At 35.7% G+C, this 121,896-nt stretch overlaps 3 protein-coding genes across 4 annotated transcripts; 2 read left to right on the top strand and 1 right to left on the bottom strand.

The window, feature by feature from the left end:
- Positions 1-1,000: 1,000 nt before the first annotated feature.
- LOC140153040 (citrate synthase-lysine N-methyltransferase CSKMT, mitochondrial-like) lies at positions 1,001-6,416 on the top strand. The gene is made up of 2 exons (XM_072175638.1): positions 1,001-1,210; positions 3,903-6,416. Exons 1-2 carry the CDS (start codon positions 1,081-1,083, stop codon positions 4,607-4,609), a joined length of 837 nt encoding a protein of 278 aa, XP_072031739.1. The 5' UTR covers positions 1,001-1,080; the 3' UTR covers positions 4,610-6,416.
- Positions 6,417-16,793: 10,377 nt separating this feature from the next.
- Positions 16,794-32,914, bottom strand: LOC140153039 (uncharacterized). 2 transcript variants are annotated; one of them, XM_072175636.1, is made up of 2 exons: positions 32,573-32,914; positions 16,794-20,949 (listed from the first exon to the last, which is right to left on the bottom strand). In XM_072175636.1, exon 2 carries the CDS (start codon positions 20,293-20,295, stop codon positions 18,298-18,300), a length of 1,998 nt encoding a protein of 665 aa, XP_072031737.1. In that variant the 5' UTR covers positions 20,296-20,949; positions 32,573-32,914; the 3' UTR covers positions 16,794-18,297. The 2 variants fall into 2 exon arrangements, with proteins under 2 accessions (XP_072031737.1, XP_072031738.1); XM_072175637.1 differs by lacking the exon at positions 32,573-32,914 and adding an exon at positions 32,193-32,302.
- On the top strand, positions 22,268-91,734 carry LOC140153038 (acetyl-coenzyme A synthetase 2-like, mitochondrial). Its single transcript, XM_072175635.1, has 14 exons — positions 22,268-22,785; positions 44,523-44,619; positions 46,108-46,307; positions 46,737-46,912; positions 47,926-48,078; positions 50,394-50,541; positions 51,521-51,658; positions 53,414-53,506; positions 61,360-61,469; positions 70,985-71,111; positions 71,766-71,893; positions 74,428-74,491; positions 75,311-75,432; positions 91,278-91,734. The coding sequence occupies exons 1-14, from the start codon at positions 22,410-22,412 to the stop codon at positions 91,443-91,445; spliced, it is 2,100 nt and encodes a 699-aa protein (XP_072031736.1). The 5' UTR covers positions 22,268-22,409; the 3' UTR covers positions 91,446-91,734.
- Positions 91,735-121,896: the final 30,162 nt, after the last annotated feature.

Genomic DNA, 121,896 nt, shown 5'->3' with positions numbered 1-121,896 from the left:
CTAAGTATGGATATTTACACCAATTTTGCGATAAAAAATAGAAAATAAAAAGCCCCCTCCTCCTCCTTTTTTTTGAAAACCCGGACGTGAAACATGTTTTATTTTTTACTTGGCCTAAATTAAAATTAGCAATAAATTAAAATTAACAAAATTCAGTGGCATATAGCCATATAAGAGGCTAGAGGGTTGGGCCGGGGGGGGGGGGCAAGGCAACTTTAAAAATTGGACGATGATTGGGAATAGCATATATAAGTTGCAAGAGAGGCGGGGAATAATCCGGTTAATCCCGGTGCAAATGCAATATAATTTATGCCCGGAATATATCTTGACTTGTTTTAGGTATATCGTGAAAAGCACTGTTTTTCAATATTAAATTTAGGATTTTTTTGTTCAATAAACTTTTGACAACACAAATGATTTGCCAGGCCTGTGATTTGCAATAAGGGGTGGTGCAATAATTATGTGTACCCCCCGGGGGGTGAATTATAGGGGGGGGCAAAGATTTTTTGGCAGGCCAAAAAGGGGGGGCAAGCATTTTTGGCAGGTCAAAAGGAGGGGGTCAAGCAATTTTTGGCAGGTCGAAAGGGGGGCAAGCAATTTTTGGCACAGATATTTTGGGCACCGTTTCTATATTACGCCCTAAAAAGGCGTAGGAAAACGTTAGGAACATGTTCAAATATGCAAAATTTCCTGCTCGCTGCGCTCGCACTATAATTATGATAAGCCAATTTCACGTTCTAAATTCGGGTTCCCCAAAATCTTGCATGTGTAATGGGGGGCAAAGATTTTTGGCACATCAAAGGGGGGCAAAGGTTTTTGGCACGTCGAAAGGGGGGGGCAAAGGTTTTTTGGCACGGCCAAAGGGGGGGGCAAGTGATTTTTGGCAGACCATTTTGAGAATTCACCCCCCCGGGGGTACACATAATTATTGCACCACCCCTAAACTATTGTTCTCCCTTTTTTTTTCAGAGCGCGATTGCGGGTGTTTTTGGTGTTCCTCCAAAAACGGGATCGCATCCGATGTCAACTCCCATGGATTGAAAAAACGGCTTGTTTGTTGTGTGTTTACATCTAGCTAAAATGTTTATGCTACCAACGAAACGCATAATTTTCCCGTTCAGGGACATATATCGGACAAATAAGTTGATACAGAATCTAAGAAGTTGTACCACAAGCGTGCATTGTCGAAATTTCAGAACATCTAGTGCAGGTAATTATTAAATTTCAGTTGAGTAAGCTTAAAAAAATTGAATGTGCATTGACTTTGTCAGCAATCCCTGTTTTACATGTAGACCAACTGGGCAATGTTAACATAGTAAAGGTGCATTCACTGAGTGATCCCCACTAAGAGTAAAAATAAATATTCAAATCACTGCTAACTACATGTTATGACTGTATGCTATGAGCTGAGTACGTGTTAAAGCCATGTTATAACATTTGCTGAACAGGAGGCCCTCAATATTTTTCAAAATTCTTTTTTTTTACATGATTATACTTGTACTTTATTATAGCTAAAATAATAGTTTCTCGATCATGAGAGTATGAATGTACTGCATGCACTGCGTAATATGGCAAGTTTAGTGGAATGACACGATAGCGCGATCGATTGTGCACACACAGGAAATGTAGGGCTACCCAAAGCGTGTGTGGTAGGCGTTGTACACCGACGCAATTGTCATTGCGTGCCTATTGAGCACTCATGATCGAGAAAATATTATTTTAGCTAGCCTATAAATCAATATAAATCAATATACCCTGTTAAAATCCGAGATTTGGAATAAAACGCAGGAACCATCGTTTTATTATTATGATGGAATTATTAGTCGAACACATACACGATTCATAACACACAGTACGTATATGGCGTGCGGGGCGGGGATCTACACAACAAAAGATCGTACAATAAACACGACCAAAGGAGTGATACGTATGGCGACATCGGCGCTGGTAGTAAATTCCAATTTTCTTTGCTTTGCCTCAGTTTTTCGGCTCAAAAAATGAAAGGAGATATATGTATCTGACAGTAAAAAGCTAACATTTTATGGCATAGAAATGCTGATCTATTTTGTATGAAAATGTTATAATATGGCTTATAATATCCTAGTACAGGGAACCCATACTGTAGTAGCTCTGCATAACAGTATGGGATAAAGTGTATATACAAAAAGCTAGTGGCCCATTCCATGTCAACTCCAGGGATGTGCACCGCAGCACCTCTTCAATTTTTTTCTTTTTCTATGTGGTGGTAGATATTGATGAGAAAGTAAAATCCCGAAAATTTGAGCTTCATACTCCATTTCGTTTTCCCGTGGCATCAATTTGAAATTTAGAGGGGTCAGCGTAAAAAATGTGTCTCATAGCGAAAGCGATGTTTGGAGGTCCATGAATGTATAAAGGAACCATTTACAACTTTGAAAAGTATGTATCCTGGGGTACTTATTTGTGTAGAATTCAAATCTGGCATCAGAAAACTTGTAACTCCTTTACTTTAAAAGATATAGGGCCCTCAAAATGCAACCGTCCATCCGGGACCAACTTTGGGGGGTCAAAACTCCAAAAGTAAAATAATTTATTCTCCATTTTTTTGCTAGTCAGAGCCCTTTGGTAGAACATTACTCTTAACCAATATTGAGCCTATTAGAATATTTTTAGCTGAGATATTACCCATGCAAATCCCCGATTGTACATTTTTGGTCAATTTTGACCCCCTTGAAAACCAATGTCACAGTCAGGCATTTTGATCCACCATCAACTTCAGGTATGTTGAAAATATGTCCTTGGACAACATTTCTGAGAGATATTGGCTTTGGGACTCGATGGCTTCAACACATCAGTAAGGTTTGCATTCTCCATAGAGTTGTACATTTAAGTCATCATACATGCGAAATCAAAAATGTACAACTCTAGAATACATACTTTTCAAAGTTGTAAATGGTTCCTTTTATACATTTATGGACCTCCAACGTTGTCTCTCAAGGCTATGTCATTTTTCACGCTGACCCCTAAATTTCAAATTGATGCCACGGAAAAACGAAATGGAGTATGAAGCTCAAATTTTCGGAATTTCTTTCTCATCAATATCTACCACCACACAGACAAAGCAACAAATTGAAGAGGTGCTGCGCACATCCCTGAGTTGAAAGTATGAATGGGTCTAGTGCAACGCAATTGCATGATTTCAATTAGTGTTTGCACTAAAAAGTATAGGCTCCTGTAAATAGTTGCATGTTTGTCATACATGTAATATTGATTACACAGCCTTCTTGTACTTCTTGCTAAACTCCTATGCTTGAAATTGTAATTAAGACTCCATTATTTATCCAGAATAAATAATAATTCATTAGCACTAGTGTTGGCCGATCCAACCCAAGATCGGATCTGCCGATCTCCGATCTGAAAATTAGCAGATCGGGCCGATCCGATCCCGATTCAGATTCCTTAAATGTCGGGCCCCAGTAATGTTAACGGTCAAAGCTTAATTCCCCAAACCTGTAACTATGTAATATGATGACCGTTTTTAGAGGTTTTTCATGTCAATATCAACCCAAATAAAATACCATTTTACACCCCAAGTCCCAGCGTTACTCACTCAGTGCCTCCGATTGTCGGAAGTTTAATCATTAATCCATTAATCCATTCTGAAATGCCAGTATAGTAACTGGATTCCTTGCCTATAATATACATAACTTTTGCTTACCAGTGTGTAGTTATAAACTATTTTATGAGAAAAATGCAAAAATAGTCACAAATTTATTAAGGGATGCAGTACAACCTTAAGTACATATGAAGAAAACTTAGGTGGCAGTTTGTTTCAGTAATATTTTTAATTTAACATTCTTTTTAATTTATGCATTTTAAATTTTAATTGAATGTAATTTTTTTAATTACACATTTTGATACAGCCCTGAAAGATGATACAACCAGTGACATGAGTCGACAAAGCTACTGGGAGAAGTACTATCGCACAAAACAACCTGAAGGATCAGAACCCTATGACTGGTTCTTCCCATACAAAGTTGCCAAGCCATACCTACTTCAACACATACATCAGCAAAGTGCGCTACTGGCAGAGCGCAGCACTGGAAAACCCCCAATCTTGCAGGTGATGGAGTTGGGATGTGGAACATCAGACTTATCTGCTCAGTTGTTTGTGGATGAGCCTCACATGCATATCCATTGTGTTGACTTTGCGGAAGAAGCAATCCAAATAATGCGAGATAAATACATCCATTTCCTGCCGGAAACGGAACATAGTCCTGGTATACAGTTCAGACATTGCAATGTATCCAATCTGCCATTCACTGATTCCAGGTTTAATATCTGCTTCGAGAAAGGTACTATTGATGCAGTGTTGAAGCAGAAGAAGCATGCAACCAGCTATGCAGTAGAGGTCATATGTGAGGTTGCAAGAGTTCTCAAGGAGGATGGAGTGTTCTTACAGTTTACAGAGGAGAGGCCTGAGCTCAGGTTGAGTGTCTTGGAAAAGGCTAAAGTTGAAATCCTGAAATCACGGAATAGAAATTTTTCGGTGTCATTTAAGGAAGTTGGTGATTTTTCAGGAATTGAATTCTTTTTGTACATCATGCAAGACATCAATAATGGTTCATAATGAATATTTATGTACAATGTAGCTGTATATTGTCAGTGGTGAATTTTTTGCTTCACAATGTAAATATGTTGGGGAACAAGCTAAAAGAGCTACAATGTCCTATGTCGTATGTGTTTTGGCCCCTGAACATGTTTAAAACAAAACTGCCAACAGGTTACATAAGAGGTTAATTTGCTTTAAACATGTTCAGGGGCCAATGACACATAGGACTTAGGAGGTTTTTCCTGCCCAATGACATAGTTTTGTTTCATAGCTGAGTCATCTAAACTGACCACTTCCCCCCTGTTTGTAACAGAACCAGTAATGGGTCACATGATTCTACTGTTTTATAAGAGCATAGGAAAAACATGATCAAGATTTTGAACCCACTTACCTAACAAACCATGTTTATAGACGAATCCAAATCCACACATTCCTACACCTGACTAGCAGCCTTTAGTTGGGTAGCCGTCGGCTACAATGCACCCAAAATGTGAAATGATTCGGCCTTGGCGGAAATTTTAAACTGCATTCCATCACCCGTTTTAAACCTTCTGCGAAAACACAGGTAGACAAAAGAATGATTAAAGTTTACAACACAATAGGCCCTATAATTCCCTTCGGCAAAACACACAGCTTCTACATGGTCTATTCGCTGTTGAAGTGACATAATAATCGGATTAACTACACCATATCAAACGCTACAAATGGATGTACTTGCGAACAAAAGGACTATGTATGAATAGATGCGACGGGATTACCTGCGGAATTATCTCTATTGTATATATTATTCTATTAACCCTCCTCGTCCATGCATCTTCTCTAGGTGTTAGGCGGCTTTTATTTGCACAAAGGGGCGCTCAAAACACCAGGTTGGGGCTAGCGGCTACCCAAAGATGGCCGACCAAATCCTGACCATGACTTGGCTCGTTGGATTCGTCTATAGGATGTCATCAATCTTTTGGTCGTTCTCCAAGTGTTTGTATCAGTATTATTTTCAGAAATTTTGTCGGTCACATCACATTCTGTTCTATACAAAAACGGACAAAAGTGTTTCACATATAGAGCTATACAATACTGGTTTTGGATTTAGCTTCAAATTTCCTTATTGCTAAATTCATTTTTCTCAAAGGGTATTTTTTTTATGAAGAACACACTTGAAAGTTTTAATTTTGGTGAATTCTACATGCCAATCTTTTGAGTAACATTGTTTAAAATGATATTAAACTTTAATATAGCTCTGTGATGTGACTGACAAATTTTAACTATGGGTGATTGAATTAATTTGAGATGCAATAACCAGGTTTTCAAATATAATATTAATGCAACTCAGAAAGTGTATATAATGTTAATGCAACTCTGAAAGTGTAACTCAGAATTGTGTCATATGTATGCTTATAAATAAGCCTACAATTTCTGTCAGTGGTGGCTTTGCATACAGTGGGCTTTACATGGGTGTAGGGTGTATTTTCCTCCAGCCAGAAAGAAGTGCATTTCTGGGCACATTTTAGGACTTTTGCTTTATCTGAAATAATATTGCACTCTCATAACACCCAAAGTGACACCACCATTGATTTCTATAATTAGTGCAATGCATACATTGCAAACTTCATAGCAAAGTAATTGAATATTTTTGTTATCAAAGACATTTAGTCTCTAAAAAAATTGTTTACCACAAAGCTTGTGAAAGTGTTCAAAATATCCAACATGGAATGTTTTTTTAATTTGTCTATCCTTCTTACTCAAATTCTGAAACCTAAATTTGAAACATTGGCAGCCTATCAGAGCAACTTTTGATTGAAACACCAATTGTTCACTTATAACATTCAGTGGCATAGCCTCGTAGGGGCACGGGGGGTATGCATGTGCCCCCCCCCAATCAATTGCAAAATTTAGAAAATCCCAAAGAAAAATTGCTGAAAAACGGCTTGTGCCCCCCCTCCATCAGACCCGGTGCCCCCAATCATGGTCGGTGCCTCCCAATATGATGACCCATGCTACACCACTGATAACATTCATAGCCAGGCATTTTGGCCTCTTTTCTGGTTCAAGTTGATGGCTCAGTACCTGGGTTTTTGATCTGATGTTGTTGCTTAGCTGTAGCCTCGGTTTTGGCTTGGGTCGGAGTGTAGAGAATTAGTTAGTCACCAGTTCTTTTTCAGGTGATTTGCTGTCCCCCTTTTTCCTAATCTGTCGGAGACTCCGTGCCTGGATTGGGGTTGCAGTAGGCCCTTTTAGCTCCTTTTTATGGTGGATTATCTTCTTTTGCCTCTAATCTATCTAGAGTCTTTACCTCCTAGCTTGAATGTGGTATGTGTACAGGTGCCATACACATGATTACAATGTACATGTGTGTATGCTTGTTTAAACTGATTTTGTAACTTTTGATCATTAGTAATTTGTATCCTTATTCCTGTTGTAAATTTTAAGGTGTAATTTTAATTCCTAATGTGAGAAGTTGTACTTAAAAAATTATTGTAATTCATATTTATTGTGGGGAAATCGTTCTCATAATATTGTATATATTTCTGTTTTTTACACCCGTCTTATTGCTAAGCGCAATGAGGCATCTGTGATGCAAATTGCACTCTACAAATGTGTGTTTTTATTACGGTATTATTATTAGCAATGAAGGTACCATAGAATTCTTATCTACAATCATATATGCTTCTAAATGACAAAAGAGAAGAAAGGCAGACAACCTCCACAAAAGCATTACAATATATCGGTCTTACAAATAATACATGTTTGTACAGCCACCTATTTATCAGTAATATACATGTAGTTGCTTAAAATGTGTTTGTGGAGAGACTCCAGAGCCTTTCATCTCTTTCATAAAAAACCTCATTTAGAGGAAAATATGCTTGTATGGAATTCTATGTGTATCTTGGGCATGTAATATTTAGACAGCAAACAGCCAAACAGGCAAAGACTGGTATTGTGATACAGGATACAGGGACTGTCTTTTGGAATTTGCAAAAGAGCATTAAATAGCTCTTCTGGAGCCTTCAAGGAGAGCTGTTTAGAGCATTTACAATAGAATGTAAGGAGAGAATGGTCAACTAAGGAGAGCTAAAAATCACTCTCCTATAGATATCAGATATAAGGAGAGCAGTAGAGAGTGATTGTGCTCACTCTCCTGAAAAGGCAGTCCCTGAGGGTCAATGTAGTACTTGCTGAGGATTCTAAGAAACAAGAATGTCAGTTTATTCCATCCAAGTTGACAGTGATGAATATATAGTATTTTGTCTGAAGCCAATTTATATTGTTGTATGTGTTTCTTTTGAGTGTATATTTTTGTAGTAATTATTAATGTGTAACTCATTGAGGGTCCTATATTTGAATTTAGTATGTGTATACATGGCTCAAAATATGCTAAGGTGTCATATTATAGCCATATATTTTGACATCTTAATAATAATTATAGAAATGGAATATTTGCTAGTTTAGTGGCAAGTTTAGGTAGTAAAGACATAGCATACAAAATAAAAGAAAAAACCTTTCACTCTAAATAATAACAAAAATAAAAAATAGCTGTAAAAATGCCTATTTTTACACTTTTATTTGTAACATGCCAAGAGACGCCTTTTTTCAACAGCTTTTAATTTATGAATTATAAGTTAACAGATCAAAAAAAGGATTTAAAAGTTTGCCTTGCGTATGTTACTATTCTCTGTCAAACTTTTGATTGATTTTGAAGTCCCTCAGTTTTTTATAAACAAAGACTTGAAGCATAAACTAAAGGGTAAATCTATTGTAAATAACTTCATTTCTCCATATTATAATAAATTTGTAAGTGGCTGCCATCTTTTTTGAACATATAACAATTTTACAATTTTTCTTGAAATGTCTGTCAAATAGTAACATACGCAAGACGGTGCTGTAATTCCTGCTAAACTAGGGTGATACAGCTAATTATGCTACATGACATAGCATTTAGCTCCACCTAGCTTTGTGGCACTATCACTTTGTGAGGAGAAGCTTTTTTGATGACACAATCCATTGTTAAGTGTTGTCTGTCAAACATTTGTACGCAAGTTTGTAGGCAAGATATGCCAACTAGTACGGTTTCACCGTATTTTGTACGGTAAAACGTGATAAATACGGTAGTACGGTCACCCCCAAAAAAATACGGTATTCCAGAATTTTGACCAAAATAATAAAATGTTGTGTCTTAAAAAGATAAACAGCTGCAAGATTAGACTACCGACTGAATTACTAGTATCATTTGACCACTTTCTTGGTCTGTTAAAGTGGTTGCCTACATCGTTTTTCTCTCGACTTTCGGTGATGCATGCACATTAAAAAATTATTATTTAATAGGCCAACAAGATGCTTTCCGAAATAATTTTCTTCCGACTTGCAGATTTTTCATGCACATTAATGTTTTTTATTATTCACCTAATGCTAGGTCTTCTGAAGGTATTTAGTTAACTATTTAGCTCTTTTGGTGCAAAAGAATTTAGCATAAAAGAAGGTTTCCGACCTCCTTTTACTTCCGACTTTCGCACCATGCATGCACATTAAAGAAATATTAAATAGGCCTACAAGATGCTTTCCGAAATAATTTTCTTCCCACTTGCAGATTTTTCATGCACATTAATGTTTTTTATTAACCACCTAATGCTATGTCTTCTGAAGGTATTTAGTTAACTATTTAGCTCTATTGGTGCAAAAGAATAGGCATAAAAGAAGGTTTCCAACCTCCTTTTACTTCCGACTTTCGCACCATGCATGCACATTAAAGAAATATTTAATAGGCCTACAAGATGGTTTCCGAAATAATTTTCTTCTGACTTGCAGATTTTTCATGCACATTAATATTTTTTATTAACCACCTAATGCTATGTCTTCTGAAGGTATTTAGTTAACTATTTAGCTCTATTGGTGCAAAAGAATAGGCATAAAAGAAGGTTTCCAACCTCCTTTTACTTCCGACTTTCGCACCATGCATGCACATTAAAGAAATATTTAATAGGCCTACAAGATGGTTTCCGAAATAATTTTCTTCTGACTTGCAGATTTTTCATGCACATTAATATTTTTATTAACCACCTAATGCTATGTCTTCTGAAGGTATTTAGTTAACTATTTAGCTCTATTAGTGCAAAAGAATAAACCTACAAGAAGGTTTCGAACCTCCTTTTACTTCCGACTTTCGCACCATGCATGCACATTAAAGAAAGATTAAATAAATAAATTAAAGAAATATGTATAGGCCTACAAGATGCTTTCCCACTTTGTTTATTCAGATTCATATGATGATGATCAATGATTTTCTGAACTTGATTTTAACAAAGCATGCTTCTAACAACATTAGAAGTAACAAAACCCAATTTGTTTGGTCTACATACTTTATCCAATTTTGTAAGGTCAAAGGTCACATACAAGGTCAAAGGTCGACTGAGGTCACCAAATCTTTTAAAAATTAATTTTCAACTGTGCATCATATATCCGGAATTCAGCTTGATCAGTTATGTAATTAAGGAAATATGACGACTTTAAGATGGCTGCTTTCCATGTAAAGTATAGCAAAGTAGCACATTCAATGAGTGATAACTCGTAAAGGAAGCATCTTTCTGTATTGATTTATTACTTTGATGGAATGGTTCTTTGGTATTGCCAAATTTGATTGCAAATTTGTAAAGTGGGCCCTGGACCCGGTCGTTATGTGCTCGGTCGCACAAGTGCTCCCTCTCAATTATGTGTTCTACTTTTGGAGTTTCTGGAGTTGGCAGGTATGCAAAAGGTACATATTTAAAAAATACGGTTTTAGGGTGCAAAATACGGATTTTTGTTCTTCTGAGTACGGAAATCTGGATTTCAAAGTTGGCATGTCTGATTATTTAGATTTGTATGTGTCTGTCAAAAGTAACATACGCAATACGTTTAAAAAAATTAAAAATCACTTGATGTTCATATTATGATGATAGTTTAGAGTTTATAAAAGTGTTTTAAAACATGTGATTTATAAACTGCATGTGATCTTTATTCAATTTCCCATCTTGAACTACTGTTTTTGCCAAATTATTATTCTGTATGTTACATTTGACAGACATCTTGCGTATGTTATGGCTTGACAGACACACATATTTTATTTATAACAATTTATCCTCCTTATTGTAATATTTGGACACATTTTTTTCCACAATCAGTTGCTGTAGGTCCTACACCTAAATAACCACAAAATACCTTATGTATATGTAATACTTTATAAATTTTTATTTGATTGCAGAAAATCATCAAAATTGTGTCTGTCAAATATAACGTACGCAAGGGCTAGAAAATTAAATTTGTGAAGTAAATGGTCTATAACTTATCTTTCTTTTAGTGTATTATGAACGATATATGTGCATACTATAATTTAAACCTGGTTGGAGACCAAAAGAAAAGAGCTGGAAAAATAATTGTGTGTTACACTTTTATGACACCTTAGCTTATTTTGAGCCACATATAAACAATGTTAGAAATTAAAATACATGCATGTATTGTGTAAGTTCAATAATTGAATTACCAATTACCATTGTAAATGACAAGTGCATAATTATGACCAGTGTAAATGTAGAAGGCATCTTGGTTCTTAAAGAAAGTCTAATCTTTTAGTTTTAGGGCTGTTTCTATGATAATTGACTTTAATGGTGCGCGACCAAATTGTGGTTAAATTGTAACACACGTTTTCTGCTGGGTTTTCTGCCTCACATTGAGGCCCATCACCCAAACATTGTTATTCCAAGTTTTGATTATATTGCTTCAGTTTTTTGCATTCTAGAATGAAAATTATGTATCCTGGTGGCACATACATGTAGAACAGTACTGCATTGTACCTAATTAGCGCCCTTCCCCTGAAAGCGCCCTAAGGAATTTTTCAGGTGGCTTTTGTCTAAAGCGTCCCCTTTTCAATGTACCCGGTATCTGTACAACTCAAATCTATTGTGATGAAACTTTGTCAGAGTACTACTTTATTGTCATTATGTGACAACAATCACTGTAAGGTCATTAGGGGTCATGTGAGGTCAAATAGCAATGATTGATTTTCATGAATCTTGATGAAAACAATCCCTATTATGTGCCATTTCAGTCAAAACAACAACTTCAGTGTCATTTCTAGGTCATGGCCATATGAAGTCAATTTAAAATAAAGATTCATATTTGTTAAAAATGATAAGCATTATGCCAAAACAGTTTGAAGGTCATGTCAAGTATAACTTGCATTGGGCAAGGTAATACCGTAACTATAAACCCAATGTGTTTACAGGGTTGCCAAAATTTGTCAGGCCTAATCAGGGTCAAATAGTCAAAAAGTTGTAACATTTTTCTCTTAACCATTGGTTTCTATGGACAAGAAAGTACTGGGAGTCACGGAGCCAAAGTAAGTAGCCCAATGTTTCCTTAACCATTGGTTTCAATGGGACAGGCAATGTTCAAAAGTACAAGGAAATATCTTCAGAAGTCGCCCAATTGGGCTACCAAATCATGGGTTTGGCAATGCTGTGTGTTTGGATAGATTGTCAGTCAGTGTAAAACTTATTCAGAACTAAAAAAAGAATATCAACCTGACCTCATTTATCAATATCAACCTGAGTCCGACCCCATCACTGGTTTACAGTTAGTAACTTCTCAGTATAGGCATAGATGATCTATGGTATAGGCCTACTGTCTGTCATGTCAGAATCAGAACTTTGAAATCTTTCTTGTGTGTTCCTACAGTAGATTCCAAAGCATTACGCATTTATAGAATTTGCAGACCGAGAAGCGTATCAGATGCATGCTTTACGTGCAAAAATAATGTTGCTTTTGCATAAAGAGCATTTTTTGCCAAATCTTTTGCACATAGAGCATGTACAAGCAATTTGCTGTTCTGCAAAATCTATCGAGTACATATATTCAGCTTAATGTTTTGTGGGATACGCTTTTCTGCAAATGCGATCAGGTATAAATTTAGCATCACAAATATTATGTTGTATGCATTAGATACTTATTGTATTTTTTATGTCGATCAAAAGTAGCAGTAGCTGTAATGTCAAGGTCTACTCCTACTCAGGGTATTGTCACATATATCAACAATCTATGGATCACTTGTTTGTGTGGTAAGATGCATCCAAGATGTAATTAAATTGCAATTGTTTGGTTTTTATTACCAAATCATACCATATTCGACCTATTTAGACAAGCCAATTTGGCATTTGAGCTAAACAAAATTGGATGTTTTTGCTTGCTAGTGACTCTAAACACCCTCCTGAACAATGTATCCAAAAAGGACATTGGAGAAAAAGCGGTAATTTGCATATATTCAAAATGGCTGCTAAATGCAGGGTTCAAATTTCAAAATTTTATCCATATTTACCCAATTTTGAAATTTTAGCCCTGCATTAGCAGTCATTTTGGATATATGCTAATTACCATTTTTTCTCTTATGTCCTTTTTGGATATGTTGTTCAGGAGGCTGTTTAATTAGAGTCACTAGCAAGCAAAAACATTGGGTGTTCCAAGTTTGACTCGTCTATAATTAGCACTTAAAGTATGACATTGAATGGCGCTTAATAAAATACCATGTTTTGAAATGTAAACCAATTTTGTTGTTCAAATAGAAATAAAATAATTTTAAACAAATGTCACAGCTGCAACCTTGTGGAAAGATGATTTTGCTGTGATTCATTTGGTACTTCGTTCCATTTTCATACTAAATGTGTATTGAAAGGGGGCCCTTGCAGATGTAAAGTACACATGCATTAACTATAAGAGAAGCACTAAAGTAGGTCGAATAAGGTACTTGAAAATTTGTGCAAATGTCTTTTTCTTTCAAAAAAATGATTCATCTCCATTACCAAAACTAAAGTAAAACTGATGTTTAGCATTTTAGTAGATGATATTTCCCTCCAAAATGATCAAACGTTGCATATGTTATGAAAATAGTACTGTTTATTAAAATACAATGTATAATGTCAAATACAACACATTTCTTCTAAAACATAGTACTGTTTGTTGTTACATCTCACAAAATGTTTTCAGTAAATTATTAGTACTGATTAAATAAAATACAAAAATACATATATTTCTATTTAGATAGTACTGTTTGTTACATTGTACATGTACAACATATTTAGGGAACAAACCGAAAGTTCTATAAACGAGCTGTAGTTCTATAAACGACAGTTTCCTAACATTAGTTAGGAAGCTGTCCCCCCACTCCCTCTCAGGTAAGCATTTTTGTATATACATGTAAGGGTTAAAGCTTGAAAATTCCAACCTGAGGTTAACTTGGACCAATATTTTTTACAAATGTAATGAAAATACTTTCCTCCTCCCCCGCAACGAAAGAGCTTTCGTTTGTAGGACGTCGTCAAACTTTTGGTTTGTTCCCTATTTATGTTTTCAGTAACTTAATTGTTACTGGTACTGATTTTATGGTATATCAAAAATACAAAATATTTCTATCAAAATAGTACTGTTTTGTTATAACATACAAAATATATTGAGCTTTAGCACTAGCATAATTACAATAATACCTTTCAGCTTATGTTAGAGTATCTAAACTGATCAGGTACTCTTTATTTTGAGGCCAATTTTGAATTAAATCTGGCCCTCAAGCCAAATGCTCTATAAAATATTCAGGGGCCTCTGAATTTCTTGGGCCCTAAACATTTTGTACACTATGCCTATCACCTTCATAAGAAATACATGGAGGGCTTGCAAATTTGTGACATATTAGAAACACCTATGGATGTGTGTCTACTATTCATGTGTGTGTGTAAATGTGTACTTGAAAAGGACTGTTCATAATAATTGCGTATGAAATTAAATATTGTTGGAAAAAGTTAAAACTTTTTATGTGCTTCACATCAATGCTATTAAGGTTACAGGTTACATCGAAGAAACGATAAAAAACGATAAAAGACGATAAAGTTGTTCTCTAAAACCGCGTTTTCTCAGCAATCAAATATCGCAGTGAGTCAAATGTTGGTGCATGGATGTATCTTTACATTATTTTTGTGTGTTTATACAAATTTTTAGAATCCGTTTGAAAATCCTTCGTTTAAATCATTTTTACGCACCATGTTCACAAGATCAAAACACGCTTCCATGCAGTTTTTTTCAAATGTTCGCTCCGTATAAAACCACAGCGAGTGATTGTTTTCTCCTTTTTTGTATTGTACTACAAATCGACCAAAGAAATAATGTTGCCATGGGGAAGAACCAAATACAGTACCGATTAAATTTTATTAGCCCGTTTTTGGGAACAATTTTCGAGAATCTTGTAGCACAAAACACTGTTATGTTACATTATCGATATCTGGATTGTGGAACGTTAATTTTGATTTCTAACTGTCTACATTATTTCTCAAATGTCTGTCGTTTACTTTACCATTTGAATTTCACTCCAAATTTAAGCTACTTTTGCAAAAAACGAGGTTTTTCGCCATCGATACCTCCGACATTTACAGCGGTAATGAGCTTGTTTATTATAAGAGCCTGTTATGCACTACTATGACTATTCCATAATAGTCAGTTTGAGATCGATCAATTTCATGTATCCCCCAGTGGCTCAATCGGTTAGCGCGTCGTCGGTCTCACGTTCGACTATATAATACTATAGTTTTGAGCTGGAAAACTTTGGTGCGTGTTCGAGTCCCTATGTGGTCCATTCCATTTATTTTATTTTATTTTTCTCCCACTTTTTTTCTTTTTTTTCTTGTTCATTTCTTTCTTTTTGACTGCAGCGATTGATTGTTTTTGCCCGTTTTTTTTCATTATATAATTCAGGAATTTTTAGGCTATAGGCTACTAGTCTAATATAGCGCTGCCATGCCCTACCTATGAATATATTTTTACAAATTAGTTTATAACAAAATATTAGTTGTTGGTTTTGTTATTGTTGTTGTAGTTATTGTTATAGGCCTATATATTGCATAATCAGGGTATAAATAGGCCTACTAGGCCTGTTATAGCCTATAGAAGTCAAGCATTGATTTATTTCACGACAGATAGGCCTATCATCCAGGGTAATTTTGAAAATTGAAAATTTAGAAAATCCAAAGGAAAATTGCCGAAAACGGCTGCACACAATCAACCCCCCCCATCAGCCCATATGATCCTATCATGGTCGCCCCCTCCCTATCCCTGCAACATAGGGCCTATAGGATGACTCATGAGCCGCGTTTGTCCGTGGCCCTAGTTCAGATTGATACACTATTGTATACGCATGAGTTCATTCTTTTCTGCATGGCTGTTTCCATTATTAACTTACGCTCCTCTGGAATCAAGCCTTGAAAATCAGTTGTATTTAACCTTAAAAGCTTTCATAAGTGTAAATTTTCACATTTTTAAGAGTAGTTATTTCAAGGCCAGTGAGTAAAGGGCAGGAATGCTAACTATGTACTGAACAGTGCTTTGATATTGAAGGGCACCAAGGCCAAGGATAACAGAGGCTGTGGCCTTCATGGCCTCCTTGAATTTTGAGGCCTGCTTGTAAATTTTAAATGAAACTTTTTCTGTTCCAAGCTGGCAATGTTGGCAGTGACAAAATCAAGAAATATTTGAAAGGATATGACAATTTGACCATCAAAAAGGCCATGTATACAAGAACCATAATTGTTTGAATATAGATGAGTTGACATTGTGTACTGTTTACATTTGATACACCCTCTGTTGGTCTGAGATCAAAACTGCCAGGCAAAAAACACTATAGTTTACATGGAAGAAGTTGATTTTTATTCATTAACTTTGGTTTCAAAGCAAATAATACTAAAAATTTGTTTACAATGCATCAAGCTTATACACATAATATTACACAAAATTTCAAAGGTTTTTAAAAGTTGAGTTTTGAAGAGATTTATGTGGTCTGCCACAGACACTCCTGTGTTATTTTGCCTGGCTTGAAACAACAGAGGGCAGTCTGAATGTAAACATGTGACATCATAGGCCAACTCATCTATAGTCTCACGTTCGAGTAAAGTCCCACCCCTGGAGCTAAATGCTAGGATCATTGGTGGTTGACTTTGTGACCAAAAAAACAAACAAACATTTTGTGTTTTCAATGTAAAGTTTTTAAACTTGTGTTCACTTTATAATCTATTAATTATTTCAAAATGCACTGGATTTTTATCTATTTTGAAATCATTATTAATAGAGTATGACATGAATACAAAAGTATGACTTTTAATACATATTGAAGACACGGAATGTTATTTTTTTAAATTTTTTTTTAAAAGTCAACCATGAATGATCCTAGCAGTTTAGCTGTAGCTGACACTCCAAATCTGAAAAATGTCTATATTTTAAAATTCAAGTATAGTTCACCTCACCCCAGTTTTGGACATTTTTCACCTAAAAAAGGGGTGGGACTATAATACTCGGACAATTATGGTACTACAAAGTAACTTTCAACCTGGACATACATGTACCAGACTCCCAAGGTTTTTAACATGTCAATGTTTATATTCACATGAGAATGATTAAATATATTAAAAAATAAAACATAAATAATTTAATTTAGACATAATACTAGAAAAGTCAACAATTTGACCATTATTGACACATAATTTTGTTACAGTGTTACAGCCTTGTTGCTTAGAAGATGTGAAATTTTGATTGACAATAAAACTTCCTTACAAATATTTCTTTTCCAAAATTACATTTTATGCACCACCTCATACACTGACTTTGGTTTTCTAATTAATAAAGTAATAATTGAACAGTGCTTTTTGAAACTCTTTACTCCAAATTCCAGACAAAAATACAGCATTAATTTTTTGGAGTATTGATATCCTATTTTGGTAAACAAATCATATCATAATCCTTTAGTTTTACCTAACATTGATTGAACTTAGTCAAATTGAAATGTTTATCAATTTTTTTTTGGGAAAAGAGCAAATCTGTTGATTATTTTTCATGTTTTCTTAACAATTTCAGACACATAAAACCATGGCTTGGCTAAAATTCCTATTTTTTGGCTCTTCCCCCCCCCCCAAATTGGCCAAAAATTAAAATTTGACTTTACTCTTGGTTAGGACAGCTAAAGGATTTAGGATTGAGTGTTCCATGATCAAGGCAAGACAGAATAATATTTCTTTCTAAACAGTGTGTAAAATTAAGCCAAAAAGCAACTAGTACGCGGGACAGGCTGCTCCTAAAAGTAACCTTACTACATGTATATATTTTAGGTGTAACTTTGGTTTTGATATATCGGTGCTTGGGCGTTGTCTTAGTGTGAAGTCATCAGTGAACAAAATTTCCAAGGTGGGCAAAATTGCAAAATTGTCCAGCTGACCAACTACCAAATGACTTGACATGTTTTGTCACAGTACACAAAAATTTGCAATTTTATGCTGAAATGGGCCGAAATAGGATAATTGTGGCCTAAAAAGGCTAAACGGAAGAAAAACATCACAAATTATGTAAATTTTGTCCTGGTATTTCAACAGTTGGTATGCCACTACTTGTTATAGTGGAAACTTTTCATGGCGCCATCGCCGGGACGGGCTGTTTAGGAAAATAGCACGTCTGCAGACAAAGTTTTACACACTGTTTCTAAATCATTAAATTACTAATCATTTATATTTTCCATCCCCCACCATGTTACTCACTTCAATACTGAAGGAAAATGACCGGCCAGTTGTGACCAAACAGTATTAATGAGGAACATAGTGCAGTGGAGCAACTTTACCAGCTAGTATTTCAAACCACCTGACAGTTGCACATCAATCAAACTGTCATGCATTGGTAGTACTATCTGGTTCTGGTTTGACGGTTTGTACTGCATGTCCAGGCACAAGGAATGTCCCGTTAATCAGAGTGGCTTCGAGTTCTGCTGCCCTGGCTTCTGCATCCTTGGATGCCATCACTCGGCGATGTTCTTTCTCATGCTGAACTAAAGCGTAGTCACTGTCCATGATAGAGTGACAATACTTGCACATACGCATTTGTCTGGCATGTATGCGCAGGTGTCGCTTAAGGTTAGTTTTGTATTTAAATGGTTCCTGACATATAAAACACACATGTGGTTGTCTGTTGCCGTGAGCTCGCTGATGGTTAGTCAGACTAAGCCTGTGTTTGAATGTCCTGAAACAGTCATCGCAGCGATACACTCGCCCCGAATCTTCAAATGACATGGGAATTGGTGAAGTCACAGAAGAAGGACTGGGTGTCGGAGGTAAAGAATCTTCTGAAGATGGACATGGACTTGCGGGTATCAATAAAGGAGGTTTTCTGTCTGTTGGACTTGGAGTTGGAGGATCATCAGAATACCGGTGATTAATAGCACTCATAGACAGTGCCACTGGATTGAGTATGGGAGGACTGTTTGGGAATGTGAAACGTCTCCGGACGAGTTTAGGCGGTGGCGTTGGTGCTGCAGTAGGAGCAGGTGAAGGTTTGTTAATCTGAGGCACAGTAAACCCAATTGGCGAGTTTCCAAGAACGTTTGGGACAGCCGCAGGCCGTGCCAGTTGTTGTCTTATTGATTCACGTGTAACAGGTGTCGGTGTTGGAACAAAAATTGGCCGTGCTTGTGGTGGCCGTGCTTGTGGTGGTAGTTGCTGCAGCGGTATTTGCGGTGTAGCAGATGGTTTCGATAATGCAGCTAGTGCTGCTACTTGTTGCAGAGTTTCTGGTGTTATTGGCAAATTGGCAAAAGCTGGAAGTGCTAGTTTTTGCAGCAGTTCAGGTGTTATAGGAATTGATATCTGAAGATCTGAAGAAATAGGAACAGTGATAACAGGTTGTTGCTGCTGATTTTGTGGCTTCACAGTAAGACATAGTGGTTCTTGCTGCGGTTGAGGAACCCTGATTGGAACTGGAGGGAAATGAGCTTGGATTCTTGTTTGTGCAGGAGCAAGAAGCCGTGGAGAAGGTAGTTGAAATAGTTTCTGCACAGGTGATATGTGTGGCGTTGGTAAACGGGGCTTTTGTGTAAGTGGTGCAACTGGGAAAGATCTTTTGGCATCTTCCATCATCTTGCTGTAGTCAATGGGTGCTTTTTGACCTGACCCAACATGAATGGGTACAGGTCTTGGAGCCAGATCTTTATTAACTCCACTGATGGGGGCTAAATTCAAATACTTTGTTAGCTCTGCTGGCATCGGTCTGGCAGGGGATCCTGATGAAGACCGTCTTCGACCTCGGTTTGCCCGAATCTTGTATCCATATCTTTTTCTTTTTGGCTTTATTACTTCATTGCTATCTGTAGTGTTGTTGAGGTTAGTTGCTTTCTGGTTTTCTGAAGAGTTGATATTATTGGTTGTGGTACTTTCAGTGTTACTTGTTGCATTGATTGTATTGCTTTCATTGTTTTTAATCACTGGGGATGTGTTACTGTCATCATTATTGTTCACCTCAATCACTTCTTGTTTAATTTTGACCTCTGTATTAGCATTTTCATCTGATGTCTTTTGTTTAATTAAGTCTTCAGATGGAGCATTAGTAGTGAGATCTTCAGGTAAAATCTCTGAAGTGAGGTCTGGAGGGTTTGAATTCAAGTCTTCAGCTACTGCTGCTTCTGAGCTAGGTTCTTGTGATAGAGTATCAGGTATTTGTTCTTCTGGCGAAGTGTCTGGGTTCTGTTCCACTGCTGAAGTATCTGGTGAGAGGTTAAAGTCCATGGGTTCAGGATCTAGCTCAGGTGGTTCACTATGATCTCCTTGTAAACTTTTCGACTCAGGATTATCATGTGAAATTATTGGAGGTAAGCTTAGATCCTCGGGAGAGTTCATTGTTTTGTGTCTTCACTAACAGTATCCACCTTATCTCCATCTGAAGAATCTGGCTTGATATTGTCTGATGCGACATTTTCAACAGGAGTGTTAGACCCGGGGTTATCCAAGCAAGTATCTGACTTTGGGTTGTTGACAGAGGTTTTGAGATATTTCAGTATACTTAAATCAGGTGTTTCTTTATTGGACCATCTTGGTCCTTGTTGGATATCAGGGAACACTGCTGTAGGATCCACTAATGTCCACAAGTCCTCGACTGATGTACTCTCATTGCTGTCAGTGGCGTCAGTACTTCCCTCCAATACATTGTCTGTATTAAGTGCATTCTCAGACACTTCTGATCTTTCAAAGGGAAAGCCTTCACTGTCAGATCCAAAATAAAACATAGAAGCAGGATCAATGGATGCGAGTTCATCTATGACATCCTGCCATGGAGTAACAACTGTCTCTGTGACAAGATTGATTGTCTCTGCTGTGATGGCAGTACCATCTGGAGAATCAACAGTGAGTGGCGAGTCACTGAGGATGGTACCTGGAGAGCTGGCGAAATCATCAATAGAATCAGGTGGGTCATCTTCTAGCATTTGACTGGGTGGTGATCCTCCTATGAAGTCAATATCCATCGTGGAAGTTTGGTAGTCTTGTTTCTGTTATCTGAAAAGATAAAGAAAACAGAAATGTGTTATTATGGTGAAGGTGCTGAAAAGAGGACATTCTTGAGTATATACATCTAGGAGGTCCAATTTCAAACAGATCAGACCAGACCAGATCTACTATAATTGTGTCAATTTGGTGGTTCTTTGTGTGTGTGGGGGGGGGGGCATATGTGTCTTTTTGAGTCGGGACAGGTAGCTTTGAGTTGGTACAGGTACCCTTGAAGTCTATCAGTGAAATTAGGACAAAAACCCCTAATTCATTCTGATAATTCCGCCATTTTGTGGATGCTCTTTTGGGTCATAAACCCACTAGGATCTTAGTTTATATGGGGGGGGGGGAGGCCTTAACTACACTAAACAGAGACCCACTCTGAAATATCCTCAAATGACCTCCAATGGCAAGATATTTGTTTTATAGCTGCGGAATAATAAAACTCTGAAATTACCCTAAATGACCTCCAACTTCAAAACTTAGGCCCATAGTTGGAGTCATTTCGTTGTGGGGGGGGGGGGAGTGTCTTACGTTTACACCCTGTTACCCCAAGATTTCAAGCCATTGGCATTCATTGGGGTTATTTCAGAGGGACTAAGTCTTATTACACATTCCTCGTCTCCCTCCGCACGCGCACTACAGATGTGCCTATAACAATCAAACAACATGAAACCAACCACACAAGTTCTTTTACGATGCAGTGGCATCACCCCAAGCAGAAACTAGGGTACAAAGATAGACAGAATTTTTCACATTTTGCATATTTTAATGTTCACACATGTCCCAACTTGCAACTAAATGGAATCTGGCCAAATTTGTTGTCTTTGTAGGTCAACAGAGCAAATTTTGACATAAAGTTATAATTTAAAAAAAATTATGACTTTATGTCCTCCCATAGAACTGCAGGTTAAAAAGCCAAAATAACCAGTGGGGTTTCTTCACTTTTACCTTGTTATTTCAGCTTAAAATGGACAACAACGCCTTCCAGGCACTGTTTAGTACTAATATTAATAACATTTTGGATAATAACAAAATTAAAATTTTATATTTTGTGTTTTTTTTTTTTCTTTTCTTTTCGTTTTTATTAAAGCAGTATAAATACAACTAGTTTTAATTTATTTGAAGTAAATTGAGTAGTTTAAATACTAATAGTATCAGCCGCTAGTAATTCTATCAAAACCCCGTTCAAAACTATCTGCATGCTATGCTGATTTTCTTTTAGTGTATGAGTTTTATTGTTCCATTGTCATTTTCTTCTGGTTGACAAGTCACACTAGGTTGCCATTCTACAGAATTCATTCCGAAATCAACTTTTCATGCGATTGGAGCCACTTGCAAAGTTCATAAATCGCTCATATTACAGCGGCTCCACGCCGCGGCTCCATGCACCACCAATCACCAAAAGCCACACACCCACACCACAAATACACGACCTTTGACCGGTCGAGGGCAGGTCGTAAACAAACATGGCGCTGCTCTGTGGTGTATTGAAGCTCTCTAAAGGCCCGTTTTCACAGGCCAATAGAAGTATTTCTGCACGTCAAATTGCCTCCAAACTTAATCAAAATGTTCTTGCAAGAGCACTTTCCACCTCGAGTGCATGCCATGCAAAGCAAGTGTTTTCATCCGAGATGCCAGAGCTCGAAAACTTCGCACAGCTCGGTCACAAATTCAACAACCATCGGGAACTGTATGAATTTTCCATTCGAGAGCCAGACGTGTTTTGGGGTACTTTAGCCAAGTCGCGGTTGAAATGGTTTCAAGAATTTACTCAGGTGTCTGACTGTCAGTTTGAAGAAGGAAAGATTGCATGGTTTATGGATGGCAAGATAAATGCTTCAGGTAAGTAGGACGAGTGTGGAAAAATTTTAAGCTTATCTTATTATTGAATTTGATAAAGTTGAATCATGATTTATTTGTCATTTGAGAACATATAAAATAAACTCAAATGTTAATTAATGCAGTACAATGTCTATGTTAAGGTTCGTTCATACTACGCCGCAATTGCGTTGCGATGCGGTGCAATTGTACTGAAAATACTGCATTGCGATATCGCAATAAAATTAAATACATTTTAACTTGGAAATGCGTCGAGTTGCGGCAAAAGTAATCGATATATCGGCATCGCAAAGCAACGCATCGCAAATGCGGTGGTAGTATGAACGAACCTTTAGAGTCTGAATTAAGTTGTACCTAGACGTAAGACCTTGTGCCTTACGGCATTGTTACGCATCCTAGGTAGCTATGCACAAATGTGCTGCCCCCACACTCCCAACTTAATTATGCCGTAAATAGGAAGATTGCCAATCAATATGAAAAAGATTTTACAAAGAGTCAGTATGGTAAGTCTAGATGGTAATGGTATACACCTTTGGATATAAATTTGTTTGAATGGAAAGTGCACCAAAATCTGTAATGTCCATTCTTGTCTGCAGAGTTCTAAATTAAAGCATACTACTAACCGTTCAGTGCATATTATTTTGCACAAGGTCCTATGAGTACCTATGCACAATTGCATGTGCTTGACGTTGCATGCGTCTGTATACGTGAGGAAGACTATACGCTTTAAAAAGAGGGCCTTCCTTGCAAACAGGAGCTCTAAATTACATAATGTATGCTGATCAGTAGGCATTTAAAAAAGATTTGTATTGCCCTTTTCGACTGACCCTAAAATTTGAAAAAATATTTTTTTCATATTTGAATTTCCATATTTCCAAAATGCTCATTTTTGGCCAAAAATCCCAAACAATCGTTTTTGGTCTACTTCTTTTTCGTTAAACGTAACAAAAAAATTCTTGGGCCAAATTTTGACCAACTTTGAAAAATTTACACCAAAAAATGCTTAATTTTCAATCATAAAAAAGCTTGATTTTCACCCAAATTTAAAATATTTTTGGTGAAGTTGGTCAAAATTTAAAAAAATTAAAAAACGGCTTAGATATTTTTGTCTAGTTTTAAAAATTTAATTAAAAAAAATATATATATACCGTAACCACCCGGGTATAAGCCCACCTTCGGCTATAAGCCCACCCCCTATTTTTCAAAACATTCTGGGAACAAGGCACGGCCCTGCATGGTGCTCACAATTCAAAGTGTTCATAGTTCTGGTCGCTAGGGTTCAAATCCCCGTACAGGCATGGAATCCTACGTAATATGTATCATGTTCGCTTCCATCTAGCGATCAATAACCTGAATAACCATTGTGTAATTCAATTCAATGCACAAGCTCATACACATGTGGTTCTTTGATGTCATCGCATACAATATAACCCGTGATCAATAATGAACGTTGGTCAAAAGACGAGCTTACTGAAGTGAAAAATTGTGTACATGCAGATTCATCATTTATGCATATTGCCTTGAAAATCATAAAAAGCAACTGCTTGATCAACCCAAATGATTTTATAAGCGTTATTTCTAAACCAAATTTCAAAACCACAAAGTGTTTTACCTGACTTTTGATCCAGAAATGTATGAATTTGATGAGAAATTGTGATGAAAAATAATATTTTACAAGTCAGATTCAGAAAGAGAAAATCTCATTACACACGTTAATTACATCACAATCCAAACATAGATGGTTAAGTTCATGGAGAATGTTACAAACTGTTGTATGTTTTGCCATATTGTTTTTCTATAAGCAATAATGTTTTATCGTTAAAATCGGACATGAAAACCTATCAAAAACACAACAAAAACGCGTGCATCGCTATTTGTATGCATGAAACAAATTATAAGAATTGTACAGAAGTGACCTAACACTTATGAAGGCTGTATCTTGAGAAAGCGCATGGTCTGATGCTAGAATCTTGGCAAGGACACTCTGGTGAAATAAAGAAACATATATGTGATTGATTTTGTGTGACTTTTGAGCGTTAAATGTTTCAAAATTTAAAAATGAACAAAATGCGAGTAACTATGATGTCATCAACATGACAATAATATTCATGATAAATAATTACTGCTCCCTAAAAAAGAAATGGTTAACAAATGGTTTGAATACATCGCATCGACCTTATAGTAACTGTATCTAGAAATTTGTGCAAGTTAATTGTCAATTTTCGCCAGAAACGAGCTTTTTCTACGGTTACTGCCCAGCTCATTAGCGATATGGGATATTCTTTACCTCGAGTTTACTGCCCTCTGTTGACGACAGGGCTTCGAACTCTTATCAAGGCGATCTAAGATTGCAGGGCCGTGAAGGGTGCACTCAGGACAGGTATAAGCCCAGTACCGGTACAAAGTTTTGGCCAAGTTCTTAAATCAAATCAATGCTTTTCTCTCATATTTTAAGAACAAATATAAAAAAGTATCAGTTGATAATTAACATTCCGCACTTTTTACTTTAAGAAATTGACCTAGATGATAAAAATTACTGGTACATTGGACATATACAAATGGGGGAGGTGGGGGTGATTGATCTTATTTTTAAATTCAAGTACTAGCCCTTCCCCGGTTATAAGCCCACCCCGAAGTGAAATCTGCCGTTTAGGGGGTGGGCTTATGCCCGAGTGGTTACGGTATATATTTTGGCCCAAGAATTGTTTTCTTTCATTTAATGAAAAGAAGTGGGCCAAAAACCGTTTTTTTTGGGATTTTTGGCTAAAATGAGCATTTTGGCCCAAATTTGTCCTCACAGATGAATTTATCAAGTGTTTGCCATTGTAAATATGTGTACAAGTTTTCTATACTAAAGTGACCAGGCTTCCTCAAATAGATTTGTTGAAGTGCCACATCAAATAAAAGAAAACTGCAAAGCGCCACTCAATGGCTGGCATTGGCTGCGTAGCAGCCATCGCGGTACTTTAGCACCGCCGGGGGGATTCAGAGGGGGGACTGAAGCCTTTGATTTTTTTAAGTTTGATGCCATTTGGTACAACATTTTGTACTATTTTAGCCTGTCTTTACAAGGATAACATGGGAATCGCATTGTTTAATGTTGAAATTCAGAATATTGGAGATATTCCTGATGTATGAAGTTTTATCAAATGGTTTGATTTGATTTGATTTTTTTTATTTATTAAAAAAAAAAAAAAAAAAAAATCTAAATGGCGCCGCCGCGCGCCACTCGGGAAGCCACGGCTCGCCACAAGTGCCGCGCGCGCCGCTATTTGCGGAGCTCTAGACCAACAATTGAGTAGTTATGAGGTCCAAAATTTTCCATGCACCCCTTAATCCTTCCCTAGCTCCCGGTATGCCCCTGTCGACAATATCTAGCCCTGTGTGTACCCATGTATTGCAGCTTTCAAACTTTTAGTGATTTCCAATAATTTTGACTCCTCGCAAGCATGTATTTATTAATTGCAAATTTGTAAAGCTATTACTCCCCATTCCAAAAAAATACAGCAGTAATATTTTTGGTTAAAAATATTATCCTGTTTTGCCAAATGCAGCATAGCTAAATCCTTTAGTTCTACCTGGCAATAAAGGTCTAATTTTAATATTTTTGCAATTTGAGGGAAAATGGTCTAAAAACATGCAATTTTGCATGTTTTCTTACAATCATAGTCAAAAAATTGTAAGACTTGGCACAAGTCTAAGCATTCAAAATCTTGAGTATAGGGTAAGAGCACAGACCCTCTAGGGTCTGTGCTTACAGTTACACATGTATTTCCAAAAATGGCAACATTGTAATTTGTGTTCACTTCATTATCAAGTTTTGAAATATTTAAGATGGTACATTGGTTTTGTACAAACAAAAATGCAAAAATCTCCTGCAAGTAGGAAATTATGATTTTTTCCCCAAATGTCAAAAAAAACCACAATAATTTGGAGCCAAAAACTGAGATTTGAGTATATGTCGGAGTAAATACATTACACAAGTTTTACTTTTTACAGTTCACGATTGCAAATTCTATCGCGGGCAGCCTGATACATATCATCAGGAAAGTTGAGATATTGCACAATCACTCACCAAAATGTCTCTTGCCCTAATTTTTCTTGCCCTGAAGACTAGCCTAATACCCTCTAGATACAGATAAAACATCAGTGTATTGATTGATGTAGATTTGATGAAATAAATAAATAGTATTCCTATATTTCCGGAATTTTGGTTTGGCTACACATTGGCCTAAATAAGTACAAAATCAAATTGTGAGAATGTTATTTTATTGTTCATAATTGAGAATTCAATAGGCCTAAATAATAGATTTTTCTTAATTGTAGTATCAATTGGAAAGTTTATTATTTGATTCCAGACTCAGGGGTACATGCAGGACTAACTTTTGGAGTGTAGCCAGGTTCCTGGATAGCTAAGAGAAGATTTCATTATGATAACTACTTGTTAACATTGCCCTTCAAAATACAATAGAACTGACAGCCATTTTGCTATTACTAAGTATAGAATTAGAAATAATAATAAATAACAGCAACAATATGATTATGACATTTATATCTGCAGCAGACTATAAACAGGTCAGCCAATTTGAAGGTAAACAACAAAATTATTAGGGTTTCTAGGTTTGGTCTCAAATGGTAATTTAAAACTTTAGGTCGTATAAAATTCATGTTTTGGTTCTCTACCAGAGGATTTTCATGAATTGATGAGGGAGGGAGATTTTTTTCAATGTCAAATTTGCATTGTTAGTTAGTTAGTTATCGGTCTTTTCTAACATGGCATGCTCGAGTAAATGGAGGAGGCCCTATTTCTTTTCTTTTTTTCAAATGTGAGATTCTGAGGGATACCCCCAGAGTACCACAAAAAGACTTGATGTGATCCTTGTTCTCTAATAAACTTATTTATATCTATAATCTATGTATAAAGTATTCCTAAAGCATTCCAAAGTCTTACATTTTTTGAAAAATCTAAAAAAAATCTGACAAATTCCAGAGATTGAGGCGGGAGGGAATGAGAACCAAAACATTCATTTTGTTTTGGCCTTACTAATACTTTTTTCTAACACAATCAAATTTGGAAGGAGTCAACGTTTTGAAGTTAAAATTGGCAATTGACTCAAGTGATATTCAGTGACTCAACTTGCTTGACACTATTGAATTTGTACAGTGACTCGAGTGACTGACTGGACTCGACTCAATCTAAAAATTTTGGACAAGACTCAACCTGTATGATTGATTTGTTACAATACAACTTTTTTTACACAATCACACCTACATCCCTGAACACAATTAACCTGGTGTACTATGTGTGGAGCAGCACTTGGCAGAATTGTAAAGGGTCTTTGGGTTCATTCCGGGCTTTATCCTGGCTTCCACACTTTATGTATCTGTGGGTAGCAGGCTTCCCGTTAGTGTGCGTCATTGCGTCCAGACGCGTATTTTACAAATTTGGACGCAAGTTCACATGGCTAATCAAGTATTTTGCGTCCATGTGGACGCAGATAAAACTTCGAAATTTAATCATTAATTGATGATAAAAATAAGAAATTGTTTTATTTTTACGATAATAAAAGCCCCAAAATTTTGACCAACCTGCTAAGAATTGAAGTAAATTCTGCAATATTTGTAAATGCAACGTCAGGAAATCGTGCACTTTTTGCATGCTTTCCGTCGCGATCGCTGTTTGATGGGGAAAGTCCCAATCAGGTCCCAATTGATGCTATTGTTTGTTTACAAAGCATGCTGAACTGACGACGTGCAGTTAATGTTTATTTAGTTATTTATCACAACCTGACAATATTCAGTTTTTAATATTTTAAGTTTATTTTTCATAAATAATCTACGTTTCCTTTATTAGTATTATTGTTACGATGAATAAAAGCAATTTTAAAGACAAAATCCAAATGATAACCTTTTTTTTTTTTTTTTGTAGCAGCGCGTGTTTTAGCTTTTATAGCATCATCAACAACACGTGGATCGAAGTAAAAGTAAAACCCGGAAGTAAAAGTACGAAAATTTGCTAAAGATTGACAGACTTTGCGCATGTTTTTGCAGCTGTTTCTGACCATGTTTCTGACAAAAACTGATGCAGAAATGAGAAAAATTATCATTGCGACTGGAGATGGAATATCACGGCGAAAATTTTATTTTAACAATCAACATTTGATGAGGTAGACCCCCGGGTAGACCCGGGGTACGTGTGTAGCAACGAGGGGTTGCCGTTGCGTTACCCGGGATGATTGATCATGAATTTCAGATGGACGCTTTACAAAAATCTGTCTGGACGCAAGTTTTTCAATCTTGTTAGCAAACTTGCGTCACACATGACGCACATTTTAAAACCCTTAACGGGAACCCTGGTGGGTAGGCAGGCATGCTTGTTGGTGAAATTTGAAAACAGCCCGGAAATCACCACCTTTTGTATTTCATGAGGAAACATGCCCAGTCTTAGCAATTTTTTTGCCCTTTTTGGTAAAAACGCAAATGAAATTTCATAGACACCCATGACAGAAACGGGTATGACGAGAAGACTGGAGTACTGAAATTAGCCATGATGTAATGCATCTCTAAATTGAGCTGCTTATGATTGGTTGTCCAGATCTCATAATGATTTAAATCCTCTGGGCACTTGCCACTAGCTACAGCATACACAACTATCTGTGGAATTTGTGGCGCTTTGTCTTGGTGCAAAAGTTAAACTCAGTTGGTGCATGGAAATAAATAAATGGCAAGTATCATCTCAGGTATGATTGTCTTCATTGACAGTCAGGGTCGCATTTAAAGCCATATTATAACATTTTCATACAAAATAGCATTTCTTTGCCATAAAATGTTAGCTTTTACTGTCAGAAATATCCCCTTTTATTTTTGAGCCGAACAACTACGGCAAAGCAAAGAAAATTGGAATTTACTACCAGCGCAAACAAGTCGCCAATAGGCCTACGTACCACTCCTTCGGTCATGTTATGGTACGACCCTTTGTTGTACAGATCACCGTCCCGCACGCCGTGTACGTACTGTGTGTTATGAACATCGTGTATGAGTTCGACTAATAATTCCATCGTAATAATAAAACGCCGGTTCCGTCGTTTTATTCAAAATCTTGGATTTTGACAAAACTACAGCACCTAGAGTCTTGATTTTTGCAGGGTATATTGGTTTAATAAAGTACAATCTAATCGTATAATCCAGGGACTCCTTATTTATTGATTTTACCCATTTTGGACTCCTTAAATCTCAAGTTGAAAGTGACCAAAGGGTCCGATAAAAACTGTATGGACTCCTTAATTTCACGATGCACAGTGGCATAAATCATCAATTAAAAATGAAAAATAAAAAGATCAGTAAATCTTTTGAATCACCATAGGCTAACAACACTAATAATTTCACTGGAATATTTGACAAGTTCTGAAGTTTAAGATTTCGGACAGATGGACACCTTAAATTCTCATCGGACCCCTTAAATGTTGGTTTTGCAGGTACCAAAGGGTCCACAAAAATTAAATTGGACCCCTTGATTTTTTGTGCTCGCGCTACCCATGTTGACAGTGTATGCTAGGGACAAAGTTCCCGGGCAAAGTGTTGATATTTTACTCAGAGTTTCGCAATCAATAAATAGGTAGATCCCAAAATCATACTTTGTTCAATAAGAGAACACTCATTATAATTATGCCAAGATATTTTGGATTCAATAACCATGCCTGGAAAATATGTTTATTTCCCAAAGAGATAAATTTCCTTCCAACTTAGCAGGATTTCCCACCATTTCTTATGTATTTCTTGATCCTAAAAAGCAAAATTTCCCTCCAAATTACCAAATTTCCGGCAATGAGATTGTCAAATTGCCAATTTTTCCAGGCCTGTCAATAACATAATACTTTACTTTTACTTTTACTAATTATATAAACCTTATCAAATATCGACTATGGCATATACATGTAGTGTACAATGTATGTGTAGACTTCCAGACTGTCCTATTTTTTAAATAGATATGGACGTGGATGAAAATATTTTATGCTTTGGTAACATGTGAAAAATTGTTCTATTAAATATTTATGACAAAGTTATTTGATGATAATTATAATGATATCATTGAAAGTATTGAATTAAATCTTCCTTCAAATTTTGAATAAAAACTTGGAAATGTTCCTTGATTATAAACATGGTGATATGGATTGTTCAAATCTACAAATTTTTAACTTACATTCATAGGGATGTGTAAGTGACAGCGCTTATCATGATCATGGACAATTGGATGCGTAATCGCATCATGTAATGTTCTGCATAGAATGTGCTCTCTTCTGCCTTTCAGGTGCAATTACACGTAGGGCACAGTATTGCAGAATATCCTCACATGGCGCATTTGGATAAATTTCCCAGCGTGTGATATAGACAGGAGTTATTAAAAAATAAAAAATTATTGTATTCCTTGTTCTAAATTAGGTCAGTGCATCATATTACATCCAAGGCTATTTTGTTGAAAAACCTTTATTTCTTAAACAATACACACATTGGGTCAATGCTAACCAGTCCACATTTTCAAAGCGAATGAATTCTTCATGTAGTGACCCTCCCTGTAATTACAGGTGTAGTGAGTAATTTTTATTTGATCAGCAACTTCAAACTGAACAAAGATTTAGTCCTGATTTTGTCTTGAAATACTTGTTTCTTTTCACACCCCATTATATTTTGAATACAAAAATAAAATAGAAGTGCTATATAGTACCGTAATGAAAAATAGCAAAATAGACTGCAACTTACAAGCATTTTTTTAACAGAGCAAATTGGACTCTAATTGGGCTGCTGCACCATAAAACATCTTAATTTAGCTAGATTTGTTGAGAGATTTTAACCTGCAAAGTTGTAATTTGTAGTTTAAGCAATAGGTTTCTTTGGCATAATTACCGTAAATGTTTCTCATACATCCAAGGGAAAACTTTGGTATTCTTTATGCAAAGGAAAATATATACAATCGCCTCATTCAAATTAACATTTTTATATCAACACTTATAACCCAATCTTTGGCTTTACATAATACTGTCATCATTAGGCCCCCAAAATTGTTTGCTTGCCCTTTCCTGATTGATCTTGTCTCTTGAAAATCTGGAAAAAATTGTTTCTGTACAAAATAATACTGACCCTAATTTTGTCAGAATTGTGAGAAGTTTAATCAGTTTCTTCACCATTCTTAATTGTTTTGATACAGTGGAGAAATACCCCAAATCACAAATCAAATTTTTATTTGTTAATTAGGCCTTGTAAACATGTTTTGGCTATGAAAAGTTCAAACAAAAATCGACCTAGTCTTCCAGAGACATGTGTAAGAATTAAAAATCAGTGAAATCTATACTTGACATTCACATGTCACACACAATGTACAGAATTAATTAATCTAACTACCTGGCGTAACTTACCCTTGAAAACTACTTTACTTCACAGATCCTGAACTCATTAAGTGAAAACCCCTATATCTTATCACTGCAACCGTGGTGTAGGCCTACATCCTTGTTGCAGCAAGGAAACAGTTTTCTGTGACATTTAATGGGAAATAGGCCTGTATTTCCTGGTTACAGTTTGACAACATGCCAATGTTTGATTGTGAAAAAGAACAATATAAAAATTGGGTTTTGTCATGATAAAAAAAGTTCCAGACAGCTAAGTAGACATAACCTATTATCCTTAATGAAATTAATGAAGTACTACACGTACCTCAACTTTGAACTTATAGACAAATATTAATAATCTATACACTGAAAAGACCAACTGGATGTGTTTTCAGTATTTCATAACTTACCTTATATTAAAAGTATATCCGTAATTATTGCACATTTTGCTTATAACTGCTGACGTTGCAGTCATAGTAACCAAACCACTGCTATAATAGCATGCACACAGTAAAGCCAATTTTGGTTAAAACCAAACTTTTTTCCATTCAAGTACTACACACAGACATTAAATTCCTACATTGCAAATCAAGCACAAGAAGCGAACTGCGAAATTCCACACAACAATAACAGTGTCTTCCAGGTTCTTCTTTGCCTGGGCACAGACTTGCACTAGAAACAGGTGATTTAGTTGATCACACACCACGGCAGTCGATCAGGTATACATGTCTGCACATAAGCACAACAAATGGTGAAATAAGGTATAAGTTCACCGATCTGGAAATCCGAACAATGCCGTGGAATCAGCATTGTTTGCAGTTCAGGTGGAAAGCAAAATTAAAATAAGACACACCTTCCATTTAGTGCTAAAATAGGGTTCATGTTTAATTTGGGAGAAAGTTTTGATGTGTTCAAATTAGCTTGATTAATCCACATTTTAAAATTCCAAATAATTTGGATTTTAATTGCTGGCATATTATGCAATCATATTATGTTACAGAGTAAACTGTAATGTTCATTTAAAGAAGTTAATTGATGAAAAGTAGAATTAAATTGGGAAAACCCTCACAGAAACAAAAGCTATGCATTGTGCAAATAAGATGGTTCTGATACCTTCATGTTACTTCCTGGTATTGGTAATATAGCTTCTGCCTGGTTTGACAAAAAGTTTCAAAGAAGTCAATATACATCATAATGCAGCCATCAAAAGAAAAGAGAACAAAATAGAAGAAATTCAAAGTTTCAAGAAGAAAGCACAGACTGTATTTGCATTACAGAACATTTATCCGATTCTCATGTGTGAAGCAAGAACCAGCACAAACGATGTAGTTGGATTTAAATAGATTCCTTGTAAAAAAATAAGATACACAAAATCGATTTTTATTATCTAAATCAAAATATTATTGAAAAATAACACTTTGATGTTTTGCAAAAGTTCATTCTACAAATCATTTACTTTAAAAACTTGCTTGATTTATTGTTGTTAATGAGTTATGTACGTTTTAATGATCAATGCAATTTTTGGCAAAGCTCACTACCATTCGCAAGTTACTGTGAACTACCAAATCGCAAAAGTTTAAAATAGTTGCTAACCTTAAGATGTAACCAACAACCTGTAGACATCTGGTTCTCTTTCCAATCGTGTCATATACTGTAAGGCGTAATATTTTCAAGGCACAAAATGTTTGCAATTTGAAAAGAACCATAATTTTTGTGGCGTGTAATATTCGCGAAATTAATACATTTTCATAAAAGCCTATATATATAGGATACAGAAATATTTGCAAGCTTGGAAATTTGGCGAATCCATGTCACTCCAGAAGTCTGTGAAATTTTTATGCAAACAAAAATTTGATGCTTAACAGTATTGCTGCTGCGTCATAAATGCCAAAAATCCAATTTGCGATGTGGTTCACTTGTTTTAGGTCATTAATAGATGATGCTTGGTTAATTATTCAGTGTGGGAGAGGAAGAACAACAAAATTATAACAAAATTCCTGCAATTGATACAAAACAAAATAAACATGTTAATGACAGGGTAAGTTTTGCAGAGAAGTTTTTCAAAGTCTTTTTCCACCCCTTGAAGTGGTAAATCAAAAGAGGTTCAACTTTTGGAGTTGAAATTCAGTGAAAATTGGTTTGGTATGTATTTTTCTATTGCAACAAATGAATAAGCATGATAAGTGTTTTTCTAGTGCCTGTTTTTCTAGTGCCTGATATCTTTTGAATGCTGGCCAGAACTTAAAATAAATGTACTGGGGTAAATCTGTTTCAGTGGAGCAGCAGAGAATTCATTTAAATTTTGTGTTCCCTGTTTTTTTGTTTTTCTTTTTGTGTAAACAAATGTGTTCCCCAAATGTTCCCTCTATAAAATGTTGATGACTCGATGATTACAATATAAAACAATTTTGGGCTTACAATCTCCCCTGGACTACACGTAGGAGCTGCAGAATAGCTGAACATCTTCTTCCAAGTTTTGTTTCTGTATGAAAAATATTCACTTCCTTATTACTCTGTCAAACAGAGTTGCCTAATACATGTATGTAAAGCACAGAGAGGTTAGCCAATCTTCCATCAACAATATCCATGTGATCCATAAGTGCCAAAGAAAAACTTCCCCCTGGTGCCGACAAGCTGATCTGAATGAAAATGCTTCAACAATCTGAGAGTTATGTAAAGTGAATCTTAAGAAGTGGGGATTAAAGATATCTAAACACTGAAGATGGGACCTGCGTATGTGGCACTGAACCACAGACCTTGGAGCACCTAGATTGGGATGTCCTCTACTGGGGCAAGAATGCACAGCTGAACAATTAGATTGCTAAGAATTGTGTCCAGCTCTGGTTGAAACACAATATCTAGCATGTGTGGACACAATAAGAAGATTGCCAAACTTTTCCTGGGAATGAGCTTTCTAAATTCCACATTTTTTCCCAAAATGGATCTGGATACAGTGTTTAAAATGGCATTCAGAAGGTTTTGTATTCAAATACAAAAATGGTTTGTGTCAAGCAACCTTGAAAGTCCAGAGCAAAGTGAAATGAATACATACACACAGATACTGGAACCGCACAGTAATGCTTTATTAAAGTTTACATATTTTAGGCCCCTCCACCCTGAAAAAGTTTGTTTCCCTTTAGGAAAAATTTACTATATAAATAAACAACTGTATTGTATCATTTAAAGGTTGCAATAATTTTTCATATAAAGAAAACATTTTGATAGTAAACATGAATCAGCAAGATTTGGTATGGCAGTCATGTGGAATAAGGCTACATGTATCATACCCATAATGTGTGATAATTTATTGACATTTATGATACTCCCAAACTTAATTTCTGGTTGAGTCACCACCATCCATGAGTTTCAAGTTGAGTTAATTTTTTAGCTTGGTGAATCTTGAGTTATAGTTATAGTACAGTCCAAATGATCGTAAGGTTTTGGGTAAAATTGAGAGGGCATTGGACTTTGAAAATTGGTTTCAACAGAATTTACGGAATTATTATCAATCTTTTCTTAATGGCACAATAGAACTCCTGCATAGTATGGAGTCAGTGAGCGTGGCCCTCAAATGATGATATATACAACAAATTCAGGATACTCCACATCAATTAGCCCTACTAGATAAGCATTTTTAGTTTGGCTTCTGAAAACCAATATTGCCAGAGAATTTCCTGGGCAGGTTGGTTCTTGAATGACATTAGTTTTGGAGGCCATAGTAAAAGGGACCTATCTAGTAGAGCTACGTATCAATGCGAAACATGTTATATAATGTATGGTTGCTCAAAGCTGGAGATGAGTCTTATGAAATTGAGCCAAGTTATGTTAGTTGAGTCACTACAATTTTGGAACCATCAACCTATCAGATACATGTAGAGGAAATGTGATATGATCTGGTCCATGGGGGCCAAAGGTGCAAATTTGAAACTGAGATAAAGATCAAAATGTGGAGCAAAAAACATACAATTAATAAGAAAATAGACATCAAAAAACTTCATAACTTTAGAACCAAGTAGGCTAGACCTTTGGTGTTTTCAGTAAATGATAGCTTATTGTATGTATAATGTAATAATTACAGTAACTCAATTTTTAAAAATGCCTCCTTTGGCCCCATATGGACCAGATTGTGTCACAAATGGGATGCCAACCACTGTTCAAGCAGTGTGCAAATGTTCCACAAATTCATAATTCCACAAAATAAAACCCTAACCCTAAACCAAACCATAACATGTGTGTGAATAATACTTTCCAATAAGGCCAACTTTGAATTTTCTATAAAACTTTTGAAGATAAGGGTAACCTTTTGAATGAACTCTTTGCAGGTACGTGTGAATCATGTTAACATTCAACCAAACCGCTTAGATAGATTTTCTGTATGTTGATACTAAGTTAACAATGTAAAGTGTGTCCATATCACAATGCTAGGGTGTGCAATTGATTGTTTTAATCAGCCCTAATTCTGAGCAAAACTACACTACAGGATTCTCATAAGCCATTAAAACCAAACCATAATGCAAATGTGGGAATAATACTTTCAATTTAAAATAGCAAACTTCAAATTTTCTATAAAACTTTTGAACATTTTGAAACCTTTTGAATGAACTCTATTCACTTCTGTGTGAATCATTTGAACATGAACTTACTTAAAAAATTCAATCAAACCGCTTGGATAGATTTCTTACATTTTTGTATGCATGTGTGGTGAGTAGTTGATTCAAGTTAACAATGCTAGGTGTGTCTACACTTATATCACAATGTGTCTAATTAACCACATCATATACAACCTTCTAGCTGACAGAATTGTTTTGACACAGGGAGTATTCCCTTTCCTGGTGCCCTAAAGTGTGATTAAATCTTGAAACAAAGGATTGTTAATAACAATGCAGGTTTTCTTTTGTATTGTCCGAAGGAAATGAAATCATAAATCTGGGTCATTTATTACCTATTTTCATCTAATTTAGGTAAATAGTGCTTTGATGTGTGTGATTTCTGTGTGTGTTTTCTATTTTGAACAAAGCCTTTGTGGAACAAAGGTGTTTCAGTTCTTAAAACTAGGTTACTTGGCTGGGGGTACAGAGGATGTAAAATTTACTCGTTTGGGAAACTCCATTTGTTCAATGAATATGTGTAATAATGGAAAAATGGGTACAAACAAATAAAAACTGATTATATTTTGAGCAAATAATTATCCAGAAAGTTCTTGGCTAAATTCAAGAAGTTTGGAGCATGATATAATTTGAGTTTTGTATTACATTGTATTTAAATAATGTAAAGGATGTGGTGTTCATATATCAATCAATCTGAAATATGAAAAGAAACTAGGTATTCAGTTGAAATTACATTGGTTTACCAAATAATTTACATAATACGACAATCATCAGCCTGCTACGCTAATTGCCTTAAGTCATTTTGTGTAATTTTGAGAACAAAGTACAAAATATGGTTCAAGCATGCATTTAAACATATAATTCACCAATCTTTGCACAAGAAGAAATTATAATTCTACTAATAAAAGGAAATAATCCGTAATAATTAGGGTGATTACATAACTGATGCATGCTTGAACCACATTTTGTTCTTTGTTCTCAAAATTACAAAAAATGACGTGGAAAATTAGCAAAGCAGGCTGGCGAAATGTGAGCACTGTTTAAACTTTTTCATTACTGAAAATGTTTGTATAAAAGTTTCTAGTTCAAATAAAACTAGAACTGCTGTGCTAGTTTAGCTGCTATTTAGCTCCCAAATTTGGTACAATTGTGCACTATAAAAGCATGGGAGTTTCCACACATGAAGAACATAGTCTAAAGTTTATTTTAAGATGTGGAGGCATTTTGGATTTGACTCCTAGTGACCTTGAGAGGTCATGAAAGGTCACACAGGGGTAACATTTTTGAAAATGCTCTAATCTTGTCAACAGAGACATCAAATGATTTGTCTGATCACAAGGATTTGTATAGTTTGTGCTATCTACCACCTATCGTTACAGAGTTACTCTACAAAAATCAAAAACCCATTACATATTGCACATGTATATATTTTTAGCTTGCCATTCCCGAGGTTGGTAAGTAATAAATTGAGAGTGTTAGCTTTGAATGATTGAATACATGTGCAAAAATTTTTAACAAAAAAAAGTTTTGAAAGCATCAGTTTTAGACAAAGTTTCATCCAACCACAATTTTGCACTTTGATTTGCACTTTTATAGAGTAGAGTAAAACCTTTGATTTCAAAAGATCTGCTAACGACCATTCCAACAGCAGATATCTCTAAACAAAAGCTCAGCATTCCTCCAGGTCAGCATCTTGAATAAGACAAAAAAACTTTTTTATGTAATTGATTATTCACTTTCAGCTCTTTTTTTGCCTGTCTTTTCAAGGGTTAAGGTCGCGATCTGAACCATAGCAAATCACCAAAATGATTTCCTGGCTTAAGGCGCTAATTGTACTGCTCTGCTAATTCAGGGGTTTTTCTCAAATATTTTGTTAACTGGAAACAATAGACAGGCAAGGTGAGCCGAAGTTCAGATTCCTTTCTATTACAGGCCTGTACTGCTACTTTATTGGCTCTGATATTAATTGGTTACTATGGCAAAAAGGAAAAGTTACCGGATTATAGCCTGAAGTTACAAATGATTTCTTGTAATTAATTGATAATTACAGATATTGTATATTTTTATCCAATTTAACAGTACTTTAATGGAACATATGATTGCCATGACAACAGGCATCAACAAGTACCTCTAGCTCTTGTGTCATTGTAGCAATACATGTTGGTTGATCTGATAGTAATAATATAGCAATTTGGCTTCCTTACATTTTGTGTAAAATGAAGGTAGAGAATGCAATGTTTGTTCACACATCATGGCAGTGATGACTGAATTGCAGCATATAATGCAGCATAATATCTGACGTTCACACCTTTGTTTCAAGGGACCATCCCGGTGTCGTCACTTAACATTGACTATGTGTACGCATGATCGTTCCCAATTTCGGGAAAAAGGGGTTATTTTTAAACTATGTTCGCGAACATAAAATGTTCGCGATGTTTAAAAAATAGGGTTGTTTTTGACGACGGTGTACTCAAAATTAAGAAAGAGGGTATATTTTTGTGAATCATGATAATGTTGAAATCCTAAGAAATCTTACCATTTCTCGCTTAATTTACTCCCGGATTTCACTTTTGTGAAACATTTTTGCCCTCCTAATAGGCCTATCCCGGCCTAATATACGCTAGACTCGGTTTTATTTGTTTCATGGTTTGTTTACACCGATTACATCACTGGGGACTTACCCAGTTTGGCCGCTGATTCCATGGGACTTTAAAAAAAAGAAGACTAGTTTGCGTCTGACGTCAGGGCAAAGGCGGAGCGTGATTGGTTGCTGACCTGCGCAGTACAGCATCTTTGGTCTGGTAATCAGGATGTTATCGCAAACTAGTCTTCTTAATTTGGTCTTCAATTTTATCAGTGTGTTTAATTTTTGTCAGTCAGTGTATGTATTGGTCACATTCAAACTTTATTTTGCAAAAAAACAAAACAAACGAAAAACGGGAGGAAAGATCACATTGTTGATAACTGTCATGACTGTATCATAAAAAACACATGATGCATCCTATTGGATGTATTTGTATATATTTTTCTGTTATTTTCCTCATTTATTAAAAGAACAACCCTCAGAAAAGAAAATGAATCAGAACAAGTGTTTTTGTGTGTGTTCTTGAAATGTTAAAAAAGGGACACTTTTGTAAAAGTGTACTTGAAATGCAAAAAATAGGGGTATTTTTTAAGTCTAATTTGTACCCGTTTTCGAGTAAAATAGGGGTAAAAAATGACGAAAATGTTCTTGAAACCGCGCAAAATAGGGGGGTATTTTTGACTTAGGGAACGATCATGCGTTACGCCTTTGAATGTTAAGTGACGACACCGGGGGGACCATTTTATAATTGAAAGCACATATTTTATAATTAAAAAGCAGGGTTGGATCCAGGAATTTTCAATAGGGATAGGGGAGGGGTCACCGAGCGGCGGCGGTGTTGGCTCGAAAGTCAGGTGCCGCTCTGCAAAAATACACAGTCAGGCGCCACTCTGCAAAAATTAGGGGGGGGGACTGGGTGCGCCCCCCTCTAAATCCCCCTGAAAGGATAAGGCTGCATTGTGAACTATTGCATGACATACCTGTAAATGGTTGATAAACATAATGTGCAATTTTTATGAAAAACAAAATTGCAGACATACACAGGTGATGAGTACAACCTGCTTGTAGTGCAGGGCGATATGGTCAAAATTGTATTCATCCATTGATTGCTATGGTAGTTAATTCGATTTGTTATGTCACTTCTACAGCGAATAGATTTGTAAAAACAAGCACATTGTTGTTCATAAAATTTGCACAATATGTGCTTCAAACATATGGGTATGTCATGCAATAGTTTACTGTGATTATTAAAGCAACTTTGTCCTCATAAAATAAAATACCTCAATGGGTGTTCATTATTTTGTGAGAAAGAAATTTAATGCATAATTCAAAGTGTTGCGAGTAATCCAAGTAAATGTCAACTGGATCACACTTTTGAGTCTTAATAATAATAATAATAAAATACATTTATAAAGCGCTGTAAACGCAGTTTCAAAGCGCTGTACATTAAAATAACAAAATAAGTTTTACAAATATCAAGATACATGAATACATATTAAAAACAATTTATAAAACACTATGACCAGCACAGAAATCTTATTTAAAAGTACCCTTTAAAAACATCAATTTATGCACACAAATATACTAGTGATCATTGGTAATGTAATCTTACGCAAAACATAATATTTCAGACGCACGACATGTTATGGCGAAAATTATTTGAACAAAATATATATCCTTTAAAAACAACAGTTTATGCACACAAATGTAACAGTAATGTAACCTTAAACAAAACATATTTCAGACACACGGCAAATAATGTTATGGCGACAAATTATTTGAACAAAAATGTTTTCAATTTAGATTTAAAACTGCCAACCGATGAAGCACCCGGATTGTCTTTGGGATGTTGTTCCACAATCGGGGTGCTGCGACGGCGAAGGCCCGATCACCGTACTTGGTCTTGGTGCGAGGCCCGTGCCTGAAAAGGAGCTGCGACGAACTACGAAGATTTACTGCCGAAGATTTTCTTGAACCACAATCAAAATGATCGCCACACAAAGTCTACCGCATTTACTATCATGCCAAAAGGTATGTGATGAATAGTACAACTGTTTGAAAATGTCAACTTCTGAAGGGGCTAGGAAAAAAGATTATAGGAAAATGAGCATTGTAACTTAATTAGTTGTGTGAACTGACAGTGGTGTAAGACTTCCGAACTTCCGAATTCGAAATGTGGCCAAAAAAAAACCAAAACGGAAATGTTAAAAAAAATAAAAAATTTTTTTTATACATTTTCGGAATTGGATGATGATAATTTGTCATAAAAAGAGCAAAAAACCCCTTTTTTTGGAGGGGATGATACCCTGCAGCCTATTCCCCGGACAAGCCCTCCGTGCACCCCCGGAATTCCGGAAATTTGGCGAGGTGCTCGACTTAGGCTCACATGTTTTTCAGGGAGTGGATTGTTACCTCACTTACACCTCTGATCTGATATTTCTGTCTATTCAGAATCGAAAGCCAGACCTGTAAAAGCTGGTGTATGCAGGCTCTCATCTGTGGAGAGGGTACAAAACTTTAAATAGGATTCTTTGTCCACAATTGTCATGGATCATTAATGGTCGACTAAACGCCAGCATAACTGAACTTTTAACTCTTTTTATTGGTTTATTTTGCCATTTTCTATTCTTTAATTTAAGTTCAACAGAAGTGCAGGTGGCATATTTTGAGCCTAATCAGCAGATTTTATGGCCATTTTAAGTAATTTGTTTGAAATTTACAAATCGTAAAACTTTCTATTTGAGCGCTCATGCTATACAATGTAGATGTACTATACTACGTATGCCCTTGATTCTGGTCGAACCTGTTCCAATATCACAGTTTCATTTTGGAGCTCTCCTATGTTATTGAATCAAATATGGGAAAAAATATATATAAATATGGCTTATCCTTAACGGAACGGCCCTTATTTTGAAAATCAGAAGAAAAAAATTGTTATAGTATAAAAGAATAGTTACTCTATATGCATGAATGAAAGGTTTAACCAATTTCTCACAAATTTCTTACTTATTTAGCTGTGGTGACCAACTGCTGTTAAAGTAAGGAAACAGGTATTGATCCCAGAGGTTTTGACATTTCAAAATGTGGCTGTTCTTATGTAATAGCAGGGGCAAACACACTGCATATGCCCGATTTTTCAATACTTTTTTTTCATTATCAGCAACTTGGATATGTTGATTTACTTCAAAAAGTGATATTGGCGATATCAATGTTATTGGATAATCGAATTATTGATTATTATCCATATATCGACCGTCCTTACTAAATACCGACTCTAATTTTGGAAATTGTTAGAGGAGCAAAAGTTTTTAAAGTATGTATATCCAAATTTACACCTATTTAGGTTTTAGTTCTTAGCTGCAATTAAAAAAAGAGGTTATGTGGACAAGCGAACAATTTTGTTTGACATTTGTTTCGAGAACTACACCATCTTCAAGCTCAGAACTGTACAATCTGACCGACTGAACAGCAAATTTGAAATGCTCAGATTTTATACCTCTGTTCACTTGTTATTAATTAATGTTGTTTTTCTATTTCCAGATTATCCTTTTATTTTGCTTTTTTTATATGTTACTTGTTTCCTCACTGGCACACACCTTTTTTGTTCATACATGTGCCCTCTTGCATGCACCACTTTATGTCTATGCCTGCTTGAGCTCATCCCACCCATGTGGTGCGCTTTTGATATATTTTTTCTGTGATATAAATTAGTCAAAAAGACTAATGTTTTTTAATGCTCCTACAGCTCACCTCAACAACATTTCAGGAGTACGATTTACTGAGTTCCTCGCTACTTGAATCCCTATGGTTTAATACAGATAAAAGATTGAGCTCCTTGTTGAGCAACTAAGTAAACTCAGGAGAGTGATTAACAGAGCTACTGCAATTTTCACAAATGAAGGCCTGGTCCAAAAAAAAAAAGACATTGGGTACGAACTCCGAAATGTTGATTTTAAGCTATTTCATTGTGTGGTGTGTATTATACCTAGTTTGTCCTCCATAGCTGAAGGATGATGAAATATATTTTTTAATTTGGTATATTTTTTATGTGACTTGCATTGTAACAGAACCAATTCATATAGGAACTACAGCACAAAATTTTGGTCAAGGCTGCTAGTGTTATCTTCAAGTTCATATCCAGTCAGTATTCAAGCAAGTTTGCTTTGACTATACAGGAATTTGTACAGGTATTCATGACATGGATAAAGGCAAAATATTCTTGAATACTTGGATAAGGTTGTGTAGTTATGATCCAATAATTGGGATAATGAGTTAGATATTATTCATATTTGATTTGGACTTCTATTTTGTTGAATAAAAATATATTGTTGAAGTAAATTAATAGTTTACAATTTTTTTTCCTGATATATGAACATTCTGTAGTGTTGGCTTAAGTAATACAAAACCTTATTTCCAAAGTCGAAATCCTTGCAGCACGTGAATGGTCAAGGAAGCTTACTGTACAAAGTTTTAATTGATTTTTATGCTTCATAATTCAAGAATAATACAAGTGGTAGTAATTAAATGAAATAATTATTACTGTCCATGAAAAACTAGACTAATGATCTTGAGCAGATTTGTACCCTGTTAAGGGGGAAAGATAGTGGGTATTCAAGCAAAAACGTGATCACTATCACTACCTTTTTGGTGCACAACACATAATCAAGTTTCTATTCGTTTATGTTCTTTAGGGTACAGAGGACTTTGTCATTTTGTCATGGTTAAAACTCCCTAGTTCATTCAAAACACCAATTTGCTTAATGTTTATGATATCGTCTACCAATAACCAATATTTTTTTGGTAAGTGAGGGGCTCGGTTTTTCACAATGGTAAATTAAAAACTATGTAAATTTCATCAACATGTCAATCTTACAGCATAGGGTCTCTATGTAGTGACGTCATCTTGTGAAGTAGAACCAAAAATGCACCCCAGATTTCAGACTAGTTACAATTGTTATCTGTTTATGCTTAGATGGTGAGAAAACTATCACAAAAGACAACCCCCCCCCCCAAAAAAAACCCCAGCAAACACTCATCAGAAGAAGTTGTGTCATAGTTGTTTGCCTTTTTCATGCTTTTAATATTGCCACATATGCATTTATTAAAAGAAAATGGCAATACAGAAAACAAAGAAATTAATTTCCAATATTTTTTCTTCTTCTTTTACAGTTAATTGTATAGACCGTCACAAGGAAGCATCCCCGGAAAAAGTAGCACTGATCTGGGAGAAAGATGAGCCTAAACAAGAACAACGAGTTACCTACAAGTATGTACAAAACATGGGACCATCAAAATGCTCCCTAAATCACCATTGGTCGACTTTCCTTCTGACCTACTAGAATATGAATTTCAGGGGGGCAAAAATCATGAAATTTCTGCAAAATTTGCATGAACAATCAATGTTTTTGGTTTTTATTGGAGGAAAGATCTTATTTGCACCTTCCCACCTTTACAAAATGCCTCATGCACAAAAACTTGTGAACCAAATTATTGTAACTAAACTTAATAATTGGATTGTCATATATATCTCCTATTTGAGACCAACACCCATGACATTTAGAGGAAGAAGTCAGATGTCATCTATATAAAATAAAATGCTTGATCATAGTGAGTCAGACCATGTCAAAAGCTTTCAGGGTCAGGTATACAGTAAGAGTCGCTGTACCATTGCATAATTGTAAGAAATTGTGTGAGATTTTTGCTATGTTTACTGACCAGTTCCAGCGATCCCGGGGGCCAGTTACAGCCTTGATACTTTTTTAAAACTTTTATGTAAAATAAATCATGCATGAATGGCGAAAATGTAAAAATCACACTTGATTATTTTACTGTTTGGACAAAAAAAATTGTTTGATTGTCCACATTCAACCGCCCTAATCTGGAAAATTTGGAAAGGCTTTTTTTTTTTGACATAATTGTTTGTAATTTTTGATGTCGGAAAAGGTTTTTAAAAACAGTTTCTTCACACTTCTAAACTTTTCTAAATATGAATAAAGTGGTATACAGTAGAGAAATATCCCAATGCACACCTATCTGGGCAATTTGTTAAGCTAAATAGGTAAACATGTTTTGCCTATGACCTTTAAAAAAATCAGATTGGCTATGACCTTTAAAAACAATCAGACCACCCGACCCTACCTTTTGGAAGGGATCAAACAATTTTTTTTCTGGCCTTAGTTATGTATTTTGCTAACATAAATGAATCATTACAAAATCTCTCTTTGATTAAAAGATAATCAGAAGAAGCATAGTTGCATTTTATCATAACATGTAACAGGTTAATATGAGGATTTGTGACCCAAGGTGCTGTCTTCAAAATTCAAGTTTTGTTAGTGTTAAAAAATGGCTCAATGCAAGAGCTTGTGTGGATCAGTTTTAACCACTTACTAAGACAATTGCAAGAGGAGGACTTGTAATGATTTCTCATACAAGATATGATTAAGCAAAAACAAAGGTTTTCTGCAGATATTAGTATCAGGAAAAAATAGGTCAAATGTTGCATATACAATGCTTCTGGTTGCAAAAGCCTGTTATTTTGTTGCTGTTTTTCCGATGAGTAAAAGAACAAAAAAAACAAACACCAAAAATACCTCAAAATCATAAAGTAATACGCTAAAATGTATGCCGGAAGCTAAGGCAAACTTCTTTTTTTTGGGGGGGGGGGGGGTCCTTAGGTAATGAAACTGATAAACTTTGCAGTTTTCAAGAGATTAATAACACAATAAACTTTCTATCTAATATGATTCTTCACTAGGGAACTGTATGAACTTACCAATCGAATGGCAAACACACTTAGACGCCACGGAGTGAAGAAGGGAGACCGGGTGGCCATCTACCTACCAAACTCACCTACAGCAGTAGCCGCAATGCAGGCATGTGCACGTATTGGAGCTATACACAATGTTGTCTTTGCTGGATTCAGTGCACAGGCCCTTGGTAGCAGAGTCAGAGATGGTAGGTTGAGGTTTACATGGGGAGTAATGGGATGAGGTGGGTCATTTACTACTACTTCACTCCCCATAATAGTGGCTGGAGGAGTTGAGTTTGTAAACATGGTATAAATGGTCTCATCCTGTCCCATCCCTTCTCTTTGCAGAGTTAAAGATTTTAGTTTGTGGTTTGCAGCGTTACATGTAATGAGGGAAAAAGAGAAAGTGTACTTTTATGTTTTCCAGTTTCAAATATGGGTTTTGAATTTGACTACCTTAAGTATTTATGTTCTGTCAAATTATTAACAAATGCATGCTTGTTTAAGAATTGCCAAAGTGGCCCGGCAAAGTGGAACCTTGATCAATTTTAGGGCATTCTGGTGGTCAAGCAAAATCTCTGAATGGACTTTTTAACAATTATCATATAATTTGCATGTTTATCAATTTTTCCCAGCTGGAGCAGAAACAATAATCACCTCAGATCAGGCTTTGAGAGGCGGCAAGATCATCGAGCTGAAAGCAACTGTAGATGCTGCTGTTGCCGAATGTCCTGGAGTCAAGAGGGTCTTTGTAACGCAGAGGACAGGAAATAAAGTGTCAACAACAGATAAAGATATACCACTGGAAGAGGTACGTTTGGAATTTTGTAGGGCAGTATGTTATACTTGAATTTCTGCTGGGATTAATTGATTTAGAACCTGGCAATAATTTAAGACAATGTAACATTTGGATATTCCATTTGAAATCCACACTCCCCCAGTGGAAGCTTCAGCTAAAGTCTACCACAGAAGGAGTATGGGTTTCACATAAAATAGACAATTGGGTAACTTCTATTTGAAAGACTCGCTCCAGTTGTGGAAGATGTAGGTAAAGCCTTATACAGGGGGAGTATGGTTTTGAAAATAATTATCCCTGGGCAATTCCATTTGAAAAAAACCCTTTGTGGAAGATGTTTCATAAAATCTTCCACAGGGGTATGGCAGATTCAAATGGAATAGCTGATTTAAATCACAGAGATATGATCAGGCCAAACAATAATTTTAGAAGTCAGTGCATTTGTTAGGCTGGCTTTATCATGTCTTTTGATATTGTAGTAATTATGAGAATTTTCAGTTTTAAACCTGAATATCAGGGGTTTTTTAGTCGAAATTTCCACAACTTTATTTAATTTCTGCCTGTTCTTGGTACTTTTCCCCAAATTTCATGCGCATTTTCAGTTTCTTTAGGCTTTTTTTTATGAAAGTGCAGTCTCATGACTGTATAATGAGAAGTATTGTTTTGAATTCCAGTGTTTACTGATGTGTGTTGGAAGTGTCACAAGAAGTGAACCATTTTGACATTACAACTCTTAATTAAAAATTTAAATTTTCGTGCATATAATTTTTGTGCTTTACCGATTTTACTTGTTTTAAAATTTATGATTTTGAGTTTTTTTACATTAGACCTGTATACAAAAGAACATATTTATGCCTTTTTCCATTGGTAAATGTGTTAAGTGTGATAAGTAATGTCCGGGGAAAATTTTCACTTTCACTGTGTACACTTGAAAATGCTTGATAATGTTGTATGCTGCTTAAAGATGATTTTTTTAAATGATGTAAATTTATGTTACATTCCATGTAAATTTATGTTACATTCTACAGGAGATGGCTAAGGAGTCCACTGAATGCATTCCTGAAGTGATGAATGCCGAGGACTTACTATTTATGTTATATACCTCGGGGTCTACTGGCCAACCTAAGGGTCTCTCTCATGTCCATGCTGGGTATACACTATATGCTGCTCTTACACATAGGGTAAGTTTTGTATGTTGAGGACTTGTTACATACCTTAGATGTATATTGGCCAGCTAAAGTGGCCCTATCATGTCCATACTGAATACATGCTAATGATGCTATATGGTGCTGCTACACATATGGCCAGTTTTGAGGATAGCTGTTCATTATAATTCCAGGTCTATTGGCCAGTTAAACAGGTTATCTTGTGTCTCTGCTGGGTATATGCTATAGGCTGGTTTTACACATGAATTTATGACTGAACCTTAATACTCAGGGAGGTAGATGTGAAAGAACTATCATGAAAATCAGATAACAGATTGAAAATTATCAAAATAATCAAAACTGTCTGCAATACATTTGCAAAGTTCAGAGTTCAATGTGATAAACACCATTTGCAAACTTTTTAGATAATGCCCTATAGAGCGTATCGAATAAACTCAAGCGGAAGGGTATAACAATTGAAATGGCTGCCACGTTGGTTCTAAGTTTTAAGTGACAGAGGGACAGGTGTCTAGTTCGATTCCAAAACCATTCATACCTATCACATGTTTTATTGTATTATCGTTTGCGAAATGCCCTGTGGTACCTTATGGTGGACAGAATTTTATTTAAATGAGGACGAGTGACGAAGTATTCAATAGGGTCTATAATGCTGGCTTTGATCAAAGTTGCACATATTTTCTTGTTATTTCTTTATATTTAACCATTTATATTTGCCAATATCTCAAATTGAGAAAAATGGATATATCAATTTTTGTATGTGACCTCTTCATTTGACCATATTAGCGTGTTTATATGGTCAGCTGTTTAGACCATTATGATAAGGATAATGAACTGAGTGCAATGCATTCGTCAAGATAATCGCACGCGCCGTGGAGTTATTGCATTTAGCTTGAGAGCCGATCGGCTTGAAAGCTAAATGCAATAACTCCATGGCAAGTGCAATTATCTTGACGAATGCATTTGCACGATACATTATCCGTCATACACTTTGAGTGTAGGCCTATTAAAACAATAGGCAATATTAATTGCTGCATTCATTATATTAGTTTTAATATTAGGGAAAATATCTTACATTTTAAAAACACCGTCAGGACATTGACCAGCTACGTAGCATTTAACTGGTAAAGAAAATCAATCACTGTAATCAATGGTATCGATTGCGCCATACGTCATACTTAGGTAACTTATTCACGCATGGTTTAATTGACTTGACTTTATGTTGTGATCATTTAATATTGTGGTTTCGAACACAGAGAGCACTGAACCAGTTGGAAACGATCGATTTAGATGTCAGACTAGTACTACGGTGAATATCAACTGGACTTTATAGCTCTATAATTTGAACTACTTATATTAAAACACACGACATTGGGATTTAACAATTTGTTCAGTATTATCATAGGCCTTCAAACACATGTGTTTGAAGGCCTATGGTATTATAAAGCATGATCATGATATTATGCGCTAGTGTGTGTTTCCCGGGCCCGGCTATGTTATTTTAGATATAGGCCTACATGTATTTCATTTGTAAAATGCTGAATATTTTGCAATGGTGTCATCTTGTATAATTATGATCCACCTGTTTTTGGCCCTTTTAATTAATAGAAGCTCGATTATTCTCATTTGATGTTTGATTTATTTGAGGTCATTAATCATAATTTATGACAATGATATTTGCAAGGGTGCAACTCTACTAGTCTTATTACAAGACTGCCCTATCCCAACCCTAATCCTAAACTCCGTGCTTGAGGACTGGACTCAAGTCTAGCGAGTTGCACCTTATTCGGTAATTGTACACTATTATAGAACACCGTTTGTAACTATACCATTTTAACACCACAGAATGTATATTTGTACTTTTTGTTGGTATATATATCGAACAGACAATTATATAGTTATGTGATCTCTGTGTCTAAAGCGCCACCTAACTCTACTTTATGGTTATGTGAAAGTAGTATTTCTAGTATTTGAGCGTGCACGTATTATCTAGAATCTATTGTTTAGCGTGCAGGTTTTAGATAATGCATTGTTTAGCGTGCAGGTTTATATAATTTGGGCTGTGAAGGGTAGTTCGCGAAAATAATGCACGGGAGAAGAATACATAACGATGAATAGAAACGGGCACTAGAAGTGTATTGGTCAAGAATAAACTGTGTCTGGTGCACCATGGCACCACAACCTTGGATGTAGTCAACTGTGACAGAGTGCAGTGAAGAGTGACAGCATTATCTATTTAAGGCATGTCTGGTGACAAACAAGTGTGACAGCCATAAATTGTCTTTTGACTAGATTTTGCATCTAAAATAATATTTGCGTTCTTTTATCAACAGTTTGTGTTTGACTACTGTCCTGGTGATGTCCATGCATGTGTTGCTGATATCGGCTGGATTACAGGGCACAGCTATGTAGTCTATGGTCCACTTGCAAATGGTGCTACCACAGTGCTGTTTGAAAGCACTCCAACTTATCCAGATCCAGGTGTGTTCCTCAAGGGTCAATTTAGGGTCCATTTGATAAAAATATCATTGTAATAGTGAAATGAGGCAAGGGGTTTAAGTTAAGTGCCTTGCTGGTGATGCAACAGATTATTATGTACTCAGTTGAAATATAAGAAAAGAGGGTGGTGCAATTAAAAGAAAAAAAAGACTTGTAACACATATTCAGGTCAGTAGAAAATGAAGCAATACCAAGCTTTCAAACTTAATTTGATCATAAACTACCCCAATTTTCACAAATTTAAAAACTGAATTATTGCAGACAACACTACATAGGTTGGAAGCTACATGTGACTCCTGGTGGAGAGTGATTCAAAATGTTCTATGCACAAAATCAGACACATGTGGGTCTTTGATGGTCTTTTTTATTTAATTGGCCAAAAGAGTGAACTGTTGTTACTTGTTTAATTGGCAAAGTGGAATAATTATAGTCAGGTAGACTAGATGCATAATGTGATTACAACTTAGCTAAATCAAATCTGTAGAACTTTGTATCAGCATGTTCTAAGAGATCAAACTAGAATATCTAAATCCAATCTACTTAAAAAATTAAAGGATCAGAGTCTGACAATCTTGATTTTACCTTCTTTCTTCTTTGTTTGTATGGTGCTAACCAAGGTGTTTTTCAGTGTCATGAGACTTCAGTTCGGTAGTGCAAATGTTCTGCTGTTGCCTGAAACATTACTGAATGAAATGACACTCATCTGATTTAGAAAAATGCTAATAAATAAGTTGTGAGTCTTTAATTTTGTCGAGTAGTGTTTATAAACTATGCGCCATACCAGAAACGAACTTGTTTATTTCTGTTTTGCGTTATTATTATTATTGTTGTTTTTAGATGTTATTGATTTTATTATTGTACATAACTCATTATGTTTATGCTGAAATGGAAAGCAATCAGATATTTAAGGCATATTGCTTGCAATTTTAAGTAAATTTTGCTGGGTAATCATTTTGCACAGGTCGTTATTGGGAGATGGTGGAGAGATTGAAAGTAAACCAGTTATACCTAGCACCAACTGCTCTTAGACTCCTACTGAAATCAGACGACTCATATGTCACTAATTATGACAGATCAACGCTAAAGACACTTGGCTGCGGTAAGTATTTATTTCTCTTTCAAAATGCACTATTGCATTATTTTGCATATTAAGGCATTAAGGAGAACTCAATGGGACAAAAGTTTGAACTTTATTTATGCATTTGATTTTTTTTTCAAATGATTTGTGCGCTTTAATCAGACCCTGTCTGTCTGTTGAGATTGGATTGGAATGGGTTTGAATAAATTCAATTTATTAGTCTCTAACCCCATTGTCAGTCGCCAACAAACCAAAACTAATAAAGAATGTGACCCCAGCTATTGAAAGTTATATAGTATTATGAGAAATAAACAAACATGTATATCAAAAAAAGATATGGACTCCAATATTGAACCCTAACACTGCAGGGTGCATTGGTGTGAGAGTTCAGCTTTTAAGCCGATTTCAGCTCTTTTTTATTGCCAAACTTTACGTGTTTTCTTTTATTTTCAGCCCATATTTGATGTTTTCACCCTATTTTTACGCTGTTTTTCAGCTTTTTTAGTGATTTTCCTCTTTTTTTGTCTGAGGCCTCTCACACCCCTACAGGGTGATTTTCGCAAGGATGCCGCATGTGTTGGCTATCTACTCCATGGTTTACGGGAGACACCCAGGGTGATTTGTGTACATTGGCAGGGGGTCATACTAATAAGAGAATCTGACAATGTGTTATTTCTGCCCCTCAAAGATTTGCAAAGTTAAAAACATAGCAGGCGCCCACGTTTCAGCTTGTGTTCAAGGGGACTCGGGCATGACTTAGTCCAGGGGAGGGTTGCTGCTTTGCATGCCCTTTTTTTGTGGTGATCAGCGCCACCATACCGGCTAGAATTTACCTTTGGATTTGTAAGTGCTGTTTGAATTTCAAATGGAATTAGCACATTAACCAACTGTATTGGAAACTCACCCTCCTTCTGTGGAAGATTCGGTTTGAATCTTTCTCAGAGGGTGTATGAAATTCAAATGGAGCTCAGATTGATGCGAGCGCCCTGTTAATGAGCGACATGCGCAGTCGCAGAGCTTTGTGTGTCTTTCAAAGTTGCCGATCTGTGTCGACCAATGTTTGGACGCATAATCGGCCAATCAGATAATCGTTCTGTTGCTATGATTGTCAGACGATTGATTCAGCCAATCAGAGCCCCACTTCTGTGTTTACGCTCTGCACGCTCTCAAAATGTAAACAACTGCCGTTCTTTTCTGACAAAAACTGTAATGTGTTCATTCCATTTCAAATCCACACTCCTCCTGTGGAAGATATTTCCAAAATCTTTGACAGAGGTTGTGTGGATGTTAAATGGAATAGCCGAGTAGTGTTTTAGATAACAGGGAAATGTAATGATAATATAATAATAATATCCCTGTCCCGTCATATCCAGATGGCATCCCTTAAATTTAGTAGCCTCTCTGCACTATTGGGCTTAGCCTGGCTTCGGCCGAATGTTATAAATAAATAAATAAATAAATAAAAATAATAATGTAATGATAAATAGTGATAAAAACATCAAGAACAGAAGCTAGGACTTCCAATATTTGAGAAACCTTCCAAGTCAGATCAGATCACAAGTACACAATTTGATCTTAATATTTAGACAAATTTGTTGTCAACCAATTTCTTTGGCTGAAAGACAAAGTTCAACTTTTCTTGACATTTATCTTTTTCTTGCAACTCGTCACCTAGATTGATTATCAGTTAGATAATGGCCTATAGTTTGGTCTTTCTTTATCTCTATACTGTGTAATGAATATCTTTCTATCACTATTATTTATGTGTACCTACAGTTGGTGAGCCACTGAACCATGAAGCCTGGGTATGGTACAATGACCTTGTAGGAGAGAAAAGGTGCAGTCTTGTGGATACATGGTGGCAAACAGGTGAGAAAATTGGGAACTTTGGAAAATAATTGATAATCTTAAAAAGCCAGATTTTCGTACCCATTTGTCAATTTTTGTCCCATTTTTATTTATTTCTTATTTAACCTGGGGTGACCAATCAATGCACTGGCACTGTTTTCCCTTGGTTCCCAGGAATCATTTAATCATTTTAATTATACTTTACTCTTTGCTGTCCCCATTTTATACCTGAAAAATTTGGGGGCGGGGGGAGCACGGCTTACAATTATCCCATAAGTTCTTGGTAGAATTGTGAAACAATGATATAAGAAAAAGATTATTTTATCTGTATTTCCACCTATACCCTACACAGAAAATAATGTTTATCGATATTAATCAAATGCATATAATTGCCAAATATAAGCAAATAAGCAGGTTGGAGGAAAACTCTTTTTACACAATGTCTGGATAGTGTTCCTACTAAAATATCCCATGTTTGATCAAAATATTCTGTTATTGCTATTTCTTGAAGAAATCAAGTTGTCAGGTTCTTATAGACAGGTAGTACTCTTTGAAGTAACTTTTTATTCATTACATAATTTCCTTACGATCAATAATTTAATTTAATTTAGATAAAGACATTTAAAAGGAAGGTTTTATTTCAAACTCTAATGGTGACCCGCAAGTCAAATTGCTAGAATTGTACATTAAACACAACTAAACAGACACAATGCAATTTGCAGGCAGCAGCTTAATCAGCGCCAATATTGCAACATTGCAACAAACAACTATACAAACATCCAATCGAACCCAACCCCATCCCCCAGTAGGCAATGAGGATAAAGTGCCTTGCCCAAGGACACAACACGTTGGCACGAGCGGGGCTCGAACTCACAACCTATGTATTATGAGTCGGGCGCCTTATCCACTCGGCCACACGTGCTCCGATGAATAAAGCCATATCATATCTTGCCATAGCATTCTATAAATGTGTCTGTTACATTTTAGATAGAAATGAGACATTTGCAAAAGTTGAGCATGAATTTCTTGTGAATAGACTTTTTTGGCATTATGCATTGAGTAGATTAAAGACAGTAGGAAGTGTGCCATTGTTTTCATAATCATGCACACATATTTACAAAGATGTCATTTGTCAATATATGGTGGACACATGGCGTCATTCAAATTTCGCAATCACACTTAGCAAGGAAACTCCTTGGCAATTTACCAAACTGGTCATTTGGTTTACAAGTCCATAGCAACATGCTTGCAACAGAATCACTGGCTTGTTGACATTTGGTGGGTCTTGTAAACAAACAGATCTTCAGGAAAATACAATGTTAAATGAAGCATTATGGTAATACATATTTCTGTATTGGAATGAATACAAATCAGAGACTAGATGTCAACAAATCGTTCATAGGAAGCTATTGTTTCTGTGTGGCGTGCAAATGCCACGTTTAGGAAAGTAATTTTTAGAGAATCTTTCCATATTGAATTGTGCGTAGGAACAAGAAATAAATCATAAATAACATGTCCATCAAATCAGATAAGTCAGTTTGACAATGACATAGAGTCTTTATTTGAAAAAGTGATACTGACAAATATGTCAAACGTTCTGCCATTTTTGCCACAAAATGATAGGAAATGGCTTCAAAAAGCCAAACTAGAGCGGTTATTGGACGGCAAACTGGTGGACACTTCACTTTTAGGAGTTAGACCCCTATTTTTAATTTAATTGTATTCTTAAGTCTTTTAATTATTCATTTAAAATTGAAGTAATTAGTAAAATTAATAGAATTAATATTAATTAACTTGATTAATATAAATTAAATGTTTACCCATTTCCTAATTCTTCAAACCATAGAATGTAAAAAAGAAATGTTCAAACGAACAGTACGATGGTAACAGCAACTCTTAGCGTTAAACTTTTGCCAACCAGAGTTGGGTATTAAATATCACAGCACTGCATAAGGATTGTGGCAGCAAAGACTGGTCAGTCGTAGTTGGCACAAGTTCAAATACAAAGCATATGGTCCAGAAGGACTTTTAAGTTAAAACTTCCCCATATACGAATCACTTGCATCTATTGGCATGGGAGGGGACAGAATTTTAAAAGTATTAGGAGTAGATTATGTGTTATTGTATTTCTTACATTTTTCTCCTTCATTTGACACTACTTGGGTGCTTATACCTTTGTGGCATTTCGAGATATGCCCATTTAAGACCAAAAGGTTTGTCAGATAGTAAGTAACCTAGTAACATACACTATCATAGGGTGGTCCCGCTATGCGGTCCACTAAAAACCCAAACTCTATAAAATGGGGTTCGAGATCTGCACCTCACTTTGCTTGCTTGTCCTAATATCAAATGCCCCAATATTTAAAGCCACAGATTGCTATTTCTTATTTCATAGGAAAATGACATGAGAGTAAAATGAGTTGTAAATATCACCTTGCACACATGGTTAGTCTAAATCTGATTTCCCTTATGCCACCCAATTCGCCCTACAATATGCTACATAGTAGGACTAAATGGCATGTTTTAGACCACACCTTTTCACATCTGGTGTTTTATTCTGTGGCTCTAACAAAATCTAGATTTGCAGCCAGTGGAATATTTCATTAGTTATTTCTGGCCCTGTTTCTGGACTGCTGAGTTGAGTTAAAAAGGTTGCCCAACTCTACCTTTTACAGGTGCAAATTTCAAAAAAACACAATAAGTTACATAAACTGAGTTACTTCTCAGTGTTGGCTGGGTACAAGTTGTCTGGATATTGTACTAGTTGATAACATTGCCCAGCCAAATTGAAAATCAAGTTAACAATAGAATGTGCTAATATGTAATGTGTACTTTTGGTAAGTTGAAATTTGTTACAATTGATTAGGTCCATGATTGTCACTGATGACATTGAATAAGAAATTTGTTATGCTAAATTTGCTGATCCATGACACCATTAACACCATCACTACTGCCTTTTTACAGAGCCTCTGATTGGTTCATTACATGATATACTCACCTGAGTAACCAATCATAATAGAGCTTTTACCATCCCTTTAGCTGTAATGACCATTCTTACCGCATCTCTGATTGGCTCAGTACATGATATAGCCCTCTTTTTAACCAATCAAAATAGTTTGTAGATGCTGATTCATTGGCAGGTAGTTTCCATGGGGTTAATATCTTTATGCTTGAGAGATTATCATGTTAAATTTTGGCCCAAGTGATAATGACAAAAATACAATTGTTGTTATTGTCTTTTAATGCATTTTTACTTGACATAACAAGCAGTAGCACTTTGTAAGATAATGAGGAAATAATGAACAAGCAATTTTGATTACCATGACCTATATTTTTGTATTGTCACTGAATGATTTGTTACACAAATTTACATTGTATGTTGTTTACTGTAAAGTGAAGGAACATAGTCCTGTTTCCGTGTGGCTTACGTGACAAATGTATCAATGGAATTTACCACACAAAGTGCAGGTTTCATACCGATTTAAACATTGTACAGTTTGGGGAGAAAGTTGGATACAAGGCACATTTTAACTAATGAAGAAATCAATTTATGGTTACAGTATAGTTTTTACTAAATTCCACATACTGGACAATTTTGAGCAAGTAAAGATAGTACTTGGTTTAAAATGAATTTAAAATTGTGTAGGGAAATTGAGTTATGAGGACTGGGACAGTTCTGTTAATTTCTTAACCCTAACAGGACCAAGTACTACAAAATACTACTTGATATATGCGCTGTTTGTGCGTGCATCCCACGTGGTGTGATGACGCAATCGCCCTAAGTGATATATAGGCACAGTTTCGCTGGCCAGCGAAGCCCAAGACCTGTGGCAAGGTGTCGCCGACCCAGTGCTTGGCATGCGAGGGGTCTCGGGTTCAAATCCCACCCAGAGCAAACAACTTCTTTCTTTTCTCTCTTTATTCCTTCCTTCTTTCCCTTCCCGTCGCGAAAAAAGCCCTGAGGGGGTTAGGGTTAACTTAACATGTCATCATCATGCCCCAGCAAACTGATTACACAGTAGCTTACAGGGCATTGTATCCATTGGATGCAGATGATCAAAGACAAGGTCAGTTTATTGATTGGACAATAGGGACTTTGGGAGTCATGATCTGTCGGTTGCTTTGGCTACTCACAAAGTGGAAAAGAAAATACAGACATATTATTTTATTCTTTATCAAGCAAAGAATTAATGTGTAGAAAAGCAAGCAAACAATAACATTCTTCTTGCAGACATTATTTGTATAATTTCAAGAGTTTCACATGGTTTGAAATAATAATAAAAAATTAAGTGTAAGTGTTTGATATTTTTGTTTATTTTAGTTATTGACCTGGGCTTCCAATTGCAGTGGAATTTTTAAAGCTCAGGTCACTAAATAAATATGAAATTTACTACACAATATTTTTGTGGATAAACAGTATCCAACAGCACGTTTCTTAACATTAAAAACAATATCACAGTTCCCCTAAATACAAATGAGAAAATAAATTGTTGTGTCAAACAACATGTAGAGTTTGTTAGTGCATCCAATGATTTTTTTGGCAATATCATGCAATATAAAGGTTAGCTGGTTTGAGCATCATAAGTATGTATATTTTCATTAAGAAGAAGAAAAAGCATGTATTCTCAAGACATTTTTCTGGTTGTCACTGAGTGAGTTTAGTAAGATTTAGAAAGGTTTGAAATCTTGAAGTTTGTTGTGAAACCTTCACCTATGTGGTAAACTGTCATGAATACCCTTTGCTTCATACAAGTGCCACATGGATAGCTATTTACATACTAATGACTTTTGACAAGTTTCATCAGCAATCACCTGATTTTTATGTAGGTAATATGTGATGCGATCAAGCAAAATCAGTCGGAACTCGGAAATAAAAAATTTTCAGTTTCCTATAGGATAGTAAAAAGCATTTACAAAGCTAGATTTTGCAGAAAACCCCATTGAAATTGAACAACCAGTTCCAAAGATATGAGCAATTAAAGAGTTTCCAAAACAAGAGAAAAGAAAAGGAAAAGTTTCCTTTGTTTGGCGATATCTCAAAATCAATATTTCCGAGTTCCGACTGATTTGGCTTGATCGCATCACATATGTGAAGAGAACTGTATCATTAGATTTAAAGATCTTTTGTCACAAATTGAAAAGCAAGCACTTTTTGAGTGTGACCTTGCATTCTTTTCCGCAGTTGATCATGAATTCAATCATTGGTAATAAACACTTAACAAAAAGAAAGTCCTCCCTTCTTTGAGGGGTCGTAATTTTTAGTAGGATTGATTTAAAGCAATACCAGCTTTTATAGAATCACATGAAGCATTTTTAACTGCAGTTGATACCTCACCTGTGTCGCAGGAATTTGAAATCCTTGATTTTTATTGATTTTACGAAATTGGTGCGATGTGCAAGTTCAAACTTGCATGGTAATTTATCTTCTCCCTCATGTAGGTCAAGGGAGAAATGTTTTTCATCTTTGACCAAGATTTGAACAAACTATATTTATCACAAACTTGTTAACATTCCTAAACTCTAGCTAACCAAAACTTCCTGCAAATTTATTATTATGTCTAATATCATTCATGACCCCTCAAAAAAGTGTGGACTTTCTTTTTGTGGTGTATTAATAAATTTTATGAATTTTCATGTGTGAAATAGATTTTGTTTGTACTGTTGGTAGTTTGTGGGGTGCTCTATTATTTTGATCAAAATGCATGGAATTAATTATTATTAGGTCTACACATTGCTATGTAACTATAGATCGACAGCAGTGGTTCTCAATTGGTAAGGCCAGATTCAGCCCTCAAGGACTTACTGTGTGTCTTACGAACCCCAAAAGAGGGAAAACAGAACAGAAAAGAAGTTAAGATGTAGAGGTTTTTTTGCTGAAAGACCGACTAATTTCAATGTATTGTAACCCAATTTCATAAATTTTATTAAATATAAAAGGATTTGATTTTTAATGGTGTGAATGAGACCGATAGACCCTATTGAAAAATTACTATTGTGTTCAACTTCCAAACTTGAATACATCTTATTGGAAAGTTGATATGAAATATATTCTCACGTTCCTGCATGGAACATCTTGAATGAAAGAAGCATTAACTTCCCAAAACAAACATTGCGAGGGAAAAAGGTACTTTTTAGAGCAAGCAAGTAATTATGTGCAGAGTAATGTACATGGGAGTGAAAACAATAGAAGACAAAAGCAGTAAGTGTTGTGTTTGTCTGTCTGTTGTACGCATCAATGGATGAGAACTGATGCCAGCATGATTGTTAAAGTTTGCTAAACCTTTTAGGAGTCATGTTGTGTCATTAGTTGCTTGAGCCTCAAGGGTATGAAGAATTCCATGAAATGGTCACCCACCAGACAGGCACTACTTTAAAAAAAAATTTAAATTAAAAAATTTTACTTGCAGTAGTGACCCCCAGCAAACACAAAATGTTTTACAGAAAACATTTAAATGTTGGGTTATAAGGGTATCAAAATGTTAATGCAAAACATTCTAAACAGAATGTTTTTTAAAGCTTTCAAGTTTAAAAACTTGAAAGCACACCATTTTTCTGAGGACCTATGACTGGTGACTGAAGACATTACATTATGTCTTCAGAAGTACTATGTAGTGTAAAGTACATATGAGGGCATGTATACCTGGAAGTATTAGAAACTCACACACAGTCATGTTCTATTTGATCAAAGACAGTGTGCTGAACACACTAGGGCTCTGCAGAACATGATTTTGTTTTACCCTGATCACGGACCAGGCTCGACCTGAACATTTTTAGGCAAACTGGATGTACTGACCTGCATGTTTTTTCTTGTCCTAACTGTCTCTTTTGATCAATTACCAGGTAAAGTGAGTCTATGAACTTCTGGCATGAATCATCAGATTCAGTTTAATTTGGAGTTGAAGATAATGCGAGGAGTATTTTAAATGGATGAAACTTTGCAAAATTCTAAAGTTTTCTGAAATGTTACATTAATTTTTTTCTTGCTTCAAATTATTTCCGCGGCCCGAATGTAAAGTGGCCCGACCCAATCATATGTCCCCAAACCAGACTGGACCAGTAAAGTGAAAGATGGATCCCTGACCTGGTTTCGGGATGCCCGCAGGGCACTAGAACATATACAGTCTTAATGAGGACTATTTTGAAAATGCAGTACCTTCTATTGTGTGTGTATGTAAGCATTAATATCTGTATGGGGGTGCGTTGGGTGTGTGTGTAAATAATTTCTTTACCATTCAAATTAAACCATGAATAACTTACTCAACATATTACACAATTGTTGATAGTCAATTAAGTTCACACAGTGATTAACTTGTCTTCAGTGTTATCACAAGTAACTGTAAGGGGCTATTTTTAATTATATTATTCACAATGCAATTCAATATGTCAAAATACTTGTTATTGTTATTATTTGTTAAATTTCCTATTGTTAATGATTGTGACATATGGGTCCAACTGTTCAAGACCATTATTTAAAGAAAATGCAAAATAAAACTCACTTGTATCAAGTAACTCAAGCAAACTGGAAATATGTAGTCATAGGTAAACCTGTTGAGCTGTAGGAAGTGAAAGATAAACAATGGTTGGAATCCAATTATAAATTATGAATATCTGTGGAAAAAATTCAGACAACTGTCATCCAACACTTTCCCTGTTACATAACTTTTGTCAAATAAAAAATTGTTTACATGTGTAGTTTAAATTCAAACCTAAATGTGACCAAACCGTACAGAAACAGTTTTGTGTATAATGAGTTGTTAGTGGTTACATGTGCTAAGAACTATTTGGTGAAGCATAGAATAAATCTCTAACACTTCTCATTTTCTCCTTTTTGTCTGTCTGTGTGTCTGTCTGTCTTGTCCACATAATATCCATAGAAACTGGAGGCATAGTGATCACACCACGTCCGTCGGATCAAAATGCTGAGATACGACAAGGCCCTATGCGGCCATTTTTTGGCATTGAGCCTGTTCTAATGGATGTAATGGTAAGTAAATGCAACACAGATGCTGTAGACAATCTGCATCTTTTAAGATGAGCTGATTTTACATCTCTTTTGGGCTTTTTTATTCAAGTTTGTTTAAAAGAATTAGCAATGATTTTTTGTCAGTTTTCTTGAATTCTACTAACATTGTGGTTGGTACTTAAAAGAATTCTAATTACTCTATTTCTTCCATTAAGCATCTAGGGGTCAATTTCACTCAACTTTACGAAGGTTTGTAAGTCTCAAAATCAATAGTAACTTATGATGCATCGTTAAATACATTTCACTCAAATGACTTATAATCGCTATCCTTCGTAAGTAATAGGGATTCACCACAGGGACTCTTCGTAAAGTTACAGGAAGTAAAAGAGTATTTCGTAATTCGTAGCTTATGAACGATTACTTGAGTTACGAAGGGTTAAAAGTTTAGCAAAATAAACCCAGTCGGCCCTGATTTGGTAAAACGATCTAACTTGAAATTAGGACATTTTGAGATAAATCCATATCTTGGGTAATGTGAGGGTGCTCTTTCCATTGGTGAAATCCTCAAATCACCCCCGTGCCACCAAATAATGAGATTTTTATATTTTCTAAGACATTAGATCTGTTTAATAATTTATTTTATTCAAAAGAAAAATGTCAAGTGTTCAAACTTAAAAGTTCTTTTTCTCGAAACAGCGATTTAAAATTTCAAGTTAGATCATTTTACCAAATCAGGGCCGTTATGTAAGTCATTTTACATTTGCTTTAATTCATACAGTGTGTATAGGTAAGCTTAAAACAAAACTTTTAATGGTGGGCAGTTAATTGTATAACATTCTGCAATTTGAAAAATCCCTGAGTGGGTGCTTATTGGGCCATGTGTGCTTAATGTAATGAATATGGTAATGAATTTATATTATCATACACCTTAATAATAAAGGTATTGTTTGTAACCTCTGCTGTGCATATGAAAACTTGATACTATTACTTGGCATAAAACAACTTGGCCTTCAGCCTTGTTGTTCTACTTAATAATGGTATTGCTTGTGTTAAATGAGATGACACATCTATGACAGAGGCCCCAAACAGCCTTTATTCTCTGATTGAAAAACAAACTGCAGTTGGATATATAATTTGCCTAATTTGGATCTGATGATACCAGAACTTGACCCAGTAAATTATGAAAAGAAATCATCCTGAACATCCAATTACTCACAGTGTAAGGGAATATCGCAATGCCAGAAGATATTTTCAATAATTGTTTCTATAGATTTTTAAATCAAAGAGATTGAAGTGTGAAGCTCTGTTACTCGGGAGCTTCAGCACCAAAAATAATAATCCAATACGAAGGAATTGTCAAAGAATTTTTTTAAACTACCAGAGATTCTTGATTGGTCCTTGTCCTTGTTGTCCATTTATGAGAAAATTTCAGGTCAAAGATTGGCAATTATATTATTTGAAAAGAATTGATCAATGCTTGGCTTGACTTATTGTGTGAATTCAGCAATAATATCTTCCTAAAATAGTACATTTACAAAGAAGTTTTGTTTATTTGAAAATTGTGCATATATGCAAGAATAACTCTAAATCCTGTGAAAGAAGTATTTGATTTGATTAGAAAATTTTTTATATATGCAAGAAGACAAAACAAGTATGAAAAATGCTGAATAGCCTTTTTTGAAGAATTTTTTGGGGGTTGAAAGTTGAAATTACCAAAATAGAGATAAAATTATGTCAATACCTAAAATGTTGGATTGTTTTATTTTGTCTTACTTGTGCATGGGCTCTGTGGATATACAACATATTCTGTCATTTATTAAGCCTGAAGAAAAAAAATATGTCTCAAATTTTTTTTAAGAGTGCTGTTCACATATTTATAGATTTAAATGCAATATTAAGCAAAAAAACACCAAGTTTGTTTCCTGTAGTGTGCGCATTAGGTTTTTAATGGCTTATTTTGCGCATTAGAATTTTTTTTTTTTTTTTTTTTCACTTACAAAGAAAAAAAAACCCAAACTGGAAAAAATCGAAAAAATTATATAAAACACTACTGGAGTAAACATTTACACATCACACAGCAAACGAGCGTAGTGAAAAACTACTGGAGACAACATCACACATTTTTTTAAATACCTTTTTTAATCTGCAGGTTGAAAGGGGATCATAAAATATTCTTGAATATGAAGCAAAATTTTTGTGTGTGTCAGGAGAAACCCACTTTAAATTTCCATTCTAATTTGCAGCAAAAAATGTGTTTTTTTTTCATTTGAAGACATGGATTATATAAAAAAAATAAAAATAAAAAACTGCATTTTGCATTTGACTTTTTGGACCTGCTACAGGAAACACATTTTTTTTGGGGGGGCCTTATCCCAAATTTTTGTACAACATAATGCACACATACTGAGATGTTGATGCATCTAATGCACAAGCCCAGAAGGGGGGAGTGCATTAGACGCATCGACATCTCAGTACAGGTGTATAATTTTTTGTACAATTTCTCAAGCAACAAGTGATATACGCATTTATTAAACTATTTCTTACACAAGAAAAAAACCTGTGATTTTAGCAATTTCTATAACAAATTTGTCACTAAAAATGTTGGAAACTACAAGCAATGCATCAACCTGCAAGAGCCTGCACTTTTTCCAAAAATGTAAAAATCTTGATTTTAATTAATTTGAGTGTGTACAGGTTTTTGCAAATCACTGATAATCCCACTATACCCCATGGGCACTACTGCCTTTCTTACAGAGCCCCTGATTGGTTAAATACATGGCATAATCATCCGAGTAACCAATCAAAATAGAGCTTTTAGATATCTCGGTGTTTTCAGCTTTATCCCCTGTCAGCCCAACTGATTATTCTTACCATACCTCTGATTGGCTAAATACATGATATATGCCTCTTTGTAACCAATCAAAGTAGTTATTAGAGGCTGATAGCCTAGGGGTTAACACTAGGAAGTTAGCACATATGAGACCTGCCCCCCCAAAATGAGTGGACAGTTACAAATCTTTATATTTGAGTTATGGCCAGACTCATAAATCACTGGATCAAAAGCTTTAAAATGATATATACCTTGCCAGGGCTGTTTCACCAGGGCCTTGGCTAGGATTTGACAAGTGCCTGTCATTTTTACCAAAACTCCCTGTCCAAAATTTTAACCTGAAAGCATAAACCAGACCTCTGCACTTTCTGGGGGTTAAGTCAGTTTTATGATAGCTATTCATCATCGTAGTGTGACGTCAAAAAGTAATTATTTCAAAGAAGAATTCTTGTGTTTTCTGTTGTTTCTTGACATGTTCAAGTAACCATATCTCCTTTCTTCCCATGCGACCTCTCATTCATTTTTTGGGAACAGGTCTCATTTGCTTGTTACATAAATGATACTAAAATCACAAAATATGAATTGAAGATAGATCCATTCAGAGTTTTCTTTTTTTATACACAACCATGTTTTGCCAAGTCATTGCATAATAATTTTCACATCGTGCAGTGACCCATTTTTGTACAATACGTTTGCCAAGTCAGCTCATACTGCGTCACAAACAATCCCACTGTCTCATACTAAGTTCACAGTCAAGCATATCCATGCCATGTACATCATGACACATGGCACCTGGATGGAGGTTATCATTGGTGTCATGGTCATAGCTTCAGCGACCTGATTGTGGTAATCAAAACAGACGTCACATGATGAAGTTTGTTGACATGTTATGATTTGACAGCAAGTTGGTTGTTGTTTGTTTATTTATTTTTTCTGTCTGTCATTGATTATACAACCTCAAAAGATTGATGGCATCCTATAAATGAAACAATTTTTTTTGGCTTTTTTGGGGGGGGTGTCAAAATTTGCATTACATTTGTAAAATATGTCAGTTTCTGGCAAAGAGGGACGGAGCCAGCCAAGAAACTGAACTATTTTTATCTATAGGACTTTCATTACTGGTAATCTTTTAGGTTGTTCCACAATTTAAACACACGAAGGTAATGAAGTTTGCTCACATGTTAAAGATGAAAATTATTTTGAATTTAAAAAAATCTTTTCATTGCACTTTTTGGTTTGATTATCAAAGCACATCAGGTAATGAAGCTTGTTCAACATATGTATAAAAGTTCACATTTAAGCTGATTTTTGGTGTTCAGCTTTTTTTTTTGTACTCTTGTTATGCAAAAAAGTATAGAAGCCGTCAAATTTCAGTTTGTTTGCTAGCTGTTTTGATCTTATTTTACATGTGGTCACCTGCACCCATGTTCAAATGTTTTATCTGAAAATCTTTTAAAATTGAAACTGAAAAAGCTATTCTGGTGCTCACAGAGATCTAGATGAATTAAAAAATATATGAAAATATTTTTTTTGTCAAATAAGACATATAAGGTGATAATTTGCCAGCAGTTTTTGTTTTGGTATTCTTTTAGTAATTCTGAAATAGCTAAGTTTGCATGGGGGCTCACTTCATTATCAATTTCATCATAAGAGTTCCTGTTCAATGAATTGGAAATGTTTCATGACTGGTTAAAATAGCCAGTTAGCTTAGACTATTATTACATACATTGATTTTGTATCTTTGTCAAATTAACTTGCTAGAGGGCTCACTTCTTGAAGTATTGTGAGAGATAGCAAGGAAGTGCAGGCTTTTCAAATCCATGAGAGACCTGTTCTCACAAAATGAGTGGAAAGTTGCCGGGAAGAAAAGGAGATATGAGTTTAATATGTACAAGTCAGAAAACAATAGAAAGCAACAGAATTTGCCATGGAAATAATTTACTTTTGAAGACCATGTGAGGTAGCAGCCCAGACAAGTTGTGTATCATTTTAAAGCTTATAACTCAAAATAAAAAATGTGCAAGTTTCCTCTCATTTTTGGGAACAGGTCTCAATTGTGTAACTTCAGAGGCAATGTGATTTTATAAAGTTGTTGTTTTTAGTCAAAACAGTATGGGGGGGTGAGGCTTTTCAACCCTGAATAGTACCTTAGAAATATGATCACTTTCTGTTTCAAAGATGAGAGCCAATTTTAAGAGAAAGTTTTTAGCTTCTTTCCAGTGATATGCTGATAACTTGGAGTTAACATTTTTGTAAACTCTGAGCAAGTTTTATTGTTACCTCAAAATTTCATTTATTGTAATATTTGTGGTTTAATATGCACTCCAAATTGCATGCTACAACAAACTACCCTCCCCCTTTTGTTGATGTCAATTAATTGCTCCTCTGCCTTGAAAAAGAAGACTGCCAGACACACCTGCAATTACACTTTCTTGTGCACATAATAATACCGCTCTAAGGCGCTCTTATTGATGTATGTTTTTGTTGGTGTGTGTATGTGTGTGTTTGTTGTAAATCTGTGTTGTGATTCATTGTGTTCAACAACAGAAGCAAAAACAAAAAACCAATTTCTTGAATTGATCAAAAAATAAATGTAACAAATGTTGCGATTCCTAATAACAATTTCTTGTAATAATATTTTACTTACTAATGATATTTTGATTTTACCCTAACATGTTTTGTTATTTTTTCTGCATTTTTTCATGGCTGTTTTTCTTGCTACCATTTTACCATGCACACATTGCTACCATGTACCATCACTGCTTTTGCTTTCAACACACCAGGACAGTGTAAGTATGGAAATCAATCAAATCAGATTCATTGTAAAAACATTTTTTTCCCAACAGTTTCATGCATATATTTGCTGGAAATGAGCAAGCTAAAGTTTGTTCGGTTTATATAAGGCGGAAAATATAAGACTCATAACACTGTGTATTGATATAGAATGGCATGCATGCAGTTGGGCGCAATGCTTACGCAAGTTGTTCGTTGCGTAATGTGTGACTGGCGCACGCTTACATGAATTTACGCGAGCGTGAGTTGGGACCTGATTGACGCGCAGTAACAAAAGACGAATAATTTCTGCCTTATATAAACCGAACAAACTTTAGAATGGTACAAATGGCTATTCCATTTGGAATCTGCCATACCCTGTGGAAGATTTAAGAAAAGTCTTCCACAGAGGGAGTACATTTATTGAATGGAATTAGCTAGGGTTATAGTTTGCAGCAAGGTTCTTCAGCGGTCTGAGATTTGGTGCTGTTATAGCGTAAACACAGTAGTGGGGTTCTGATTGGCCAATTGAATCAGGTCATTATCATCGATCCAGCTGTGTAGCAACATGTGACCTAGTTCTTTTTATGCAGGAAGAGCATTCAGACATCGCTGAAGGACCTTGGCGAATAGTATAATTATTTTGAAACCCATACTCCTCATGTATATGCTTTTACCCTTAGTCTTTCACAACTGGAGTGACTATTTCAAATGGAAGTTACCCATTTGTCTGTTCTATTTGAAATGCATACTCCTTCCGTGGAAGACTTTAGCTGAATATTCCATAGGGGGTATGGATTTTACATGGAATAGCCCATTTGCTCACAGACTCAAGATATATCAAAGTATGAAGAGTTTAATTGTTAATACTTTGCATGAATTTGATACAATTCTGGGAAGAAAACTTAAAAACAATTCCAATCAACAGATCATTACCATCCATCCATATGTGTATGATATTCATGATCAGGAAATACCATGTGTAGGATCAGGATAATTAAAATATAACTGATTAGGATGGCATGCTTATTATCAATCTAGGAGAGTCTGGGGTGCATGATAAACCTGCTAGCCCTTTCTACTAAATGGCAATAAAGCAGGTGATTTGAAAGATTTTGCATAGTTTCACAAAGGAATCAAACGAGACATTCTCCTGGTCAAGATGATGTCACACAAAGTGGACAAACCCAGTGCTGTACGGTGCGACCATTTTAGGCGCATTGGCGACTAGATTTTTTCTAATGGCGACTAAATATTCAATCCCTGGCGCCAATGGCGACCAACTATTGAAGCTTTTAATCACCAGCAAATGCAAAACATGTATGTAATGTAGCATTCAAGAGTATGAATCTATGAATATTAGATGCATTTATCAAGTCTCAATGCGGACTTCCTGGAAAACATATAGGCCTACACTGTAGGCTACATGCTGTATGGAGTATGTAGCGTTCAATGGGAATATGTAGATTGAGTACAGCAGCTATGAACATTCAACGCACATGGCTGTTCAGTTGGCACCTCAGATGTTTTTACCTGGGAGCAAAATTTGGGCGCCTAAATTTATAAAGTTAGGAGCCATTGGCTCCTCAATTAGGTTTTGCACCGTACAGCACTGGACAAACCCAGAAAACCAATGTGTACATAATTTTTTATGCAGTCCCATTTTGCCAACCTGATTGATTGCTTAACAAAGATATCTGCAAATGAATGTACTTGCAAAATATTGACTACTAATTTCAAAGTTTGTCATTAGAATAATAACATTCAAGTGGAAAGTTTACTTATATATTCTATTACTTCCACGACCCATTTTTCAAAATCGTGCACTGTGATTTGTTGAAAGACCTTTTAATGCACCATATGAAAGACCTTTTAAGAATTGTTCGTTGCGTAATGCGTGTCTGGTGCACGCTTACGTGAATTTACGCGAGCGTGAGTTGGGACCTGATTGACGCGCAGTAACAAAAGCCGAATAATTTCTGCCTTATATAAAACCGAACGAACTTTAGAATAGTGCAAATTGCTATTCCTTTTGGAATCTGCCATACCCTGTGGATGATTTAAGAAAAGTCTTCCACAGAGGGAGTACATTTATTGAATGGAATTAGCTAGGGTTATAGTTTGCAGCAAGGTTCTTCAGCAGTCTGAGATTTGGTGCTGTTATAGCGTAAACACAGTAGTGGGGTTCTGATTGGCCAATTGAAACAGGTCATCATCATCGATCCAGCTGTGTAGCAACATGTGACCTAGTTCTTTTTATGCAGGAAGAGCATTCAGACATCGCTGAAGGACCTTGGCGAATAGTATAGTTATTTTGAAACCCATACTCCCCATGTATATGCTTTTACCCTTAGTCTTTCACAACTGGAGTGACTATTTCAAGTGGAAGTTACCCATTTGTCTGTTCTATTTGAAATGCATACTCCCTCTGTGGAAGACTTTAGCTGAATATTCCATAGGGGGTGTGGATTTTACATGGAATAGCCCATTTGCTCACAGACTCAAGATATATCAAAGTATGAAGAGTTTAATTGTTAATACTTTGCATGAATTTGATACAATTCTGGGAAGAAAACTTAAAAACAATTCCAATCAACAGATCATTACCATCCATCCATATGTGTATGATATTCATGATCAGGAAATACCATGTGTAGGATCAGGATAATTAAAATATAACTGATTAGGATGGCATGCTTAATATCAATCTAGGAGAGTCTGGGGTGCATGATAAACCTGCTAGCCCTTTCTACTAAATGGCAATAAAGCAGGTGATTTGAAAGATTTTGCATAGTTTCACAAAGGAATCAAACGAGACATTCTCCTGGTCAAGATGATGTCACACAAAGTGGACAAACCCAGTGCTGTACGGTGCGACCATTTTAGGCGCATTGGCGACTAGATTTTTTCTAATGGCGACTAAATATTCAATCCCTGGCGCCAATGGCGACCAACTATTGAAGCTTTTAATCACCAGCAAATGCAAAACATGTATGTAATGTAGCATTCAAGAGTATGAATCTATGAATATTAGATGCATTTATCAAGTCTCAATGGGGACTTCCTGGAAAACATATAGGCCTACACTGTAGGCTACATGCTGTATGGAGTATGTAGCGTTCAATGGGAATATGTAGATTGAGTACAGCAGCTATGAACATTCAACGCACATGGCTGTTCAGTTGGCACCTCAGATGTTTTTACCTGGGAGCAAAATTTGGGCGCCTAAATTTATAAAGTTAGGAGCCATTGGTACATAATTTTTTATGCAGTCCCATTTTGCCAACCTGATTGATTGCTTAACAAAGATATCTGCAAATGAATGTACTTGCAAAATATTGACTACTAATTTCAAAGTTTGTCATTAGAATAATAACATTCAAGTGGAAAGTTTACTTATATATTCTATTACTTCCACGACCCATTTTTCAAAATCGTGCACTGTGATTTGTTGAAAGACCTTTTAATGCACCATATGAAAGACCTTTTAAGAACATACAGTTCACTGCCCTGTCCACTTAATGGTAATTTAAAAATTACAATATAGTGGACAGGGCAGTGAACTGTATGTTCCTCTCGCACAACAGCACTGGCAGTAAAAACGTTTAAATAATGAGTTTGGCTCCACTGCACTGACCCACATTTTACAATTATTTGCTTGTAAAGGATTCAGCATTACCCTTGATTTCTTAATTAGTTTCCAACTTACATTTAATAATGCTATGATGTTAGTTTGCAAAATTCTAGTAACATTTGATGTGAAGACTAAATTACTTGCATATCCGTCATAAATAGAAACATTTCAACAAGCAGCCATCTCAAGCATGATATAGTATACTCAAAGATTAAAGACTGACATTTGTGACAGGACCCATGATTCCTACTTGCTTAAATCCCCAATTTTCATTTTGCACCATCTTGTCTTTTTCTGCAGGCCAAGGAAGTCAAAGAAACCAACACACCAGGTGCCCTTTGTGTCAGAAAGCCATGGCCAGGAATTGCAAGAACTATCTATGGCAACCATGAAAGATATGTGGATACGTACTTCAAACCATATCCAGGTAAAAAAATAATAACATAAACATCAATTGTAACTGATATGAGGATACTTGAAAGAAGAGCAGAATGACCCAGTGGTTAAGGTCTTTGGGGCAAGACGTCCCCAGCTCAATTCATGTTGTCCAAAACAATCTCCATTTGATTTAGGGGGCAGATGCAGTGATCGTCAAAGACCTCACAGCCAGTTCAGGGTAATGCCTGGCTTTCATATATCCTACCCTGGGCATCATGGGAGAACAATGTCCGACATCGAATGATTCATCCCAGGAAATATTTAAAAAGTTCACTGATAAGATGTTCTGTCACTTGAAGCGGGTACACAGTGTAGGTTTACGTGAAGGGATGTGCAGAAATATTCTGTGCATAGTGGTTTATGTAACAACACCACAAATTAATAAGTAAGCTTAAGTAGGTGAATTTGATCATGAATATGATAGCTCATGTTTTTTAACAACACCCAAGTTTATTGGCATATCTACTTTCTATTAATGTAACATTTCCTTTACAAACTTTTCTGACCAATAAATGATTATTTTCTCTGTCACATTTCCTTTACAAAATTTATGCCAATTTTCTGACCAAAAATTATTGTTTCCTCTAAAGTACAAGTTACTAATGTTGCTCAATTTGTTGCCAATTGTTTTTCTTACTTCCAGGTACATATTATTCAGGAGATGGTGCTATACGTGATACAGATGGCTACTATCACATCACAGGTAGAATGGATGATGTCATCAATGTCACAGGTCATAGACTGGGTACAGCTGAAGTTGAAGATGCTATGGTAAGTGGCAGTGGCGGTGTAGGTGTGTGCATCTGTGTTTTCCTGCAAAAGAGGATAAAGATGAAAGTTTTCATATTTACACTGTGGACCTACCTGCAAACATACACTTCCCTTCATTTGGTACTGTATATCCTACACAGTGTGCGTCATTGCGTCCAGACGCGTATTTTACAAATTTGGACGCAAGTTCACATGGCTAATCAAGTATTTTGCGTCCATGTCACATGCATGTGGACGCATACAAAACTTCGAAATTTTATCATTAATTGATGATAAAAATAAGAGAAGCCCCAAAATTTTGACCCACCTGCTAAGAATTGAAGTAAATTCTGCAATATTTGTAAATGCAACATCAGGAAATCGTGCACTTTTTGCATGCTTTCCTAACGATCGTTGTTTGATGGCCTGGGGAAGTCCCGATTGATTTGTTTACAAGCTGAACACGTGCCGCTAACGTGCGGTTAATGTTTATTTAATTATTTATCACAACCTTACAATATTCAATTTTTAATATTTTAAGTTTATTTTCTCATAAATAATCTAGGTTTCCTTTAGGCCAAAAAAAAAAAAAAAAGGTTTGTCTCACGAACATTTGCCAAAAAAAAAAGCTAAGTGCTATGCTTCTTTTTTTTTTTTTTTTTGTTTTCATTTTTTGTTTTTTTTTTTTTTTTTTTTAGCCTGAGACAAATGAAAATCACAAGACAGGTATTGGAAAACTACAAGTGGTCTTACAATGAAAGAGAAGCAACAAATTTACAATGTTAATATTCTGTAATCAAGTAAAGTATCAAGTATTCTTGCCGGAAAATACGGGTTACAGCTTCGCCCGACACCAACTCATTTTTAGGGCATTCAGAGTAACCGAATCGGCGCACCGATGCAGTGCCCAATTCCTCAGCACAGTCCCCCTGTTTTAACTATACGAATCACGAACAATCATGTTGAAATAAACGGTAAAAAATTCGTTAAAAACAGCTACAAAAAATACAAAATTTATGAAAACAACATGGCTTCACTTTCGATCGCAGAGTTCTCCGTAGGCTAAGTCCTTTTATATTGCATCCACTTTGCTTCGCCGGCTTTACGCTCCGTGCCGTTGCAAGGATGGCGTGAAACTAGCGAGACTGAGGCTACGGTGTGGGTTACGGGCTATCTGCAACACTAATGGCATACGCGCTGCCTGACATTTTCGATGGTTTTCTGACATTGAGGAATTCATTTTTACTACGTTGGTCGAACTATCGGGAACCGGAAAAATCGGGAAAAAAAAAAAACCTTTAAAAAGGCGGTCAGCGCGTGAGACAAACGCAGCTGTATCGCTTTCACATACTTATCTTGCGCGGTTCGTGAGACAAACCTTTTTTTTTTTTTGGCCTTATTAGTATTATTGTTACGATGAATAAAAGCAATTTTAAAGACAAAATTCAAATGATAACCCTTTTTCGTATTATTTGTGGCAGCGCACTAGTTTTAGCTTTGTAGCATCAACAGCACGTTAATTTAAAAAAAGAAATGCGGAAGTAAAATTACGAATGAAAATTTGTTCCAGATTGACAGACTTTGCTCATGTTTTTGCACCTGTTTTTGACCACCTTTCAACCAAAACTGACACAGAAATGAGAAAAATTACCATAGCGAATGGAGATGGAATGTCACGGCGAAAATGCACTTTTATTTTTTTTTAGCAATCAACATTTGATGAGGTGTAGACCCGGGGTATGTGTGTATCGTCATAATCGTGAATTTCAGATGGACGCACAAAAATCTGTCTGGACGCAAGTTTTTGCAACCTCGTCAGCAAACTTGCGTCATTACGGACGCACATTTTTAAAACCTTAACGGGAACCCTGATCCTACATAGCTGTAATACACACACACAAATCCCCCATTTTGGTCCTCGGAATGTCAATAAAACATTGATTCAGAATCAGTGGTCCTCGTTTTGCCAGGTCAGGTCTGGGTTGGATTTTAAGTTTTCAAGCCATGGTTTGGCACAGAGTTCAGGTGTCCTCATTATAGATCCAAGTTGAAGTGCTTGGTTGGCAGGGATGTAAATCTTCAGGAAATTTCCTGTTTTCAGGAAATTTTGCTTGGATCTTCCCTGTACAAAGTATGAGGAAATTTTCAGGTAATGTTAAAGCAGTTTAAGGAAATTATCTCAGTGCTTGTTTTTATCCCTGGGTTGGAAACTCCTAGGTTGGCCTTGCTCACCGGTCTTCACAAGTAGGGGTGTGTGTTTGTAAACGCCTGCAAACAATTATACACACAAGGAAAATCTGTGTGTAACGGAAACCATAGACATCAACAGTTCTAGACTGTCCATACTTGGTTAGTGAAAACTTAAACAATCAATGTTAAGGCAAATAATACTAAAGCAAATTTGCACACAGTTTGGTATTGAAAATTCCAAATAGTATATCGATGTTCACATTTGCGGGTAGTTATATGTGGGGGTGTGCGCGGCCATGCGTATAATTAAGTAATAACAATAAAGTTGCATGTAAAACATTAACCTTGTCATGTTTATTATTCAGGATGAGCATCCTGCTGTTGCTGAGACTGCTGTTGTTGGGTTTCCACATGATATCAAAGGAGAAGGTATGTATCACTTACAAGAAGAGCATCCAACTTGCAAAAGAAACTGGTTTCTGCTAAAAAAAAACCTGATCAACTTGAATTAAACATAACCCAACATACTAAAAGAGATTTCTTTTGAACAAAGCCAAAACTTTTTACTCGCTATTGATGGTTTCACCTATCATAGTCAATAGGCATTGATCCTTAGTCCTTACTTCCGGTTGGACATATCTTGACTGAAGTGGGTGTATTATCAGCCAGGAGAGGATCCATCACATGGCTTAGGAAGTGGGTCCCCTCGTCTCTGATCATGACATTGGGTTCTCCTCTTCTGATCCATTCTTTGATTCTTCTTGTATTCACATCGCACTCTTTGCAAAGGATTTTAGCATTGTCCCAGTTGAAAATATGGTTTTGTTGGACCACTTAGTCAGATATTGCAGACATAAACTGCTCGCTCACCGATTGTTTGAGAAATTGTCATGTGTAGTTTATTTTGGTCTTTGACAACCTGGCAGATTCTTTCTGCATAAGTCATGCGTATAATCCTCTCCTGGCTGATAATACACCCTCTCAGTCAGGAAACGTCCATCCGGAAGTAAGGATCAGTACTCATCATGCCTATTGACCATGATAGGTGAAATGTTGAGTGCAAACATTGCTGGGGTATTCTCCCCTCCGACACACTTAAATGTAGCCCTCAGGTTTGAAAAGTTCTATATAAGCCACAGATTCACGCATAACATTTCTGTATGATTCCATGTCGTTTACAATTTTAAAAGCCAAGACGGCAATTGCACCAACTTATTTGTTACTCGCATCTTTTATTGTTGTTTTTAGGTGTATATGCTTTTGTATCACTCAAGGATCATATAAAAGAACCAGAGGAGCAAGTGATTAAAGAACTCAGGGCCATTGTCAAGAAAAAGATAGCATCATATGCTGTACCAGATTTTATTATGGTGAGTATTTTCACTATTCATGGTGATGGAATAGGCTATTGAAGAAGCCCGGGTGGTTGTTGTTGATGTTGCTTGCATGAATGTTATTCAGAAAAGGTGAATAACAAATAACATCTATAGTGTGTCTCGTCTCATGTTGAGAGTAATGTTATGTTGGATTTTGTAGTGGCAGATTCTAATCAGTGCGTTTATGCGGTTACATCGCCAGTGTACAGACAAATCGCCCTTCTATGTATGGGTATACTCCCCACCAGATTAGGTTAGCGTGCACAATTTGAATCTGCCGCCACTGCAAATTCCAACATGGTGTTACTCTCAACTTAAGACAAGACGCACTATAGCTGAGCTCTCAACTCTATCCGATTTGGTCTTTCTGAGGAAAGGGTGTTATAGCGTGAGGTCATTATGCTTGTGTTTTGTGTCATTTGATGCATCATGGTGCCAGACGTTATCAGCTATTTCCAAGAATGAGAGGGTATGCATTCAATAAGTTGTGGTACCCAGAAAATACACAATAAACGTTTTTACTGACCTGCAAATACTCATATTAGAAAGAAATCATGCTTGGTCTATAAAAGTATATTTTGAGGAGTTAAGGAAGTAAAAACAAACAAATTTAATCCCTGTCATGACAAACTCTGCTGGTGTTGTGGCCATGTCACAATGGAATAGTGGCGTAGATTTCTTTTTGACATGGGGGTAGGGGTTGAAAAACATTTCTTGAAGTATAGTGAATCCAGCACCTGCTGGCATCAGAATAAGTTCATGGTCCAATTGCAAGCTTTGTAGTGGTAAACGCCTAACAATTCCCGCCGAATATGAGCTGATCAAAGTATAAGCGTGTGAGCATTTTTGCCATATTGAAGCTTAAATGGTGACATATGGTGCAAAAGTGGAACAAATTGGCACTTTTTAGGCTAAAATGCCAAATATGAGGGTAATTTGGTCAGAAACCCATATACAGGCATCAACATTGGGGGGTTGATTGTATGCACCATCCCCCCTTATCAAAATATTGGAGGAATCCATCCCCCATTTCCTGGGATCTACGTTTATGCAATGGAACCAGAAATAATAGAAGTCATATTTTTGTGAACATGAGAAACTAAATGGGATAACCTATGATACTCAGTCAAGCACAGTTCAAACAATCACTTTGCCATATATCCTAAATTTGAATGTGTGGGATCTGTCTACAAAGTGAAAATCTTTACGTCAATCAGATTCATAAACATAGTGTACCCGGGTAGTGCACAAAGCTGGATTTTAAAATGTATTCCTTTGTGACCAAAAATGTGTTGCAAAACAGCTTCTCTGGGCAATTTATACATTTTAATTTCAAGTAGCATCATGGGGCACTGGCCACACTGGCCCCTGGACCCCCACAGGCAGGCCCCTGGACCCCACCCATTAATCAATCTATGTATGAGGAAAGATAACCGCTTTTCCAAAATAATATAATAACTTCCATTCCCTTAAATAATCACCCAAGTGATCCATCTTCTTGCAATAGAAACTGCATAACATAACGTCGCGCAAGCCAGTGATTTCCTTGCAATGTAAACCGCACAAAATAGCATCGCACATGCCACTGATCTCCTTGCAATACAAACAGTGCAAAATAGTGTGAGACACATTAGGTTAAATACCACTAATAGGCCTGGGCGATACATTAAAATATGACGAGTAACTATTTGTTTTCGTGGCATCTGAAAAGACTACATTAAAATCGCTGAAATTGATCAAGTTATATAGCCAAAAAAGTATTTTTTAGGGTTTGATGCTTCAAAATGGTACATTTTCTCTCATTATATGACATTTTTGTTGTAATAGTACCAAAATTCATACGCACAGCTTCGGTTTTTAGTAAATATTCGCCCTACCATATTGTAACTTTCAGCTTCGAGGGCGCACTGTCATTTTAAGGTGTTTACGGTTCAGTGTGTTAAAACAAGAAAAGTCTCAGGTCAACCTATGTTGAATTTTTAATCATTTGGCATCTAAATCATATAGTTTCACCTGATATTAGTGGCATTTAACTGTGAGAGTTCTGAATATGAGAAAATTCCACCCGAAATTAGGCATTTTCCCATTGAAACCCGTGTAATACATAATTAGTGGTATTTAACCATTAAGCGGTCTACTTGTTTTTTCATGAGTATATGCCAATATTCTTATGCAACTTTAGTCACAAATTAGAACCAAAGTAACATTGGGATATCCATTTTGAAAAATCCATACACCACCATGACCTTAGTCTCCCACACAGGGGGTGTGAATTTTAAATAGAGCCACCCATATAACCCCATTTGAAATTCACATTCCCTGTGTAGAAGATTATGGTTATGTCTTACATAGGGGGGTGTATGGATTTCAACTGACATAGCCCATTTACAATTTGTTAACTTTGCAGTTTTTTCATTCCACCCCATTACATTCAGTACGTTAATGAACATTTTGTTTGTCTTTATTTTTGTGGTCGTGTGTGGATTTGCAAAATTTGTGAAGAGATAACCACATCTATACAGTACTTTTATCAGTTAGGCATGATGGACTAGCTGGGAATTGAGCATCCAAGCCCAAGAATGATTGTGTGCTAGGTATCCTTAAGCACTGGTATATTTGCCTCATCAGAAATGAAAGTTCTGAGGAAATTCCTTGATTTCAGCAGTATAATGCTAAGGAAGTCAAAAATAGTACTTACTCAATTACTGGACAGCCAAATTCTTCTAAAAATTAGCTTTCTGATGATAAATTGCCCATTTATTTTTATAGGTTATTTAGTAAAGAAAATAATAAATGGTGTGTCAGAGCCTTTGTTTTTGTTTCTTTATTTGTCAGTGGATCATATGGACTGCTTGGCACACAAAGAGATCAACTCCATTTTTGTAGTTCTTCAAATTTGCATTATTCTGTTAACAAAACAAAATTATAAACACAAAATTGTTTTAATGGTAGATCTCAATCTGAGATAGAAAACAGAACATGAAAAATTGGACCATGCCCCATTAAATGGGCAAGATAATTGATTGAAAAGAATGAGAATAAATTTTTCTCTCAAAGCATTCAATTTCATCACATAATATAAAGTTAGGGAATAAACTTGCTTTTGTGGATATCTACTCCAACATACCATAAAAACAGGAGGCTAGAATCCATTTTACCATTAATATTTTGTGTGCATGTAATAATAATAATAATAATAATACGACTCTTATATAGCGCTTTACACCGAAGTCCCTTAGTTTCACTAAATCCTGATTGATTTAGTGACAAGCTTTGCAAATGCAAAATGTTGTAGTAGATGCAGGAGTAGATAGTTGTTTGCATTGATAAAGGCTTACTAAATCCCAAGAGATTCAGTGGACCATATGGCAAAATAACCATTGTAAAAGCAAAACTTAAGTCGTGTTCACATTTTGAGTTACACCCGGCGTAAACTTAAGTCGTGTTCACATTTTGAGTTACACCCGGCGTAAACTTACGCTAACATTGATCTAAATTCCACAAATATTTTCCATACTCCTGCCGCGTGTCCACACCTAGCATACTCCTAGCACTACGCCGACTAGTTCCACCAAGTATTCACTTCTGGTCGGCGTAAACATTGGCTACCACTTCCGGTGTTTCTGTGACCTTAATCAACCACGCGATATGTAATTTCTTAGTTCCGACCAACAAAATTACTCCGGGTGCCAGGCGTAATCTGCATTTACATTGCAACTTACGCCTGGCGAAGGTTACACCCAGCTCGCTACTTCTGATCTGATTTTTGTCAGGAGTAAATCGTTGGACGTATGCCTGGTGGAACTTACACTGACCATCGTTTACACTCCAGCTACTCCTGGCAGCGCCTACCGCTACTCCCAGCAACTTGCACCGACCAAGTTCCGCCGGGTGTACGTCTGACAATGTGAACACGACTTTTGTAGTGATAGTTATTTGTATGAATGAATGTTCACTACTAAATTCCAAGAAATTCAGTGGACCATATTTAAAAACAAGCTTTGTGAATGCATAACTTTGTAGTAGATGTAAGAGTAGATAGTTGTTTGCCTTGGTAAAGGCTTACTAAATCCCAAGAGATTCAGCGCACCATATCTTGAAACAACCTTTGCAAAAATCAAAACTTTGGATGGTCATTTGCATAGATAAAGGTTTACTAAATCTCAAGAGATTCAGGATCTTAAGAGCAATGACTCCCTTATCTTATGTTATGTGTATTGACCCTTTTGCACAGATCCATCTTCTTGTTAGCGAAACAAGGTATTCCATGCAAACATTTTTTTTTGTTTTTCACACTTCTCTTGCATGCATGCATGCACCAGAATGTTTTTACATGGCACATACTTTAATTAAACAATGCATATGAAAGGTGTACAAGCAAAAAAAACCACTATGCAAGTAGAAGATTGTTTGGACTTTTGAGATGACCATGCAAAGGGTCAATGCAGTTGATTAGAGTGAAACATCCCTAGGGAGCAGCGTGGCCCAGGCAATAACCTTAATCCTGGCCTAGTTCCCTAAAATTTGCAACTTATTCCGTAATCGGTCACTGAGAAGACTAGGCTAGCATTCAAGTTGCTGCTATTGTGGTTAAGGTATTTGACTCTAGTGCATGAGGTCCCTGGTTTAATTTCCAGAGGCAAGAATAAAAGGAAAAAATGAATTGTGGGCAGATACAGTGGATGACAGAGACCTCACAGCCGTTTAGATCAGGGTAATGCATGGCTGTCTGTTCACACTTCCGAAGGACTCCAATGGAAATAAGCTTCATATAGGAGGCAGGGTCTGATTGTTTTCTAACAAGGTCTGGCAGTTTTCTAGCCCGATAAATTTACTGGCCCAGCAATACATTTACTGGCCCAGCTTTCTCAATATTTTTTGTACTACAAAATCAGGCAACTAACTTTACAACCAAGTAAATTACATCTGCCATTTGAGTAGATATTCCAGCGATCTAGCATTTTAATCACATGTTTTTCACATTGTTTTTTGCTTAGCATCTTCTTTTTAGCTAATAAGATTGAGAGCCCGCATAATTAGCAAGAAAAATGCTCCATTTTTAATATTATTTGTGTCTGGTTGCTCGATGTATATTATAGTCAAAACAAATTTACCATTCCCTAGGCACAGCTACAAAATGACCAGCATGGAGTGTTCACAAATCCCATCTTTTCTAATCACGACTCTATGGGGACGATGTATATTATAATCAAAACAAATTTACCATTCCCTAGGCACAGCTACAAAATGACCAGCATGGAGTGTTCACAAATCCCATCTTTACTAATCAGGACTCTATGAGGACGATGTATATTATAGTCAAAACAAATTTACCATTCCCTAGGCACAGCTACAAAATGACCAGCATGGATTGTTCACAAATCCCATCTTTACTAATCAGGACTCTATGGGGACGATGTATATTATAATCAAAACAAATTTACCATTCCCTAGGCACAGCTACAAAATGACCAGCATGGAGTGTTCACAAATCCCATCTTTACTAATCAGGACTCTTATGGGGACGATGTATATTATAGTCAAAACAAATTTACCATTCCCTAGGCACAGCTACAAAATGACCAGCATGGAGTGTTCACAAATCCCATCTTTACTAATCAGGACTCTTATGGGGACGATGTATATTATAGTCAAAACAAATGTACCATTCCCTAGGCACAGCTACAAAATGACCAGCATGGAGTATTCACAAATCCCATCTTTACTAATCAGGACTCTATGGGGACAATATAGTCAAAACAAATTTACCATTCCCTAGGCACAGCTACAAAATGACCAGCATGGAGTGTTCACAAATCCTGTCTTTACTAATCAGCACTCTATGGGGACAATGTATATTATAGTCAAAACAAATTTACCATTCCCTAGGCACAGCTACAAAATGACCAGCATGGAGTGTTCACAAATCCCATCTTTACTAAATCAGGACTCTTATGGGGACGATGTATATTATAGTCAAAACAAATTTACCATTCCCTAGGCACAGCTACAAAATGACCAGCATGGAGTATTCACAAATCCCATCTTTACTAATCAGGACTCTATGGGGACAATATAGTCAAAACAAATTTACCATTCCCTAGGCACAGCTACAAAATGACCAGCATGGAGTGTTCACAAATCCTGTCTTTACTAATCAGCACTCTATGGGGACAATGTATATTATAGTCAAAACAAATTTACCATTCCCTAGGCACAGCTACAAAATGACCAGCATGGAGTGTTCACAAATCCTGTCTTTACTAATCAGCACTCTATGGGGACTACACACGGCTGTCCAGACGGTGTACGGAAGAGCTGGAAACACAATAGCAGTATACAATTCACAACTTATAATTATAGTCTTGTCTCATATCAGCTCCAAAATATACTGTCCCATTGGGCCATTCATTGATATGAAATTGGATTGGTTGAAACAGCAATTTGGTATTAATATTACAGTTATGGTAATTAAATATTCCCATTGGGCACCTTGGTTGTATGGTTTAGTAAGTGTCGCCTCTAGATTGGCTTAATAATTAATAGAAAACCTTCCTGACTGACACTTGCTACTATTTAGTATTCCATCAGTAAGTGAAAGAATATAACAAAATAGAAATATGAGGAAATCATATATGTGACCATCCTCCACAAATGAGCACGGATGTCGCCAGTGCCACTATTGAGATATGCTCCATTGAACTTAACAATAAACAATAGGAAACAAAGGATTTATTGACTGTTTTATTGATTTTTCACTACTTAAATGTCAAGTACTATAGACATGATCAACATCATTTTAAAGCTAATTTCAAGCAGAATATTTTGGTTGAATATCTCAAAAATGATGATTGGCGACTTCAGGGCTCAGTTGTGCTGGATGGTCACATATGTTATGGCTTTAAATCAATATTATGAAATCCTTGGTAGTCATATTACTTTATGACAAGTGCCCCAGGTTATCATATAATAAGTTTGATATAAATAGTGACTTCCCATTAGACTAACACCCATTTCAGTCCAGGACTTAATGTGAATACTTAGGAATATCTGGTTGTGTGGCTTACGTGTTAATAACAGGAGCAGTGATCTGTGACCTTTACCAGGATAACAAGTAACAGAAAATTTCACGGTTGCTAAACTATTTAATGTGTGCGTGGGAGCAATTCCTAGAATGCAACCCTGGGATAGCTGTGAAGATAACCATAGAAGCTTTAGGCGTGAAGTTCAATTTGTTCATCAAAAAGGATTTCTTAATCTTAAGCCATTGAACCTTTTTAAAATAAGTTTCATGTCAATTTGCGATATACCTGCATATGGGTTTAATGCAGAAAGTCCTATACGCAATAGCTGTCAAGTGTCATATTTATGTGACAATTCTTCCTATACCTTTGTACAGGAGCCAAGTGCTGTTAATTGGTGATGAATCCACAGTCCAGTAGCGTATACGCGTATGCAATGTTTCGCATATGCGTTACGTTTGAGCGTGTAAAATCGTCATGCCTGAAACTTATTCGTAAACACTCTTATGTTGGCGGTAGCAGCTCAAAATTAAAGCTTTATTCTTTACTTTTATTGCTGATATCAACAGAAAAATCACTGATCTTCTTGTAAGGTTGAATGGCACTGTCAATGAGAAACAGACATTCTGAATGAAAGAATCACATGAATTAGATATTTAGCTTGTTTTCGTTGTTGAAAGGGATTCAATCATGTTTCACCATTGTTCATCACCGATTAACAACTCGCGTCAGGCCCGTCTGTGTGGTTTACTTCGTTGTTCATCACCGATTAACAAACTCGTGTCCGGCCGGTCTGCATAGTTAACTTCGCTCGGGCAGCTAAAGCTGCGAAGTAAGCCACGCGGACTCATCGTTGTTAATCGGTGATGAAAACTGTGAAACATGATTGAATCCCTAAATATAGAATGCAAAAATATACAAAAGGCAGCTATTGTAGGTAGGGCCCTTTTGCTCTCAAGTTCTTGTAAGGAAACCTGGGATAGCTCTGTTGATGGGCAAATCAGTAAAGCTAAGATAGCTCTGTTGATGAGCAAATCTGTTAGTTTAGAATAAAATAGACCAGCAGTGTTTGTGTGCACTGTTTGTGTGTGATTCCCAAGTATTGAAATGATATTGATCATTATTTATGAAATTAAAACAAAACAAAATTGTGGAAGATAAACCCCGGATGGTTCTGTAACTGGGAAAATCAAACAAAAACAGCAGTTAAGTATATTTGCATCATAATTACTTCAACTCAAAGCTGTTTCATCTTTTGATTGGTTATGAATATTTAAAATTTTTGCACAAACAATTCTTAGAAGGCATACCTGGGACAGCTCTAGCTGTTAGCTTATCGCCAAGCATTGGTAATCACTATGGTTTTCAATAAAATAAATAATTAAGAAAAGAAATAGATAAATTAATAATGAAAGATTTAGTTATAGAAATCTTAAAAAGCTGACCTGCGACAGCGCCTAGCTATTACCTATCCGGGGCATCAGTAATTATCATAGTTGTCAACAAAATAAATAAATAAAAAATAGATAAATAAATAATGAAAGAATTATTTATATAAATCTTACAAAGCGTACTTAGGACAGCGTCTAGCTGTTAGCGATCACGAACATCAGTAATCACCAAAGTTGTCAATAAAATAAATAAATAAAAAGTAGATAAATAAGGAATGAAAGATTTTGTTTTAAAAAATCTTAGAAAGCATATGTGGCCTAGGTGATCTAGCTGTTAGCTATCCTGAGCATTGGCAATCACCATAGTTGTAAATAAAATAAATAAAAAATAAATAGATAAATAAATAAATAATGAAAGATTTGGTTATGTAAACCTTAGATTTGAAAGCTTCTCCGGGGCAGCTCTATCCTGAGCATCAGCAATCACAATGGTTGTCAAATAAATAAATAAAATAGATTTAGTGAAATAAATCAGTTGTTGAATTTGTGACTTTTCATCCAAATGGAGGCAGTATTGCAGAGCTCGGTATAATGCAGCTACATACAGCACAACAAGGAGATATGTGTAAAAACAATTTGTGACAGGAAGGTGGTAAATAGTATCCCCTACATTAGAATCCACAAAGTTCTATATATCCTGATCAACTTGTTTATGGACAATACAATATAACAAGGGTGTGATTTTTGTCTGGATTTTCAAATTTTCCCCCGCATTTTTTTAATGCTAAAAAAAAATGTTAATCAAATTTTTTTAATGGCAATTTGGTGCTTCATGGAAGTGAGTTTATGATGCAATGTGTATTAATGCTTTGAATTTTATTCTATGAAATCCATGCTCAAAATAGCTCTCCTTGAGCCTTCAAATAGGCTAAAACCCAGGAGCTTCGGGGGGTGCTGTCCCATCGACCCCCACAGACTCCCTACATTCGTGATTTTTGCGTATTTTTTTGATATTGATCAATTGATTTCAGGATTTTTTAAAATAAATCCTCAGTCGTACCCCTGATAAAAGTATTGATCTTCCTGTGGATCTTTTATGACATTTCAAAAGATATTAAAAAAATTCCTACCTTTTATTCTGATTCGGTTAAAATATTATTTTAATCACTAAAAACTCAATTTTATGGGGAAAAAGTCAACAAATTGTAAATTCAATATGTTTTCTTGATATCTTGTGTGATAGGAGTGGGTATAACATATACAAAAGCTAATTGAATCAACATAATACTGATCGACAGCCTAATCCCCCATTTTTATTCATCAAGACTTAAGATTTTGGTATCAGAAGAAAGCTCATATTTTTCTCATTACCCCAGTGAAATTTAGCGCCTGAGATATGTTTCATTTAAATAGTGTGAACAAAAATGTAGTGATTTGTGGTTACCACACCGGAAGTGTATGTACTATCCTATGGGGTATTGTTATACACATTTCTGCTTCTCATTTCAAAACTGATGCAGCAATGCAGCTCAAAATGTGGAAACGAATGGTTTTAATGGTAGGTCTCAATCTAAGATAGAAAAGATAATTGATTGAAAAGAATGAGAATAAATTTTTCTCTCAAATCATTCAATTTCATCACTTCACACATAATATGTACTCAATTAAGGCACCTGCAGTGTTGTCTGGTTTTGTTCAGACACCCTGAGATATCATATATTTTTCATTTGTAAAGTAGAACCATGATGCCGGAAACATTAAGCTTATTAATTAACCCATGTGTGGCCATGATTTTCCCAATAGAACATATATCATGCAGTGAATGTCTGTAGAAAGAAGCATAATGAGAATGATGTTGATGTATTTAAAGATACACTTGTAAAGACTCAACTGTTACTTCAGTTTGCCTGGTTTGCTCAACATCAAAAAATCTGGTCCCTTACCCCAAATGTATCTGGTAATATTATCCTGTTAGAACTCAATGTGTGCATGGTGACCAGATGCAGTTAAATTTGTTCACTGTTCATGCAATCACCTGTGGCGTAAATATGACTAAGGCAGGGGTCGCATTTAAGGAGTTTGCACGTCCAGGGACTCCTTATTTTTTTATTTTGGCCATTTTGGACTCCTTAAATTACAAGTTGAAAGTGACCAAAGGGGCCGATAAAAACTGTATGGACTCCTTGGTTTTACGATGCACGGAGGCGTAAATCAGTATAAGAATCATCGATCAAAAGTAAAAAAATAAAAAGATCAGCAAATCTTCCAAATCACCATAGGCCAACGACACTAATAATTCACTGGAATATTTGACAAGTTCCAAAGTTTAGAATTTCGGACAGGTCGACTCCTTAAATTCTCATTGGACCCCTTAAATGTTGGTTTTGCAGGTACCAAAGGGTCCAGAAAAATTAATTTGGACCCATTGATTTTTTGTGCTCGTGCTACCCCTGGACTAAGGGGAATGGAGGCAAGTTCCCCCCTCCCCCTCCCATCATGTAAAGGAAATAGAGTAATTGTAACTCAAGAAAAACATTTACACATGTGTGACCAAAAAAAAAATGAGTGAAAAGAGAAATATTTCTTTAATTTATGAACCTTGCCATTATTTTCCTTCTCCCAGTAGGTATCGTTTTCTGAAGGCGTAAAATGTCACTAATACGGATACATCAATGTCAATATTGGCCCAGCACTAATGGGTTTATAGGCTCATCTTTTCTTGTGTTTAGAAAATGTCATTACCATCTATGCAATGTTTGCTTTCTTTTGCAACTAATGAGAATGCAAATTAAATTACAAAAATTAATTGCTTAATTTGTGATTTTTAACTGTTTTGAACAGTTCGGCGGTATCTTTTATTTGTGCTTTCAAACATTGAAGCATATGGGTTAAAGATATTATTATGAACTTTTGAATTTGTGGTTTTGGAATTGCCTCTAAAAGGGTGAAAATAAAAACGTTGTGTAATTTTCTCTGTATAATGTGTTTGATTACCAACCTGTTTTGCAAGTGCTACATCTGTGGCTCTCATGGACTTGATGACTGGTAGTGCTAGGCCTTCACTCCTCCTCTACTTCAATAATAGCAGTATGAAAACCACCAGTGGCGTAGCGTCATAGGGGCACGGGGGATCTGAAATTAAAAAAATTCCCATAGGAAAATGGCCGAAAGACGGCTTCCCCCAATCAGACCCGGTGCCTCCCAATCATGGTTGGTCCCCCCAATATGATGACCAACGCTACGCCATTGAAAACCACATGAAACAATGAAAATGTGATGATTGTCTGAGTTTTATGTTATTGTGAAAATAATATTGTTTGAAATTCATATGAAACATGTTGTTTGTAGGTAAAAGGACAAATATGTAAAATAATGGTATATTTATTAATTCAGTACAGCACAAAAATACAAAACCAAAAATGTTATCACAATTAAAGATTATTAATTAAGGTATAGTTGAAGCAATGCTCTAATGCTAATGAATTGTGGAGAGGAAGCAACAGATTGATACTGTGTAATTAACATAACTAAAGCTAATGGTAGCTTGGGCATATAATGAGAGCGCTCCATGTGGCTTCATTCAAATTAACAAGGATTGTTAACTAAGTAGCATGGTTTGTGTTCTAATTAGCTGTGATATTATCATTGCTTGAAGAGACATTAATCCACAATAGTCTACACAGATAAGGTACTATGTTGGTTATTGCTATATTGAAAAAGCAGATAATTAACTGGTTCTAGCTTGCATGGAAATATGCAGACACAAAATCTTCTTGACAAAATATGAATGAAATTCTGGACTAGAATTTGATTCACATTTTGTCTATTTTCTACTTCTTGATGACTGACTCCAAACATTCATCATCATCATCATCAGCCGTATTCAGCCCACTGCAGGGCGAAAGCCTCCACAAGTTGGCACCAAAGATTCCTGTAATTTGCTTTTGCCATCCACCTGATCCCTATGAAACTTAAACAAAACATTCATAATCTTACAAATCTTGTCCTTTCAACCAGACTACAAGTTGTTTCAAATCAGTAAATTATTTTAAGTTAATATTTGTTAATATAAACATGGCAAATGATCCTACACATTTTTATAAACATTGTTACTGTACCATCAGTGATCCACACTAATGCATAAACACTGTGATCAGTATTGTTAATATTTGAGAGCTCATAGGCTTGAAAACGATGGATGTGACGTCAAGTGGCATGGTGTGATAATATCAAATTCCAAATAATGTAACATTCTGGATATCATTTTCCATGAAAGCAGATTAATAGACTAAATATGTTCATCAGGTTTGTCGGTAGAGTATACTAAAATAAAAAAGATTTCCTTTTAAACAAAACAAAAACTTTTTACTCGCTATTGATGGTTTTGCCTGTCGTGGTCGATCGGCATTATCAGAATGATGATTGTTGATCCTTACTTTTGGTTGGACGAATCCTGACTGTATACAGTGTTTTGTCAGTTAGGAGAGGATCAATCACATGACTTAGGAAGTGGGCCCCCTCATCTATGTTCATGAAATTTGGTCATTGGCTGCTGAACCAAATAGATTCTTTGATGTGTCTAGCGCACTCCTAGTTGATGATATGGTTCTGTTGTACTGCATAGTCGGCTATGGAGTTCCCTGGATGTAAGTTCAATTGGTTTTAGGCATCCTTGTCATCCTTGTTTGATGTCCAGTGAGTTGCATCCCATCTCATAGGAGTGGTTACAATTGATCATCAACTGATGCCACCATCATGTTGTGCACTTAGGCAAAGCATTACAGGCATATTTACTTACAGGGTAAATCCACCAAAGTTAAAATTAATTAGTTGAGCTCTAATTCTGAGGAAAAAGATATGAGCACTTCAGGCTTTTGAGCATAGCTCTGATGTGACCTTGCAGGAAGCTACATTTAAAAAGTTCATACCAATTTGTTGGTTTCTGATGAAAATGCATTCTGTTCTTTGCATTTCATTTCAAAAATGTTGTACAATTGCAAATTTACATTTGTTGAATACTTAAATATTTGTAAATGTTACTGATTAATTTGCAACCCCTATTTTATATTGAATTAAAAATAGGGCTCAAAATAGGGCTCAAAATTTGAGCTTAACAATTTTTAGTACTGTTGTGTTTTTAATGCTCTATGTGCTAGCCATAGGATTTACATAAAAAGTCCAAATTTTGAGATATTTTCTTAAAATATCAAGAGCTATCTTAAGAACCACTGAACCAATACTAGGTTTGTTTGTACTCATTTTAACACATTTTTCATGCTGATCCCAAATATGGTCATGAAAATTTACAATTCCATTTTACAAAATTAAATTTAAAAAGGTTGGAACTTGTCGTCTGCAGTCGACACCTGTGTGGAGAGAGTTAATATAATTATTGGCAAAATCGTAACTTGATGAGATTTATTATGAATATTGTATGTAAAATAAGTAATCAAATTTGAGAATCAAACTGGAATGATCATTACTAGCAGATATACTTTGGGCAAATTAATAATGATGGTATCTGGTGGGCCATTTGTAATCCATTGCAACTGATCAAAAAGTCATGCATGAGCCCTTGAGAGCTATAAACATGTATAAAATATAGCAGTGCTCATTTATGAAAGTGACACTCAGATGTAGAAGTATTATCTGCTATTTAATATTTCAAAGTGAGTGTGGAAATACAAATTGGTTTGCATTAACGATATTAATTATATATAAGGTATTCATTACATGGTTAGGTATTCATTAAAGATATTCATTACATGATTAGAATTCATTACATGATAAACTCACAGGATACGCTGTCAAACATGTCCATCTTCATGGCTCAGTTCTTTAACCCCAATATACTTGTGCTCTCATAGAATGCCCTTTGTATGTGTTGGGTACACAAACCCATACTCTACATCATGGTGTCATTTTTGAGCAGTGATTAATAAAAATATGGCGGTTATTGAACTCATACCCTGAGATATTGTGAAATATTAGGAGCTATGATTATTATGAGCTATATGAAAACCCGAGACAGACAAGATAGAATGATTGATGAAGCCATTAGTAAAGTGTGGGGAAAATGTCTTAACAACGTCCATCATCTCTGTATATATTTTCTCAGTGTGATGTATAACATCCTTCTCCCACACTTGTTAAAGTATGTTGATATAAAACCACATCTAATATCCATTCATTAAAAAATATGCTTCTTTAGTCCATCATTTGTTTATGGTTCTGTGAAATAAAACGACTTTCATTGTACAGCTCTGTTCAGAATAAAGAAAACCAAATGTAAGAAATCAATTCTTGGAAAATTGCGTCATTGTCCTTAATAGCAGAATATGTATACACATTTTTTCTCGGAAAGTTTTGTAGTCATGAATCTGCAAATCCAGAAGTACCTGTAAAAGGAATCAATCATTTTCAGGGGCGCTTATTAAAATGATGAACGTTACTTATGGAAATTCTCATGCTTAAACATTAAAATTAACTAATTATAAGTCAAAATCATCATAAATCTAAACTGGAGCTTAGAAAGTAATAATTCAGAAGATAATCTTTGAGGCATTTGATAGAAATTAGTTGTACATGTGCATTAAAAAAGGGCATTTAGACAGTAGGGGCACTTTGGTAGTGGCGCTTATTAGGAAGGGTGCCATTTAGGTTGAATACATCATAATTGCGTAGTCAAGTGATATTTTTGTGCGAAGTGTTGATGTTCTTTAAGGTTGTCATGATTGATGAAACACTTTAACAGAACTTGGTCATCGATGTCATTGATGAATTGAAAACGAAAACGAGTAAAAATCCTTACCTACATTACACAGAAATCAATCAAATAATTAGTCAAGAGTGCGAACGATGTCAACTTTTGAACCTCATTCATATATTTGTTTATTATAATTACTACTTTCTGAGAATTTGTAAAACTAAGCAGAATTGTTTTATTTAAGAGAAGGCTGCATGGCAATAAAACAGTGGGTCTATAAAAAAATGTGTAGAGTACAACCATTACAATAATTAGTGTGATCCTTTTTCAAATCTTTAAATGGAAATGTTAATAAACTGACTGGCTTATGGGGGGAAAATTAAATATGTCCATGATTGTTGGGTTTTTCAAATTCACACCACCCATATATAATCCTCATCCAAATCATACACCACTAGAGTCTTTTAACTGTGGTCTCCAAATACCATCCCTTGAGAACCAAGCAGCCCAGTGAAAAAAGGAAGCCACAATAATGATAACCATGATACCCACACACATGTACAATGTTGCTTTTGTTCTGCCTTAATTCCATATGTCATGGATAGTCTTTTTTTTAGATAATTTACAATGCTTCTTTTGTTTTGCCTTAATTCCATAACATGTGTCCTGGAAAACAAGCTTTTCAGATAATTAAACTAGCCTTTCATTTGTTCTCAACAGATTACACCTGGACTTCCCAAGACAAGATCCGGTAAAATCATGCGACGGATTCTGCGTAAAGTGTCCGCTGACAAGAGTAACGAGTTGGGAGATGTGAGCACATTAGCCGACCCATCAGTAGTGGATGTTCTGATTAAGAACCATGATAACCTAAAGAACAAAAAGTAAGGAGAGAGCAGAAGATGCTAGGTAATAATTGGTTTGGGGTAAGCCTGAAGATAAATGCATGTTGGTGGGAATTTGCATATATGGGTACTACTGCAGTGCAGCAAAATTGCACCTGTATAAAAATGGGCAGCAGTAGTTTAAAAAGGTGTATAAACGGCTTGTTCAAGTCTTTCAGTTACTCTGGTTTGTCATGGTCTGTGGACTGAGTCTCTTGCAATAAGCAGATTCCTCTTGCAAACCTACACTGATAAAACACCGTTTAAAAGTTAAACCAAACAACCAGTTGCTTCAAATACTGTAAAAGTAGAAATTTTCGCGAGGTTTTTATTTTCGCGAATTTCGCGAGTGGACATAAAATCGCGAAAATAAAAACTCGCGAAAATAACCTTTTGCATTAGGTTTCTATTGTATCAATATCAAAACCGCAAAATTTAATACTCGCGCAATTGACAAAATCTTCAAAATCGCGAAAATATCTTCTCGCGAAAATATTGACTTTTACAGTAAATAGCGTAAGATTTTAAACAACATGTGTAATTATTTTTAAACAACTGCTGTTCAATTCACCCACGAAACTTGCTAAAACAGATCTAGAGTTGAGTAAACTTTTAAATGTGGTTTTAAAAGGGAACATGTTTCCTGCAGTCTCATGCAATGAGTCTATCACCCTGTTGGTACCACCTTTTGGTATATAGATGTCTGTCTTTTCAAACATAAAGAAGTGATATTCAATCCCTACCTCAAAGGTTAACAGTCCTGAGTAGCATGTGATATAAATATGCACACTGTCATTTAAAACACAAGAGGCGGGGCAATCAGTGTCTTTGTAATTTCCTTTTGCGTTTCATGTTCAAATTAAATGAGAGGTTGAGTCAATCAGCTAATCAGGACCTCAAGGACAACATTGGCAAAATCTGCTGGTTTTGAAAGATTGAACAGGTAAAATATACCCTAAACATGTGAGCTATGGCCTAGATGGTGACGGAAAAGTATTATGATGTGGATGATAATGTCAGTTGAAACAACTGATGATGATATCTGGATTCTTTGGGAGTGCTTTGTAGCTGTATGAAAATATCATGTCAACACCAGATCTGGAAAACATTGTTTCATAATGTTGAAGTTTAATGACAGTAAACTGTTAGGCCAGTGCAAGAAATTTGTATCTGTCAATAATGCCTTAAATTTGATGGTCAAATATGGTGTTGAGGCTATAATGAAATATTTCCCTATATAATAAGAAACTGTGTAATCACTGCCAACGTGTTACAAAGGTCAATATAATATAGAGAGGACTTCTGTATCGCAGGAAATGATCCCAAATATTTATTTTCATGCTTATTGATGTTGACTTCCAAGGCTGAAAATGTAATCGTCCACAAAAATGTTTTTGACCCATGATATTTAAGGCGTAATGGACACTGGAACACAGAGTTCAATAAAACCAATTATACAACTGTTCAGAACTTAACAAATCATGAAAATGAATATTGTTAACATTTTCTGGCATACAAATTTGACAGTATATTTAGCATTTAACAAATTATATTAATTGATATGGAGTGATAGTTATAAATAATTGATAAAGCAAGTGATTATCAAATGAAACCTGAGAATCCTTTCTAATAATAAATGAAGGAAGTCATTGAGGTAATTATACACATCATGCATTATGTGATATATGTTTTGTCAAAGTTGAGTTGATGGGAATCAAATGTCAGTACATCAAACAACACTAATGACAGCTTGAACATGATGAAAAGGTACATTGAAATTATATGATCCCTACTTCATTTTAAGATGATAAATGTCAGTTTCCAGATGTTAACTTTTGAACCAACCAAATTGATGCAGGAGTTTGATTTTGATATAATGTATCACATTTGTCACGCACAGGTGGCTTCTACTGGGGTTGTTACCCTAATTGGTAATGTGATATGTCTTAATGAAATTAGCTCTGCTACATTACAGTTGACACACACATCATGAACGCAAAAAGACTAATTGGCCATTAGATCATTTGAACTTGTTGTTGTCTTAAAATGACTGTGTAGTATATCTGGCTCGAATCTTTCTGTGTGTAGTATGGTCATATCAATTGGGCCATTTTATGATGAGAAAACAGTTGTTTGAAGTGTCTGTATTATTATAATAATATTATTAAAACTAAGTATACATGTATCAGTAAAATTTTATTCTTAGTACAACAACATGACAACCACCACACAACTGGAAACTGATCAAATATATTAAAACTAACTCGTAAAAAGCTTACAAAATCTTACAAAGGAAACCACTGCGCATGCATGCATTGCACGTGTCAGGCATGATGCAATCAGCCTAAATCATATATACCCAGGGAATTGCTGGCCGAGCCAGTCAAACCCCATAGCTGCACGTCGGTGATCTTGTGCGTGGTACCCGAGTGGGTCTAAGGTTTTAATCCCGGGGGTGCTAAGTAAAAAATTTGTTCATCTTCTCTCCTTTTTCATTCCTCCTTTCCGTTCCGATAGCCCAAAACAATGTTAGCATTAGGGTTAATTACACTTTGCCAGTTAAACCACAAACAGAATTTGAAGCTAAACTTGGGGAGTAATATGTTTGTGGTCTAGTGAAATACTTCAATGGCTTCATTTGGGATGGGTTCAATGCCTGATTATTTGGTCGTGTAATTATTGCCAACTTAAAACTAGATATTGGGTAGATCACATTTCATTGCCATATACATTACAGAGATATCAGAGATATTCTCATGTGTCAGGAAATCTGAGTGCAAAGCAAATAAAGAAAAATATTACTCAACTTCAGGAAGTGAAACTCTGAAAAAAAGTAAGTTCTTCAACAGAAGACTTACATTTATTGACTTTGAATCCAACAGATTTGTATGTTGTGATGAAGCATTTGATCCTTGATTTCATAAGTGCACAAGTCATAATTATCTCATAAAAACATTTATGATCAAATGTAAATCTGTTCTAGTGAGTATTTCAACATGTTCAATGAAAACCAGTATTTGCTCTTGTTATTTTTTACAATAATAGAAAAAAGTTCTTACATTTGGCAACAAGTCAGGTGAAACCCAATAGCACAAATGTTAAATTGATGGTTACATAGCTACACCAAATTACAATTTCACATTAAATGTCCTTAACCTGATTGACAACCTCATCCCTATTTTTTTCATCAAAATTGAGATTATGGCATCAGAAGAAATCTCATATTTTTCTCAGTACCCTAGAGAAATTTAACACCCGAGATATTTTTCGTTTAAATGGTGTGAACAAAAACATTTGATTTGTGGTAAACTACACCGGAAGTTTATGTACTATCCTATGGGGCATATTTTTACACACGTTTTTTGCTTATCATATCAAAACCACTGGAGCAATACAACTCTTAGGATATTTCTGATCAGTTTGGTTTGCACTTTATAGCATAAGATTCTAAAAGGCTGAGGAATATGCTTACATAGTCATCAATTATTTTGCGAGACATATATTCATCATTATTGCCAAGAAAAACCAATATGTGACATGATCAAGGGGAATGAGCCACATGTCGGCCCTGGTCGAAAATGAGTTTTACACATGTTTCTAAAGAGGACATTTAGAGCTTTCAGAAACTGAAAGTCCCATGTTGATACGACTTTTCTTTGTGAAGTTACGTCAATTTATCAATCGCTGAAAACAATATAAAACAAAAGAATTTTAACACTTTCTTTGCCAATATCTCAAAATCAATGTTAGCGACATCCGACTCATTTCCCTTGATCGTGTCACATATATTCATCACTAATGCTAAAAAAACCCGCTATATTCATCATTAATGTACAAGAAAAACCACTAACAGTATTGATTTGTTGATACACAGGGTTTAGATACATTGAAAATGACAGAATCTTGTTCTGTCATTTTCAGTGGGTAGGTTGAAATAAGTAATCATACATTGAAAAAAGTACAACAAAATTTGGCTAGAATCAAATATGTTCAAATCGTAGTTGGTTAATATTGTTTATGTACTATCATGCGGAGAAAGGATGGTTAAAGATACGGCAATATTAAATCATGAAAAAAGGAATTCATTCATCACTTTTCCTGTACTACTATAGAATAGGAGTAATCATGATATATATATAGATATAAAACAGTCCTAAGGGATTGTGTACTTGGAATATGTATAACAATCATTTATAAAAGAAATCAAAACAGATCTTCAAGCAACGCTTTCTTGAAAATCTGTGATCAAAATATTTAAAGAATATTTTGTTTGGTGAATTGGTTAGTAAAGTTACTATGAGAAAATGAATAAATTAAACTGAATCAATTGTTCAGGGAATTATCAGAAGTTATTGTAATAATATTATTTTTGTTGTACACAAGTTAAAATATCTATATGGTGTTTATCAAATGGTGCCTTTTTTACTTCAAAATTCATGTTTGGAAAAAACCAATTCATTTTGATATTGATAATCTAAAAATCAGTGTAAGATTTATGTCAATGTTTTAATGCACAATGTCAAGGCACAAATATTTTGTTCTTGTAGTAAAAACACCTGGGGTTGTTCTCAGTATTTTCATATCTAGTTGTTGACACTATCTGATTCAACCAAGCCAAAGGAGGCAATTTTGAAAATTGAGTTATTATTATCATCTTGCACATTTAGCAAGTGTGCTATTACTGAAATCATGACATACCTCATGCTTGGGTTCAGAGTTACAAGCTTTCATTTAGTCAATTTTCTTTCATATTTTATTGTTTTTTGTTCCTTTTTTTGCCTATATCTCAATTCCACAATTGCCACCTTTGGCCTGGTTGGATCAGTGTTGTCACATTTGTTTTTGTACAAATGTATCCATTGACTTCCTGTACAGATTATCAGACATATGGTAGCACCTGTCGCACAATGTATTGATTGATATATAGCCTATTATGCAAGTATAAAAAGTGAGAGGAAAATTTATCTGATAAATAAAGCTACAACATTATGTAAAATCATGACAATTGGAATGTCTACCATATTAAATTTTGACATACCCACAAGTCAAGAGTAGTTGTTGTACATCTTTAATGATAATGTAATGATCACATGGTTTTGATGTAAAATAATATGTCATGGAATAGCAGTTGTCAACAGCTGTGGCACATTGTAGAACATGTTCACAATTTAATAGTGTGGAAGTTTCAACTGTTGAACTGAACAAATTCAAATGGTTTGTGTTTAAATAAAGTTATATAACACATCCAAGCAAGTTACCTGTCATAAAATAACCAGTCTGGTATATCTTGTGGTGATGAAATTCTGTGGTACAATATGATGGAATAATTTATACTTGCAGTATTTGTTTCTAACAATATCAAAGGGGCATTCATATGTGATGTGAAAAAAACCAAAAACAAAGTGAGTTAGTTGTTGAAATAAAAACAATTTTCAGTTCGTCCGGCAATAATTTTGCCCATTTTGTATATTTATGATGAACTATACAAATATTACTGTTCCCAAGATGTAATACTGCAGAGAACAATGAAGTAGAAAAGATGTAATCTCTTCATTTCATTATTTCTGGTATTCAATTTTACTGACATTTATCTCATTTTCCTTAATTGCATCACATATACCTATAAAGTTGTAAACTTTTAAATGCTGATGTAAAGTGTTCATACTGTATATATTATCTGGTATACAAAGACTCCTAACAGTTATTGTATCCATATGTGTACTTTGAATATATTGTCTTTGAGACAGGTGAAGCTATTCATATAATCAGGGATTGTTCTTGTATACTTGAAACCTTAAAAGCAAGGACCAAATGTTTATCCTGCTTATTTATGGTATGAAATTTAGTTAGCAAGGACCAGTGCCGCAGAGGGCCATTGCGGGCCTGTGGAAAACGCCCTTTTATGGGCTCCTGAGGTCTCCTTTCTTTGCTTTTAGGGCCCATTAAGGTATACTTTCTTTATTTTTTATGGGCCCCCTAGGACCCCGGGCCTGGGGTTAATGCACCCCCTTAAACGCCCTTGTCGGCGGCACTGCCAAGGACCCAACTTAGTATCAGAAGCATATTAGATGCTGTAACATATAGGCCTAATATTATAACTTAATCAACTACAAGTTGATTTTATGTTGGGACTTTTTATGATGTAGCCTATGGCCACCAATCAAAGCATTGAGTACTCATGAACAATTTCAATTTGCTGCCAAGATGTAATTGCACTACAATGCAATTTGCAAACATTGATTTTATGTCACACCTCAGGTCAAATAGAGTATAGGAAGCAGTTAGGAGTTTCAACACATTGTATAAAGCGTCTTGGTAACAAAGTGTATCAAACTATCTTGTATTAAAAGAAAATATTTTTTCTGGTAATTACAACGAAATTGCACCCGGTATTAATAATTTTTATGTGCATGGTGTCAGACTTAAGATATAAGTATAAGGTAAGCATGGTTAGTGATTGTTGTATTTTATCCTCTTCAATACAATTTGTTTTCAATACAATTATATCATTTTCACCCTCGTGTGCACATTGGGTGCAGCTCCAAATTGCTGGTGTTCACTCAAAGTACTGACGTACACACACACTCGCTTCATGACGCCGCATAGATGGGCGCGTGAAACGGCTGCCGCGACGCATTGACATCATTGCCACATCAGGGTGGAATATGGTCTAGTCACACATTTGACACATACAGGGATCATTTATGCAAATATTGTTATAATATTTTTGTTGTATTCTGGTGGACGTTTTTTGGGGTATGATCAAATTTTTGGTCATTAGGCTGATGTCAAATCGATGTATTATTAGAAATAATAGATTTTTATTAAAAAAAACACAATAGTTGTTCTGTTGTAGTTGGTGCTTATGTTTGACATATTTTGAAAATTATATTTCTCACAGAAATCATGGACAAGCTATTTGAATATGATGCAATGTATTATGTAATAAAGAAAATAAATTTTCAAGCTTTGAAGATCGAACTATACTTCAGCATGCACAGCTTGCTGTATAGAAGTAAATGTTATGTAACTACCTAGAAATAATGATATGATCCAATTTTAAGTTTAAATTAGTTGAAAACAGCCCACAATTACAGATCTAGTTTTAATACAATAATTAGCATAGCAATCAAACACAGCCATGAATTGCAGTGTCGATCTAATATTTGTCTCAATTATAACGGCACTCAAAATTGGGAAACAACTCTTCAGTATTTATGTTTGGTGAACATAATTTCTTAACTTATGTATGTATAACGATACAATAGTTATAAAGTTGTATAATATTTTTCTATTGGTGTACTTGAGAGAAATTAGATTAGTTTATATAGCTTAGAAGATTATACCTCCATCTGAAATAACACCACTTTTTTTGTGTTTAATTTTAGTTGTCTTTATTTTTGAAATGGGTGTTTTAATATGAAAGATAAAATCACTCAAAGGATGCATGTCTTGTAGTAAAGAATGATCTAACTTGCCTGTAGTGTGTAGTGTAGTTATTCTGTATTGGAAATCAATGAAATAATGTATATATGCCCTTATTGCCACCATACATATGTATAATGTTTAAAGGCCTGTTCAGTGATCTCAGCGAAAGTGTATAAAAAATGTGTATAAATTGCTTAAAAGTAAAGGATAAGTCATTAAAATTGTCATTAGGTATTTTTGAAATGAAAATCTTGGCAAAAAAAAATGAGGAAAGCAGCTAATGTAGCTCATTTCTCTACTTAAGTAGAGTTACAATTACATGTGAAATGTCCTATTTTGTCTTTAAAACACAGCTTTCGGCTTAACCACTAGCAGGCTATATTAGCACATCAATGCTACTAACCGAGGTGCAAAAAACTTCATTTTGATTATTTTTACAATTTTCCCAATGAGCAAATCGCTGAAGAGGCCTTTAACAATACTATACACCATTTTAGTTTTATTTGTTTGTTGTGAGAAAAGTACTTGGAAGTATTGAGTACACATGAATCAGGGGAGAAATTTATTGAAATCTTAGTGATATTTTGCAGTAAATTGTACGCTCAAAGACCTAAATGACCAACACAATTTCCTGCAGAATGTTGTGAAAAGTGTTTGTATCATAATTTGATACTTGTCTCCAGATTGCTCTGAATTTTGAATATCTTTTTAATATTCTAGACTCCCATTTCAGGCAGTACTTCATGTTCTCATTTCTGCATGGAATTCAAACTTGTGCGTGAAGGTGAGAGTACTGGAATAAAGCATGATGGGATATGAGGGGGAAATATCTATAGTTTTGCAAAGAAAAAAAAAAAAAAATATTGAAGTAAGGAGTAAAAAGAAAGAACAACAAAAAGATGTTATAAATAACAACTATTCAACAAAATAACATGGCTTATTCTACTTCCATGGTCATTGGCACAAAATATCACATCATATCAAGAATTTGAAATTAACTGCCCATTGTAACAAATATCTGTGGGTACTGCCATCTGTGAAATATAGCCTATATTTTTTTGTGATTGCATGTATACCACCGCATTTGAGAATAAAAATATGTATAACCTGTAAAATACTGTAGTTTGTGTTCATGTGTTATTATTACTGGTTTTAGATTTGGTTTACAGCGATACGCAATGCTACCATCCGCTATCTTCAAGAATATTTTTTTTTTACAGTTTTACATGGTGACTACAAAGTACCTGTTGTTTTTTTCAAGCATGTTGTTTTTCAATTTGAATTAAAACTTAGGAATGTTATACTTGACCAAATTTTTTGCACTTTAAAGGAATATTTCATGATCCTAGCATCCTCTTTTTATGACATTTGAAAGTAGATTATAGCCATGAAAAAAGCTTATTCCCAAAATGTCTGTTGATTCCAAATTCGCATTTGTGATTTTTTTTGTACATAAACATGTAGCCAAAGGTTTCCAGTGATATACAAATATCAACTTTTTTGTGAAAAGTGTGGAATGAGGCTGTGGATCACGAAATGCCCTTGTAAGCTCCTTTATTAATTAGATTAGTTAATTCTGCAATTGTATTTCTTGGATGACACTGTTCATGGAACAATATCGGGATATAAACGTGAACAGCAATGTGGTCAGTGCTTAATAAGTTTGGAAATAGCTATAGCAATCCAGAGACAATTTGTCACTAGCCATTGAACAAGATGTCTTAAAGGGGCATTTCGTGAGATTTTTATACCACCGGAAACCTCTACATAATGTTGATGTACAAACAATTTCTTGCAGATTAATTCGTTTAGCAAAAATATCGTCAAATTTGAATTACGTTTTAGTACACCAGAACAAAATTACAACATATTGTCTATGGAGCAGTGTAATGCACAATCATGCATAACTCCCAAACGCAAAATCGGAATCAACTGAAATTTTGGGAATAAGCTTTTTTTGTTGATAACTGCTAAAAAATGTCATAGAGGATGCTAGGATCACAAAATACTCCTTTAATGTGAGAATTCAGCTCAGACTACTGCCGTATGTTGTTGACATCTCTGCAATAAAATATTGCAATCTCTAATGTATTGTTTTTGAATAAATATTCAATAACTGGCATTGGATGTGATTAAAATGCATGTTGTATTGGAATACAGAATGCATGCGGAATGGAATACAAAATGCGCGTGGTATGAATACAACTCTCATTTGAGATCAAGATAAGTTTGTAACACATCTAGAACAAAAATTACACCAAATTGAAAATGGGTATTTTTGTAATTTTTTCCACCCTCTATAAAAGTGATTTTACCCCCTCCCTGGACAAATCATTGGGCAGAAAATGTGATGTGATATATATAGAAAACTTAAGCCACACCTTTCCTGTTAAGGTAATACGATGTATTGTTGGTCGAAGCAGCAGAAAAAAAAGTAGTTCACAGCATCTTGCGAATGGTAGTGAGCTTTAGCAAAAATTGCATTGCTCAATTCATAGCGAGCGTGTAGAATTCAAATATCACAGATATACTTTTGTAGGTCCTGTGGTTCTTGAGTTATGTTGTAAAGAGGGCTGAAACAACAACACTTTTGTAAAATATATATACATAACTCATTAACCACAATAAATTAAGCAAGTTTTCAAAGTATATGATTTGTAGAATGAACTTTTGCAAAACACCAAAGTGTTATTTTTCAATAATATATTGATTCAGATAATGAAAATCGATTTTTTTTTTTGGCTGCTTCGACCAACAATACCTCGTATACCCTTAAGTGTCATCTTTACTTGTCTCAATATTTTAGTGCAACAGCTTGGTCACGCTCCCCTTCAACCCAGTCGCCTTCAAGGAAAACGTGTTTTCATGTTCTCAATTAAGAGAAGGACGATTGAACATGGAAAATAATCAAATAAGCTTCGGGTGATGCAAAGTACATGTATTTAGAGTTGTCCCCATGGGTATTTTCGCAATATTACGCTGTCGTCTTCGCAATGACGAGAGCTATTACAGATAATTATTGCGTTTGGTATTAATACTAATTACCACTAAAATCAATCATTAATCTAGACAGTATGGTTCGCTTCATTAGAGTTACGAGATTATACTATGATACTTGGTGATGTTCAGCGTAAAACCTTGCCCTTCAAATATAGAAAGACATTAGCTTTATACCTGTAATGATGTACTAATCGAAGAAGTTCATTGTAATTATGCATGAAATTCCATGAAAAAGAGGGAAAAAATAAAATCGCAAAAAAGTGCTGTAACTTATGAAATATCAATACTGCCATGGTAAATTATTATTCCTGTATCATAAACCTTGTCATATTACATGTACTTGATTACAATAGAAACCAATGTTGTATTACCGGTAGTTTTATTGCAAAGTTGAGATAAAGTTTTGTATATTTATGGCTGTTTAACTGAATGTTACTCGTGTTACTGATTTTCACAGTGTTCTCTCATTTGCATGTGTTGATCTTTCATCTTTGTGTGAACATGGGGACCTAGCTTTGACTTTTGGTTGTTCAAATACAAAAGATGAACACCAAATTCAAATTAGTCTCACGGCCAGAGTTTGGAGAATAAAGAAGGATGCGCTAAAGCGTAACGTGTGTTAGATTTGCCCATGACAGAAAATCGTATAAAAATAGTATTACTCTTTTCAAATTGTGAGAAATCTTCTTGCATTTGGATATTTTCAACGGTATAATGTACTTGTGGCATACGTATCAACGTGTTTGAATCCACTTATGAGATGCTCATTGTACCGTATATAAATAAGAAAACAGGGAGGACTACTCAACTACAGATCATCAATAGAAAAAACAAATGAATACCAATTGCATTGGGTAGACTACGAAAAAGCCTTTGACTCGGTAGAACACATAGACCTATAACAGCTTTAAGAAAGATTAGAGTCAAGGAAGGATATGTACAAATCACGGAGGACATATACACAGATGCAACAGCCATAATTCATCTTATAGAAATGATGTATCCAAACTATAAATATCAAAAGAGGTATAAGACAGGGTAATACAATATCTCCAAAAATATTCACACCTGCCATGGAAGAAGTGTTCAAGAACATAGACCTAAACCCGAGGGAAGGCAACATTGACGGAGAATGGTTGACAGACCTGAAATTTGCAGACGATGTTGCATTACCAGCTACATCAGTTGAAGATATGAAGGTGCAACTAAATAGCTTGAACAAGGAAAGAAAGCAAGAAGGCCGGACTGAGTATACACAAGGGGAAGACTAAATTCATGACAAATTGCCAGACAAATAAGTCCATTGAAATAGAGAATGAACAGATAGAATATGTAGAAAGTTATAAGTATCTAGGCCAGACAGTAAAGATGGAAGACAACACGAGAGAAAAAGTCATGCTAAGAATAAAGGCTGACTGGAGCTACTTTGGCAGACACAAACAAATCCTATGATAAAAGATTGCCAATGACACTGAAGACAAGAGTCGTCAACCAATGTGTGTTTCAATGACCTAGCTATGGTTGTGAAACCTGGATAACAACAAAGTGTTTGGAACAAAAACTCAAGGTAAATGTAGCACAGCATCTTATGGAAAGGAAAATGCTCAAAGTATAGAATGTTGAAATAAGGGACAAAACAAATGTCGAAGTTATCATATATAGAAAGGATCAAAGAGGCAAAGTGGAGATGGACAGGCCACATAGCTCGTAGAGAGGACAATAGATGGACAAAGAAGTTAACTGAACGGCAGCCAAGAACAGGAGAGAGAAGAAGAGGAAGACAAAAACGACGATGGCGTGATGATCTCACATCCTAAATGAGTACAACTTGGGCAAGAGAAGCACAGAACAGAAGAAACTGGAAACTACTTGGAGGGCTACATCTGACAGTGAGTGACACAGCCTGTGAGGTGAGGTTATTGGCTGTTATTAAAAAAAGGAATGAATGATGTGAGACTTTTGGTTCAAAACGAACCAAAAGGAGTAGGACAAAATGGGAGGACAAAATTGGGAGAAAGTCAACAAAACCGTCAGAAGACAAGGTAAACCACGAACAGACGTAGCCCAGAATTAAATCGACCAAAACGCTTCAAAATCAGATTTTTATGCTAGACACAGCACAATTTGAGTATTATTATTTACCTTTTTTCGTGTAATTTCAAAAATCACTTTGTTCTATTCAATATTAAGTACTCAGGACGTACTGCTTAGTGAAATAATAAAAATGTTCTTGCTCCTTCAGTATTTGTTCAAGCTTAATAGCTAATATCACCGGTAATCGTATCTATAGGAACTAGTGATAGAAAAATGTCTTTATTAATGACCATGATATATTGGTCAATAGTTATGCCATCAGACCGGACATGTATTGAAGGACCTTTGCACTTTCGTTACCTCCAACATGTCAACTGTCTTCTGGTAATTAACCAAATATGGTCTGCATGTTTACTGAGATATTCCAATTTTCTAAAGGCGAGTCGGAGGGGAGCATGACCTAGCGGTATTTGCAAAAACGCTCAAAACTATCCTTTTGATATATTATTGGCCTTAACTCAAGAACCGCTATAAATGGCTAAACCGTGAAGATATGGCTCCTGCCACTCCACTAGCCTTGAACTGAAAAAACAAAACTAAACTAAACTAAAAAGAAGCATAAAAAACAACAACTTTTTAACAAAAATATATTTCTTTTGAACGGCTAAGTTTACCACTTGGCGTAATTAAACTTATAGAATGCTTGAATCGGTATGTCAGGTACGATTATAATACATTACCGTCCATTATATTTTTTGAATCAACTAACCTGATATTTTGTCCGCACCACATAGTCGTGCGGAAGACTCTTTTCATGTTCATTCATCTGTAAAGAAATGTCCTTGAGCATATAAAACAGGGAAATAACCCAAAACTGTCTCATTTGCATAACAAGTAACCACTTTAATAAGAGCCAACGCCCTTTATATCAATTTAGTTGATAGCCGGTTTGTCATGAAGTACTTTTACTGTGTCAGCGTTATTTCCCCATTGATTGTGGTAATAACGTTACATTCCATCATTTAATTGAAAGTTTTTAAGTGTTTGAATTGTTGCCTTCCAGATAAAAATTAATGCATTTGACAACATTAAAAGTACGATTTATTGTTTTCTTTTCTCATTGAAGTACATTGCAATAAATTTCCTTTCGATATACTACTTGGTTGAAGAAACATTGATTTCTTTTATCCTTTAGATAATATTATTGTAATACCCTGCAGTAAATGATTTGAGAGATTGCGATGTTACATACATGCTGCGTTCAAAACGGCGTACAATATTGGTAGTCTCGGTTCCAAGCTGGAATGTGCTCATTCGTCACGATGGAGAACAAGGTGGATGGAACAGAGACTAACATCTGATTTGGTCACTAGAGGGCGACGCCGCGACGAGCTTGAAGCCTACTGGTCGCCGGGTTCTATGTTTACTTTAATACAGCATCCTTTTGATTTTGACTAAAACCAAAGTTAACATGCTGCTTAAAAATTAATTGTATTTCAGTGCTTCCTAAATATTATGGTTGCCAAAAAAACTAATATTTTGGTAGATTAAGGACCGATGCATCCATATTATCATGACTTTACTTTCAAAATGAGACTTTTTCGTGGTGAAAATTAGGCGCGTTGCATGAACCGTTGTGACGCCGTAAAAATATTAATTTCAACGTGGACTGCGCGTATATGCCGTGCGTTTGTATCAAAAGGCCAAATCGCAATCTAAATTTTGTATACGGCCAATCTCACACGCATTTCAGACTCAGTGGCCAATCTCTACGTATGAACTGCGCGTATGAATGAAGGTAAATTTTGACACTAAAAATGTTGCTTTATTATAATGATTTCTTACAAACAGTAAGGATCATATTAATAATTAGACTTTCTTTTGTAAGTTCATTATCCTTTACTCTACTTAGCGCAAAATCTTCAAAACTGGCTACGCGACCTCGCTTCGATACAGGAGAGTGATTTTGAATAGATCCGCGAGCGTACGATCACGGCGTTTGGAAATCGCAAGCTCTCTAATATTTGTTTTTCGACGTTAGTGTAGTTCTAATTGTCTCCTCGAAGTTCAACTTTATCTGCCCCTTGCCGACATTGAGCAGAATCCGATTCATTCAAGGTTTCCTTTCTCAAGCATATTGCTACCAATTTTTTTGCCGTATTTCTGAATTCTCTATTGCGCCATGAGTAGAAATACGGATTACATACAGAATTTGTCCACATGAGTAAAACTCCTATTCGATGCAGTGTTATTGGTAGTAAGGTATAATTCCAATCAATCAATTGGAAAATGATATAGGGTGTGACGCATATAGAAAATACGCCAAACAGTACGCATAAGTCGCGGGTTAACCGTATTTCCCGCTTCTTATTCTTCCCTTCATTCGTTCTTACAACATCAGTTTGGTGGTATGCTCGTTTTCTGGATTTTGTGACTCTTCTCCAAATTCTGAAATAACAAATTGTGGCAATGCCCAGCGCTGCAACTGCACCAACTAAGGACATAAAATGTCGGATTCCCAAAAATGTGGTAATGCTGCTATGTGTAGGGCATAATGCCATCGTCCAGGTTGAATGTACGTCTGCTTCTCCCGAAAATACCACAATACCAGGGATTATAGTAGCAAGACCCCATAGCCAACTTGCAACGATCATCCAAACTAAATTACTTCTCTTAAATATCTTATTGTAAGTTGCTTTGTTTCTTGTTATTAAGCAAAACCGATTCAGGGCAACAAGAGCTATGCTAACTGTTGATACTCCAAAAGCTGCCAGCATTGTTAATACCAAAGTCATGCAAAGATCAGTTAGTACAGACCATTCTTTGAATATCCCATAAAAACATAGAGTCATCCATACGATGCAACCCAGCAAATCCGCGATGCTCAAATTAACGATGAAATAAGTTGGAATTCGATGGAGTTTTCTGTTAGAAACCACCGCTATGATGACAAAAGTATTGCCAAATGTCCCACTTACTGAAAGTATGGTGCTGATTATGAAGAAGCCTCCAGAAAAAACTCCAGTGTTAGTATTATTATCTGACCAGTTTATATGATGTACTTGGTTACTCTCAGTTGAATTTTCCATTACTGTACATTTAAAACATAGATGTGTACCCATCATTAAGATCCATTCAATGAAAAGTCATGTCACTATGACATGCAACAGAAACTTCCGTTTTCTAAATATCTACCATTCACTGTAAAAAATGAGCGTTGCTTTCACCGATTCACAGATGAATACGTGTTTAAACAGCTCGCACTGAACACCTTTCCTGCGTTATAATTGGTCACACTTCATGTCAAACGTTTGTATGATGTAGTGATCGTTGCCTTATTAGAACCATCAGGTAAAGCTTCATCATTATTAACTACGGTAGTTTGGTTAGCCACAATGAGCGCTGGCCCGAATGCTGGCGTTTATTAGAAAAAACAGTGGTGATAATCACGCTAATGTAGCTCCACTATTATGATGGTCATGTCTGCAATCAGATTGGTCTCTCGTAGTCCGAGTATAAATTACATAATATTTACATCATCTTGAGGAGCGCGTAAATTGCTCGTTAAAGTAACGCTACTGAGAAATGAGAAGCAGTATTATTATTTTCCAAGATTTCCAAGTCACCAATCTAACCATTGCCACCCCGGCAACACTGACCCACTTTGCAGTTCGGTATAATCTGAGTTTCGTCTCAGGTATAATTTGTGTCAATTGAGGACGTCAATCGTCTAATACATTTATGCCTTTCACGTTTACAAGAACGATTTACGAATGCATCAAAGTTTTGGAGAAAAGGTGTCTTGTCAATTAGTGTTTAGCGTGTTAAAAGACTTTATACAATTTAGCTATATGCAGCAGTAGCTACATTATCTGTCGCATAAAATCAAAATGCTATTTTTCGCAACTTCTAATCAGTTCACTCCATGACCCACTTCTTGAGCGTATATCATCACGGTAGTGAATCGAAGACTCACCGAAATTCCTTCTGCGAAACACTCACAAATTTATTATTTCAAGATGCCTTGCGCCATGCCATGGAGAAAAAAAGAAATATATATGTTTTCTTCGGAAGCAAATTGGAAAAAACGTCTCCAGAAGTGACCGGGAAGTGACAGGCTGTCGTCTCGTTTTAGGATATAAGACTAAATTTCAAAGCAATGCTGTCGGCCGAACCGATTGTTCTTTAGTAGCGTTGACTAGTTCAATGACATTGGAAAACAATCCTACATGTTGAGGTACTGAATGAGGACCAATCGAAATATATCATACTCAGCAGTCCATAAATGCTATAAGACCAGGTAGAACAGATAAACGAGACAATATACATTCGGTGCTAGCAAACATGTGATCCCTTCCCACAAAAATGGGATCAAATTGAGATTTTGATATAGCTGTAAACACTCGAGGTGACACTAATTTTTTTCCAAAACGCATAATACCTCAAAGCTCTTTGAAATATGGTACTGTACAATCAACCAAGGATTCATGAGATATATGAATATCAATGAAATTCTGCGAAATACAGTAATCAACAGGCAATCATTGATTGAATATTCCACATAAACTTAAATACTTGTGTGAATATGGTTATCATATCCAAAATCAAGGTTTATCATGTTTATGATATGTATGATCTTTTACAGGGTCTTATTGCTTAAACAGGCTTGCCGACGTGTTTCGAGTTTGTGAGAATAGGTCACAGGCCAATATCATTGCGTTGCTTTTATATATGTGACTTGATATGTGATTTAATGAATAGACAACCGGTAATAGATTACTAGTTTCATGCAAATAAGTTTGAAATTTCGTGCTCAATTATATGATGCATTCATCACAAATGCGTGTTTCAAAATACTAGAATACGAGTTACAGCAGAAAATTGAATCGATCAAAGCATTGGTATGCGATACGAAGGCACGTACGAGCTCAGGGTTATAATAGTGAGTACTCTGATTCTATGCACGAACATAAGAAACTACTTCATTCGACTAAGTAGCGATGATATGTTAGTCGATGAATATGGCGGCAACGATTATGGGAAGGATATTATATCTAACCAATTATCATCAAATTTTCAAAGAAAACTAGAGTTAACTCTTCAACTTGGAATTCGGACTTCTCAGTCATCAGCGTATTGTATCGGTATGTCATCTGGGCTGATTGGTGACTAACACTGGAGTTGGATGTTTAAATAAGTTTTACCACCCAGCCCCTACGACACTACCAACGCTCAAAACTAGTAGACAACCAACCTTACCTTCACTGACATGACTGATGACAAAGATTTGGAATCCTAAATGTGAACGTTGAAGAGTTTTATCGGCTTGCTTTCGGAGAATGTCATTCAAAATGTGAAAGGGATGTCCATTGCGAATAATCTCATCAGTTTGTGTATGAATGTGTATCATAGACAAAATTCAACTTAAGAGCTACAATTTCAAATCATGACACATACAGCCTGTCTCAAAAAAAATTTGTGCAAGTAAGAAGCGCCCTCTATGGCAATCAGACAAAACCGTTGTGACATGATGCTAACATCAACGTCAAGGGCACAGTCTTAGCTCTCAAATGCTGTTTGTTCTGTTCAAAACAAGCAAATTGAACAGAACAAACGGCAGTTGAGAGCTAAGACTACGCCCTTGACGTTAATGTAAGCATCATGTCACAACGGTATTTTTTAATTGCCAAAGAGGGCGCTTTTTACTTGCACAACTTTTTTTGAGACAGGCTGTATAAATACAGCATACTAATTTGAGCATACTCGACCATAGCTGATTAGTGGATATGTTGTTTTTGAGTGGCAGTGCTGGTGCCGATAAAACAACTCTGACATCAATGTTGTTGAGTCGGTGACACACACACTAAGATTACATCTTGAACGTCCAAGGTTAGCCTGTGTGTAATCTCGAGCCTCATGCCCATCCGTTGTCTATTAAATTGTTTACAACAGTTTCAATGGAATTGTGAATTTTGGTAGAAAATACTCAGGGGAAAGAAGAATTACGCATCGCACACTAGCACAATTAAACATGAATATTATTCTACAAACTTTAAAAAAAGAAGAAGAAGAAGAGAGATAGAGAGAGAGAGAGACCAATCAAGTAAATTGAATAATTGTTCTTTTGAAATTGGAAATCGTATTTAAATCAAGACTTCGAAATTTATTCAATATGTTCAAAGGATTGATAAAGCTTTGTTGTATTGGAATATAGTTATTATGTCTATATAGGTATAAGCTTAATTCAATAACTTTATATGAAATATTATTACATCTATCTGCTTTACGATAAGACTCCTCATTTTACGATAAGCCTCCATTTCAAAGAAATGCTGTCGACCGAACCGATTGTTCTTTAGTAGCGTTGACTAGTTCAATGACATTGGAAAACAATCCTACATGTTGAGGTACTGAATGAGGACCAATCGAAATATATCATACTCAGCAGTCCATAAATGACATAATACCAGGTAAAACAGATAAACGAGACAGTCGGTGCCAGCAAACATGTGATCCCTTCCCACAAAACCGGGAACATATCAAGTTTTATTTGAGATTCTGCAGCTTGTAAAGTCAGTAAAATGATGATAGAGGTGACACTATTTTTTGCCGAATACGCATACCTTTGAAACTCTTTGAAGATATGGTACTGTACAATTAGTCATAGGTTCTCTGGATATATGAATATCAATGCAATTCTAAGAAATACAGTAATCAATAGGCAATCATTGATTGACCAAAGTTGATTAGCGGATGTGTTGGTTTTGAGAGGCAGTGCTGGTGCCGATAAAACAACTCTGACATCAATGTTGTTGAGATGGTGACATACACACTAAGATTACATCTTGAACGTCCAAGGTTAGCCTGCGATAATCTCGAGCCCCATGCCCATTCATAGTCTATAAAATTGTTTAAAATGGTTTCGAAGGAATACTATTTTTCTATCAAGTGAATTGAATAATTGATCTTTTGATATATTGGAAATCGTGTTTAAATTAAGACTTCGAGATTCATTCAACAGGTTCAAAGGATTGATAAAGCTTTGTTGTATTGGAATATAGTTTTTATATCTATTATTATAATTATAAACTTAATTGAATGACTTTATATGAAATATTATTACATCTATTTTAATGTAAAGCGATTAGGAATGACCTTTACGATGCAGCATTAAAATTCCCATTGAACATGTTGAGCAAATCCAATGGAATATGTTAATTAAACGTGTAACACTTTCCAGGTAAAAGTACTTACGAGTATTTATCATTTTTTATTCAATCATTTCACAGCAAACTCAAAGAAGCCTTTCCTGCCAATTTTCTAATGACATATCATTTCAAAACACCAAAACCTTGAACTTTCTTATAAGTATATCTGTTGCATCAATTGCTGCACCACTTCAGCATTTTCAGCAACAGTTTCACTTTAGCACTCTCAGCAGCACGTTGTGGTTCGAAGGCAAGTGGATCAATTGCATGTTTCTGCAAGAGGAACTTCTATTGGTAAATACTAATACGAATATGATTTCGAATTGCTCTGATGATGATACCGCCGCAAAAGAAATATCTCCTACAGCACAACGCGCCTTTACTGTTTGTTTAAGTTTGTTATCAATAACAGGAACGCTTGGTAATACTTTGGTAATTATATGTATCATTACTTCAAAGAAACTTAAAACATCCACTAATTGTTTCATCATGAATTTAAGCATAGCAGATATATTAGTGTGCATCATATGCATTCCAGTAGAAATATGTTATATTGAACGTAGTGATGGTGATGTCGCAATAAACAATACAAATCTCTGTGTAGCGACGCGACAGGAATGTTAGTCGTTGGACTGTGTTCTGTGTCTATAGTGTCATTAGCGTGGATTTCGTTCAATCGTTATGTTTTGATTGTACACGGGGCAAACATCTACCGAAAGATCTTCAAGAAACGGTTTATTCCTTTGATGATTGCGTGTAGTTGGTTGTGGGGTAGTAGTGTACTTATTCCTCCTTCTCTCGGATGGGGAGGTTTAGGATACAATGAGGCAAAAGGATTTTGTGATTTTGACACTAGTCTGGAATCGACGTTTTCCTATAGCCTATATGTACTTGGGTTTTCTGTCGGCACACCGCTGATTATAACATTTATCTGCTACCTGAAGATGTTCTTCAAAGTTCGGCATTCCAGGCTGCGTGTTAGTCAACACGCATCGCGGGTAACATGGATAAGGAATGGCAAGGAAGAGCGCAGAAAGAAAAGCTTGAAACTCACCAAGGATTTGTCGATTATATTCGTTATGTTTTGTTTTTGTGCAAGTCCCTATACATTAGCCGAAATAATAGACCATGAATATGAGTTACTGGCGATAGAGCTCCACATATTTTGCAGTATATTAATCATATCGAATTCAACGTGGAATCCTTTCATCTACGCGTGGAGGAATCAAGATTTTCGCGATGCCATGAAGAGAGTGTTGTTATTAAAACTATTTTATAAGAACACGTCCCGAGAATTTTCATCATCTGCCACCTAAACACCAGCATTAACCTTTGACATAGAATGTTAGAATCGAATCAGATAACACCTCACCTAGCCATACCTGCTCTCGGGCACTCTAGCAACAAAAGCAACATTTTCAATGGGTTTAGGTGCAACTTTTGAATAGCAATCTTTTTTTCATTCAAAAGGTCACCATGGCAACAAATGTTGGGCTATTAAGACAAATGAGGCATCAAAATTTGCAAAACAAAACTGGGTTTCTTTTGCTATTTCTGTTTTAAAATAGTTTCAAATTGCAACAGATAATAGAGCGTCCAGAGGAGGAATCAAAGACTCATCGTAATTCCGTCCGCGAAACGCTGACAAATGTATTATTTGACAAGATGCCTTGCGCCATGGAGCTAAAAAAATATATGTTTTCAGAAGCATGTCCCAAAATTGGAAAAACGTCTCTAGATGTGACAGTCTGTCGTCTCGTTATGGGGACTGCTCTATAATCCGAAGGTTTTATAATCCGAAGGTTCTTTAGTACGAAGGTTCGCTAGTCCGAACATGTGTTCATAGCATTCGCTAGTCCGAATTTTAAAAGAGGTTCTCTAGTCCGAAAAAAATTGAAAAGAGGTTCTTTATTCCGACGGTTCTTTATTTCGAAGGTTCTATAGTCCGAATTTTAAAAGCGGTTCTCTAGTCCGAATATGAAAATAGGCTCTATAGTCCGAATTTAAAAAAGGGTTCTATAGTCCGAATATAGAAATAGGCTCTATAGTCAGAATTTTAAAAAGGGATCTATAGTCCGAATATAGAAATAGGCTCTATAATCCGAATTTAAAAAAAGGGTTCTGTAGTCCGAAATTGCAAAACGGTTCTATAGTCCGAAACGGATACCGTGTTCTTTAGTCCGAATCAGTAAAAAGGTTCTATAGTCCGATTTTTTAAAACATTAACATTTACTGCGCCCTCTAGCTAGATAAATAATACTAAAGCAGAGTTTATGGTAAACTTTAACTATTCTGTAAACTAACTTGTTTAATGACTAAATTTGTTTAAATGTTTAAAAAAAAAAGCCGCAGTATTTACATGGCGGGATGGCGCTATGAAAATTTGAACTCGACAATATAATGCTCGAATACATCGTAGAGTATTACTAGTATATAGTATTATAATGGAATAAAAAAACAGATAAGAATGAAGAAAATATCACCAGAATAAATATACACGTCAATGTACGCTACGGTAAATATCCAGAGAAACCAACCATGTAAACTTCAGCGGATTTGTATTTAACAATTGATGATAACAAATGATAAAAATAAAATTCGGACTATAGAACCCGTTTACCAATTCGGACTAAAGAACACGGTATCCGTTTCGGACTATAGAACCGTTTTGAAATTTCGGACAAGAGAACCGTTTTTTAAATTCGGATTATAGAACCTATTTCTATATTCAGACTAGAGAACCTTTATTTAAATTCGGACTATAAAGCCTATTTTCATATTCGGACTAGAGAACCGTTTTTAAAATTCGGATTAAAGAACCTCTTTTAATATTCGGATTAGGGAACCTTTTTTAAAATTCGGACTATAGAACCTTCGAAATAAAGAACCGTCGGAATAAAGAACCTTCGGAATAAAGAACCATCGGATTAAAGAACCTTCGGACTAAAGAACCGTCGGAATAAAGAACCGTCGGACTATAGAGCTTCCACCCTCGTCATACGATGAGACTTCTCGTGTTATGATAAGACTCCATTTCAAAACAACGCTTTCAGCCGAACCGATTGTTCTTTAGTAGCGTTGACTAGTTCAATGACATTGGAAAACAATCCTACATGTTGAGGTAAAGCTGTAAAGTGTGCTGAGGCTTGTGGATCAACGTCTAGGCGTTGTGCATGTGCGTAGCGCACTATAAATCACTGCGCTTCCCCCCTTTTTTGAGGTACTGAATGAGGACCAATCGAAATATATCATACTCAGCAGTCCATACATGACACAATACCAGGTAAAACAGATACCAGGTAATACCAGGCAAAACCGAGAACACATCAAAGTTTTATTTGAGATTCTACAGCTTGTAAAGTCAGTAAAGATGATGATAGAGGTGAAACTATTTTTGCCGAATACTCATACCTTTGAAACTCTTTGAAGATATGGTAATTAAACAGGGGCTCTTTGGATATATGAATATCAATGCAATTCTGAGAAATACAGTTATCATCAGGCAATCATTGATTGACCATAGCTGATTAGCGGATGTGTTGTTTTTGAGTGGCAGTGTTGGTGCCGATAAAACAATTCTGACATCAATGTAGTTGAATCGGTGACACACACACTAAGATTACATATTGGTCGTGCAAGGTTAGTCTCGAGGCTCATACCCATCCGTAGTCTATCAAATTGTTGACAAGAGTTTCAATGGAACTGTGAATTTAGGTAGAAAATAGTTTACAAACTTTAAAAGAAGAAGGGAGACCAATCAAGTAAATTGAATGATTGCTCTTTTGATATATTGGAAATCGTATTTAAATTAAGACGTCGAGATTCATTCAACATGATCAAAGGATTGATAAAACTTTGTTTTATTTGGAATATAGCTTTTATGTCTTTATGATTATAAGCTTAATTCAATTACTTATACATGTATTACGTATATTTTAATGTAATGCGATTAGGAATAACCTATACAATGCAGCATTAAAATCTCCATTGAATATATTGGACAAAACAAACGGAATAGGTTGATTAAACTTGTTACACTTTCCAAGTAAAGGTGATTACCAGTATTTAGCATTTTTTATTCAATCATTTTACAGAGAACTCAAATAAACCTTTCTTGCCAATTCTCTAATGACATTCTCTAATCAAGTATATATCTGTTGCATCAATTGCCGCACCACTTCAGCATTTTCAGCAACACAGTTTCACTTTTGCATTCTCATCAACTGATCAACACGTTCGGCACTTGCGTTGTGATTCGAAGGCAAGTGGATCAATTGTATGTTTCAGCAGAAGGAACTATGAATACCAATATGATTTCGAATTACTCAGGTGATGATACCACCGCAAAAGAAATATCTACTGCAGCACAACATATCTTTACTGTTTCTTTAAGTTTGTTATCAGTAACAGGAACTCTTGGTAATACTCTGGTAATTATTTGTATCATTATTTCCAAGAAACTTAAAACATCCACTAATTGTTTCATCATGAATTTAAGCATAGCAGATATCTTATTTTGTGTCATATGTATACCAGTAGAAATACATTATATTGTACATAGTGATCGTGACGTCGCAATAAACAATACAAATCTCTGTGTAGCGACAGGAATGTTAGTCGTTGGACTGTCTTCTGTGTCTATAGCATCATTAGCGTGGATTTCGTTTAATCGTTATGTTTTGATTGTACACGGGGCACACATCCACCGAAAGATCTTCAAGAAACGGTTTGTTCCTTTGATGATTGCGTGTAGTTGGCTGTGGGGTAGTAGTGTACTTATTCCTCCTTCTCTCGGATGGGGAGGTTTAGGATACAATGAGGCAAAAGGATTTTGTGATTTTGACTATAGTTTGAAATCGACGTTTTCCTATATCCTATATGTACTTGGGTTTTCTGTCGGCATACCGCTGATTATAACGTTTACCTGCTACTTGAAGATTTTCTTCAAAGTTCGGCATTCCAGGCTGCGTGTTAGTCAACACGCATCGCGGGTAACATGGATAAGGAATGGCAAGGAAGAGCGCAGAAAGAAAAACTTAAAACTCACCAAGGATTTGTCGATTATATTCGGTATGTTTTGTTTTTGTGCAAGTCCCTATACATTTGCCGAAATAATAGATCATGAATATGAGTTACTGGCGATAGAGCTCCACATATTTTGCAGTATACTAATCAGTTCGAATTCAACGTGGAATCCTTTCATCTACGCCTGGAGGAATCAAGATTTTCGCGATGCCATGAAGAGAGTGTTGTTATTGAAACTATTTTATAAGAACACGTCTCGAGAATTTTCATCATCTGCCACCTTAACTTAAAACACCAGATTTATACTTTGACATTGAAGGTTAGGATCGAATCAGATAACACCTCACCTACAACCTTGGCGAAAAATGTTGCCACACCTGAGCGTTAATTGGCCAACATCCTGCCCCGCTCCCCTATTGCAATGTTGATTTGGACAAAATCGTCATCGTTTCTACATTACAGTGTCCCAACATTGAATGGGGGGGGGGGTGGGGGAGGGGCGAGTGTAAGCTGCATGTACATTTGCAACTATTATACAAAATAATACGGAACTATCACATATTTGGCTCCGATTGCGTGCTTTAACATCAGAACGTGCAGGTGTGGTAACGAATTTCCGCCAAGGTTGTAGACATGCCTGTTCTCAGGCACTCTAGCAACAAAAGCATCAGTTTCAATTGGTTTAGGTGTAACTTTTGAATAGGGATCTTTGTTCATTCAAAGGGTCACCATGGTAACACATTTTGGGCTATTAAAGAGATGAGGTATCAAAATTTGCAAAACAAAACTGGGTTTCCTTTTGCTATTTCAGTTTTAAATTTTAATGCATACATTTTGAGTTATTATCTCATAATAAGGGGTAATTACTTTTTGGTAGATATTTAGAATTTAGATGATTAAAATAGTTTCAAATTGCAACAGATAATAGAGCGTCCAGAGGGAGAATCAAAGACTCGTCGTAATTCCGTCCGCGAAACGCTGACAAATTTATTATTTCAAGATGCCTTGCGCCATGAAGCTAAAGAAAATATATGTTTTTGGAAGCATGTCTCAAAATTGGAAAAACCGTCAAAAACGTCTCTAGATGTGACAGTCTGTCGTCTAGTTATACGATGAGACTTCTCGTTTTATGATAAGACTCCATTTCAAAAGAACGCTTTCGGCCGAACCGATTGTTCTTTAGTAGCGTTGACTAGTTCAATGACATTAAAAAACAATCCTACATGTTGAGGTACTGAATGAGGACCAATCGAAACATATCAAACTCAGCAGTCCATAAATGACACAATACCAGGTAAAACAGATACCAGGCAATACCAAGCAAAACCGAGAACACATCAAAGTTTTATTTGAGATTCTGCAGCTTGTAGAGTCAGTAAAGATGATGATAGAGGGGACACTATTTTTTTGCCGAATACGTATACCTTTGAAACTTTTTGAAGATGTGGTATAACCAGGGGTTCTTTGGATATATGAATATCAATGCAATTCTGAGAAATACAGTAATCAACAGGCAATCATTGATTGACCATAGCTGATTAGCGGCTGTGTTGTTTTTGAGTGACAGTGCTGGTGCCGATAAAACAACTCTGACATTAATATTGTTGAGTCGGTGACACACACACTAAGATTATATATTACATATTACACACTAAGATTACATAATCCAACCGCTGAAATTACTCATACTATTGTTTTTGATCGTATTGTAGAAGATCTTCTCAGAAATACAAAAGTTCCCAAGTACACTTATTCTGTTATGAATGAAAAGTGTATTCCTGAAAAGCGTATGAGTGATTGGAGTGAGTTGGTGGATGATCTTGAAGCAAGTTGTGATTCTTGCGAGGATTGGGAAACAATTCACCTTAATAATTTTAAATGTTCTATTGACACTCGTGTCCGTTCATTTTATTTCAAGATATTTCACAAGGCTATCGCCTTCAATGACTTTCTTTTTAAGATCAAAAGAAAGGATTCCCCAAATTGTTCCTTTTGTGATAAGATGTCTGAGACAACTGTTCATGTGTTTTGTGACTGTGAAGTTGTTAAACCAATTTGGAATGAGCTTATTTCTGTATTTGTCAACAAACATGATATTGATTTTTCCTGTTCAAAATTTAATAAAATGTTTGGTGTCCCAGGTGATAAATTCCTTACTCATTTATTCCTGATTTTAAAATATTATATTTATATTTGTAAATTTCAAAATAAAAAGCCAACTTTTATTGGATTTAGGGCCCATGTTAAATTTAATAGGGAAACAGAATACTTTATTGCTAAGGGAAAAGACAAGCTTTCTGCCCATTTCCGTAAATGGAGATTTGATGTGTAATTTTTGCTGTATCTATTTCATAAAGTTTTGATGGCTGCATGATCTATGCTATGAGGTATGCTATGATTTTTCAACATTTGTTGCTGGATTGTATCATTAGTGTTAAATTTGTATATTACATATTGGTCGTCCAAGGTTAGCCTGCGTGTAATCTCGAGCCTCATGCCCATCCGAAGGTTGCGTGTGAGTCCACGCGCATCGCGGGTAATATGGATAAGTAATGGCAAGGACGAGCGCAGAAAGAAAAACGTGAAACTTACCAAGGATTTGTCGATTATATTCGGTATGTTTTGTTTTTGTGCAAAAATAATAGATGCATATGAGTTACTTGCGATAGAGCTCCACATATTTTGCAGTATACTAATCACATCAAATTCAACGTGGAATCCTTTCATATACACGGTTGTTTAATATGAATGGCCAAGTGGACCAAAAAACGTCTAAGATTATACGTGTAACCTTACACGTGTAAGATGGCATCTTACACGTGTAAGATGGCATCTTACACGTGTAAGATGGCATCTTACACGTGTAGATTGCATCTTATACGTCTTAGAATCTAGCGGGTTGCTTAAATTGACGAATCATATGTAAAAAACCCATATTTAAACCACAAACAAGCAATCATCTTCGGGTATTCATCTTTGACCAATGAAATCTCGCCATAGCATTTCTTACACGCGTAAGAATTGCCTATTAGGGATGGACGGTATTCCAGTTTGACTAATACATACGACGAGCGTCGAATAATCTCAGCCACGATATAGATATGTACCACACGGTAGATTTCTCAAACGTGATCATTTTACTTTGACCTCTTGAAATTAATTGATATTGAGTACAAATTGACTCCAGATAACTGACAATAAGTAACCAAAAAGTGAGATAAATCGGGCTGTGACCATGTCGGTCCAACAATCGGAACAATTCCTGACAGAGTTCGGCATACAATACAGGACATTGTAGCACTCATACAAATTTAGAAAATGCCTTGTTTCTTGTTTACGATGTTGGTGACGAGCTCTATACTTATCCTCGGTACGCCCCCAATAATATCGTGTATCGTCCATCACTAAATTCAAAATCTTACACGTATAAGAAGTCGTGGGTGTTACAAATCTAAAAACGTCTTTACATATTATTGGTCGACGTTTGCAACGCGTAAGATGATTGGTTGTTTGTGATTTCTTACTCTGTGATTCGTCAACTTAAGAATCCCGCTTCATTCTTACACGTGTAAGATGCAACCTTACACGTATAAGATGCATTCTTACGCGTATAAGATGCAATCTTACACGTGTAACCTTACACGGTTGTCTTACACGTTTTTTGGACCACTTGGCCATTCATAGTTTGATGGCATGTGAAACTGTGCCATTTTAAAGAAAAGTTGAACAATGATGGCGCTATTTATCTGAACTCTTGTTTACATATTTACAAGGGGTATACACTTGTTATCTCAAGGACAATATTGTTCAAGGTTGCGCCGCAGGCTTACAAAGAGACAATATTGTTCAAGGTTGCGCCGCAGGCTTACAAAGAAACAATAGCAATCAAGCTTAAACTTTAAATTAGCACCCGATAGAGGGCAGGGCCTGAAGAATGAGGGAACTTATGGGGAGTAAATATTTAACGGAATAAACTGCATAATCATATTATTTAGATTTATTCCGTTAAAAATCTTATTTTAACTTATCAAATTACTAGTTTTTATATTCCATAGTGTCGCACATTTAATATGTGATCCTGTCTTCTGGAGTACAAGAGTATACTCTCACATGATACTTAATATGTGATCCTAATACAGTATCTCATATTAGTTTTCGTGTTCTCCTACCCACTATGGGTGGAATTATACTTTGACCTTGAAGGTTAGAATCGAATCAGATAACACATCACCTAGACATGCCTGTTCTATTATCGATTGCATTCAAACAAGAGACTTTAATTAGCAGTTTGTTCATACCGCATACCATAATATTTTTTATTTAACATATTGGTTTCACCAATCTTTGTATGGATCATTATTAATATGCTCCTGGTAGAAGAAATTTGGTGTGATAGAAGAGTAGGAGATTGTTCAAACAACGCCAATGTAGACGAGAATAAAAGTAGTTACCCTCGTGTATATATATGTGTGCTGAATATTTGAGATATCGTCCACATGTACTCCCGGCGTGTACTGCTCCTTGGGCCAGTGGCGTGCGCAAAAGGGGCGGGGGGGGGGGGGCATTGCCCCCACTTTTGTTGGTCATTCGGGGGATTCGGGGGAAATTCGTGGTAAAAACGTTAAAAACGTCAAAATTTGCTCCTAATCAGACTACATTCGGGGGAACTGAACAACCTGCCCCCCCACTTTCAATGTGCTGCTCACGCCACTGCCTTGTGCATATGTTGTTTGCTAACCTCTAACTTAAGCTGTGTATTTTATTGGCATTTATTGCGCGAAGCTTTGCTCTATTTTTGCTCTATGTTCTACCTCAATTGGTAAAACGAAATGAAAATACAACAAGATGCCATTCAGCGTTTATTTTTACTTTCTTTTTTCCTTCTTGACATTAGAAACTAATGACGTTAGCAAAATTGATACGGGTATGCCTTGTAGAAAGTATTTATAAAAGTTGCATTAAAAATGAAGATTCCTTTGTGGTCTTGAGTTACGAGAACAACTTTATGGTACACATATGAAATATACTGGCACGTCTCTCAACATGCCAAAGAAATATCCTTCAAGTCTTTTAAGTTCCAATATCATTTTGTTAAATTTCATAAAAATACCGCCTTTTAAATACATAAAACGGCGACTGATTGAATTTCCAAAATGCCATTTTGAAATGCATTTTAGTTTAGTTGTTTGTAAGCTCAAAGTCATATAAATCTTTGCCGACGTTAGATAAAGAGCCAGGGATAAAGAGCTTTGTAATGTTTTTAAAACATTGTATTTTATATAGGCAGTGCATTTGTTAGTGCATTAAGAGCACAAACGAGCATTAAGTTATATTGATGACTTAGAAACCAATCTAGAAATTAAAGCTGGATGCATCACTTTTGTTCTCCCAATTTTAATACCTTACGTAATACGTCTTTCCCCATTGACATTTCCTTTAAACAACACATCAATAATGAACACAGCGCACAGAAGCTGGGTTCAATGAGCCCATTTTAAAATTGTGACGGTGGAGAAACATTAAGACGAGCGAATAGCTCTATTTGTCATTTTTGAATATCTATTTTTATAATATCTTGTTAAAAATCAAAACGTATTGAATTAAGGGAAGTATCAAAATGATCGCCGGAAATGATTATTACAACTTTGGCCACCTGTAGAACATGTTGTTTGTCTCATTGAATGTAATATCGTCAAGATATTCCCTATTGTTCAAGTGTAACAATAATTTTTGTGCTCAGTTTGACTTCCTATCTCAGGT

This window comes from Amphiura filiformis, chromosome 5, assembly GCF_039555335.1.
Source record: "Amphiura filiformis chromosome 5, Afil_fr2py, whole genome shotgun sequence".
Taxonomy (NCBI): Eukaryota; Metazoa; Echinodermata; class Ophiuroidea; order Amphilepidida; family Amphiuridae; genus Amphiura; species Amphiura filiformis.
Note: the sequence above shows the minus strand (reverse complement) of the source record. Positions and strands in the feature narration are given on the sequence as shown.

Bases quoted from the DNA above. Each gene is read 5' to 3' on its own strand.
- LOC140153040 (XM_072175638.1), top strand. From the start codon at position 1,081: ATGTTTATGCTACCAACGAAACGCATAATTTTCCCGTTCAGGGACATA. The intron at 1,211-3,902 runs GTAATTATTAAA...ATTTTGATACAG, and splicing joins TTTCAGAACATCTAGTGCAG to CCCTGAAAGATGATACAACC.
- LOC140153039 (XM_072175636.1), bottom strand. From the start codon at position 20,295: ATGAACTCTCCCGAGGATCTAAGCTTACCTCCAATAATTTCACATGAT.
- LOC140153038 (XM_072175635.1), top strand. From the start codon at position 22,410: ATGGCGCTGCTCTGTGGTGTATTGAAGCTCTCTAAAGGCCCGTTTTCA. The intron at 61,470-70,984 runs GTAAGTAAATGC...CTTTTTCTGCAG, and splicing joins CTGTTCTAATGGATGTAATG to GCCAAGGAAGTCAAAGAAAC. The intron at 75,433-91,277 runs GTGAGTATTTTC...TGTTCTCAACAG, and splicing joins CTGTACCAGATTTTATTATG to ATTACACCTGGACTTCCCAA.